Source organism: Oreochromis niloticus, unplaced genomic scaffold, assembly GCF_001858045.2.
Source record: "Oreochromis niloticus isolate F11D_XX unplaced genomic scaffold, O_niloticus_UMD_NMBU tig00002504_pilon, whole genome shotgun sequence".
In the NCBI taxonomy this organism is placed as follows: Eukaryota; Metazoa; Chordata; class Actinopteri; order Cichliformes; family Cichlidae; genus Oreochromis; species Oreochromis niloticus.
The window spans coordinates 179,904-321,162 of record NW_020327649.1 but is presented as its reverse complement, the minus strand read 5'-3'; the positions used below and the strand labels follow the sequence as shown (position 1 = coordinate 321,162).

At 41.8% G+C, this 141,259-nt stretch overlaps 2 protein-coding genes and 2 long non-coding RNA genes across 7 annotated transcripts; 3 read left to right on the top strand and 1 right to left on the bottom strand.

The window, feature by feature from the left end:
* The first annotated feature begins 28,617 nt into the window (after positions 1-28,617).
* LOC102080813 (NACHT, LRR and PYD domains-containing protein 12) lies at positions 28,618-58,575 on the top strand. Of its 4 annotated transcripts, none has more exons than XM_025904555.1 (10): positions 28,618-29,042; positions 29,127-29,228; positions 29,720-29,821; positions 31,756-31,880; positions 31,982-33,770; positions 42,438-42,611; positions 46,435-46,614; positions 47,307-47,483; positions 55,094-55,267; positions 56,522-58,575. In XM_025904555.1, the coding sequence occupies exons 1-10, from the start codon at positions 28,954-28,956 to the stop codon at positions 56,529-56,531; spliced, it is 2,922 nt and encodes a 973-aa protein (XP_025760340.1). In that variant the 5' UTR covers positions 28,618-28,953; the 3' UTR covers positions 56,532-58,575. The 4 variants fall into 4 exon arrangements, with proteins under 4 accessions (XP_025760340.1, XP_025760339.1, XP_025760338.1 ...); XM_025904554.1 differs by having other exon boundaries at positions 31,979-33,770; XM_025904553.1 differs by having other exon boundaries at positions 31,639-31,880.
* Positions 58,576-66,741: 8,166 nt separating this feature from the next.
* LOC112845034 (myelin-oligodendrocyte glycoprotein-like) lies at positions 66,742-68,822 on the top strand. The gene is made up of 5 exons (XM_025904557.1): positions 66,742-66,820; positions 67,017-67,340; positions 67,503-67,634; positions 67,725-67,778; positions 68,758-68,822. The coding sequence occupies exons 1-5, from the start codon at positions 66,742-66,744 to the stop codon at positions 68,820-68,822; spliced, it is 654 nt and encodes a 217-aa protein (XP_025760342.1).
* A 728-nt stretch (positions 68,823-69,550) lies between these two features.
* On the bottom strand, positions 69,551-73,192 carry LOC109200052 (uncharacterized). Its single transcript, XR_002060266.1, has 2 exons — positions 73,120-73,192; positions 69,551-69,655 (listed from the first exon to the last, which is right to left on the bottom strand). It is a non-coding gene; the product is annotated as an uncharacterized LOC109200052 (long non-coding RNA).
* Positions 73,193-88,437: 15,245 nt separating this feature from the next.
* LOC112845033 (uncharacterized) lies at positions 88,438-88,762 on the top strand. The gene is made up of 2 exons (XR_003217811.1): positions 88,438-88,497; positions 88,654-88,762. It is a non-coding gene; the product is annotated as an uncharacterized LOC112845033 (long non-coding RNA).
* The last annotated feature ends 52,497 nt before the right edge of the window (positions 88,763-141,259 follow it).

Genomic DNA, 141,259 nt, shown 5'->3' with positions numbered 1-141,259 from the left:
TCCCAGATTGCAGGCCATGCATATCGCTGATTCCCAGCGCGCTGAGACCTGAATTTTGCAGTGCGTGTCACGTTGCAGTGTCGCTAAGCGGGGTGTGACGGGGTTGCAGTGTAGTCATATTCGCACCGTTAGTGGTAAGTCTCATGTGCAGCTGGGATATCAGCAGGATCTGCTATAAGTCCTGTCTGGAAATAAGGGAATTTGTATGTTAATTAATGTAATAAATAAATGATCAATTATTTCTTGTCCGTTCAACTCGTACCTTGTCCTCGTTACAAAGACATAGCATAAATTTCACTGCTATGCAGATGATACGCAGCTCTATCTATCCATGAAGCCAGGTAACACACACCAATTAGTTAAACTGCAGGAATGTCTTAAAGACATAAAGACCTGGATGGCCGCTAACTTTCTGCTTCTTATTCAGATAAAACTGAGGTTATTGTACTCGGCCCTGAAAATCTTAGAAAAATGGTATCTAAGCAGATTCTTACTCTGGATGGCATTACCTTGGCCTCCAGTAATGCTGTGAGGAACCTTGGAGTCATTTTTTGACCAGGACATGTCCTTCAATGCACATATTAAACAAAATATGTAAGACTGCTTTCTTCCATTTGCGCAACATCTCTAAAATTAGAAATATCCTGTCTCAGAGTGATGCTGAAAAACTAGTTCTTGCCTTCATTACTTCCAGGCTGGACTACTGTAATTCTTTATCATCAGGAAGTCCTAAAAACTCGCTGAAAAGTCTTCAGCTAATCCAAAATGCTGCAGCAAGAGTCCTGACAGGGACTAGAAAGAGAGAGCATATTTCTCCTGTTTTGGCTTCCCTTCATTGGCTTCCTGTTAAATCCAGAATTGAATTCAAAATCCTGCTCCTCACTTACAAGGTCTTAAATAATCAGGCCCCATCTTATCTTAATGACCTTGTAGTACCATATCACCCTATTAGAGCACTTCGCTCTCGCTCTGCAGGCCTACTTGTTGTTCCTAGGGTATTTAAAAGTAGAATGGGAGGCAGAGCCTTCAGTTTTCAGGCCCCTCTTCTGTGGAACCAGCTTCCAGTTTGGATTCAGGAGACAGACACTATCTCTACTTTCAAGATTAGGCTTCAAACTTTCCCTTTTGCTAAAGCATATAGTTAGGGCTGGACCAGGTGACCCTGAATCCTCCCTTAGTTATGCTGCAATAGACGTAGGCTGCCGGGGATTCCCATGATGCATTGAGTTTTTCCTTTCCAGTCACCTTTCTCACTCACTATGTGTTAATAGACCTCTCTGCATCGAATCATGTCTGTTATTAACCTCTGTCTCTCTTCCACAGCATGTCTTTCATCCTGTTTTCCTTCTTTCATCCCAACCGGTCGCAGCAGATGGCCACCCCTCCCTGAGCCTGGTTCTGCCGGAGGTTTCTTCCTGTTAAAAGGGAGTTTTTCCTTCCCACTGTCGCCAAAGTGCTTGCTCATAGGGGGTCATATGATATGATTGTTGGTTTTCTCTGTATTATTATTGTGCTATCTACTGTACATATAAAGCGCCTTGAGGCGACTTTTGTTGTGATTTGGCGCTATATAATAAAATTGAATTGATTGAATTGAATTAAATTTGTGATTGACATGGCATTGACCAGTCAGATGAAGCAAGAAAAATAGGGTCAAAATTCATACTTGTAACTTGCAGAGTTTCACATGTATTTTTTGGCAATTGGCAAGTCCACATACAAATCTTTTTTACGCACACACAAGTTCTTTTTACACATACAAGTCTTTTTTACGCACACACAAGTTCTTTTTACACATACAAATCCTGATTTGCAAGTACAAAACCGATTTACAAGTACAAAATATTTATGACCACAATTGAGCCCATAGGCTGCGCACTCCAAAATGTCATTCGCGGTGTAGGAACAAACCCTATTGTCTACTGAGAAACCTCACCATAAACATGAATTAAATATTGCTAATAGTCCTCAGTGCTTCATGAATATACTTTAACAACTGCCTCATAGTTATGTGTGTTTCTAATTTTTCAGACTGAGCGACTGTAATCTCTCGGAGAGAAGCTGTGAAGCTTTGTCCTCAGTCTCAGCTGTCAGTCCTGTAGTCTGAGAGAGCTGGACCTGAGTAAGAATGAAGTTAAGGATGCAGGAGTGAAGCTTTTGTCTGTTGGACTAATGAGTCTGTGTTGTGCACTGGAAATCTCAGGTCAGGATTTTATTTTAATGATGATCATTTATAATTTGAATTACTGCATAACAACTAACATTTAAATATTTTTCTTGTGGATATGAATGGCTATGAATACTCCGAGAAGTCATTTTGATTAAGACATGTCATTTATTGTGCATAGTAAAGAACACTGTTGTTTACTAAAATTAGTAACATCACATTTGAGTTATTCCATAAAACTATGTCATGAATTTGGTAGTTAGAGGCTACACTACTGTAATTCATTATGAGTTTGTTCTGAAAGCTCCCTTAAGGCATTCAAATGACTCACTCAGAAAGAGCACTGAGAGGGAAGAGAAACATAAATGATCTCATTTTCTTTCTCTTCATCGGCTTCCTGTGAATTCCAGAAATCAACCTAAAGTCCTTCTTCCAACATATAGTCTTATACAACCATATTCCCTCATATGCACATATCCTAATGCCATACCCAGAGTGCAGACTTACTTGTTGTGCTTAGTTTCTAAAAAAAAGAAAACAAGACGGAGCCTTAAGTTGTCAGGCCCATTTGTCCTTCTTTCCTGATCGTCTTCCTTCCTTCCTTCCTTCCTTCCTTCTTTATGTTCTTGTATATCCCCATACCATCAAACTGTCACTTTTCCTCCTCACCTGGTCCTGCTTCAGGTCCTTTGCTATTGAGCGATTTCTTCCTCTCCAGTGTCACAAAGCACTGGTGATCTGGGTGTTAAATCTGAAAGAAGAAAAAAATGAAAGAATGAAAAAAAAAATGAAAAAAAATGAAAAAATTGTACAGAGAAGAGTTCACAGATGGATCATTGTTTTGTGTGTCTGCAGTCTGTCAAGCTGTCTGATCACAGAGGAAGGCTGTACTTCTCTGGCCTCAGCTCTGAGCTCCAACCCCTCCCATCTGAGAGTGCTGGACCTGAGCTACAATCATCCAGGAGACTCAGGAATGAAGCTGCTGTCGGCTAGACTGAAGGATCCAGGCTGGAGACTGGACACTCTCAGGTATGGAGAGATGTCTGATAGAGGAGGAAGAGCTGGAAACATTTCCTGTGTCCTTCACTCACTTCCTGTTTGTTTCTGCAGATGACACATGAACAATCACACATGCAGGAACATTTTCAGGGACAGACACACTAGTCTACCTGGATAGTACATGGATATTTATGTAGGAGGTCTCCAAGGAATCTTGTTCCTGCAAGGTTTGCAGGAACATTTAGGTCACAGGTGTACCTGAGATAGATGCCACTGTGTACCTAATAAAGTGTCAGCCATGTGTATGTTTCCCATGCTATATGTCCACAGTGACAGAAGGATGAAACAACGCTGTGAATCATTTCAGTCTGTGTGTGTGACAAAGAGGCAGACAGGAGCAGCTAACATTTGGAAGCTTAAATACTGGAAACTCTACATTCACGGCTGAATTCACAATAAATTTGTTCTCAAGTGTACATTTAGCAGCTAATGCTAATACTGTTTTCCGTTGCTTTCTACAACTTGAACAGCTATTGCTAAGTAGGCCACTTTGCTCTGCTAAGGATTTGTGTGACCATGATTGAAACTCTGATAAGCTAATACTGCTAAGCTAATGCTGTTTATGGGCCTTGTTAGAATCAATATTTAATTCTCATTCTGTTGTTCTGTTGTTTGAGAACAATGTTAACATCTCACATTATTATAACACAAGAGAAAAGGGTATTAGCGTTAGCTACTAATGCTTATTCGCCTCAAATTACTAATATAATGTTAACCATCTGGGGTCGCCGGACGTGCCGGCACGTCAAAATCACATGACCAATTTAAGACGACGCAGCTACAAGATGCAGCGAGTCAGAGTCTCCATTCCAACTTGGGTCGAAAGTGTGGACTTCAAACTACATACCAGTTTTTGAATTGTGTCGATAGGCCACGTAAAAACAGAGTTATGATAAAAATACACGCGATGTTTTTTTCTGAACAAAACACCGATCTTTACAGTGGGAAGAACGGTAAAAACGCCGTTTTCTACTGACAGCGCTAGCAAAAACTCTCCACTTGCTAGTGAAAAAAGAAAAAGAAAAAACACCCCTTCCCTATTGGTGTTAGAGTTTACCATGTCAGCCAATCAAAAAAATGATATGGCAACATATGACATTTGGTTGTTTAGGGAGAAGGGGAAGTTTTTAGGAGTGACACCCGTGACGGAAAGCGGGCGAGCGAAAGAAAGAGAGAGAGAGCGAGTTTTCATATGTGAGACATTAGTGATGTTTAGCGTATTTGGAGGCTATAGTTAGTGTGTTGTGTAGTTATTGTTTTGTATTATGTGTCAGTTAGACTGCTGAGTTTCATATTTTCTCCAAAAAAAGCCGTCAAAGGTGGATTCCAGTGTAAACACTGTTCCCACATGGAAAACTGGACTGATGCACCTCCTGCTGTCAGACCTGCAGGGTTTAGGCCTGTGGTGTTCTCCTCTGTCTTATACTGAACACAAACTACATTTTTTGGACTGGCACAAATAATTTGTGTGCCTTCTTATTTGATGCAGCACACCTGATTGTTCTGTAAATAGATTTAAATGGTTATATAAAAAAAACGCCTGAGGCCTTGGCTGCATTTTTAGGTAAATAGTACCATATAACTTTGTTGTTTGCAAAACTTGTGCATAATTTTTAGAAATGTACAATTTCTATTTGCATTTCAAGTTATCAAGTTATGAAAATGATTCGTTAAACATGTTTGTGGTTTTTACAGTAAAAAATATAACTTTTTTCTACTCTGATTTTGAATTGCTGCTCATATTGTTATAAGGAAAGAGAAGACGGTATTAGCATTAGCTGCTAATAATTATTTACCCCTAAATAGAATAAACCGCTAAAAGCAGCCTTAGCATTAACTCCTCACTTCGTTGTTGCCCAACAGAAAAGAGTATTAGTATTAGCTACTATCATTTTTAATAAGTAAGAGAAAACAGTGAGTTAGCATTATCTGATAATGCTAACTCACATCAAATTAGCATTAGCTATTTACAACAGCGTACTTAGAATTAGCCGCTCACATTGTTAAAGTGTAAGGGAAAACAGTATTAGCATTACCGCATAATGCTAATTCACGTCAAAGTAGCATTAGCTGCTCAAGTTGTTATAAGGAAAGAGAAAACGGTATTAGCATTAGCTGCTAATAATTATTCACCCCTAATTAGTGTTTAATATTATTAAATTAGAATTAGCCACTAATGGCGTATTGTTAACAAGGAAGATAAAACATTGCTAGCAGTAGCGGATAATGCTAACACACATTAAATTAGCATTACCTAATAATGGCCGCCTTCTTAGCATTAGCTGTTCATATTGTTATAATGCAAGGGAAAAGAGTTGGCAAAAAGATTGTTAGCATTAGTGGATAATGCTAATTCAGGTAAATTAGCATTAGCTAATAATGGCTACGTACCTAGCATTAGCTACTGATTTTGATATAAAGCAACAAAATATGGTATTAGCATTAGATTATAATACTTTTCATCTAAAGTTAGAAATAGCCAGTAATGGCGTCGTATGGCATTAGCTGCCAATTCCTATTCACCTAAAATTAGCATTACCCGCTGATGGCAGTCTACGTAGCATTACCTCCTCACTAATAAAATGCTAATTCACGTCAAATTAGTATTAGCTGCCTTCCTAGCATTAGCTGCTCACATTGTTAAAAGGGAAGAGAAAATGATATTAGCATTACCTAGTAATAATTATTCACCCCTAATTAGAATTAGCCGCTCTGGGCAGCATACTTAGCATTAACTCCTCACATCGTTATAGTGCAAATGATGCTAACTCGCATTAAATTAGCTATTAATAGCAGCCTTCTTAGCATTAGCTCCTCACATCATTATAATGCAATGGTAAATGGTAAATGGCCTCTATTTATATAGCACTTTACTGGTCCCTAAGGACCCCAAAGCGCTTTACATATTCGGTCATCCACCCATTCACTCACACATTCACACACTGGTGATGGTAAGCTACATTGTAGCCACAGCCACCGTGGGGCGCACTGACAGAGGCGAGGCTGCCGGACACTGGCACCACCACCAGTAGGCAACGGGTGAAGTGTCTTGCCCAAGGCACCCAAAGCGCTTTACAATGCCATTATTCATTCACGCTCACATTCACACACTGGTGGAGGCAAGCTACGGTTGTAGCCACAGCTGCCCTGGGGCAGACTGACAGAGGCGAGGCTGCCATATCGCGCCATCGGCCCCTCTGGCCAACACCAGTAGGCGGTAGGGTAAAGTGTCTTGGCCAAGGACACAACGACTAGGACGGAAAGCAGCTGCCTGTCATGTCCTGACAGGCAGCTGCACTTATCTAACAACATGTAGCAGAGCTGTACAAAAATAATCCAAGCCCTCAGGTCTGCAGATAAGCAGCTTCTGACCAGAACTAGCCGTAAAAACAGAGGTGAGCTTTATCGATCACTGCAGCCAAACTCTGGAACAGTCGCCCTTCACATCAGGTCTTCACCAACACTCGACATTTTTAAAACCCGGTTGGAAACACATTTGTACTCTGTAGCTTTCAATTCTGACGAGTCTTTATAGTAATTACTGTGTATGTTTCCTATTTTATCTCTACTCTGTGCAGCACTTTGGCTCAAGCTGACTAAGGAGCTTGGAAAGAAATGTACATGTCTGGACTTCTTGAGTTGCTTGAAGATGTTTCACCTCTCATCCGAGAAGCTTCTTCAGTTCTAAGGTCAAATGGTGGAGAGTCCCAGATTTAAACCCAGTGGGAGTTTCCCCCAAAGGGGGACAAAGGAGACCCCTGATGGTCCTCTACCTAATCACATGAGCCAAGGTGTGAAAGCGGGTGTGGGTCCTAATCAGCCAGAGTTTCGGGTGAGCTCATTGTGAAACCTGGCCCCACCCTATCATGTGATTTCCTGAGGTCAGATGGCCCAGGATGTGAGTGGGCGTTAAGGCGTCTGGGAAGGGATCTCAAAACTGGATTATAGATGGCAGACAGTTGGTGTCGTAAACCACCACCTCTGTTCAAAGATGGTCGCTCACAGTGGACGTAAATGGCTTCTTTCACTCCTCTTTCAAACCATCTGTCCTCTCTGTCCAAAATGTGAATGTTGGCATCCTCGAAAGAGTGACCTTTATCCTTAAGATGCAGATGAACTGCTGAGTCTTGTCCCGTGGAGGTGGCTCTTCTATGTTGTGCCATGCCCTTGTGAAGTGGCTGTTTGGTCTCTCCGATGTAGAGGTCTGGGCATTCCTCGCTGCACTGTACAGCATACACCACGTTGTTAAGTTTGTGTTTAGGAGTTTTGTCTTTAGGGTGAACCAGTTTCTGTACAGTGCAGCGAGGAATGCCCAGACCTCTACTGTGGGGGGAAACTCCCACTGGGTTTAAATCTGGGACTCTCCACCACTGATCCTTAGAACTGAAGAAGCTTCTCGGATGAGAGGTGAAACGTCTTCAAGCAACTCAAAGAAGTCCAGACGCTTTTCTTTCCAAGCTCCTTAGACTACAATGACCTGGATGACTGAGAGCCTTCACAGACATATTTGGCTCAACCTGTTTTTAAATGTGCTGATAAATAAATGTAGATTTCTTTGAATAAAACAGTGGAGCCGAGCTTTGAGCTCAGTGTGTAACAGTGTGTGTGAGAGCCATGTAATGTCCATGTGTGCATGCTGACTGCTCTGACCCCTCCTCCTTTCAGGGTGGAGCCTGCTGGAGTCCGATGGTTGAGACCAGGTCTGAGGAAGTGTAAGTGTGTTTTTAATGTGATTCATGAAAACAAAGCAGCACACATTCAACCATCTTCATCATGTCAGGAGTCATCATCAAAGTGTCAATCAATGAACAGATGTTGGATCAATAACTGCAGCTGGATTGTGTTTGTTCTCTCCATCAGATTCCTGTCAACTCACAATCGACACAAACACAGTGAACACAAACCTCCAACTGTCTGACAACAACAGGAAGGTGACACATGTGGAGGAGGTTCAGTCATATCCTGATCATCCAGACAGATTTGATGTTCATCAGCTGCTGTGTAGAAATGGTCTGACTGGTCGCTGTTACTGGGAGGTCGAGTGGAGAGGAAGAGTTAATATATCAGTGAGTTACAGAAGCATCAGAAAGAAAGGAGACAGTAATGACTGTGTGTTTGGATACAATGATCAGTCCTGGAGTCTGATCTGCTCTGATGATGGTCCTCAGTCTGTCCTCCACAATAACAGACACACATCATCATCATCCTCCTCCTCCTCCTCCTCTGTCTCTAACAGAGCAGCAGTGTATGTGGACTGTCCTGCTGGCACTCTGTCCTTCTACAGAGTCTCCTCTGACACTCTGATCCACCTCCACACCTTCAACACCACATTCACTCAAACTCTTTATCCTGGGTTTAGACTCTGGTCTCCTGGTTCCTCAGTGTCCCTGTGCTGAGTGTAAAGAGTGTCTCCTGTTAGAGAAACACTCTGACTGTTGAACAGTTCAGTCTGTACATGTCTGTCTCTTTCACTCACAAACACATTTTCACATTCATGGATTCAATCAGTTGATGTTTGAAACTCTTCTAAATGATTCCTTGTAAACTTCTTCAGTCACAAACAAACAGGAAGTGATGTCACATGTGTTCCTGTCCACACAGCAGAATGAGTCTATTGCTGACAGTGATGTACAAACAGAGTGAGCATTTCTGAGGCCAAAATAAACTGAGTAGTTCACTGAATGAACACTGTGAGCTCAGTTCCTTCATCATTAGTATGGATTATATATGTATATGTATTATATTAGTATCATATATATCAGGTGCTGCTGGTTTCAGTCATTGTGCAAATGTGCTGTTTGTAAGGTTGTAAAGCTGCAGTCAGCTGAGACTGAAGAAGTCACCTGATCAGTGAGCAAACGTGAAAACGTCCAGATGAACAGAATCAACCTTTTGGGATCAGCCAGCAATGCAGCATCATTGTTGTTCAGGTTCAGAGGTTTGCAGGAATGAACTGATGACCAGAAACAGCTGCAGAGTCCAATCAAATACCAGCTGGAGTTCAGCTGCATTTGAAGAAGTCAAAGAAAAGTAAGGATGGCAAAGGGCGATGTTTTCTTCCAAAGAACTGAAAACATGGTCGACGCCTCATTAGAAGAATCATCTGGACATTTGTGAGGAACTCTAACCAAGAAAGCAACACAAGAAAGCAACGTCACACAGATCCAACAGACAGTTTCCATGACTGCAAGTGTTCAGTGTAAAAATGCTCCATTGCATTATTGCATCCTCTCACCACAGGAGGCGCTGTTGGCACCACTGATTGCTGATCATCTCTGATGATCTGATTGATCCTGTGAATAACGGGACTCACTGAACTCTGTGACACAGTGAAGATTACAGAGTTTAACATCTGACTGACGTCACACAGACTGAAGGATGAACCAGTGAGGCACAGAACACAGTTACTGGAGATACTGGATCAGCTCCATGTGAACCTCTGATGGAGAAGCTGCTGACCCAGAGAAACATCAGGACATGACAGGCAGCTGCACTGATCTAACAACATGAGCTGATCTATGTTAGAGGATCTATGACAGCAGCTGAAAGTCCAACACTGGATACCAGCTGAGCCTGTGCTGAGTGTTACAGGAAAAGAAACACTGACACTGGGAGACACAGTGATGCTGACTGGGGCACAGAGCTGAATGATGCAGCATCAGGACACTGTTTCAGTCTGACTGACAGAGAAACCTGTAGCTGCATCTACATGTGAGGCAGAGGCCACACAAGCAGCTTTCTATGTTTCACAGTGACTGAGATCTTCAGTGGGGGTGGACATGCTCCTGTACAGACCTCTGAGGAGAACCAAGGTGCAGTCAAAGAGTCCAGTCTGTCCTCACAGATGTCAACATGTGCTTTCATCAGGTCTGCTGTCAGCTAGCAGGCTCACATCAGAATCACTGTTCCTGAAAAACACAGTCTGTGTGACATCATCAATCAGCTGATCGTCCCAGATCTGAATGGTTTCTGTCTCTACTGAGGAAGTCAGAGAATCTCACTGAGGTGTGGATCAGGTCTGAGTGAGCTGTGGAGGGACAGCTTTAAACAGTCCACAGGTCTCACGTCCTGCTCAGTCTGGTAGCAGATACCTCGTATTGTTCCAGATGTGCTGACATCACCAGCAGCAGCACAGCTGTGTGATACGATGAATCTCAGTTATTGATCCAACACACAGTAAATACAAAGATCAGGATTTATGAGAGTAATCATTATGAGTCTGAACACATGATCACTGAATGTTAGTCTCCACAATAATAAGCTAACACAGCAAACCCAGCTTTCAGCTCTTATTTTGAAACTCATTTAGAGAGCTGTGATGTGAGCGTGCCTGGCTCTGAGGCACTTGGGTCAGCCTCTGTTGTTTAGAAGTGTTACAGACTGTGAATGACACAGACCTGTCAGTTTCATGTTTGTCTGTAACACAGCTCAGGGCTCCATGCTGAACGCATCCATCCAGTGTTATTGATCCAGGACTAATACCAGCATTGGGATCAATACTACACAATCACATGTGTCCACGTGATGGATTTGACCAGCTTTATTCATTAATGATCAATCAACTTATTTACTGCATCTGAGTCCAGCTTCATTTAAATGATCCAACCATGAAAATGACATCAGCCCTACAGAAGCACTTAATGCTAACAGGAAGTCATTGATTAAGGTGGAATAACACAGAGACACAACCACTCACAGTTAACCTGACCCCACTAACTGCATGTGTTTGGACTGTGGGAGGAAGCCGGAGTACCGGAGAGGACGCACACAAACACGGGAGAACATGAAGCACTGAAACAAAGATGGTGGATTTGACCTCAGGACCAGGGGCGTAATTTCCAGGGGGGTTACGGGGGTCACGACCCCCCAATAATCAGATCCAGCCAATATAATTTCATCATTCCAGTTTATAAAATTATGAATTATCTTGATTTTCTTTAATCATTTCAATTATTACCAGCAAAATAGTTTCATGTTTAATCATCAAGTAATGTAACCCCGCCTCCTCTGCTGCATACTTGGTATTACCCAACCAGCTTTCTCTACAAACCTTCACTGTTTGCTGTATGTTTGTTAGCGCAGTCGCTGGTGCCAGAGGCTGCCCGTGACTTCAGTCTGAGGGTTTGAAGTTTCCATGTCTGTGTGATGTGTGGTGTGAAGGCTGCTGGTTAAACTGGGACTCACTGTTTAAAGCACTGAGTGCTCATAGAGAGATGCTCCATGAGTCCCAGTACAGACTACAAACATGGTGGAAACTTAGCTTTGATATCCACACACTCTGCACGTCTGTGAGTAACTGTGATGAAGATGTGCAGAGATCTGTGTACAAACAGGAGAAAGACTGTAAAGACTCTGTGCTTCTAACAGCCTCTGTTAACATATGTGAGGCTGTTTGTTGTTGTTGCCATGGAGCTTTGCACTGTTTGGGTCAGCAGGTCATGTGATCAGGTTTGTTCTGCTGGACGATGGTTCAGTGTCAGGGTTTGTTTGCATTCATCAATAAATATCTAAATAAATCAAAGACTCCATGTTTGTTCTTTCATCATGTGACCTCTGCTCATCCATCTCTGTGTGTATCAGGATACATTTAGTTCATAATACACAGAAAAATCAGAGTTATTACCTGTAATAAATGTGAAAGATTCCTGCAGTGATAACCAGGCAGGACTGAAACACATCCAAGCTGTCACCACGGTAACAGCACCGTCCATCCACAGGTGAGGGGAGGAGCAAAAAGAGGGACTTTCACCATTTTATACTAAAAACACTCGACTAATGTTTCTAATATGAAACTAATAAGCCCACATTAATGTGAGCATTTATTAAATAATAATAATAATGATTTCCTCCTGATCTCATTTCCATAGCAGAGAAAACTGTGGTGTATATTGAGGTGGAGGGTGTGGTCTATGGCTCAGGTGTAGAGTGAGGGTGGGGTGCACCACAGCAGCATGCTGGGACTGCTGAGGGTGGAGGAGGGAGTGATGATGACATCAGAGCTGCAGCAGTCAGCAGCACAGAGACCAGTGAACACACAGTCTGTTCATCTTTGCATAGATACAATATATACACAATATTGAATGACAGAGACGCTGTGTGAGCTTCCACAGATACACTGACGTCAGCATCCAGAGTCCTCCTGCTGCTCCCCCCTCAGAGCCCCGTGATCAGCACCAACACATTCAGTTAGATGACAGAGTCCAGCTGCAGCTAGAATCAGCTCTGTGAACAACAGCACAGCGTCAGTGTTTCACACTCAGTGAAAGGAGGAAACAGCAGAAGAACACCATGTGTGCTACGTTTCCCAGGACACACTACAAACTGCACAAATACAGCACGTGGAAGGACCTGGAGCTGCATTTAAAGAGAAAAGACAGCGTGATGTCCTGTATGGACAGGTGGAAGGAACCAAGTCCTCAGCTGAAACACTCGTGTTTGTCCACAGACAGGAAACACAGCAGGAAACAAAGAAGCTCATGGATAACACACTTCCTGTCAGTCACAATGAGGCTGGAGCCAAACACAGAAAGGTGTTTTTGTCCAGATGAGCCCAGAGAAGAAACACGAGTGTTCACAGACATCAGAAGCTCAGAGAGGTGAAACATGAGGTTGGAGTCCTCGTCAGCATCCAGAAGAGCTGCTGTGAAACCCTGAGTACTCATGACAGACTCTGATGGCACAAACACATCATGATTCAAACATGAAGACAAACATGGAGCTCCTGATCCTCCTGCATGAGAACAAGCTGACATGAGCGCTGTGTCTGAGAGTGTCTCCCTGTCACAGTGACAAGAACACAGCTGCTGCTCACAGTCATTAAACTGACCTGAGGTCAGCTGCTAGCACGTCTCTGTGCTCCTTACATATGAACCATGTGACCTCACATCAGTGCTGTGGATGACTGTAGTCATAGAAGAGTAGAGCTGTAGCAGGTGGTGTGAGGAGGAGGAGGAGGTGGTGTATTCTAGTTAACGCAGTACTGAAACACTCCAGCAGAGGGCGCTGTTAAGTCCTTATTGTAACACAGTTACTGTGTGCAGTTATACTTCATACATAATTGTGTGGATGCTGGAAGCATCCACACTATTGAGTTCCTGTTTCTCTTTATTGTGTGGATGCCCTAAAGGGCTTCCACACTATTGAGTTCCTGTTTCTCTTTATTCTTTATACTTTATTCTTCAAGTTGCCACTTTCTTTGCCGCTTAACTACTCCCTCAGTTTTCAGCCGATTTTCTCCGATCAAACTCTAAACTGTTCTGCTCTTTCTGCTAATTCCTGCTATGACTTTTGGTGTTTATTACTATTATACTTTTTAAAATATTACACTTTTTTCTTTTAATTTGTCCCATCCCATTGAAATGAATGGGAAACCTCCACAATTCTGTGCAATTAACTCAGAGTGTGTGCTGGTCTGTTCTGAATTTTCTCTTCATGTCTGAACAACTTCTTGCTACTCGCTCAATTTTCACTCAACCCCCACAAATTATACATCAAAACGTAGGTATTTTTGCCTCGAAGTGACACAAAGTCTGACAAGTCCCCATTCAAAGTGTATGGGGAGGTTTTGAAATTCAGAGCTGAAATTCTGTAACGGGAGGCATTTTTAGATCGCCATATCTCCTTAACAAAGCAAAGTTAGGACATGAGGCTTGTGCCAATATATCTTCAGACACTGCTGACACTCACAGTGGAATTAGTTTTTACAATTATCTTACCGTTGAGCAATGAATTACGTTTGTTTGAGGGGTGGAAATCTGTCCTTCTCCCAGTTTTCAAACTCTGGAAATGATGCCGTTTCTTCTCTCGTCATATCTCCGCGACGGAGGTACAAAGAGCTATGGAAATCGCAGTCAAAATACACCAAAGTCCGCTGATTCACCCAGTACAAGAATTATGCTGCTAGCCCTCCTAGTTTTTGAGTTACACGACGTTTTGTAACTCCAAAAAACGGCGCTTTTCGCCGCTCACCGCGATCTATTTTCTGACTGCTCTTGTTTTTGTTTTTCAGCCGCCTGCTCCCATCCCAGGTGGCGCAATCAGTAATGACACGGCTCTACAGCTCAAAGGTCGTCGGTTCAATCCCACCTTGGTCAAAATTTGTTTTTTCACTACAAATTTATACACTATCACAGACCTGTCATTTATATTGATCATTTATTACAATTCTGCAAAGTTTTATAATTTTAGCAGCTTTTCTAATATGGACCGAAATACATACAAGTACCCAGCCTAATGAAGCAGACAGAGGCAGTAGCTCTGATTGGTGAATTTGAGCAGAATCAGGTTGTTCTTTCATTTCATTTCTTTATTTATTTCACACATGGTTCATCGTGTTTCTTTTTCTACACACAGAACCTTCTGCCTCTTTTCAGCAGAAATTCTGTCTCTTTTCAGCAGAAATTCTGCTCATTCACCTGTTTTCAGCGCGACATTCTGCTTCTTTGCCTCTTTTCTGCAGAAATTCTGCTGATTCATCTCTTTTCTGCTCATTTCAGCCTTTTCACCTTTTTCAATGCTTTCATCTTTTTCAAATCATAGAGTTCAAATCAAAATATAGTATTTTTACCAAAGCATTGTATTTGTACGGAGTACAGTATTTCTGCCAAATCATAGAATTACTGCAATTTCATAGTATTTGTACTGAAACATAGTATTTCTGCCAAATCATAGTATTACTGCTATTTCATAGTATTTGAGTGAAATTACAGTGTTTCTGCAAAAGCATTGTATTTCTGCTACTGTATTTCCGCTGTATTACGTAGTGGCAAAGTAGGAGGCTGACTGTTACTAAGTGCATCAGTGTACATAGGTCATGTCTTGTGTTGGAGTGCCCTCTTGTGGCACCTTTTGGGTAGTGCCTTAGTAAACGTGAACACTGCACAGTGGTATCAGACTGGTTTGTAGTGGAGGAATTTGTTGCCAGTTTCTTTCATCTTTAATCCGTATTCATGTTGTAATGTAGTAGTACCACAATATGGAAGTTTTGGCACAAATACTTTGATTTGGTATACTTTAGCTTCTTCACCCCTTTTCAGCAACATTTTCATTTTTTTCACCCTTTTTCAGCACAAATTCCAGCTTTTTTGGCTGTTTTCATAAAAAAAAAATATTTTCAGCAGAAACTCTGCTGATTCATCTGTTTTCAGTGCAAGTATCTGCTTCTTTGCCTCTTTTCTGCAGAAATTCTGCTGATTCACCTCTTTTCTGCAAAATTTTCAGCCTTTTCACCTCTTATCAGCACAATTGTTAACGCTCCATGGCAGAAACAAGTACACAGCCTGATGAAGCAGACAGAGGCAATACCTCTGATTGGTGAGATTGTGCAGAACCAGGTTGTTCTTTCATTTTATTTATTTATTTATTTCACACATGGTTGAACAGTGTTTCTTTTTCTACATACAGAACCTTCTGCCTCTTTTCAGCAGAAATTCTGCTCATTCACCTCTTTTCAGCGCAACATTCTGCTTCTTTCGCTCTTTTCTGCAGAAATTCTGCTGAGTCACCTCTTTTCTGCAAAATTTCCAGCCCTTTTACGTGTTATCAGGACAATTCTCAGCAGCTGCTGCTCATTCCACCATAATTGTCAGTCTCTCCATCTCTTCCTTTATCAGAGTGAGTTTGGCACAGTGAGATGAGTTGCTGCCTTGAACCCAGGAGGGCCAGGTTCAAATCCTGCTCAGGACAACATTTTTTTTCACAACCATACAACTTTTGCTACTTTTCAGCTTTTTCAGCTTTTCAGCAGACAGCTTCAGCGTTAAGGCATCCACACAGCATTTTCGCAGGAAATGCAATTTTTTCTAGTCTTTACTTTATTCTGGTTGCTTCCAGTTTTTTTGGCACTTAACTACTCCCTCAGTTTTCAGCCGATTTTCTCAGTTCAAACTCTAAACTGTTCTGCTCTTTCTGCTAATTCCTGCTATGACTTTTAGTGTTTATTACTATTATACTTTTTAAAATATTACACTTTTTTCCTTTAATTTGTCCCATTGAAATGAATGGAAAACTTCCACAATTCTGCTAAAACTTGCTTGGTTTTGAAACTTAACTGCTTCCTCATACTTTCACCTAGAAACTCCATTCAAACTTTAAAATGTTCTCAGATTATTGGGCTATTCCTGTGTGATTCAGCTTTTCCAGATCTTCTACCGTTTTAATTTTATACCTCTTTAAGTTTTCAGTTCCAAAATTGTGATTTTTCAGAAAATACATGCGTTGCTATGGTTGCTATGCAATTAACTCAGAGTGAGTGCTGGTCTGTTCTGAATTTTCGCTTCATGTCCGAACAACTTCTTGCTACTCGCTCAATTTACACTCAACCCCCACAAATTATACATCAAAACGTAGGTATTTTTGCTGGCTTTCAGACAATGTTACTATCTTTATTGTGAGATTTACCGTTTTTTCGCAATTTGCCTCGAAGTGACACATGTTCTGGTTACTTCCCATTCAAAGTCAATAGGGAGGTTTTGAAATTCACAGCTGAAATTCTGTAACGGGAGGCATTTTAAAATCGCCATATCTCCTTAACAAAGCAAAGTTAGGACATGAGGCTTGTGCCAATATATCTTCAGACACTCCTGACACTCACAGTGGAAGCAGTTTTTACATTCATCTTACCGTTGAGCCATAAATTACGTTTGTTTGAGGGGTGGAAATCTGTCCTCCGCTCAGTTCTCACACTCTGAAAATGAAGCCGTTTCTTCTCTCGTCATATCTCCGCGACGGAGGTACAAAGAGCTATGAAAATCGCAGTCAAAGTACACCAAAGTCCGCTGATTCACCCACTACAAGAATTATGCTGCTAGCCCTCCTAGTTTTTGAGTTACACGACGTTTTGTAACTCCAAAAAACGGCGCTTTTCGCCGCTCATCGCGATCTATTTTCTGACTGGTCATGTCTATGTTTTTGAGCCGAGCGCTCCCTTCCCAGGTGGCGCAATCAGTAATGACACGGCTCTTCAGCTCAAAGGTCGTCGGTTCAATCCCACCTTGGTCAAAATTTGTTTTTTCACTACAAATTTATACACTATCACAGACCTGTCATTTATATTGATCATTTATTACAATTCTGCAAAGTTTTATCATTTTAGCAGCTTTTCTAATATGGACCGAAATACATACAAGTACCCAGCCTAATGAAGCAGACAGAGGCAGTAGCTCTGATTGGTGAATTTGAGCAGAATCAGGTTGTTCTTTCATTTCATTTCTTTATTTATTTCACACATGGTTCATCCTGTTTCTTTTTCTACATACAGAACCTTCTGCCTCTTTTCAGCAGAAATTCTGCTCATTCACCTCTTTTCAGCGCGACATTCTGCTTCTTTGCCTCTTTTCTGCAGAAATTCTGCTGATTCATCTCTTTTCTGCTCATTTCAGCCTTTTCACCTTTTTCAATGCTTTCATCTTTTTCAAATCATAGAGTTAAAATCAAAATATAGTATTTTTACCAAAGCATTGTATTTGTACGGAGTACAGTATTTCTGCCAAATCATAGAATTGCTGCAATTTCATAGTATTTGTACTGAAACATAGTATTTCTGCCAAATCATAGTATTACTGCTATTTCATAGTATTTGAGTGAAATTACAGTGTTTCTGCAAAAACATTGTATTTCTGCTACTGTATTTCCGCTGTATTACGTAGTGGCAAAGTAGGAGGCTGACTGTTACTAAGTGCATCAGTGTACATAGGTCATGTCTTGTGTTGGAGTGCCCTCTTGTGGCACCTTTTGGGTAGTGCCTTAGTAAACGTGAACACTGCACAGTGGTATCAGACTGGTTTGTAGTGGAGGAATTTGTTGCCAGTTTCTTTCATCTTTAATCCGTATTCATGTTGTAATGTAGTAACTTTTGTGGCACAAATACCACAATATGGCAGAAATACTATGTTTTGGCACAAATACTTTGATTTGGTAAACTTTAGCTTCCTCACCACTTTTTAGCAAAATTTTCATTTTTCTCACCCCTTTTCAGCACAAATTCCAGGTGTTTTTGGCTGTTTTCAGAAAAAAAAATTATTTTCAGCAGAAACTCTGCTGATTCACCTCTCATCAGCACAATTCTAAGCCGCTTCTGCTCATTTCAGCGGCATTATCAGTCTCTCCACCTCTTCTTTGTGTGAATACGTTTAGCTCAGTGAGATGAGTAGCTACCTTTGGACTAGGAGGGCCAGGTTCAAATCCTGCTCAGGACAGCTTTTTTTTTTTCCACCACCATGCAACTTTTTGGAACTTTTCAGCTTTTCAGCAGACAGCTTCAGCGTTCCAGCATCCACACAGCATTTTCGCAGGAAATGCAAATTTTCTAGTCTGCACTTATTTCCATCAGACATGCTGTCAGTAAATGATTGTTTCTATTGATTCTACTTCCTGTTGACTAGTTTGATGACAGTGAAACAATCACAGCTGATTGTGTGATGATGTCACTGTTACATTCAGTGTGTGTGACATCATGTTAGTGCAGCTGATAACAGCCTGGTTCTGTTAGAAACACATGAACGTGTCCATAGATCAGTGTGTGTTTAACATGAGAGCTTCAGCCCTGCTGATGTGTTCAATAAAGACATGCAGGAAAACTGATGAGACTCTGAAATAACTCTTTATATTTATAATGTAACTCTGCATCAAAAGAACAACAAAGGATCCCAGACAGCTTTATGTGAACAAAGACCATGTTTCTGTGTTTCTAACAGTTTGACATTATTAGTAAACAGACTGCAGTGAACAGGATTTATAAAGAGCTTATATATAAAGATATGACAGCTGTTTGTTGATCACTCTGTGTTTGGACCTGATCAGTCCAGCTGTTTACTTGAAATATGTTCATTTACCTGTGACGTTATATTTATGTTCTCGTCTCTGTTGAAAACACATTTTAATGTCCCTCAGATTTTTCTCCCAGATGAATAAATATAAAAATGACACAAACTGACTGCAGCTACTTTTTGTCCTTTCTGTCAGAAACCTTCATGTGACTGATGAGAGACACGTTTCAGCTGTTTGTGACAGATCAGAGGCCAACAAGTCATTTATAACACTTTCCATCATTGTTTAGCACAAACACATGTTGACACAGCAGCGGGGCCGCAGTGAGAGTCAGAGCCAGGAGATAAAAACTCCTGTTTGACCACAGCCTCACTTTGTTCCTGCAAACACTTCCTGTTGTTGACTGGGTGGAGTCAGGAAGCCAGCGAGGCCCTGCAGGACTGAGCCTGCAGACTGGGACGTGCTCTGTGATGGAGATCAACAGCATCACTGACTGTTTCTGTGAGGACACCATCATCCCAGCAGGGCTGTTTCCCAACAACAAGCCTGGACCATCAGAGACCTGAAGCTGCTGCTGAATGAAAGAAGAGGATCTTCAGGTCTGGAACAAGGACGAGCTGAGAGTGTTAATAACGTTACTAATGTTCAGCTACACTTTACTAGGTCACATCTGTGACACACGTCACTTAAATAAAGAAGGAAATATTGGCTCTGTTTTATCTGCTGGGCCCAAAAGTGACTCCCCGTATTTAAACTGCTATGAATAACTTGTTGGTCTATAATATGTGAAACATGTGTCAAATGTCTCCATCATGAAAGATATCAGGTCATCTTGAGCCACAAAACATTCCTATCATGAGGTAGAAGCTGGAATCAGTTTGTTGCAGACGTTTATATATCCCATATTTATCCAGTTAAAGTCACATTGAAATTCAAAAATGTCTTTTCAAGAGTCGTCTGTCCAAGAGGAGCAGAAACAAATATAACAACAGTTATTTAAGCTGTTTTAAAGGCCACAAAGGAGCAGATTGGTTATAATGCAGCTGCTTCAGAGGAATAAAGATGAAACACTGTTTTTATTTCATGTGTAACACCTTTCAATCATGTGTTGACTAAAGTCTATTGACCAGTATAAGTAAAGACATCACACACACACACATGGAAACACTGAAACCTGTTTTTGGTGCAGCAGCGGTCCCAGCTGCTCGCCTTTATCTAGACTGGGTCGGCTGCTTATCTCAATATAATCAATGTTTAAAGTTCTCAGTGTTTCTGTGTTGCTTCGTATAGGATCTCCCAGCATCATCACTGTGCTGTCCAATCATTGTGTGCTAGGTTACCCTTATAGTGCGATGTGTGTTTGCACAAAGAGAAGCATGTGTGTCAAATATAAGCACAGAACAGAAAAAGCTGCCAGTTTCTTCTATTTAGAGTCAAGTTAGTGTTTTGTGTCTTTGTTTGAGGCCTAATGTCAAGCAGAGGTGTGTGTAACTGCACTGCTCTGTTATATGTGTGAAATGTGTGCTTCACAGTGATGGGAATAACGGCGTTACAAGTAACGGCGTTACTAACGGCGTTACGTTTTTCAGTAACGAGTAATCTAACTAATTACTATTCCTATCGTTACAACGGCGTTACAGTTACTAACAAGGAAACGCGGTCCGTTACTATTTTTCAACAAACAGACGGTTGAAGCTGTGTTCAGCTTACCGCATCTTCTGGACGCTACAGCTTTAAGCAGCTGCGCGCTCCCGCGGACGCTAATCACGAGCACTGTCCAGCACAACACCCGGAGCTCAGGGGGCAAAACAATCGCATGAGTGCTGCTGTTTGACTGAGGAAGAATAAAGTAGTTGTGGTAAGCCAATCACATGACCACTTAAAGACAAAGCAACAAGGTGATATATACCAGTTTATAAATTGTGTCGATAGGCCACGTAAAACCAGAGTCATGATAAACAATATATACGCGGCGTTTTTTCCTCAATAGTTTCGCCACGTTAGCGCTAGCAAGCACTCTCTGCTTATGAGCAAAACAAAAAAAAGTTTTAGGAGCGACGGCGAGAGAGAGAGAGAGAGAGAGCAGGAAAAGAGAGAGAGCGAGTTTTGAGATTTGTGACGTTTAGCGTGTTTGGAGTGTGTAGTTAATGTGTTGTCTTGTGTAGTTAGTGTGTAGTGTTGTGTAGTTAGTGTGTAGTGTTGTGTATAGTTTTGTGTTGTGTGTCAGAACAATGAGGCGACTGCTGTCTCCAGGTAGAAACAGGAGTGATACACCTGCTGCTGTCAGACCTGCAGGTATCAGGCTGTGATGTTCTCCTTTGTAGTGGACAGAAATTATGTTTTGGAGTGGCACAAATAATTTGTGTGGCATCTTATTGAATGCAGAACAGCTGATTGTTCTGTAAATAGTTTGAAATGGTTATTTTAAAAAAGGGTAAAAGGTAAATGGATGCAAATAACTTTGTTGTTTGCAAAACTTGTGCATAGGATTTTAAATTTGACAATTAATATTTGCATTTGAAGTTATGAAATATGATTCATTAAACATGTTTATGGTTGTTACAGTAAAAATATAACTTTTTCTACTCTGATTTTATGTTTTTTGTTTGATTTTAGATCAATTCTGGTTATACAGTATGACAAAATGAGAACATAACTGTAAATTCAGGCACGTGAGGTTGCGCTAAAAAGAATGATACCAAACAAGGCAAAGTAAATAGTTTTTAAAGGTAAAATGTGGAGGGAAAATCAAGAGTAGTAAAAAAATGGCCAATTATACTCTGGACGCCAGAGGGTTAAACGTTCTTTGTTTTTTTTTAAAGTAACGCAATAGTTACTTTTCCAAGTAATTAATTACTTTTAGAATATTGTAACTGAGTTACTAACTCAGTTACTTTTTGAAGAAGTAACTAGTAACTATAATTGAATTACTATTTCAAAGTAACTTGCCCAACACTGGTGCTTCAGCATCATCTTCGTCACTGCTGATTCCTTTGTGTCATCATGTGTTGAGAAGAGAGAACAGTTATAACGGAGGAGCAACAGGAAGCCCTGAAATCTGCATCAACAAGGAAGTGTTGGCTCACCAGTGATCCCAGCAGAGCCACTGGTTTGGCTCCAGTTGTTATAGATTCAATGATGTTGTTCCTACAGATACATGTTAGCATCTTTATTGTAGTAAAGTCTTGTAATGTGAAGCTAGAAACAAGGCAGGAAACAGCTCCATGATCTGATCTTAATGATGTTGTTTTTATTTCTGTCTTTCAGAACTGGATTGAAACTATCAAAGGTCTAAAAACAGCCTCAACCCTCCCAAAGACAAACTTTACACACGTCATCTTTCAGCTACAATCTTTGTTGCAGGGATCTTCTGCCAAACAAGGCTGAGAGAAGATTTCTTACAGCTGTCATGTTGATGCTGTTTCAATCTTTGGGCAAACACACTCATATATTAGGGCTGATATCAGGGCTGCACAAGTTCTTTGTGATCATGAATAATAGAAGTGTGCCTGCTGAAGATCATGTTTCTACATGATTATATGTCCTGTTATTGTTCTGTATTATATTCAGCTTTCAGCATCCTTTCCCAGCCCCTGTTACACCATCCATACAAAGCCAATCTGACTGTGAGCCAATGTGTTTGATAGTTTGTGTTGGATCAATAGATTTGACAGACTTGGTTCTCATCCAGAGGGAAACAGTCCAAATTCAGATCTAATGAAATGATGGAGGCTGTTTCCTACCACGGTGCTAATGTGTGACTAACAAGGCTCATGGTCTCCAGCAGACAAGCGCCTGGAATGAGGTGAGCTGAGTGTTGCTTTGGTGGGTCTGTGCCCACGTCATGCATCAGGATTCATATTGGCAATAGTTCATATCTCTGTTCTTTAGCCTTCATCACAAAGCTGTGAAGGAAAAACAAACATCTAACAGGATTTGATGGATGCAAAGTCCACTGAGCTCTTTGTCATTTACAAACTTGTCCAACCAACAAGAGCACAGATGAAAAACACAGTGACACTTAAAGGATTTTGCCATATATGAGCATAGATTACTTTCATATAGATTTTCAATGCAGGCTTTTGGTGAGCCGCTGGGTTCTGTCTAATAATCATCTCAGCATTTTACAATAGAATAGCTCTTTATTAGCTCTTCATTTATTGTTATTGGACATGAAACAAGGAAGCTGTGTTTCTCATTGGATGTTAGTTTCATGTTCATCAGGATCATTTTCTAAAGAGCTGATATTTAGACCATTTACTGCACTGGCTGCACATTCTGTCTACATTTCTCTGTATGTGCTGTGTTTGTCTTTCATATTTCTCCATATTGACACAAACAGTGAACAGCAGTAGATCTACTCTTCATCTGTTTTAGGCCCAGTGAAAGATCTGAAGCAGAAATGGTGTCATTAGGAGAAGAAGAACGGCGAGGAGGCAGCAGCTCTTAAAGATGAAACACAGCAACTTAGCCCTGAGCTCAGAGAGCTTCACATGAAAAAGCTCCTCAAGCAGATCATGTCAGAGGCAGATTTTTACCTGTTTTTATTCCATCAGCAGCTCAACATCATGAGCAGCTTTGACATAAAGACATCAAACTCAAGCTGACTTTAAACTGGATCTACTTTTAATACAGGGGCTCAAAAACAACTAACATCTTTATTATATATCAGGACAGAAAGTCATTTCATCTCAAATGGAAAACAGCTTTATTGGGAATAATCAGCACTATCAACTGGTTTGGGATCTCCACCAGTTTCATGTCTTTCCAGCTTCTCCAACAAAGTTCCTGTAAAATCAGCATCTTTATTGGTTTGATAGTGATTGATTATTCAGTCCCAATCTGCTGTCATCTAAAGAACAAAATGATGTTTCTATGAGTCAAAAAGCTCCAGATGTTGTTCACAAAGAAAACAAAGATTAGGAACTTAAACACAAAGTGTTTGGAGCCAAAATGTTCCCAAGCTGCTCTTTTTGAAATGGCAGAGGTACAGTGGTGTCTAACAGCACACTGTGGAAGGCAAACATGTTCTTGTTGGATGAAACTTCATGAATCCTTTGTAGATTTGAGCTTTTGGAGCCTTTCTTTTCTCTTCAGGTGTACAGAGGCTGAGGAGGCAGGTGAAGCAGGTGGAGCTGTTGTAATGCTGGCAGAGGGTGTGTCTTAGTAACTCTGTGAGGTAGAACTGGATCCAACATTGTGGATGTGTTGATGTTGGAGCCATTAAGATTCTCTGCACACTGTAGGATTTCCCTGTGATTCACTGCGGGGGCATTTTGGAGTCTGTCAATGAAACTCTTCATATTTGTGTTTGACACCAGTTTATAGAAACAGACAAACGTGTCATGCTTTTGTTCGGCCTCCACAAATATACACATTTGTTCATTGGTTGGACTTTTTGGAAGGAGACACATTGAAAACCATGTTAATAAGATCTTGTTGTTTCCTGTGGATCCGACACAGAGAGTGGACTTCAGACAGAAAGCGTGGAAGAGATTTTAGAGGCCGTGTGTGGCAACAGGAAGTTTCTGTATGTTTGCTGATCTTACATGTGGAAAACAACACGTGATGTTTGTGAAGTTCTACAATGATCATTGTTCTGACAGCATTTTGAGTGGGAACAGTTCAAACTGAGAGTAGTGGGAGTTATTTACTGATTGAAACAAGCTGAATGTTTCTGTGCACGATGAAGATCAGCAGCTCAGCTGATCAATGAATTGACATCTATCAGTCATTTCATGAGATGAAGTCATCAGCAGACATTTGTTCTAACTGTGTGATAAATGTCAGAACGTCAGGGCTCTGCTTTAGTCACTACTTGATGATCATTGGCTCATTGTTGAATCCAGTGGCCCAGTCTGACCTCTGACCCTTTGCTGCGGGTCTTCTGTGTTATCTCCACTTTCATGTCTGATCTTCTGCTTCTGGAATAACAACAGCTTCTACACACTAAAGCATGTTCAGCTCTTATTTCAGGACAAATCACGCGTGTATTTGAAGACAAATCCACATGATTATAGATTATTGATCAGCTTGAATCAAACTCACTGGCTGAATTTCTTCATAAACAAACTGTGTGTGTTTGTGTCCTATTTAGTTCGTCCTCTTCTCCTTTAGTGCTGACAGTCCCTGTAAGACATGTAGTCTATTTATAGCTGAACATGATCCTGTAGCTGGGCCCTGCAGTCAGTGCAGGCAGATATCTTAGACCTGATCAGGGGAAACACTGGACCCTGAACCACTGGGGGCTCAGTCCTGGAACCACAGCAGCTGTTTACAGTTATTGAGTGTATTTGACAGTAAAGTGAATGTAAACGTGAGACACTGTGTGCTCACAGCTAAAGGCTGCAGTCAGCTGTGTTAGAGCGTCTTTCACACAATGATCCTTTAATAAACACTCAGAGCTCCATGTTGATGAAGCAGTCATGTCTGAGCTTGTGTGCTGACATGTTGACAGTTTGACTTCAGAGCTTCTATTGAGCCATGATGGCTCCTGTAAACTGTCGAATGCTTCACTGATGTTTGAATAGCACAACAAACTGTACAACATGATTCATGAGTGTAAACTAAGATTTATGATGTCTATTCTATGATGGTATTGTAGTATTGGGATATTAGACTTAATTCTTAAATTTACAGATTTTTCAATGGACTCTGGTGGCAGCAGGTTTTATTTTTGCAGTCACTGAAGGATAAAACCCCCCATAGAGCTGACAGTCTGCTGCAGGACCCTGAATGCATCGTAAGTCTACAGGTAAACTCTCAGGTCAGAAACATGAATCTGATCCTGGATCAGTGTATTTAAACACACAGTGAGGATGAAACGCTGCTTTAATGTTAGTTTCATGTATTTTTAGGTTATTGCTGCTGTTGGATCAGTCTGTCTGCAGTATTCAGAGTATTTACTGCAGTGAAAGTCCTGCATTAGAATCCTGCTGATGTTCATACTGACATCAGATGAAGGTGTTACAGTAGAAGTTTAGTACCTCACACTCGACCATGACCACTCTGAGCATGGATGTTTGGATGAATGTGGAGCTGAAACAAAGTGTTGACAGATGTTTGTGTTGCAAACAGGAAAATGAGCAGAAATAAATCAGCTCTGAAAAAACAGCTGTGACACCTGTTATTATTATTATGGTCTGTGCAGACAAACATGTGCCGTCCATTTACTCAAACTAATCTATTCTGTGTTTTTCTACGTTCAATAGAAAATCTTATGTGCTGCGTTCACTGACTCCATCCTCTCTGACTGTTACTGCCACAGTTTACTGCTGTGGAAAAGCGGAGGGGGCGTAACAAAAGCAGAGTGAAATGAAGTGCTGTGATTGGTCAGAATGTTTGTGGCTGTGGGATGGTGGACCCTCTGTCCCACAAGCCCCTCCCTGGTTTTTCCCTTCCCGATGTTTTTCTCTCCTGAACTTTGTGTCTGACGCTGATCGTCTCCGTGTGAAGCTCTGTGTTACGGTAACGTTAGCAGTGTGTAATGTTTTCCTCGCTAACATCAGCTGTGAGCAGCTTAGTTCAGCACAAATCTGCCGCTCCACAGTTCTGATAGTTATTCTGATTCATGGTAACGGACTCACAGTTGGACCAACGAGGCTGAGTGAGGCCGCTGTACGTGACGTGGAAACAGATGTTTCTGCCGAAAAAAGGAAATATGCTGTGAATATTTGGGCTGTTGTATCTTTCTCTGCTCGCTCTGCTGTCACTTTGTGTTTAAGAGAAAACACGTTTTTCCGTTAGTCTCTGTGTTTCAGGCTCTGAGTGTTTGTGTTTCTGGACTCTCCTGAAAGAAACCAAATTATAAATGTAAAGTTAAACTAAAGCTGTTTGTCATCGTGTATCAGAAAGTTCCTCCGCAGCGTCATTATGTCACTGAGTTATTCTGGAGAACAACCAGAAACTCCTTCATACAGCTTCGCACACTGACGTCAGCGCTGCACAGCTGCAGATCCTCATCATTTATACTCAGTTCAGCTTCACCAATCAAAAACCTTCCTGTGTGCACAAATATCTAAAACATCTGGCTCCATCACACGTGCAGTTTTGAGACAAATATCACGCTGTCAGCTTCATGCAGCACAAACTAAGCCAAGTTTTGTCTTACAGATAAACAGATTTATCAACATTTTATTTTTTTCCTTAAGGTTTTTTTTTCTGTGGCTTAACAACAAAGGAACTGTAACAATGATGAAGAACTCAATGTGCTCTGTTTGCTTATATCAGCATCATCCTGTGACTCCAAGCTTTACTTTTCACTCTTTAATATTTTATATAGTCAAAGGAGTTTGCAAAGAAAAGCGTCTGGACTTCTTTAAGTTGCTTGAAGACGTTTCACCTCTCATCCGAGAAGCTTCTTCAGTTCTAAGGTCAAATGGCCGAGAGTCCCAGATTTAAACCCAGTGGGAGTATCCCCCCCAAGGAGGGACAAAGGACCCCCTGGTGATCCTCTAATCACATGAGCCAAGGTGTGAAAGCGGGTGTGGTACCTAATCAGCCAGAGTTTCGGGTGAGCTCATTGTGAAACCTGGCCCCACCTTATCATGTGATTTCCTGAGGTCAGCTGGCCCAGGATGTGAGTGGGCGTTAAGGCGTCTGGGAAGGGATCTCAAAACTGGATTATAGATGGCAGACAGTTGGTGTCATAAACCACCGCCTCTGTTCAAAGATGGTCGCTCACAGTGGACATAGATGGCCTCTTTCACTCCTCTTTCAAACCATCTGTCCTCTCTGTCCAAAATGTGAACATTGGCATCCTCGAAAGAGTGACCTTTATCCTTTAGATGCAGGTGGACTGCTGAGTCTTGTCCTGTGGAGGTGGCTCTTCTATGTTGTGCCATGCGCTTGTGAAGTGGCTGTTTGGTCTCTCCAATGTAGAGGTCCGGGCATTCCTCGCTGCACTGTACAGCATACACCACGTTGTTCAGTTTGTGTTTTGGAGTTTTGTCTTTTGGGTGAACCAGTTTGTGTCTGAGTGTGTTGCTGGGTCTGAAGTACACTGGGATGTCGTGCTTGGAGCAAACTCTCCTGAGTTTCTCTGATACACCGGCAACATAGGGGATGACAATGTTGTTGCGTCTGTCTTTCTTATCCTCCCTCGCTGATGTCTGATCTTCTTTTCTGTGCATCTTTGCTGACTTTATGAACGCCCAGTTAGGATAACCACATGTTTTAAGTGCTTCCTTTACATGTGTGTGTGTTCCTTCTTTTTCCCTTCAGGCTTAGAGGGGACATGTTCTGCCCGGTGGTGTAGGGTCCTAATAACTCCAAGTTTATGTTCCAGAGGGTGATGGGAGTCAAAGAGGAGGTACTGGTCCGTGTGTGTGGGCTTCCGGTAAACTTCAATGTTGAGGTTGCCATTCTCTTCAATGTGCACGGCGCAGTCCAGGAAAGGCAAACAGTTGTCCTTTGTGTCTTCCCTGGTGAACTTGATGTTTTTATCCACGGGGATGACAATGTTGTTGCGCCTCTTGACCTTAGAACTGAAGAAGCTTCTCGGATGAGAGGTGAAACGTCTTCAAGCAACTTAAAGAAGTCCAGACGCTTTTCTTTGCAAACTCCTTTGACTACGATGACCTGGATGACTGAGAACCTTCACAGAAATATTTTATATACATTTTCTGAGTAGCATTGACATGAGTTAGCTTAGCTAGCAGAGCAGCTAGCAGTCAGAGCATGAACTCTGTAAGCAGTCAGCTTGGTCCTGGACATTGTTACTGACATAAAGCTGCAGCCATGTTTGACCTTTGTAGGACTACAGTAATGGAGGATTTGGAGGCTGAACTGGGCTCTGTGACAGTTTTTGTAGTGAACTGATGAAAGCTGTGTCTCAGATGGATGTTAGTCCAACACATCAGACACGACCTCTGCAGCTCTCAGTTGATGTGCACATGAATGATTTGTGTTTCCTCTGCAGGTGAAGGTAGAAAGTGTGTGTGAGCTGATGTGAATTGAGCAGCATGGATCAGTGTGAGGACAGAGAGGAGGGAGTCCCTCCCTCTAAAAGCACTCTGTGTGGGGAACATGAGAGCCAGACCAAAGCTCAGAGGTGAGATGACCATCTCTAACTGTCCATGACTCTTCTCCATGTCACAGCTCAGCACTCACATCACTGCTCCATCATTATTCACAGGAACCCACCTGGACCTCCACCCAGCTGTGTGTCCTGTAAGAGTGACGCGTCTAAAGATGCCATCTTTAATTTTAAAGTCCAGCCTGTGTCTGCAGCAGAGAGGTGAGCTGTTAGTAACATGAACTCTTTGAGTTGGTTGGTTGCTAATAGACATAGATTAGTTCATGTTAGCTAATTAGTGACAGAACCAATGACTTAGTGGAGAATAAGAACAATGAAGCTAAAAATCTGTCTCAATGTTGTGCTGCTCTTTGCTGCAGCAATGAGTTTATTTAAAAACTTTCACTCTGGAGAAAGATAAAAAAGGACAGGAGCTTACATTTAAGGTAAAGACCGCTTAGTAGTGTTGGATAAACTGACAATATAAATCTCACATATGCTTTTAAATCAGATATCGTGTGAAATTTGTTGATTTTCTGACTGTGTTTGTGAGCTGAGAGGAAATGAAAATGAATTTGTAACAAAAATCAGTTTTGTCCAGTTTTCCTGTAAAAAGCTGAACTCTAATCTAAGAGGATGTTACTGACAGGAAACAGCTGCATTATCTGCAGTCTGTGTGATCACAGCTGCTTCAATCATGTTTGTGTCTGCAGAGGTCAGAGGTCACAGTCTGCAGGGTCCAGCTGTCCGTCTGTGAGGAGTGACCGGTCCAAACGTGACCCTCCAGACTTCAGTGGTGAACCTGGACCAACGAGGTCAGAGAGCTGTGATGACTCCTTTACATGTTTGTGTTTCCTGGATAAATCTGACCTGAAACATCCTCAGATTGTTACAAAGATTCATTAAAAAGAAAACAATGAAAGAGAAAAGATCCAAATGTTAGACTTGGTCATTTGCTGTTTGAGGACAGTGATGCTCATATCTGTGGGGAAAGTGTGACCTGAGTGGGTTCATGTTTGTCTTTAAAGAGCTGCTCTGATTCTCTTTGTGTCTGATCTGTTAAACAGTCTGAGAGGTCACACAGAGACCCAGCAGCTAAAGCCTGGATCATACTGGCTGCTGTTAATGAGACTCCATCAGGACAACACTGAACCACAGTGCTGTTCATGGAAATCAATCAGTGCAACTTTACACTATAATACCCAAAGTACTGACTCGTCTGCCTTCACGCACATGTAAACTTGAGTGCATCAGATTCTGAATCCACAGCATTTAATATGATGTCAGCCAAGTGTTGATGACAACTTTATTTTTGGCACAATGCAGTCATGCAAGTACTGTTGCCCTGGCAACCACCAAACCTATAGTTGTCAATCAGATTGTCAGATGGAGAACCGTGATTGGTCCAGAGAACACATCTCCACTGCTCTAGAGTCCAGTGGCCGTGTGCTTTTCACCACTGCACCATCGTGCTTGGGCTTGGATGCAGCTGGTCGCCATGGAAACCCATTTAATGAAGCTCTCTTCATGAGCTCATCTGAAGGCCAAATGAAGTCGTGATTGGCTCTGCAGAAACTCTGCACTTCATCATCCACTGACCCCACTCTGTGATTTCCACTTCATGGCTGAGCAGCTGTCGTTCCCAGTCACTTCCACTCTGTTATAATCCCACTAACAGCTGACTGTGGAATATTTAGTAGTGAGGTCATTTCACAGCTGGACTTGATGCACTGGTAGCATCCTGTCACAGCACCACGCTGGACTTCACTGAGCTCCTGAGGGCGAGCCTTTCACAGATATTTGTAGAAGCAGTCTGCATGCCTGGATGCTAATTTGGTACATGCACAGTCATGGGAGAGACCGGAACACCTGAGTTTAGTGTTTTGGATGGTGAGTGAATTCTGTTTCAGTATCCTCCTGAAAACTGAGGCCAGAAGAATCTTCCCACAAAACGTTTCTTGTGGCCACCAAACATGAGATATCAATGGAAAGCACAGCATGTCTTCTATCTAACACATTAGGACTTAGTAGGGTAGCTCGAATAACTCAAAATATATAGACTGAAATCAAATGTCCTTCACAGAGGACATAAATAGGCTGGTTCTCATAAGGACACTATGTATATGAAGTAAGCTTGAACCAACTCAAATATGAACCCTGTGTCTGTTGCCATCTTTTATATACAGACTGTAGATAATCCACCTTGAAAATACGTATTTACACTTGCTTAGAGACATTTAATGTTAACCAACACACACATAAAAACACTTCCTCTTTTTAGGTTTTAACACTTGGTCCGGCTGTGAGTCCGTTACCGTGATTTATGGAGCGGCCTAAAGAATATAAGCAGCGCCCTCTGATGGAAGGCTTTTATTGTGAAGTGTGTATTCATAGGAAACTGCAGGCAGATCACTGAGTGTTTAATAAGACAGGCAGACAGGAAAAGCAGCTCATTAGTGTTGATGAAAACAATGAAGCATCACTTTGTTTCCAGACTGAACGCCGCCTTCAAACAGAAAAGTATCTCCATGTTTACTCTGTGACCATCACAACTTCTGCACCATCTTTTAAATTTGAATAGTTTTAGCAACAGTCAGTAAATGATTTTAGTGATAAAGAAATGTGTTCACAGAGAGAGGAAGAGGAAGAGGAGTGGTGTTTGTGAGGAGGAGCAGCTATCCTGCTGTGCTTTGTGTCAGGACGTCGTGAAGGATCCAGTCTCTACCAGCTGTGGACACTGGTTCTGCAGACAGTGCATCTGCTCATACTGGGACCAGTCTGCTTCATCAGGAGACTCCTCCTGTCCCCAGTGTGGAGAAAGATCCAGAAGCAGAGCTGGACTGCAGACAGCCAGTCAGAGCAGCTGTGTACAAAGTAAGACTGAACATCAGTCTGCTGATGGACTCATTTCTAAAAACTGGACTTCTTGTTGTTGTTCAGACTTTGAAGAGTTTTCTTTCTCTTTCTTTCAGCAGATGTTGGTCTGCAGGAGGTTTTAGATGAACATAAGGTCAGTCTGAGGAGGAGATGTGAACGTGTGACTGAAGGAAGTGATGAAACAGGAAGTAGAACCCTCCTCAACAGGATCTACACTGAGCTCTACATCACAGAGGGACAGAGTGAAGAGGTTCATACCCAACATGAGGTGAGGCAGCTGGAGACAGCTTCCAAGATGGACGCCCTCCATGACGCTCCAATCAGGTGCCAGGACATCTTTAAAGCCTTACCTGACCAACAGAGACCCATCAGAGTGGTTCTGACCAACGGTGTCGCTGGTGTTGGAAAAACCTTCTCAGTGCAGAAGTTCACTCTGGACTGGGCAGAGGGCTTGGAGAACCAACATGTCAGTGTGGTGGTTCTGCTTTCATTCAGGGAGCTGAACCTGATCAGAGATGAGCAGTACAGTCTTCTGCAGCTGCTCCATGTTTTCCATCCAACATTACAGAAGGTCACAGCAGAGAAGCTGGCTGTCTCTCAGCTTTTGTTCATCTTTGACGGCCTGGATGAAAGCAGACTTTCATTGGATTTCACCAACAGGAAGCTGCTGTCTGATGTCACACAGAAGTCATCAGTCAGCCAGCTGCTGACAAACCTCATCCAGGGGAATCTGCTTCCCTCGGCTCTCGTCTGGATAACTTCCCGACCTGCAGCAGCCAATCAGATCCCTCCTACATGTGTTGACAGGCTAACAGAAGTACGAGGCTTCACTGACGCCCAGAAGGAGGAGTACTTCAGGAGGAGATTCAGTGATGAAGAGCTGTCCAGCAGAATAATCTCCCACTTGAAGACATCCAGGAGCCTCCACATCATGTGTAGTATCCCAGTCTTCTGCTGGATCACTGCTACAGTTCTGGAGCACATGTTGACTACAGAGCAGAGAGGAGAGCTGCCCAAGACCCTGACTGACATGTACTCACACTTCCTGCTGGTTCAGACAAAGAGGAAGAAGAACAAGTACCATGAGGGACATGAGACGAGTCCACAGAAGCTGACAAAGACTGACAGGGAAGTTCTTCTGAAGCTGGGGAGGCTGGCGTTTGAACATCTGGAGAAAGGAAACATCATGTTCTACCAAGAAGACCTGGAGCAGTGTGGTCTGGATGTGACAGAGGCCTCGGTGTACTCAGGAGTTTGTACAGAGATCTTCAAAAGAGAGTGTGTGCTCTTCCAGAAACCAGTCTACTGCTTTGTTCATCTGAGCATTCAGGAGTTTCTGGCTGCAGTCTACATGTTCCACTGTCACACCAACAGGAACACAGAGGTGCTGAAGAAGTTCCTGGGAAAAAAATACAAAGAGTCATCTCTGGATGATTTTTTGATGGAAACACTAATAAAATCCTTCAGGAGTAAAAATGGTCGTCTGGACCTGTTTGTTCACTTCCTTCATGGCCTCTGTCTGGAGTCCAACCAGAGACTCTTAGTAGGTCTGCTGGATCAGACAGAGAACGGTCCAGGAACCATCCAGAGAGTCATCAACAACCTGAAGGAGATGAACAGTGATGAAATCTCTCCAGACAGAAGCATCAACATCTTCCACTGTCTGATGGAGATGAACGACCTCTCAGTACATCAGGAGATCCAAAAGTTTCTAAAGTCAGAGAACAGATCAGAAAAGAGACTCTCTGAGATCCAGTGCTCAGCTCTGGCCTTCATGCTGCAGATGTCAGAGGAGGTTCTGGATGAGTTTGTCCTGCAGAAGTACAACACGTCATGGCGGGGACGACTGAGACTGATTCCAGCTGTGAGGAACTGCAGAAAGGCTGGGTGAGTCCAGATGTGATCATTAACATCATTAATTAGTGTAGATTAGTAGTTTAGTTCTTCAGATATACACACTACTAAACGACTCTCATTAGTGTGAGTTTCTCAGATAGAATGATGTTTTGTGTTGATCAGGAAATGTGTGTGTGCACTTAGCATGATCCTGCATTGGTAGTCATACGCTGTGCGTTGTAGACTCACATCTACATGTAGTACCTGTGTTGTGTCATTAGGGGGCAGTATTTTAAATCTGCTGCTGTTGTTGTTGGTCATTCAGACGCTCCTGTTAGAGAGACAGAAATAAGAATCTATGAAGAGCTTCTTTGTACTTTTATTCTTCTTTAGGCAACTGTGGGCTGTTGTTGGTGTGTGTGTGTGTGTGTCTGTGAGTTGTAGTTAAAATTAATTTATTTAGCGCTTTTCACAGATAAAAATCACAAAGTGTTTCACAATACATAAAAATAAATGTCTTCAGCTGCTTCTTAAAAGAATCGATGGAGTCTGTACAGCGTAAAAAACAGGAGAAGAGAATTCCACAACCTTGGTGCCACTGCCTGAAACGTCCAATCACCACGAGTTAAATCGAGTGCCTGGGACCACCACCAGTCGAGTTCTGATGACGGAGCAGGCAGCCAAGCAGAAATCCTTCAAGTTAGGGCTGGTCCATATTATACCCTTCACGGGAATAACGGTACAATGTTAGGCAACGATAAGAAAATCTTCACAAAACACAGACCTCCTAGGATGAGACATTCTTTCAACATGCCATCAACTACATACTTCTAAACACAAATAATTACATGCAGTATTCTACCATAAGTAAACTTATATTATTAAAAGATTATACTGACTACTAAGTAAGTATAATTTTATATTGACAAAACCTCTAGAATTAAATAAGGTTACAGAAATAATGCCTCATTTGTATTAGAAAAATGACCAGTGGGTTACGGTGAGGTATTGTGCAATGGTTTCTGCTGTCTCATTTCGCGTTTCTAACCTCAATTAATTTTGTTTGCACGCCACCATTCTTCCAGTTAAAGTATGATTGGGAATATATTATCTGTTCAGGGCTCGCAAAATCGCTAGCCCAACGTCCCGGGGCTAGCGAATTTTCCAGTCGGGCTACCAAAATCTATCTCAGACTGTCAATATGTGACATATTGAAATCGCGTTTGAATTTGTGCTTGTTTTTTTGCTTTCACTTTGCAATCGCACAAACTGTGTATAGAGAGCGACAGTACTTATTGGTGAGTGACGATTGATTGCGCACCAATTCCTCTGACATCGTTTTATCACTCATTAGCTTACTATGCAAACATAACAAGTGAAATCTCCCGCAGCAAGCTTAAACATGTGAGAGGTTGATCGCGCAGAGAATCGCTGACCGTTATGTGAGTGCGTGTGCAAAAGCAGCAGGATATATATTTTAGTTCTGCTGAGCCAAATAAGACAGGTCAGGGTGAAGAAGTGACAGCCAAAGGAAAGCCTACCACAAAACGGAAAAGTTATGACAAATCAGACTATGAGGGAAAAAGAAAGTGCAGCTTTATGGTTTCGTGGACAAAAGAATTTCTGTGGCTGCAATATGACAAGCTAAATAACCAGGGGTGCACATAAGTGGTCCACAGGTGTGTATGTCATGTCAAAATAAAAAAACGCGCACAAGATAAGAAGTTGCAACGCGCGCATCCAGATTTTCTGGAGGAGGACAGACATTTGTTTAGAACTCTTAAAGATGTCGAAGAAGCTCCTTTAAGCAATTACTTTGGTGTTCCTCCACCTCCAAAGAAATGTCAGAAGGAGTCCGAACCACAAAATCAAATCACTTTTGTTGTCACGTCACATGTGCAGGTACACTGGTACAGTACATGCGAGTGAAATTCTTGTGTGCGAGCTTCACAAGCAACAGAGTTGTGCAAAAATACAATAACATAAAACAAGCAAAATATAAGAATGGCTAAATCTGAAAGTAATAAATGTATGTACAATATAAGAGTGTATGCATTACTGGAAGTGTATACTAAATATGTTTTTTCTACGTGTGTGTGTGTGTGTGTGTATGTATACATATTTTACAAATTAAATAGAGTAAACAAAATATATAAAATATACAGAGGTTGGTAGTTGGACATGTGCAAAACAGTGGCATTAATGTACAGTGTGGAGTGCATAATGTTGAAGTTCCAGTAGTGAAGGTGAGGTGTCTCTGACGTGTTCAGCAGTCTGATGGCGTGGTGGAAAAAGCTGTCTCTCAGTCTGCTGGTACGGGACCGGATGCTGCAGAACCTCCTTTCCGATGGAAGTAGTCTGAAGAGTTTATGGCTGGGGTGACTGGAGTCCTCGATGATCCTCCCCGCTTTCCTCAGGCACCGCTTCCTGTAGATGTCTTGGAGGGAGGGAAGCTCACCTCCAATTATCCGTTCAGAGCACCGCACCACTCTCTGGAGAGCTTTGCGGTTGTAAGCGGTGCTGTTAAAAAAGAAGCGCGTATTCTCGGAAAAGTGGTTGCAGGAGGTGAACTGGCTTCAAACAATGATGAACGCACAGAGATTTGGTGCAGAATGTGCCGTGAAAATCCCACTCTAGCGGACAAAAATAGTGCCTTTTATATGTACGCAAATGCGAGTTGCAACTTCTTATCTGGTGCGCATCTTTTATTTTGACAGCAAATGCGCACCAGTGGACGACTTATGTGCACCCGTGTAAATAACATAATGTTCTGCCGGGTATGTTGTTGGTTTTCCCTCGATTTCTGAGTCGACAAGCGCATTTGTTACTGGGACCAGTAATTTTAAGAAAGACCCCCATTAGAACCCATGAGAAATGCAAGAAAAGCATTATTGCTCAGTCTGCAATATCTTTCCCAGAACAAACACCAATTGTAAAGAACATACTGTGGCGAGCTCAGTCACGGAGGAGACAGAGGTTTCTATGGGAGCACCCGTTTATTTGAATTGGCCCAGAACATGGCCGCGAGCCAACTGCTCAGCGCGGCAAAAGCCCAGCAACAACAACACACAGGGCGCCCTCTCACCCCGGAAGGACACACCGTCGCAGCAAGAGGGCGTCACCTGTCACCATAGTAACATAAATAAAACATAACTGTAAGAACAACCCTGAACAGCCCTGGCCCGCTACATAGCCCCCACCTAAGGGGTCAGTCGTCCCCGACAACCCCATTACCCAACACAACGTCCTACAACTGTTCATGTGTCTTCCTTCGGCGCGCAGGCTGATCTCGACCAGCAGGGGAAGAGTCACTTGGATGAGAACCTGGGGTGCCACCAGCATCCCCTGCCCTGGCGGCTGCAGGAGCGGGCGGGCAGTACGGTGAGAGCCTGTCCTGGTGCAACACGGCCACGCGTCCTGGACCCAGCATGCGGATCCGGTACACCACTTCTGTTAGCCACCCCACGACCTCCGCCGGCCCTTGCCAGTGACCGCCCAGCCTGGGGGACACCCCTCTCTTGCGAACCAGGCAGTACACCCAAACCTTGTCGCCAGGCACGAAAGCTCCCCCTCGGCACCTGGTGTCGCAGGCTCTTTTCTGTCGTACTCCGGCACTGACCATGGCCTGGCGCAGCTCCCTCAGCCTCCTGTAGCAGTCCCTGGCCACCAACACGCGCCGGTTCTCTGCCTCGGGGACGGGGAAAGGCCCTAGGATGTCCCGGTAGCAGCGGTCGGTCGGTCGACGGGGACGCCTCAAGGGCAATGAGGGCTGCAGCTGGCATACCTCCGGGACCTCCCCCTCCCTGTCGTAGTCTGCGGCTCTGATTTGAGGGTAGTTTGGGGGGGGGCACCAGCTGGTTAGGTGGTGAGGTGAGCACCAGCTCGGCCCTTTCAGCCTCAAGGAGCGCCTCACGGAGAGTCTGAGGCATGGCCAGGCGGACGTGTTGGCGTAGTCGCTCTGGAAAAAGTCCTCGCAGGAAAGCATGCAGGCTAAGCTCCTCACGGGCTGCTGCTGGGAACTCTGGGTAGCCACGACGAGCATACAGCAACACATCCGCTGCAAAGGTGCCCAGGCTCTCCCCCGGCCTACGGCTCCGGTTGGTCAGCTGCTTCCTGCTCTGATCAGTGGAGTGCCGCTGCCCAAATCGCCTCTCGAGTGCTATGGTGAGGGCCTGGAACTCATGCTGCTCCGACGGGGCTAGGTCAAGGAGGACCTGCAGTGCATCTCCTTCCAATGCTAGCGCTAGGTGTGTAGCAGCCTCTTCGTCGCTCCACCCATTATGCCTCGCGGCTAGCCGTACTTGTGAGAGGTAGGGCTCTTGCGGGGTTAGCCCGTTGTATTTCGGTACCTTAGCTGGCGTTGCAGGCATCACTGCTCGCTGTCGGGGGCCCGGCGTGTCGGTCGACAAAAGCAGCCCATGAAGCGCTGTCCCAGCGTCGGTCGCGACGAGCCGCTGCCGCGGTGCACTCGCGCCATCGGGACCCGTCGGTGGACTTACATGGCCGCTCGCTTGCTCCAGCCTCTGAGTGTCTCTCTCCATTCTGGCGAGGGTGAGCTCTCCCACTTCTGACACCAATGTGGCGAGCTCAGTCACGGAGGAGACAGAGGTTTCTTTGGGAGCACCCGTTTATTTGAATTGGCCCAGAACATGGCCGCAAGCCAACTGCTCAGTGCGGCAAAAGCCCAGCAACAACAACACACAAGCTGTGTCCCAAAACATCGGCTGCATCCTTCGGAGGACCCAGCCTTCGCGGTCTACGTGGGCCGGGTCCTTCGAAGACCGAGAAGGCCGGAAGTGCGAGGCTGTGAAATGGGACGGTCTAGCCTTCAGATTTGCGTCACCGCTGTGTCGGTGGAGTTTAATAAACTTGGCCGTCTGCTCCTTGCTATCTAAAATATAACAGGACCCTGGCGTAAATTCTCGACCGTCTCACACTTCTGTTTAATCAGTTTTCTTTTTGACGTTTATTCAGCTGTGTGAAAATCCCGGAGGAACCCACCTGATGGATTAATAAAGTTTTATTTAATCTAATAATCTAATAACTTTGATCTCAGCCAACCCGATTTACTCACAAACAAATAAAAACCGAAATAAGGCAAACAATTACATTTTTAAGTTATCCGAGTGACTTATATATCATGTTTAACCTGAGTAGCGAAAGAGCGGGGGTCTGAAAACGATGAAGCTGGGAGTCTGCTGCTCTCGCCGGCTCGAGCGACCATTGAATCCCCCGGTTTGCTATCGAGCGGGTGGGTAACAGACGTCTCCAAAAACATCGGCGCACTTTTGCAAATATGCGATGTCTTGATAAACCAAGCAGATATTTGAAATTTACACCGCCACTTTCTCGCCTGAAAATATGTTAAAAGTTTATTTTGTGACCCAGAAAGATTAATAAGACAAATTTTAAAACTTAGTAGCGGCCGCCATTGTTGGCAGCTGAAATTTGGCTGGACCGCGCTATGAATTCTGGGATATGGTGGGCCACGAAGGACACACCCAACCCATCCTTCAAATTCGGGGAAATGAAGGACACATTTGTCGGCTGCATTTGAAGGAGTCGACGAATTGGGACAGCCTTCGTCGCCGGGCTGTGACGTAATCGGCCTTCAAATGCGGCCTCAGGAGGATGCAGCCGACGTTTTGGGACACAGCTACAGGGCGCCCTCTCACCCCGGAAGGACATACCGTCGCAGCAAGAGGGCGTCACCTGTCACCATAGTAACATAAATAAAACATAACTGTAAGAACAACACCGAACAGCCCTGGCCCGCTACAATACTAAAAATAAACCTGAAAAATCTGTTTAGAACAGTGTACTATGTAGCAAAGAGTGAACTACCACTGGCAAAATTTAGCAGTCTTTGCAAACTTAAAAAAAAAATGGCCTAGATCTTGATTCCACTTGTCTCTTACCCGTGACTTCAGGGGAAATTTCAAATTCAGGACTCGACACAGACTGATTCATGTTCTACACAGTTCTTACAAGTTCATAGAAATTTCTGTTCAATTAGAACCAAGTATTTGAGTTGATGATTGTAATTTTTATACAATGTTGTAATTTGTTTTCAACAATTTTTTGATTAATGTTTTGTTTCCGTTACAGTATTATAGTATAATGTTGTAACGGAAACAAAACCTCAATCGAAAAATTGCTCTCTTTTTTATTCGGGCTACTTAAATTTATTTTGGGCTACCACAAACTGAAGAGTCCCTGCCCAAAGGGCTACCAGGGATTTTGAAATTTTGCGAGCCCTGCTATTCCATGGTTACTTAAGTATGAGAAATACCACATTACTGGATTTCATTAAGAGCTCAAGGAGTGACTTCAGCTGAATGTAGCACTATGACAGCATTGACAACAGCTTCAGTCTCGGTGCGGGCACTTTTTTGCTTTGTTAAAGTCTGGAAAGGCTTCTGTTTTTAGCAACAGACAAGTGCAATCTATGGGTCTGTAGCTATTGTGACGCTTCATAATATGAAATGCCAGTGCACCTTCTGCTTCAGATACAACAACATCCTCGTTTTTCCCAGGTGTAACAAAGAACTCAGTCAACTTACTAGATGCTGCACACTCTGTCCTGTCTGTGAGCGCGGAACAACTACTTACAACGCAGAAGTTCGGGGACGAAGTCGCACATAAGGGTCCTCTGTATGCCTATAGGAAAACCCGGACATTTTCATTCATCTCGAAAATCCCCCCGGACGCCCCGGACACAACGTGAAAAGTGGACATGTCCGGGGAAAAGAGGACGGTTGTTCACCCTACGTAAATCTGGGAGTAATCTGGGTCCTAAACGCCATCCAACAGTTTTGCAGAGGGATTGAAAAATGTATTGATAGCAATGTTGAATATTATTACACAGGAAAAAAAAACAACTACATGTAAAATAATGACACCGTGATGCCTCTGCCTTTCTAAGTAGAGGGACAGTAGCTGGTGTGTATATGTAAGCGTGTAAAACCTGAAGCTAGTCAGATTAACAGTATTTCGTCTCTATCTGCTGTTCTGCTATTCTCATCTCATGTAAACAATAACGTGGTGCAGAGCGTGACGTGAAAAAAGGCACACACCTTTGACGTTGCGTGAAGAACTCTGTATTCCTCGTCCACACGTAAACGCAAAAAAGGCGTTTTAAAATATTTTTATTTGGCACACTGCAGTTTAATGTTCCAAAGCACCTCTTTTTAACTTCAGTGGATATTATACATGGTTATGCTCAGGATGTGTCAGCCCATTTCTACTGGAAATGCCTTTTGGTTAAACTTTCAGCAAGGAATTTGCATTTGCACTGTTAAATTTTTATATAGCTTTAATGTACATAAATAAACAGCTGCTTGTTTAAGTGAAAATAAATGGATGGGTTTTTTGCGCTAGTAAAGTTGTGGAGTTCTATTTTGTCTAGCATCAAATATATCGTCAGTTATATCTTTATCGCAAATTTTCAAATACAGTGGAACCCCAACTTTCAAATACCCTGTTTCACGAAAAATTCAAGTTACGAAGGCACTGAATGGCAATATTTCTGCCCGTGTTACGACAAAATGCCCCAGTAACGAAATCCACTGGCTCTGATTGGCTGAGCCTACAATGCTCACAATGCCTTCTGAATCATGTGACAACCCCTTGGCCCCCACTTGAACAACGTATTGTTGTTCTAGTAAGCAATTAGCCTATAGCCTATCGTTCAGCATCGCCTCACTCAAAACGCGCAATGGGTGCTTCGACTTACGAAAATGTTTGACTTACGAAAGACCCTCGGGAACGAATTAATTTCGTAAGTTGAGGTTCCACTGTATATATCGTGATAAATATTTTTGGCCATATCGCCTGCTCTACTTCAAGTAAATATCATCCATGCTTTGCTGCCACGTCTCAGTTAAACACATGAAGTTTAGAGATTTCTTCATAAAGAGATTGTTTAAAATAAACGATTTGTTAGTAATTGAGCAAGCGTTAAGCAGGGCAAACCGGATCAGGTGAGGAACACACAAATGGGGGAGGAAAAGTTTTCCTGTAACTGTCCCTGCTGTTAGAGTAGCTTTTGTTGGGATTAAATAATTTGAAGTGCCTCAATAATGCTATGCTTTTTATTAATAAGTGTTAACCTCTTCGACATGTCATTGGCTGTGAACGAAGAGAAACGTGTAAATAACTCATGAAAGAATAAAGTTACGTTGAAACCAAGCACACCATTGTTTTTCTTGTGACATTACCAATAAGTTTGATGTGTCACATGGCCCTCTTCCTATTGAAAAAACAAAAGTTGTATCCAAGATGACCGACTTCTAAATGGCCACCATGGTCACCACCCATCTTGAGGAGTTTGCCCCCTCACATATACTAATGTGCCACAAACAGGACTTTAATATCACCAACCATTCCCATGTTATTACGGTGTATCCACATAAATGGCCCACCCTGTATAGTGTAGTATTAAGTGGACACGGCCTTCATCATGTGTGTGTGTCACTAAGTCTCCATTAGCTCTTTGAGTTGATCATGTTTGTGATTAATGAGGAAATAAAGTAAAACACATAAACATAATCGTTGTGTCATGTCAAACACAGTAAGAGGAGCTGAAGCACAGATGTGACGAGCAGATGTTGAGATTATGACATCACTCTGTTTTGTTTTCATATACATTCAGTCTGTGTTTATAATGCAGATTTTCTGCCTTTATAATAACACATTTTATATTTTCTATAATCACAGAGTGACTCGGTGTTGGCTCTCAGAGACTCACTGTGAAGTTGTGGCCTTAGCTCTGAAGTCCAACCCCTCCCATCTGACAGAGGTGAACATGAGTTGGAACGAGCTGCAGGATTCAGCAGTGAAGCATCTGTGTGCTGGACTGGAGAGTCCAAACTGTCGGCTGGAGACTCTGATGTGAGTTCACTGACAGCGGCTGCTTTTGTTTTTCTATATTTCAGGTCTTTGATTGATGTTTGGCTCTTTCATTAGTTCCTAAATGTTAAAGATATGTCTGAAGACAAATGTGAAGAAGTGCTTTCAGACATGTTGTGTCTTTCCAAACGACTGAACAACAGTTTTTCCTTTTGGCTCCAAATAGAAGTGACAGACTTGAGCAGGGTTCATTTAAAGGCTGACAGAAGTGGAGTGGTGATGGGGAGATGTTTGACAGGACAGTGTTTCAGCCTCCACAGGTTCATGTTGTGCTCCATCAGTCAGTGAAGATGAAGTCAGTACTGATGAGGCTGTAGAGTGTGTGAGGGATGTGAATGAGGATGATGAAGATCTGACTTGTTTCATTATCCAACAATGAAAACAGGAAACAGAGACAGCTGGCCTTCAAAGTAAAAGCTGCTCCTTTTGAAATCTGTTGGTGGTAAAATGTAAGAAGAGCTGAAGCACATAAATGATCTACGTGCCTAAATATTAAAAACAGTTGTTATATGAGTGTGAGTGTTGCACAGCTGATTGCCGATCGCTGCGCCTGCTACAGTGTTGTGAGTATTGTGATTCAGGTGTAGATGTAATGACTCATACATCACATTTATTCCTTCCATAAAGCTCCTTTTTCTCTCACTTTGGCTCAACGTTATTAAAAACAGAAGAACTGTTTTCACTTAGTAAAAAAATCTCACAAAAATCTCATGCCTGTTGCATTATGGGTAACAGGGATTTTAGGCCAGCCAATCAGAGCAGAGTTTGACAATAAAGCCAAAGATGGCCTCCAGTGAAGGTGGGACATGATGCTGACATGACTGCAGACTGGAGTCTGAACCAGGATCTCCCAGTTTCATGTAATCAAATCATTTTAATGTCATTATGTTCTGGAGCAGATGTGGAAACATCACTGCCTATTTTATTGTTCACACTAAATCCACGATGGATGGATGTTCAGCTCACAGAGCTCTGGGCACAAATGTGTGATGGACCCTCGCCAGCTGGATTTGAATGCTTGTCTTCTTTTCCTTCTTCAATAATTAGACATACAGGCCACACAGTGTGTGTACAGAACAGCTGAAATGATAATGGAGGATTCACTGGAACGTGGAAAGGAAGTATCACAGTACAGCTTCATTGAAGCTTTAAAGTCTCTGATATGAGATGAGAAATGAAGCAGCCAGAGCTTTTTCATGAGTGGAAATCCACTGTGACTGTGAGCTGCTGCTACAGCCTCCAGATTAGCCAGCAGCTCATCCTGCTCAACATTTTCTCACCAACTTTAATGGAAGTGTGATGTTTTCAGCTGGAGTGATGGTCAGGGTGGCCTCCCTCTCCTCTTCTTCTCCTCTTCCTCTTTCATTTGTAAAGCCACTTCTGCTGCTTTCATTCATTTGGAAGTCCTGTAGCTGAGTTTGGGAGAGACTAACAGCCTCGGCAGCAGAGGGGAGAAATGCCGGCTGTAACGCCACCACTTTACTCTGTTCTACCTGTCACATCATTTTATCGGGAAACAAATATGCTCATGTTTTTACTATGTTTGGCCTTAAGAGCTAAAATGTAAGAAGATCAAAAGCTGCTTTTTATTATCATGTTGGTTTGTTTCCTGTCTCTTGGATGGAGCCCAGCTGTGCGTGGCCCCTGGGCCTGTGGTCAGAGTGTGTGCTGGATAATCCGGCCCAGGATGAGGCCAAACTGACATGGAATGAAATGTCTGTCACATTTGATCTTACTGTAGTTTCATTTCTGCCCAATTTCAAAACAACCAAACTTTTTTCTGTCTTTTCTATTTTATACTGCAGACTTTCTTTGATACTGTGTTCAAAAGGAGCAGCTTTTACTTTGAAGGGGAGGCGTCTCTGATAACTGTTCAGGTCGGATGCTTCGGTGTGTTGAATTGTGTTACATGTCTGGGTCCAAAGTTCACACGTTTTTCGACTGTTGAAGAACGAGCTCACAGCTGTCATTTGCATCAGCACAACAATAAAAGCAGGAAATCCCATCAGCTGATTCATGACAAATGCCAGTTTGTGCTTCATCATTACCCAGTTTACCACTGTGATTATTCTAATTCTGTGTGGCTGGATTAATCCCACATGGACCAATAACACTGGTCTTTAAACATCAGGTTATCCTGCTGATCCAAGTCCAACACTGAGTTTGTAAAAACATGTTTGTCAATCATTTTGTTTAGTTTATGAGGAAAATGATTCAATAACTTGCTGCTAAGACACAACATTTCATCATATTTCCTCATAACCTTCTTTTGTCTGACCATTTGAATCCCATTTGAATTTGCAATAAAGGATCCACAGAGTTTGGTGACAATAATGACAGTAGATGTTTGTGTGAAAGTGCTGGAAGCAAATGAGTGTGTGATGTTCTTTCAGTGTTGCACTTTGTAGACACTCCCTGAGCACTGGTTTCACAGCCAGCTGCACATAGAGACCAGTGTTGTTAGTCCAGGTCAGAAGATGACTTGTTGGAATGAAAATGAGCTTGTAGTTTGTCTGCTTTAATAATGTGACTGGAAAAAGGTGTTGGACTTCAAATATGTCCATTTCTTTCACACTTCACCTTTAAAAGTGAAGCCATGTGGTTCCTGGAAGGAAAAACATGACTTTATCAAGTCTTTCTCCTGTTTTTATGATAAATGTACGACTTTAATGTGAAACATTCAGAGTTTTTTCTCTTTTTGTGTTTGTTTGAAGTAGGGCTGCCACGAATAGTTGACTAGTCACGATTATGTCGACTATTAAAATCGTCGACGACTAATTTAATAGTCGTCGCGTCGTTTGAAGCTTTGTAAGATCCCAAAAGACGCAGGAATAAGTAGTAGGATTTAAGAGTGTAATAACGGACTGAAGCAGAAGATGGCAGCACTGCATGAAGAAGGATCCCACCTGCCGTTAAACCCCGAAGAAGAAGAAGTAGCTCTGTCCCAGAATTCATAGCGCAGCCCTGCTCAGTTTCCAACAATGGCGGCAGCTAGTTAGTTTCAATATTACTCTCATTATTCTTTCTGGGTCACAAAATAAACGTTTAACATATTTTCAGGCGAGAATGTAGCTGTGTAAACCTCAAATATCTGCTCAGTTTATCAAGACACCGGACTCCCGGCAAATCGTTTTCAAACCCACCGCCGTCTTTCACTACTCAGGTTAAACATGATATATAGGTCACTTAGATAACTTAAAAATGTTATTGTTTGGCTTTTTTTAGTATTTTATTTGTTCCTGATTAAATAGGTTTGGCTGAGATTAAAGTTATAGTTTTTACACAGCTGAATAAAAGTCAAGCAGACAACTAATTATCAGACGTGTGAGATGCTCGAGAATCTACTCCGGTGTCCTGTTATATTTTAGATAGCAAGGAGCAGACGGCTGAGTTTATTAAACTCCACTGAAACAATCTGCAAATTTCATTAAAATTTAATAAACTATCATCTTGTCTTTATTTTTAGTTAGCACATACCTTAAACACTTAAAGCTGTAAGCGAATGATAGTTATAGAAGAGCAGATGCATTATGGTGAAATAAGCTGTACGTTTTACGTTCAATGGATGCATGATCTGATTAGTCGACTAATCGCAAAAATAATCAGTGACTAGTCGACTATCAAAATAATCGTTTGTGGCAGCCCTAGTTTGAAGCTGCTTCCTGTTGGCTTCAGCTGTTTGGAGTTTCCATTTCTAAACTTCTACATTATGAATCTTCTTCAGCTCTGAACAGATGATGGAACACTGAAGGATTTCAAGCTCACACTTTGTCTAATAAACTTACATCTTTCATTCTTTATACAGATTGAGGAGCTGTGGTTTGTCAGAGATCAGCTGTAATTATCTGGCAGCAGCGTTGAAGTCCAACTCCTCGTATCCCAGAGTACTGGACCTGAGTGGAGACTACAACAACCTGCTGGATTCAGGAGTGAAGCAGCTGTGTGTTCTTCTGGAGAATCCACGATGTCGATTTGAAACTCTAAGGTCAGTCATCATGTTTTAGTTGTGATGATATGAACGTTGTGCTGACACTGTGGATCGGTAGGCCCACAGACCAGACAGGAAGTCTTGTTTGGCTCTTTGTAGAACTTCTGATCCTCTGAGTCTTACTCAGTAAATAATGCAGAGTTCTGAGCTGATGTGAATGAGCGGACTCAGGCAGCCTGACAGATTTCATGTCCATGTCTTCCCTGCTTTTCCTGATACAAATAAACATGAGTATCCTTGTGTCAAAAACTGTGTGTGGCAGGCACAAATGGAGGACCCAAAATGCAGACTCCAGGAGATGAAAAGTACACTCAAAACAGATTTATTGCCAGACAAAACAAAATCAACTAAACTGAAGATACACAACAAACTAGGCAAGCTGGCAAGGAGGGAGATCGCAACACAAGACCGAGGGAGATGCTGACATAAAAACACAGAAGGATAATGAAGGAAGTGAGAACAGAGCTGACACAAATTAACAGGACTCCACAGTGGAAGCAAAATTCAGAGTTTTTTCTCTTGTTGTGTTTGTTTGAAGCTGCTTCCTGTTGGCTTCAGCTGTTTGAAGTTTCCATTTTCTAAACTTCTACATTCTGAACCTTCTTCAGCTCTGAACAGATGATGAAACACTGAATGATTTCAAGCTCACACTTTGTCTAATAAACTTACATCTTTCATTCTTTATACAGATTGTTTAACTGTGGTTTGTCAGAGACCAGCTGTGATTATCTGGCAGCAGCTCTGAAGTCCAACCCCTCCCATCTGAGAAAGCTGGACCTGAGTGAGAACTACAACCTGCAGGATCCAGGAGTGAAGCATCTGTGTGGTTTTCTACCGAATCCAGGATGTGGACTTGAAACTCTGAGGTCAGTCACCATGTTTTAGTTGTGCTGAGATGAATATGATGTGAAAGTTGTGCTGACACTAAACTGCCCCATACGGTAAAAAATATATATTTTAAAATATATTTTGAAATATATTTCAAAATATACAAAAAATGCCCCCCCAAAAAATGTCCTAAAATATATTTTAAAATATATTTATATATTTTGAAATATATTTTAGCACATATATCTTTCAAAAATATATTTTTCCCGTCATATATTTCAGTCAAAGAAAACACATTCACATGTAACAACTGAAAATCTTTATTTGATATCTAAAACAAACATAGCATATAAATCAAGCTAGGAACATACATTATACAACTTTATTCTCATAAAATTGTAAAATAATAAAAAAATACATATATATATATGTATATATATATATATATATATATATATATATATATATATATATATACATATATATATATATATATATATATATATATATATACACACACACACACATATATACATTTTGCTATACAAAATGCAACTGCAACAAACACTTAAATAACGATACTGTGAATTTGATGTGAACTGTGTGGAATCACAGGGATTATTTTACATAACCATCATCTTATCATTGCATTAATTATCATATTATCAAAGTGTTTATTGAAGCTGCTGGCATTATGTTATAATTTATATTATAGGGGTTATCATAATCAAATAGTAACATTTTTATTACAGGTGCAGTTATAACTACTTTAAAATGATTGAGTTAAATATATATGTATCATAACTCATATGCTGAGTATATTGGTATAGTAAAATAGTAGCTGAGCAAAGGCCTGAATGTATTCAGCTTCGTGTGGTATTTGAGTTTGCTTAGTTACAGGTGACGGAAGGATGTCCAGTCCATGGTGACCTCAAAGGCCTTAGATCATCACCATATTCTTAAGAGTATGCCACAAGGAGGAACTTCTGTGTTTGCATTTAATTCTTAAAATACATGAATGTTCTGTACATGCAAATTATGTGCTTGTAAACGCAAGAAGGGGCGTTACAATACCCTGATGTTATAAAAGCAATCTAGAGTGTATTTTGGGTAGAGATGTACAACTGTTTTGCAGTTTACACCTCTCCACGCAGCGTGCATTCATTAAAATCAATTGTTTGGACGACCTCTTCTGGACTATCATTGTTTTACTCTCATCCTCAATTTCGAACCCGTAACATTTGGTGCATTGGCCGAGGTTGAGGGAGAAAGTTGGAGAATGAGACTGAGAGGGTCCAAGGTGCTCAAACAGGCAGACACAAGTCAGTGGTCGAAGTGAGTGGACATAAGCCGGCTTATTCAAAGGTAAGGCACTACCTGTTGAATTATTTCCAAACAGTGCTGAATTGGATCTGAAAAAATTGAAAGTCTACTCACTGAAAATTACTGGTAAAGGTCTGTTTTGATTTTGGTGAAAATCTCATGAGAAGTTGAAGTTGAAGTAATGATAAGTTATAAGTAAAAGTGAGTTAGAGTCTCACTAAAGGTACCGGGTTAAAGTCCCAAAGGAAGATTTAGAATAAAGAGGATTTAGAATAAAGAGAATTTAGAATAATAGGTAATTGGTGAAGTTTGTGACAATAAAGTCTCAATTGGATATAAAGCCGGGCTTGGACACCGATATGGTGGTTTTGTGATTATTGGGGTGTCTTCAAAATAATTAAATTGTATAGAACGGGACTCTGGGAGTCTAACAAGTGCATTTCTCGGAGGTGACGCTCCCAACTTCCTGAGGACGCTCAGGATTTTCCGTTGGACGGGATAGTCCGATTGGCGATCGTGGAGAACTTGGGAACCTCCAAAATAGCTACTGACTGGGTCAGTTTACCGTCCGGGACGGTGGTTTGCACTTTTTTGGTCAGTAGAAACCGGGTTTCGGGCGTGTAACTTTTAACTTAAAACTTCGGGGAAGCCTGGGATGTGAAATGTCCCCAAAACAGAGCTTTTCGGCAGGGGTTGAGTTGGTTGACGCTTTTAAATTGTGATAGAACATTAGATATGTGACCACGGCCCGGGGCCGAGACTGGTTACAACACAGACAAGAAGAAGAGGGGGTAGTTTAACTATGCATCATAAAAACGTAATCGTTCATCTTCCAACTGTATCTTTCTGTTCTGGCTTTAGAATCATTGGTTGTTTACTGAACCGTACTTTGGGAGTCATACTGTTGTGATACTGGGGAGAAAAGGGTAAGGTTTGATAGACTAAAGAGAGAGAGAGAGAGAGAGAGAGAGGGAGATCATTAATACAAAGCATTGGAGTCGGTTTTGGATTTTCACTTGTTGTTGGCTTTAAAATGAACAGTCACATAAAATTCATTCCAATTTTTTGCCTTTGCTTCAATTAGAATGTTTCTTTAAATCTACAACACCTTCCTTTTCAAAAGGTTTACTGACATAGTAAAGAAGTAGCTAGGGAACTCAGTAAGTATGAGCAGCAATAGCTTAAAGAGAAATTCATCATCTGCAGTTCGTGAAAAAGCGCAATATTAAAAACAATTCAGCAGACCCTCAGAGTGCGGATACAAACTGTTTTCAGCTATAGAGGTACACTTTATGCACTTATCAAACATACAGTTTAGAGGCTTGCATTAGAGTGCTTTGGTGCTTGGGCATCTTTTATTTAGCATGGTTGTACCGTTGTGAATGTAGCTATATAAATAAATACGCTCAAAAGTCTATCGTATGTTTGTCATGCAACTAAAAATTCGAAAATATATTTTTAAATCAGTAACTTTGCAATTTTAGAGGATTTGTTTTCGGACAACATATGTGTCACATTTTAAACAGGGTTTGTATAATCAGCACTGACATACAGACATTTATGCGCTGGGTATAACAGACATGCTTACCGTGTGAAAGGCCCTCCGATGTCTTGGAGCAGAGAAACACTCTGTATTGTTGCTTTTCTCTGTTGTATAAGCAGCGCCCGTAGGTCAGAAACGCTGTGTGCGGGTAGCAAAGTCGGCTCCAACGCACATCCAGGCATCCGTCTGAAAGAAAGGTGTCGCTGCAGCTAGGCTCTCAGGATAGTCAGGCTTTTATTTATATTTGCATTCTGGTGCGTTAAACTAGCAGCCTCTGTGTCCCGCTTGGATCATCATTCCGAAAATTCAGATGTTTAAATAAAATGGTGAAATGGCTAGTGATGAGGAAAAGAATATGTGTTTGTTTTTTGTTTTTTTTTAGAAGTATCACAGTTTATTTCTAAAGGAAAAAAAGTACACTTACATTACTACTGACAGCCAAAGCACACTTAAATTTTGGCAAGACTGAATGGACATGTCAAATAGTGCACAATTAGTGAATAAGACCAATTTCAAATGTCTGCTGTAATGTTAAAAAATAACAGATGCATAAATACAGTATATATATATCGGTGAGATATAATGTCTATATCTCACCAATATAGACATAAATGCGTCTATGAGTCCACTAGGCTGATGCTCTTACACTGAAGATTTGTAATGTGATGTTTACAGGACCCATAATTCTCACTCTCTCTCTTCTCTTTTCAAGGAAATCCCAGACACCCTTCCAGAAGACAGAACTCTGCTGATGACTAATGATGAAGAGTGCACTGCAGGTCCTGTTCAGATAGAGGTCCCAGTGGATTCAGGTCAAACTAAAGAGCAAAATCAACTACTACTTCTGGCACTTAAGCTCAAACACAGTTTGACCAATGACTGTCTTGAAGATATCATGAAAATCCTTAATGTTGTTGGTGGCAGTGATTCAGCGTGCAGGACAAAATATTCATTTTACAAAGCTTTTGATGATACAAAAGACATCATGAAAATCTGTTATGTGTGTGAGCAGTGTAGTAATATAATGTCAGCTTAGCTGGACAAAGTTCATAGTGTTCAATGCAACATCACCTATGACAAAGCAAGTAGGTTTACCTATAACTTTTTCATATACCTCTCCTTGGAAGATCAAATCAAAAATCTCTTGAGAATGCCAGGAATTACAGATGAATTAATAGGAAGGCAAACAGAAACATCTACTTCTCTCAGTGACATTTGTGATAGTTTTTTGTATCAGAAAGCTTTAAGTGGTTCAGAAACGGGCCTTCAAACCCTCAGCTTAACATTTAGCTGTGATGGTGTGCCAGTTTTTAAAAAGTCCCCTTGTAGTATTTGGCCCCTTTTATGCACCATTAATGAATTGCCATTGAAAACAAGACAGGATAATGTACTCCTTTGTGGACTATGGTTCCGGGATGAGAAGCCTCACATGAGAAGTTTCTTAAAACCTTTCATTGATGAGTGTGTGGACCTACAGGACAGTGGTTTCACATGGGAAAATGACAAAGGTGTTTCTGTCAATACAATAGTAATCCCTCTAATTCTAATGAGTGACTCAGTTGCCAGACCTCTGATCCAGAATTTTAAACAGTTTAATGGTGAATATGGATGCTCTTACTGCCTTCATGAAGGAAAGGTAGTTGAAAAAGGCAGAGGATTCACTCGTGTATATCCTTTTCAGAAGGACATTCAGCTCCGCAATCAGGAACAAACTAATGAATTTGTAGAAGCTGCGCTACAGTCTGGTAAAGCTGTTATGGGTGTTAAAGGGCCATCTATGTTGTGTAGACTTCCCAGTTTTGATATTATCGAAGGGTCTGTCCCAGACTACATGCATTCAGTACTTCTGGGTGTTGCAAGAACTGTAACAGGGCTGTGGTTAAACAGTGAAAACCATGAAAAGCACTGGTATATAGGTAGGTCTACAAAACTGTTAGATGAAATGCTTTTAAAGATTAAACCGCCATGTAATGTACCTCGTGTGCCAAGGCCTGTCACATTGAGGACATTTTGGAAAGCCCATGAGTGGTATATGTGGCTCTTTTATTATAGCTTACCTGTACTAAAAGGTGTATTGCCAGAACCGCTACTGAATCACTGGTCTAAACTAGTCAAGGGAGTATCCCTTCTGTTGGGCAGATTACTGAGTCTGAGGCACTTCTAACAGATTTTGTGAAAGACATGGAGGCATTCTATGGGGAAGCTAATGTGTCTTATAACGTCCATCTTTGCCTCCATTTACCAAGAAGTGTAGTTAACTGGGGGCTTTTGTGGGCTCATTCCGCCTTTGTGTTTGAGTCTTACAATGCTAAACTACTAGACATGATCAAAAGCACTCAAGGGGTTGCGCTACAGATTGTAAAAATGTTCTGGCTACAGAAGGCCTTGCCATTTTATGGCCAGACTTTACTGAAAGATGCCTCAAATGAATGCAAGGAGATATTTGAATCTCTAACAAGACCTAAACAGTTAAAACATGTAACTCGCACACATGGTATCACTGCACTTAATCGTCCTAAAGTGCGATTAATTAGGAGGGATGACTATATGGCACTCATTCGTTATGGGGTACAAAGGAGCAGAGTACAGTACTTTCAACGAATCATTACAAATGGCGAGGTGTTTCACTCAGAAGATTACAGTCGTGTACTCAAACGTCATTCATTCACTGTTATGTTGAATGATGATGATCAAATTTTTTTTAACATTAAAAGATTTGTAATATGTCAAAATGAAAGTGGAGAGACGTGTTATGCCATTGGAAGATTCTATGAACGAGCAAAGCATAGTCTCTGTGCCTCAAATCCAAGTTATTTTGAACCAGTATCAAAACGTCTTGGGCATCTGACAGGTATTCGTGCTGCAGAGATCAAATGCAAATGTCTGATCATTCACACTGAAAAACTAAAAGTTAATTACATTTTTAGAAGCATTAATCAGTGTGAATTCCTTAAATAAGGTTAAACATGAGAAAACATGATTTTCTTCAGTGCCATGTGGTATTTTTCTGAAGTGATTTTAAACCAGTTCATTAAAAAAACATACATAATTAAACATTAAATGGCAAAACATCAGATATACATTACATTAAGTCATTAAGTGCTATATTATATTGCATCATTAAAGGAACACTCCCTCAGAGTTAATACGTTGAGTCTGACCATTTTGGAATCCATACAGTTGATTTGTATGTGTATGGTGATAACACTTTTAACATAGCTTAGCATACATCATTGAATCCGAAGGGACCGTGAGCATTGCATTGAAAAATGACCAAAGACTTAATGGTCAAACTCAACTATTTTTATTTCTAAAGAAGATCGAGAATGAGCTTATTTCCAAAAAAAGTGGACTGTTTCTTTAAGTACTATATTGTATATAATGTCAAAAACTAAAGTGCACATAGCAGTTGTTGTATTTTGTGTACTGTATCACTGATAAATAATTTCAAAGTCAAGTGAATGCTAATATTGTGTGAAATACTGTAAGCAAATGAATAAATAACCTAATTCTTGCTAGACCTTTGAGTCTGTTTTGTTTGAATCCAGCTGTTTTTGTAGATGTGATTAGATGCAGATGTTGTTACTTTTATTATTATTATTATTGCACTAAATACATTTTAAATAAGGGATACTTTGATATACATTCTACTGTAAGGTTGGAAATGTATTTTCTTGAACGCAAATATATTTTGAAATGTATTTTGGCTAGAATGAAATATATTTTCAATTTCAAAAATATATTTTTTGGAGCATCACAAATACAAAATATATTTACCATATATTTTAAATATATTTTGGCCGGGAAAAATGTATTTTTTTACCATATGGGACAGACATCAGGCTGATATTATACTGATCCACACTGAGGATCTTCATGGTAAAGTCTGTTTTCTTCTTCTCTGGTTTAGTCCATTGACTGCAGCAGAACAATGTTCACATTTCAAACAGTGATACTCAAACTATGGCCGATTGCCCTCCACAGGATGCAGACCAGCCTGCCAACCTTTTCTAATTCAGAAAGAGGGGACCCTGATTAACTGTGTACCGTTCTTCCTCACAGTTCAGACACAACAATGAATAATCCACAGCTGACTCTCTTTAGCAGGTCAAAGGTCACGGCACACAGCAATCTGTGAAACAGAAACAGTTTGGAGCAGGAATTATTGGACATTTACAAACTGACACTGCTGCATCACATGCTGGTTAATGCTTACTAATGTTAAACTGTGATTTATTTTTTGTATAAATGTAAACGTCTGCAGATGAAATCTGTCCTCTGAGCTTTGACTGCATGAATGAGGAAATGACTATTGCGTCTATTGCGTGAACGCAATAGACGCGTTCACGCAATAGATGCAATTGCGTGAACGTGTCTATTGCGTGAACGCAATAGACACAACCAAAGAGCGACACGCTCCTAGTTGATTGTGTGCGCATTCGCACCTCGGACCGCATCCAAAGCGAACTGGTCGCGGTTTAAAAAATGCAATTTTCACGTGCGTGAAGCGGAAATGTGGGAGGAAGTAATGCCAGGTGGTATGTTTGCAAGATGGCAGCTGTCGAGCTAGCGTTTGAAGAGAGAGGCTCCCTCTCTATTTACTGTGGAGAGCAGAGCAGCAGCGTACAGGACGCTTTAGTCATTAGCCATTACAAAAAAAAATTTCGAATAATATTAAGATGCTCAAACAGATTATTAAATAAATAAATAGATAATGAAACACTGAACGATTTCAAGCTCACACTTTGTCTAATAAACTTACATCTTTCATTTTTTATACAGATTGATGAGGTGTCGTTTGTCAAAGATCAGCTGTGATTATCTGGCAGCAGCACTGAAGTCCAACCCCTCCTATCTGAGAGAGCTTGACCTGAGAGGAAACAACCTGAAGGATCCAGATGTGAAGCAGCTGGGTGATCTTCAGCAGAGTCCAGACTACAAACTGGAGACTCTGAGGTCAGTAGAATGATGGAGTGAGTGGGTGGTGTTGTCAGCAGTATTGTACTAAACACAGTCAGTTTCTGACTGTTACGGGTTCGAAATTGAGGATGAGAGTAAAACAATGATAGTCCAGAAGAGGTCGTCCAAACAATTGATTTTAATGAATGCACGCCGCGTGGAGAGGTGCAAACTGCAAAACAGTTGTACATCTCTACCCAAAATACACTCTAGATTGCTTTTATAACATCAGGGTATTGTAACGCCCCTTCTTGCGTTTACAAGCACATAATTTGCATGTACAGAACATTCATGTATTTAAAGAATTAAATGCAAACACAGAAGTTCCTCCTTGTGGCATACTCTTAAGAATATGGTGATGATCTAAGGCCTTTGAGGTCACCATGGACTGGACATCCTTCCGTCACCTGTAACTAAGCAAACTCAAATACCACAAGAAGCTGAATACATTCAGGCCTTTGCTCAGCTACTATTTTACTGTAACAATATACTCAGCCTATGAGTTATGATATATATATTTAACTCAATCATTTTAAAGTAGTTATAACTGCACCTGTAATAAACATGTTAATATGTGATTATGATAACCCCTATAATATAAATTATAACATAATGCCAGCAGCTTCAATAAACACTTTGATGAAATGATAATTAATGCAATAATAAGATGATGGTTATGTAAAATAATCCCTGTAATTCCACATGACCTATATGGTCACCATAGAAATGGCTGACACGCTCTGATCAAACACTGTCAACAGCCAATCAGCTCTCTGAACAAAGCAGCACGCAGACCAATGACTGCATTCATTTTCAAGTTTAAAGCAGTGAAGAACACAGTCCGTAGGTGAGGAAGAATTTAGTGAGAGCAGATGTTTGGATGGAATTCCTCCAGTTAATCAGAATCAGAATACTTTATTGATCCCTAGGGGGATCAATAACAGCTGGAACCGTCCATCTGGATTGTTGGGCTTGTTGTTGGGGTTCCTACAGAGCTCAGAGTGGACACACCAAGGTTATTCTAATGAATGAAAGTCCAAACTCAAACTAGGAGGGAAAAACATTTTCATCAACTTCAATAAAAATCCAAAGATTAGAAAAAGTGAAGCAACAATGAGTCCTAGTACAGTCCCATCACTGGAGTCCCTGCTGCTCTTTATACTGGATGTGCTTCATCACTGACTGACAGCTGATGAAGAGTCTCTGGAAACACTCATTTATCTGCTCTGCTCTTCCTCCTTCTCTCTGCAGGTGGAGCTGAGGATGGTAAACAGGACGGTGTGTGTGCTGAGAGAGGAGGAGCTGTGTCCTGATGATCCAGAGAGGTTGAAGCAGCAGCAGCTTGTGTGTAGATACGCTCTGACTGGGCCATGTTACTGGGAGGTGGAGTGGAGAGCTTCATCCAGCAGTGACTGACGGAGGAATGAAGTGCAGATGACTGTCAGTGCTGCAGAGTAAACTGCTCTGAGAACTGCTCCACTGTCAGACACAATGTAGAGTCCAGCGTCATCCCTGTGTTTCCCTCTGGATCTGACAGAGATCCACCTGTTTCATTTCTATAGATCAGTCGATCAGTTTAAAATGATACATGAAAAAAGTTAAAATCTTCTCACAGCTGGACTTTTTCATGCTTTTATACATAATAACAGGACACACGATCTGACTGCTGCTGTGGTTGCTGTGCTGCACGTCTTCAATCATTTAGATAACAGACACATCTAGTGGTTCAGAGGGAGAACTGCTGGAGGAGGAGATGTGTTTTCACATAGAACACTTTTTTTCATTATTATCTTTTTAGGCATATGTGCAAATATGCCAACACTAATTTAAATGTCACAAATCCAGAGCTAATCCTTCCTCCAACCTCTCCTCACCAATGAGAACAAACTCAGCATCAGCTCAGAGTAGTGTAGTTACATCAGTAAAGTTTAAGTCATCTGATTATTATTATTTGATTTTGCTAAACTGCTTTAATAAAGTTTCCTGTAATGAAAGTGTAAATTGTGGACGTTGACTCTTTAAGCTTTAGTGAAACAGTGAAGGTAAAAGCCTGAGTATTATTCTTTATCAGTTCAAACAGCTCTTACAGGTTAGCCTAGCATCATAAAATCCTGTTTCCTTGGAGCTGCTGTCCAGCCTACTAAAACCATCCCTCCATCTTCTTCCACTGATCTGTGAAGTTGTCACTATATCAGTGAGTTCCAGCACAATCAGAAGGAAAGGATTCAGTAATGACTGAGCGTTTGGATTCAGGGATCAGTCCTGGAGTCTGGACTGCTCTGATGATGCTCCTCAGTCTAACTTATTCAACGAAATCATCTGTGTTATTTTCTCCTGCTGTGAACTCAGGGATCCACTCAAAGCTCAAATCCAAACCAGTGAAGAAACTCTGCTGGAAAGAATTCAGCATTGATTTAAAAACAGTGACAGTTTATGAAATGAAGTCACCAAAATGAAGCAACTTGTTTCAAATCACAAACACTTTTTGCATTTCTTCACAGCATATTTTCTGTATCATTAACAGATATTTTCAGTTCATAGAAAAATGTAAAGTTCTCTTTATGTGACCATTTACAGGCACTTCTTTTCACTGTAACTCGTTAAATGGACTTCTTTATATTTCTATGCAATTGCAAGCTGAAATGTGAAAATTCAAACATCCTAAAATGATCTTTGTACACGACAACATTGGAACAATTCATGTGAAATATCTTCAAATCACAAACTAAAGTCAAATCTAACGACAGCATCCACCTGCTCATAAAATGACTAAACAGCTGATACATGAACAAAATCACTCACAAACCTTTTGGACTTGAAATCAGTTTGTGCTCATGTGAATGTGTGCATATACATTCATGCATGAAAGTGTTTTCTTCTAACACCTGACAAACAGCAAATGTCATATTGAACAATATTGTCACATTTAACATCAGGTCCAGAGAAACTAAAGTTAGAATCAGTGCTATGCTTGTTTTGGCTCAGCCAAACAGTTAAGTGTGCTTCACATCCATGTGTGTCCACTCATGATACAGTACACACATGTAGTCAGTTAGAGCCAAAAAGCCACCTTTGATTACTGAATGACATTCACTTCATCAGTGAATCCCAGTGAGAACTCTTTGGGCTCTTTACCTAACAATATAACGAGCTTTGAGACTAAATATGTTTGTTAAGTGGTGCTGTATGAATAAAGCTGAACACATCTAAAGAAGCTGTTCCTGAAATGTGGCTTTATTAGAACAAGACGGATGGATGAGCACAGCCCTCTCAGCACAGGGCTGACAGGAGGTTTTTACACCAAACTTCAAGATCAAAGTATATTTACTTGATTTGTTGCTTTTCAAACACAGTTCAGAGAAAAGTCCAATTAGAAGAGCTTGTTCTGATGAAGACTTCGAACCTGTAAACAGCAGCTAGTTGAATAAAGATCTGTGTCAACTAGGGCTGCCACGATTAGTCGACTAGTCACGATTACGTCAACTATCAAAATCGTCGACGACTGATTTAATAGTCGACCCGTCGTTTGACGCTTTGTAAGATCACAGATGACGCAGGAATAAGTAGTAGGATTTAAGAGTGTAATAACGGACTGAAACAGAAGATGGCAGCACTGCATGTACAAGGGATGCCAGCTGCCGTTAAACCCCGAAGAAGAAGAAGTAGTTCTGTCCCAGAATTCATAGCGCAGCCCAGCTCAGTTTCCAACAATGGCGGCAGCTAGTTAGTTTTAATATTACTCTTATTATTCTTTCTGGGTCACAAAATAAACGTTTAACATATTTTCAGACGAGAATGTAACTGTGCAGACCTCAAATATCTGCTCAGTTTATCAAGACACCACATATTTTCAAAAGCGCTCCGACGTTTTCGGAGACGTCTGTTACCCACTAGCTCGATAGCGAGCCGGGGACAAGGCTCACTATCGCTGAAAACCGATAAAAACCCTGAAAACCATACATTTCACACCTGAGCCTCAACTCTCGTGGCCCGGTACCAAACGACTCACGGACCGGTACCGGTCCGAGGCCCGGGGTTGGGGACCGCTGACTTGGATAACTTAAAATGTTATTGTTTGGCTTTTTTTTTTTTTTTTTAGCATTTTATTTGTTCCTGAGTAAATCAGTTTGGCTGAGATTAAAGTTATAGTTTTTACACAGCTGAATAAACGTCAAGCAGACAACTGATTATCAGAAGTGTGAGATGCTCGGTAATATGCTCCGGTGTCCCGTTATATTTTAGATAGCAAGGAGTTTATTAAACTTCACCGAAACAATCTGCAAATTTCATTAACATTTAATAAACTATCATCTTGTCTTTATTTTTAGTTAGCACATACCTTAAACACTTAAAGCTGTAAGCTAATGATAGTTATATAAGAGCAGATGCATGCTGGTGCAATAAGCTGTACATTTTACGTCCAATGGATGCATGATCTGATTAGTCGACTAATCGCAAAAATAATCGGTGACTAGTCGACTATCAAAATAATCGTTTGTGGCAGCCCTAGTGTCAACCAATCCTCAGCAGTGACAACACTTAAACATCAAAATCCTTCATGCACACCAGAAGAATATAGAGGGCACCTATGTGGGCGTTTTAATCAGGTTTATCTTTTTATAAAGTGGTATTTCAGTGCGAATTTTATACAAGCTGGAATTACTTTGTCTTTTTATCCTAACACTATAGAAAGACTTTGTTCTTAGACAGGCGACCTGAAACTGCAAATTGTGTGTCCAGCTTTGCTGTATTTGTTTTTAACTTGGTGAAACATAGTGTGAAACTTTTTTCTTAATTCAGTAGTTTTTACAGGTTTTAACTGTGTGGTCTTTCTGTCTTTCTGGAAAATGTAGGCCGTCTTGTCAAATGAGAGCGTGCACCGCTCATCAGACCTGTCAGCTTTGCTCGTTTCATGTGTGGGTGCTCACAGAAGGAAGGTCATGGCAGGAGCTTTTTTAAATGCATTTCCAATCAGCTTTTTGTACAAGAAGTACACTGGAATAAATGTATTCTTTTTGATACTTTACAAGTATGAAACTAAAGATTTTGAGTTCATGCATGTTGTGAAACAAGAATCTAAATGGGGGTAATGTGAAAAATCTGCATCTCTCGTTTCTGTCATTCTATAAAAACAGCTGCTTTTAAAAGCTGATCCAATCAAAGAAACATGAACTTCCATTTTGATCAGAACAATACGTACAACTCTGGTGTCACTAACATCTCCGTGAACTCTTCACTGATGGTGATTTGTGGCCCTCTGCTGTTGATAAGATGAACTGCATGATATCACTTTAATGAGCACAGATGATATGGTTTTTAAATCTGCTTTATCTAATTGTTCAGGGTCCTGCTCCAGGAAACAGCTCAAACAAAATCTGGCTTTCAAAATAAGACTTAAGTCTGAGTTTTTAAAAAAGCTCTTATTTTGGAGGGAGCAGACATTTAATCTTCATGTTATCAGTCCATCAATGGGCGTTATTAGCAGTTATCAGCCACATAACTGTGGCTCAGATTGGCCCTCCTGCACCTGCTAGCAGGCTCAGTAGGTCCTTATCACCAATCAGTGAGCCAGATCGCTGTGTCACTGTTGGAGGGACGACGATGAATCCAGATCCAGTACAGACAGACTCCAGTTCACTTCACACTGAGACGGATGCATAGCAGCTAACTACTGAAAAATGTCTATTTAATCAGTTTGAATATGATTTCCTCATGAACAGAAACAGATTTCATAATGAAAAGGCTTCTGAACGTTACTCTTTTGCCACGAGCATCATCTGTATGATGGAAGTTGTTACGAAATCAGTTTTTACCCCGGTTCTTTATTCGTCGAGGGATCCAGAAATGGCACTGGAACTCAGTAGTTATTTTTACAAAATCTTTATTCATCTTCATTTAAGCATGCACTTCTAGAAGGGAAGACGAGGCCGGTGTCCCTCTGAAACAATCTTCACCCCTTTGTTAGTTCCAGCCAGCTTTATAGAGGCGACCCCATCATAAATCCCCATGGTGTGCTCCAAACTCTGTCTCTGTGTGTATGCACGAGCACGTGAGTGACTGTGTGTGCATATAGGTGTGGGAGTATATCAGTTAAAACACTGTGGGTGTGTGTCTCTTTCTAGGGGCCATAAATACCATCTCCCCTCCAGACCACAGTTATCAAGTTACAAATCTACTTCTAAGCTCATGACACAATCAGGCCTTTATTTATATCCAGGGCAGTGTCAGTGTCTCTACCATAATTCTACATTCTATCTTAACACATTTCTAAACTCTAAAACAAACTAAACATTCCTACATGTCTAAAATCTAAAATAAGCTAAACATTTCTACAAAGTTAAGCCTGAAAATAGTTTTTTGCTAGTATATTGCTTTAGCTGACGCTAACTTCAAAGCACACCATGAGAATAACGTTACTAATGTTCAGTTACACTTTACTAGGTCACATCTGTGACACACGTCACTTAAATAAAGAAGCAAATATTGGCTCTGTTTTATCTGCTGGGCCCAAAAGTGACTCCCCGTATTTAAACTGCTATGAATAACTTGTTGGTCTATAATATGTGAAACATGTGTCAAATGTCTCCATCATGAAAGATATCAGGTCATCTTGAGCCACAAAAACATTCCTATCATGAGGTAGAAGCTGGAATCAGTTTGTTGCAGACGTTTATATATCCCATATTTATCCAGTTAAAGTCACATTGAAATTCAAAAATGTCTTTTCAAGAGTCGTCTGTCCAAGAGGAGCAGAAACAAATATAACAACAGTTATTTAAGCTGTTTTAAAGGCCACAAAGGAGCAGATTGGTTATAATGCAGCTGCTTCAGAGGAATAAAGATGAAACACTGTTTTTATTTCATGTGTAACACCTTTCAATCATGTGTTGACTAAAGTCTATTGACCAGTATAAGTAAAGACATCACACACACACACATGGAAACACTGAAACCTGTTTTTGGTGCAGCAGCGGTCCCAGCTGCTCGCCTTTATCTAGACTGGGTCGGCTGCTTATCTCAATATAATCAATGTTTAAAGTTCTCAGTGTTTCTGTGTTGCTTCGTATAGGATCTCCCAGCATCATCACTGTGCTGTCCAATCATTGTGTGCTAGGTTACCCTTATAGTGCGATGTGTGTTTGCACAAAGAGAAGCATGTGTGTCAAATATAAATAAGCACAGAACAGAAAAAGCTGCCAGTTTCTTCTATTTAGAGTCAAGTTAGTGTTTTGTGTCTTTGTTTGAGGCCTAATGTCAAGCAGAGGTGTGTGTAACTGGACTGCTCTGTTATATGTGTGAAATGTGTGCTTCTCTTCAGCATCATCTTCATCACTGCTGATTCCTTTGTGTCATCATGTGTTGAGAAGAGAGAACAGTTATAACGGAGGAGCAACAGGAAGCCCTGAAATCTGCATCCAACAAGGAAGTGTTGGCTCACCAGTGATCCCAGCAGAGCCACTGGTTTGACTCCAGTTGTTGTAGATTCAATGATGTTGTTCCTACAGATACATGTTAGCATCTTTATTGTAGTAAAGTCTTGTAATGTGAAGCTAGAAACAAGGCAGGAAACAGCTCCATGATCTGATCTTAATGATGTTGTTTTTATTTCTGTCTTTCAGAACTGGATTGAAACTATCAAAGGTCTAAAAACAGCCTCAACCCTCCCAAAGACAAACTTTACACACGTCATCTTTCAGCTACAATCTTTGTTGCAGGGATCTTCTGCCAAACAAGGCTGAGAGAAGATTTCTTACAGCTGTCATGTTGATGCTGTTTCAATCTTTGGGCAAACACACTCATATATTAGGGCTGATATCAGGGCTGCACAAGTTCTTTGTGATGATGAATAATAGAAGTGTGCCTGTTGAAGATCATGTTTCTACATGATTATATGTCCTGTTATTGTTCTGTATTATATTCAGCTTTCAGCATCCTTTCCCAGCCCCTGTTACACCATCCATACAAAGCCAATCTGACTGTGAGCCAATGTGTTTGATAGTTTGTGTTGGATCAATAGATTTGACAGACTTGGTTCTCATCCAGAGGGAAACAGTCCAAATTCAGATCTAATGAAATGATGGAGGCTGTTTCCTACCACGGTGCTAATGTGTGACTAACAAGGCTCATGGTCTCCAGCAGACAAGCGCCTGGAATGAGGTGAGCTGAGTGTTGCTTTGGTGGGTCTGTGCCCACGTCATGCATCAGGATTCATATTGGCAATAGTTCATATCTCTGTTCTTTAGCCTTCATCACAAAGCTGTGAAGGAAAAACAAACATCTAACAGGATTTGATGGATGCAAAGTCCACTGAGCTCTTTGTCATTTACAAACTTGTCCAACCAACAAGAGCACAGATGAAAAACACAGTGACACTTAAAGGATTTTGCCATATATGAGCATAGATTACTTTCATATAGATTTTCAATGCAGGCTTTTGGTGAGCCGCTGGGTTCTGTCTAATAATCATCTCAGCATTTTACAATAGAATAGCTCTTTATTAGCTCTTCATTTATTGTTATTGGACATGAAACAAGGAAGCTGTGTTTCTCATTGGATGTTAGTTTCATGTTCATCAGGATCATTTTCTAAAGAGCTGATATTTAGACCATTTACTGCACTGGCTGCACATTCTGTCTACATTTCTCTGTATGTGCTGTGTTTGTCTTTCATATTTCTCCATATTGACACAAACAGTGAACAGCAGTAGATCTACTCTTCATCTGTTTTAGGCCCAGTGAAAGATCTGAAGCAGAAATGGTGTCATTAGGAGAAGAAGAACGGCGAGGAGGCAGCAGCTCTTAAAGATGAAACACAGCAACTTAGCCCTGAGCTCAGAGAGCTTCACATGAAAAAGCTCCTCAAGCAGATCATGTCAGAGGTTTGTCATCAACAGGAGGAACTGTTCATATCATAGAATGAAGGATGCTTGTCAGCTGGATGAAGAAGGTTATTTAATGGCAAACGTTCACATTGAAGTCAAATTGTTGTCGTGTTGAACAGATTCATGTACTGATTGTCTCCAGAATGTTAGAAGAGCTTCAATGAATCATTAGAAACAACTTACAGCTGCACAGTTGTGTCAAACACATCTTTGTGTCATTTTTGTGTTTCTACATGTGACACACGTCTAAAACATGCACACAATTTGAAGACAAACAGGGATCATTTGTTCCCACAGCCAGATGCTGAGAGCCATTTCCTTGTAGTCCTGTGTCTATATATATGTACCATTAGATGTTATTGGAATGATTGTCAGCTTTGATAGTTTCATGTATGTTTAGCTGGACGGCTGTTTGATCCTCCACATATTTAAAGGTGTCCAGTCCTGAGACACTGGGGGTGGAAACAGCTGTGATGTCATTGGACTGTCACAAAGACAGAAGTGCATGAAGTGAGCAGCCAAGGAGCCGCTGATGTTTTGGATTCAACAGCATTTGAAAGGTTGACACAGACACGTTTGCACATAGAAAGCTGAATTTGTCATATGCCACAGTGAACTCACTGTTCAGTGTTTTTCAGGAAGCTTCTTAACTGCCTCTGCTGCCAAACAAGCAGCTGATGTCCTTGAGAAGAAGCTGAAGAAGTCTTCAACAACAAATACAGGAAGTGGACTTTCAAATACTAGATTCACTTTAGACTCACACAAGAAATGACTCAACTAGCTGTGTTTGATTGACTCCTTTGACTCTATGAAAGCTCAGTGTGTGTCTGTACACAGACTGTTGTGTTGGACTATTATTCAGTTGTTTTCAAATGTCTGCATCTCAGTGTAGATGAGGCTGGGGGTCATGGGAGGCCACCATAGCAGTCTCTTCAACATCATGACATCATCATAAATGCTGCTGGACTGTCTGATGGGCTGACGGTGAAAAAGCCGTCGGGAAGGAAACAGAAGACATTTCAGAGGCTGCAGCAGATTTCTTTGATTTGGGGCCTTTTTCAGCTTTATTGGACAGAGCAGTGAAGATAAGTGACAGCAAAGCAGAGGGAGAGAGAAAGGGGGCGTGGTCAGAATCAAAGCCAGGCCAGCTGCTCTCCACCTCGTGGCACATGGTCACCTGCTCATCCTAGTGAGCTCCACCAGCAGCCCTTTCACACAGTTTACACTGTCAAACACTGTGTGTGGACCTCAGCTAACAATAGGCTACATTTAAGTCTGGACTACATGCTTTTATATTGAGGCAGATTTTTACCTGTTTTTATTCCATCAGCAGCTCAACATCATGAGCAGCTTTGACATAAAGACATCAAACTCAAGCTGACTTTAAACTGGATCTACTTTTAATACAGGGGCTCAAAAACAACCAACATCTTTATTATAGCGCTCGGAGTCTGATGTTGGCTCATGTGTTGTCATTCACCAACAAGACGTTCTACTAGTCAAGGCCTCACCTTAACCCACTGATGCTGATCACACAGACCCACTAATAGAACAGTTTTATCAGGTTTATGCAGCGTCACCATTAATGTCACATTTAATCACATTTACATTACAAGCCCACTACAACCATTATCAACATGTTAAATTACATTATACATCTGCACTGATTTAAAGTATTTTAACCTGGTTCATTGTTTCAGGAGGAGATTTCCATCAAACACTGGATTCTGATTCAGATCAAACTAACAATCCAAAGCAGCAACTTTCAAATCACTGGATTCTTCTTGGTGGCTTTCAGATGAGCTCATGTTACAATCAGCTGCTGTGTGTGTTGTTGTTGTGTAGCTGAAGCTCTGACTCACATTTCATATGTGACCAAAGGAAACTTGGTGCTGTGTGACACACTTTAGATTCTCTGCTGCTGCTTTGAACTCTTCAAACTAAAGAGCCAAACTGATGATTGACTGTGCAGCTCTGACATGGCACCAAATGTCCCTGTTATCAGCTGCTGGATGGACGTTATCAGAGCTTTTTAGTCCCACACGGATCACCAGGAGCTCCTCCTCTGTCTGCAAACAGGCTCAGCAGCTCTGATCATTCATTGGAGTCGGCACAGAGTGTGGAGACATCTAGTGGTCGTGGAGAGTAGCGCCATCAAAGCTCTGCTGGTGAATGTAGTTACTGTAAGGTCTCTGATGGAGCTCTGTGATTGGTGGATGGTCCAAACTAAATCAAAGGATTTAGTTTGAAATCCGACCGATCAGCTGATCAGCAGTCAGGACGTCAGTGTCGTGACACGAGTACTGGATCAAATGTGACCCTGAGCTTTGTTTTGACCTACAAAGTTCACATCCTGCTTCTTCTTCCAGTTCAAAACATGCAAAAGTTGATTGGTTTCCACAGCAGAGCCTGACACAGCGCTCCACGCCTTCTCCTCATCACATTTGTGCTTCCTGACGTGCAGCTGCTTCCTAAACTTCCAGACTTCTAACTTCATTCATAGGGAGGAGATCACTCCACTGCACTGCAGACACACTTCACACTTTCATGAATTCCTTCTAAGGCCTGATGTGGCTTTGCTTCCTGCTACATGACACATTTATTCACAGCTTATGAACCAATCAGGAGCCTCCTACCTGTTCCCACAGCCGCCTCATTAATAACAGGAAGTCAGTGTTTCTGTGAGGCGACGAGCTGAACTCTGACTTTTCACTTATACCACGTCTTATTTCTTTCTTTATTATATTTATTGATTTGACCTGCACAGTGATTTTATTTCTATATGTAGATATTTGATATTGTGTAACTGAAGCTGTGTCCACGTTTGATCTCAAAGTGACACATGGACTCTGTCTGTGTCCTCAGTTTCCCAGCATGCCTCGGCTGTGGAGCTGTATGAGGGAGAGCTGTTTGTCCTGCTGCCCTGTGAGTTTCCCACTTTTGAACTGGACAGCCCCACAGTGGTGTGGAGTCGCTCCGCCCTCAGTCCTCCAACCGTCCACCAGCTTCAAGGAGACGAACTGAAAGATCCAAACCAGCGTTACAGCGGCCGAACATCCATGAAGACTGACGCTCTGGAAACTGGAGACCTCAGCCTGAACCTGACCAACCTCCACCTGTCTGACAGCGCCACCTACACCTGCTCCGTCAGATCATTTAGACTGAGAGATGTCCCACTGCAGGTCAAAGGTCAACATCAAACCAAAACCCTGCTGTAGACGATCACAATCACTCAAACTGAACTTTTAATATTGTCACAATAAGCATGCTTGCTTCACCATTTTAAATCTAAGCATCTTTAATTCATTACATTCAGTCAAAGGTCACCTGACAATTTGTGTTTCTCTACAGAACCATTTCCATCCTGGGCCACAGCTCTGCTGGTTCTGCTGGTTCTCCTGGTTCTCCTGGTTCTCCTGGTTCTGCTGGTTCTGCTGGTTATCCTGGGTCTCCTGGTTCTGCTAGTTCTCCTGGGTCTCCTGGGTCTCCTGGTTCTCCTGGCTCTGCTGGTTCTCCTGGTTCTGCTGGTTCTCCTGGGTCTCCTTGTTCTGCTGGTTCTCCTGGTTCTGCTAGTTCTCCTGGGTCTCCTGGGTCTCCTGGCGCTGCTGGTTCTCCTGGTTCTCCTGGGTCTCCTGGTTCTGCTGGTTCTCCTGGTTCTTGTTCTCATCGTCTCTGAAGCTCTTTTATTTCATTTCCACTATTTTAAGTCAGGTGAGTGTCTCCTACTGCACTACCCATAATACCGATGGTTAGCAGGTAGGGGTGGGTTTTGATTAGTGATTGAAATCGATTCTAGCTTGGATAACGTCATAAGTAAGACTGTAGACAGTAAGTACTGTAGTAAGACAGTAAGACTGTGTGCTGCGTGTGGCTGGACTGTGGCATTATGGGAATTTTAGCACATGGAAACATTTGTTTAGCCTTTGTGTTGACAGTGTAGAGTTATTTCTGCCGGCAGGGTTTTTAGCGTGTTGAGACTCTTTTTATTGTATAGGGGGATTTAACCTGTAACTCTGGTTGTGTCTGTTTCCAAGGAAATAAATGGTGTGTTTCAGGCCAACTTAGTGTCTGTGCCCTGAGCGCTGACCCACTCACTCCCCTTCTACCTGTATGTGAACGCACTTTGAGGTGCAGATTTAGATCCACCACTTTTAGCGGCTCCATTAACACTGAAGCCTCACACAGGAAGTCATTTCCATGTGCCCTTTATTTACTTTCCGGCTCTTTGAAGCTTCGCTGCCAAATGTGGAGGAAAAGTTTTATCTGGAGCTCTGCAGCAGGTATAAACTGATATTAATCTTTAATCTGTCAAAACTGAGAGCAAACAAAAGAACTGCTGTATAATGCCGTCCACCCACTTAGTTTAATTGGTCACATGACTGCATCATATGACTAAAATGCATCATTGTTTTCAAAGGGCTCAGTTTTTGTTGACCAAAAACGCCGTCTCAGTGTGGAGGCCAAAACGGAGAGAAAAAGCAGCTTTTAGAAGGAAAACGTATCAGTGTGGACATGGCCTCCGTCCTCTGATCGGCTTCAGCTTTCTCTACACCTCTGAAACCTGCTGCTATCTGTACACCTCATGCTGTGTTTGCTGTTCTCTCAGAGTGTCAGGTGGAGGAGGGGGCGGAGTCATTCCAGCTGCCTGAGGACACTCAGGTGGAGTGGTGACACCGTCCTGAGAAGCCTGACAAACAGGAGCAACATCACAGAGACCGAGTGAAAGAAAGACGAGCGTGTGAAAAGCGGACAGTTCAGCCTGACCCTTAAACGCCCCACAGACAGATACAGCTGTGTGGCCTGGAGCCAGGGAAACATCATGGATGGAGAATCGTGCTGCTCACAGTTACAGCTGTTTGTTCACTTTCACTTGGTTCTCTCTGCTTTCACTTATTATTTTATTGTGTTTCTGTGTGAAGCTGTGAAGCTCCATTGATCCGACTCCTCTGATGGCTGATCGATCAGTTTGATCTGTTTGATTATTGATCAGTGATGTCAGAGTGGAGTCAGTGTGATGTTGTTGTTGTGTGTTTGAGGCTTTTAGTGTCCATGAAGGTCTCTGCTGCCGTAGATCCTCTGAACTGTGACAGAGGTCTCACTCTGGAGGAAACTCTCAGCACTTTCCAGCAGCTCCTCCATCATGGAGGACGTTCCCTCACTGTAACAGGTGGAGGAGAGGAAGCACAGGTGGATGCTCTGAGGAAGAGGAGCGTTCCTACAAACCACATGATCACATGACCAGAGGGGCGTGGCCTTCAGTGCTGGTAATAAAGGTCCACATGTGACACTTTGAAGGCTCCAACAAAGCAGACCTGTGATCACTTTAACTCAGTATGATGGATTGTTTGGATTTGTCTTTGTTTCTCTGGCTTTTCTTGTGTGTCTGTGTGTCTTTGTGTGATAGAGTCATGTGACCTGCCCAGGGACGACACATGAGCAGCTCAAATCTGGCAGGTTTCCATCTTCTGTTTTTATCCTGATGTCCATGAACATGAACTCTGTCCCTGTCAGATAAATCCAGATAAAAACAGCCAGTTACATTAAATCTGATCCAGTGTTGTTCTTCTTCTGTGGTGTTTGTGATGGAGCAGCTGCTCCTGATGTGTGTGAAGATGAAACCTGGGCTCCTGCAGCTTTCTTTGCTACAGAAAGTTACATTTAAGATGTTTAATGTCACATACAATGAAGTTTAGGACTCATTTAAACCAGCATGAACTAACAGTTGTATAAGGAAAGGGAAATAAATGAGATGTGAACACCAGGAAATAAGTGAAATGATGATGAAGAATGCAGAACTATAATTTAACCAAAACTAGATCCCCCAGAAACATCCTCAGAAATCCAAACCTTGTCTCTAAGACCCAGAAGTAACACAGTAACACTAGACTGTGGATCCACCACAGCCCTGCAGGACTGTTTGGACAATATGGTCTGGAGTGTATTCACAGAAGGATCAGACTTGGAGGGCCACACATCTGCTGTACTCTCATACATCTGCACTGAGAGTGTAACAACAACAAAGACAAAGTGTTCCCAAAGCAGAAGCCATGGCTCAACAGTGAGGTGCAGCTCTACTGAGAGCAGCGCCTTCAGATCAGGAGACAACAAACCTACAAAGAGGCGTCTGATCTAAAGGCATCAAAGAATCCAAACGCAGATTCAAACAGCGCATCGAGGAACACTTTAACACAAACCACTCCAGAAACATGTGGCAGGGATCAAGACACTCACTGGCTACAAGGACAATCGCACACAAACTCCCTGCACATCACCTCACCTGACACCATAAAGCAGTTCTTCGCCCGCTTTGACCAACAAAACAGTGACACCAGCACCTATCCTGCGTTACAGAGAGGGACGACGCCCCATCCAGCTGGAGCAGCATCAGGTCAGAGCCACACTGACAGAGTCTATGCGAGGAAAGCAGCTGGTGCTGACGGTGCAGCCGGTGGAGAGCTTAAAGCATGTGCAGACCAACTAGCAGAGGTTTCACCACCATCTTCAACCTCTCACTGCTACAGTCTGTAGAAGGCAAACAGGTGGACAGAGGACGCCATCATTACAGCTCTTCACACAACCCTCACACATCTGGACAGCAGGAAACACGTACGTGAGAATGCTGTTTGTGGACTTTACCTTCAACACAGTTCAAGCCCACAAACTGGTTCATAAACTCAGCAACTTAGGACCCAGCAGCTCACTGTGCAGCTGGATACTGGACTTCCTGAGCAACACACCCCAGAACGTCAGGATGGGAGCCACACCTCCTCCACCCTCACTCTGAACGTGTGTCCTCAGTCCCCTCTTATACTCACTTTTCACCCATGACTGTTCTCCACACCAGTAACACCATTATAAATGTGCTGATGACACCACCATCATAGGACTGATGGACAACAACGATGATTCAGCTACAGAGAGGAGGTTCAGCATCTGAAGCAATGGTGTGACGACAACAACCTGCATCTGAACACAGCCAAGACAAGGACATGATAATCGACTTCAGCAGAACAAAGCCATCTGAGCACTCCACCCTCTACATTGATGGAGGAGGTAGAAAGGGTGGAGAGCTTCCTCGGAGTCCACATCTCGGACGACCTTACCTGGTCCACAAACATCTCCCACCAGGTAGGGAAAGCACAACAAAGGCTGCACTTCCTCAGGAAGCAACGTCAAGCCCCAAAGCCTGCTAATTCATTTCTACTGCTCCACCATCGAGAACCTTCTGACCTCCTGCTGCACCCTCTGCTTCAACTGCTGCACTGTGGAGGACAAGAGGAAACTGCAGGTGAGGGCAGCAGAGCGGCCAATCGGCACTTCACTGACCCCCCTCAGAGACATCTATACTGGCAGCCTTCAGCAGGAAGCATCATCATCAAGGACCCCTCCACCCTGGACACTCACTTTCCCACCTTCCCTCTGGTAAACTCTACAGGTCCAACAAAGACAAACAGACTCAGTAGAAGTTTCTACCTCCACCCTGATTGAAGGTCAACTGTGCTGTTAACACTCATGGACACTTGCACTATATTTATTTCTAACCAGTATTCATTACAGTAGAATTCCTGCCTCTATTTATAGAACTGTATTCTTTTACAGCAGCAACCAGCATTCCTACCGCTTACTCAATGTGCAATCCCACCAATCACAGAGCACCTTATACTGACCTGATCCTCCTCTTTACACGGTACCTGCAGATATATCTATAGATTTGTTTCTGTGTATAACCTGTGCAGATCCTTTTGTTTAGATACTTCATTTATTGTGCATTACACACATTCCCTGTGTAGGTACCTCTGAAACTTGTTCTTATCTTTATTTATCTTCTTCTATTATCCTAAGAATCTGAATGTAAACAGATACAAGCTGCCAATGGAGAGAAACTCCTCATTGTTCTGGTAACAGTGACAATAAAGATCTTCTATCTTATCCTGATAGAATTTCTATGAATTTCTGTCAAACTGTGGACTCACGGGACGAGTCTTCAGATGACGTCTCTGCTCATCGCAAGATTTCGAGCAACTAACCATAAACGTTCATCCTCTCTGTGTCTGACTTTTAGCTTCATTTTATTTTCTTCTTTTCTTCTTAACATAGAAAATTCCATTATGAACATTTGGCTGCATATGAATATACTTCACTTTATGAAGCATCAACACATGAAGTTCATCTTCAATTAGATTCACCATCAGCTCACTTTCATATGAACATCCACATAATGTCTTTTTGATTCAAACACACAGGAAAACTTTCTTCCCAGAAACAAATATATTCAGTATAATTGATTTGATTTCCATGTTAATGTTAGATTAGTGGCTCCTCCATCCTTTCCACACAGACTCTCAGTGTGGGGCCTACAGAGTTATTATCATAGTTTCTTATTCGTTGCTTTGGTTAAACTTCTACCTGATTGTAATCTAAACAGTTTCAGTCAGTTAAGCAGGATTAACTATCAGCACAATCACATATGAATTATGACTCTATTGTTAACTCTTAATGTCTTTTATCAGGATGGAGTTCTGGCACATTTCTTATCTTCCAACATTCCTGCAGCCACACACACACTAATCTCTCAAAGCTGAGTCTACACACACAACATCTACACATTTAAATCATGTCAACCATTCAACATATTCATTAAACTTCTGATTCAGAATGAAGATGATTTACTAATAGCACTTCGTATCATTGTAAACACAACAGCCTAAATGTTAAAACCTTTTTATTTCTCTCAGAGCCAATAAGAGGTGAGGGGGGGACTTCTGTCTCTCTCTGTCCCACCTCTCTCAACAAGGACTCATTAAATTCATCCCACTTTCATCATTCATTAAAAACATATTTATGCTGACTATGTGATGTAATGCAAGAACAGTAGAGGTGAATGGATGGATAATACAATACAATAATAAAATGTCATATAATAACTGCAGCTGTCAGCAGAGCAGCTGAACTAGAACAGCAGTCGTACATTTATTTACAAACCCCACGTGTACAGGGCAGGATGTGCAATGGTCCAGGGGAAAAGGGACAAAGTCCAACACACGCTCTGCTCACTCGCTCCTCTCGTATTTTTTTCCAGCACACTCACGCTCACTCCACTCCACGCCACCAGGGAAACAGATCGGGGTCACGGACGAGTGCGAGAACCTGAGCACAAGAGAACTGCGGTGAGCATAAACAGAGTAATCACACGACAAACGGGGTTTATCGGGGCTGTACTGACGAGAGTAAATCCACCACCCAGCGAAGAAGCCTTCTGAGCCTCAGCTTAAATAGCCCAGGAGTCCAGGTCATCAGGTAGAGTCACGGCAGGTGCGTGGGCCAAGGGCGGAGCCCAGCTGAGCTCCGCCCAGGCAGACAGGTGAGAGACAGGAGAGAGAGACATATAACCATAGTATGCTAATAGCAAATTCTTTTGTCAGGTTTAAAGTGAGATCCTGCTTTAAGGGCAGCTTCATCTGCTGGTAATGACAGATGTTTCTAGTATATCAGGCTTGGCCAACATTACAGGGACTTACTTGCAGAGACCCACGAGCTCCAAACTTGCTGCTTTATGATTGGTGCAGATGCTCTAAGCTACTATTAACCAATAAGAACCACGGGGTCAGGGGTCACTACAAGAACTTATCAGCCACCAACTTGTATATATAACTTTACTCACACTTGTAAAACTCTGTAAGTAGAATTCAATGGGGCAGAGTGAGCTGAGCACAGGCCCACTCTGTGACACTCAGAGCTTTGTGGATATCATCTGCAGGTGCACGTACTGGGAGTATTGGACACAGTGCATGTGCAGCCAGCTTGCAGCCACTTTGCCACCACTTTAGGACAATGTTTCCAGTAGACTGAGCCACACTGACTGTGAGCAGTCATTGTGCTGCTGCATGGCTGATGGCACTGCAGCTGTCAGGGACAACAAGAACCACTCAGCTACCTCAGCCAAGCCAAGACTGTGCTGATGTTCAATTCAATTCAATTCAATTTTATTTATACAGCGCCAAATCACAACAAAAGTCGCCTCAAGGCGCTTTATATTGTACAGTAGATAGCACAATAATAAATACAGAGAAAAACCCAACAATCATATCGTATGACCCCCTATGAGCAAGCACTTTGGCGACAGTGGGAAGGAAAAACTCCCTTTTAACAGGAAGAAACCTCCGGCAGAACCAGGCTCAGGGAGGGGCGGCCATCTGCTGCGACCGGTTGGGGTGAAAGAAGGAAAACAGGATGAAAGACATGCTGTGGAAGAGAGACAGAGGTTAATAACAGACATGATTCGATGCAGAGAGGTCTATTAACACATAGTGAGTGAGAAAGGTGACTGGAAAGGAAAAACTCAATGCATCATGGGAATCCCCGGCAGCCTACGTTTATTGCAGCATAACTAAGGGAGGATTCAGGGTCACCTGGTCCAGCCCTAACTATATGCTTTAGCAAAAAGGAAAGTTTTAAGCCTAATCTTAAAAGTAGAGATAGTGTCTGTCTCCCGAATCCAAACTGGAAGCTGGTTCCACAGAAGAGGGGCCTGAAAACTGAAGGCTCTCCCTCCCATTCTACTTTTAAATACTCTAGGAACAACAAGTAAGCCTGCAGAGCGAGAGCGAAGTGCTCTAATAGGGTGATATGGTACTACAAGGTCATTAAGATAAGATGGGGCCTGATTATTTAAGACCTTGTAAGTGAGGAGCAGGATTTTGAATTCAATTCTGGATTTAACAGGAAGCCAATGAAGGGAAGCCAAAACAGGAGAAATCTGCTCTCTCTTCCTAGTCCCTGTCAGGACTCTTGCTGCAGCATTTTGGATTAACTGAAGACTTTTCAGCGAGTTTTTAGGACATCCTGATAATAATGAATTACAGTAGTCCAGCCTGGAAGTAATAAATGCATGAACTAGTTTTTCAGCATCACTCTGAGACAGGATATTTCTAATTTTAGAGATGTTGCGCAAATGGAAGAAAGCAGTCTTACATATTTGTTTAATATGTACCTTGAAGGACATGTCCTGGTCAAAAATGACTCCAAGGTTCCTCACAGCATTACTGGAGGCCAAGGTAATGCCATCCAGAGTAAGAATCTGGTTAGATACCATATTTCTAAGATTTTCAGGGCCGAGTACAATAACCTCAGTTTGATCTGAATTAAGAAGCAGAAAGTTAGCGGCCATCCAGGTCTTTATGTCTTTAAGACATTCCTGCAGTTTAACTAATTGGTGTGTGTTACCTGGCTTCATGGATAGATAGAGCTGCGTATCATCTGCATAGCAGTGAAAATTTATGCTATGTCTTCTAATGATGCTGCCTAGGGGAAGCATGTATAATGTAAATAGAATTGGTCCTAGCACTGAACCCTGTGGAACACCATAATTGACCTTAGTGGGTGAAGAGGACTCTCCATTTACTTGAACAAATTGGAGTCTATTAGATAGATATGATACAAACCACTGCAGCACAGTACCTGTAATACCTACAGCGTTCTCTAATCGCTCTAATAGGATATTATGGTCAACAGTATCGAACGCTGCACTAAGGTCTAGCAGGACAAGCACAGAGATGAGTCCACTGTCAGAGGCCATAAGAAGATCATTTGTAACCTTCACTAAAGCTGTTTCTGTGCTGTGATGAGCTCTGAAACCTGACTGAAACTCTTCAAATAAGCCATTCCTCTGCAGATGATCTGTTAGCTGTTTGACAACTACTCTTTCAAGGATTTTTGATATGAAAGGAAGGTTGGAGATTGGCCTATAATTAGCTAAGACAGCTGGGTCTAGAGATTGCTTTTTAAGTAAGGGTTTAACTACAGCCACCTTGAAGGCCTGTGGTACATAGCCAATTATTAGAGATAGATTGATCATATTTAAGATTGAAGAATTAATTAATGGCAAGACTTCTTTGAGCAGTTTTGTAGGAATGGGGTCTAAAAGACACGTTGATGGTTTGGAGGAAGTAATTATTGAAGTTAACTCAGAAAGATCGATTGGAGAAAAAGAGTCTAACTTAACATCAATGGTACTAAAAGTAGCTGTAGACGATATTACATCTGTGGGATGATTATTGGTAATTTTTTCTCTAATGATAAAAATTTTATTTGTGAAGAAGTTCATGAAGTCATTACTAGTTAACGTTAAAGGGATGGTTGGCTCAGTAGAGCTCTGACTTTTTGTCAGCCTGGCTACAGTGCTGAAGAGAAACCTGGGGTTGTTCTTATTTTCTTCAATCAGTGACGAATAGTAAGATGTTCTGGCTTTGCGGAGGGCTTTCTTATAAAGCAGCAAACTATTTCTCCAGGCTAAATGATGATCCTCTAAATTTGTGACACGCCATTTCCTCTCCAGTTTACGAGTTATCTGCTTTAGGCTACGTGTTTGAGAATTATACCACGGAGTCAGGGACTTCGGATTTGAGGCCTTAGTTTTCACTGGAGCTACAGTATCCAGAGTCGTACGTAGTGAGGAGGTAAAATTATTAACAAGATAATCGACCTCTGTTGGAGTAGCGTTCAGATAGCTGCCCTGCTCTATGTTGGTACAGGGCATTGAAGATGATAACAGTGGGTGGATTATATTCTTAAACTTAGTTACAGCACTTTCAGAAAGACATCTACTTTGATAAAGTCTACTCTCCATTGCTGTGTAATCAATTATTGTAAATGTAAATGTTATCAGGAAATGATCAGACAGCAGAGGGTTTTCAGGAAACACTGTTAAATGTTCAGTTTCTATGCCATATGTTAAAACAAGATCTAGAGAGTGATTAAAGTGGTGGGTGGGTTCTTTTACATTTTGAGAGAAGCCAATTGAGTCTAATAACAGATTAAATGCCATGTTGAGGCTGTCATTTTTAGCATCTACATGGATGTTAAAATCACCCACAATAATTATTTTATCTGAGCTGAGCACTAAATCAGATAAAAAGTCTGAGAAATCAGAGAGAAACTCTGTGTAAGGCCCAGGTGGACGATAGATGATAACAAGTAAGACTGGTTTCTGAGTTTTACAGCTGGGGTGGACGAGGCTAAGCATCAGGCTTTCAAATGAATTAAAAGTCTGTCTTTGTCTTTCGTTAATTAATAGGCTGGTGTGAAAAATTGTTGCCACACCGCCCCCTCGGCCTGTGCTTCGAGGTTTCTGGTAGTTAGAATGATTTGGGGGTGTTGATTCATTTAAACTAACATAATCATCCTGCTGCAACCAGGTTTCTGTAAGGCAGAGTAAATCGATTTGTTGGTCAATTATATATGTTGTGACCTGAGACCAAAACACTAACCCAGGATGGTGATATGATGGTGTGAGAGTGGGTGGATGAGCCCATCCACCTTAAATATGGATCATATAAATATCTGTAATGCAACACATGTTTTATGCAACATGAACATATTTCCCAGCTGTTTCATGTTGTGTTTCCAAGATTTCAGTTTCCTGTAACTTTCATTTGTATTTCCTTCAGTCTGTTAATCTTGGAGCTGTGAGCAGCTTCTTATTACCAGGTGAGAATATGTAACAGTCTGTAGATGTGATGACACTATGGAGCGGATCTCCTGTCTAGTTCTGCACAGAAAGCTGATGTCACTGCAGCTGCTCATATGTGCTGCAGCCAAGCCTACATGAGAGGGCTGTGCTGTGGAACAGGGTGGTGCAGGTGGTGTTATCTACATTTTAACATTAGACAACAGTCATATGAAGACACTTGATATTGTCAGCTAAAGACCTACAATAAGAGAAAGAGAGCAGCAGCACTAGTGCAGCAACAGCAGCTCATGTTATAAAAACACTGATCAATGATTTGACTGTAGCTGCTCCAACTGTCTGTGTCAGTGATGCTGTTGGAGATGTTTCAGTAACACTGACTGAGACTGAAATGGTTTAACACTGGTTTCATGTTCAGAGAGATTTGACTGTTAAATGTCACATGTTTCTGATATATGTATAACACATAATCATGCTCTGTTACACACATTCATATTTGACTGTTACTGTATCATATTCAGTCCTCGTCTTACACTCAGGTGTTCATCGCAGTCACAGACGTGTTTGTAGTTGTTGTTGTCAGTGTGTGTGTGTGTGTGTGTGTGTGTGTGTGGCAAAGTGTTTCTGCGCAGTGTACCAGGGTCATGGAGAAAAGCTGTCGTACCATATGCACGGGGAGTGTGTGTGTGTGTGTGTGTGCGTGTGTGTGTGTGTCTTTTACTGCTACCTTTCATTACATAATTACCAATAAGAATAAACTGTTAATCACAACCAAAGAACAGCTCACTTCCAGATGTTAGCTGCCGAAAGATTTTGTCAAATGTTTATTATCAACTTATTTTTTTTTCCAACCTAAATATCAGCTGCTTTAAAGCAGCCTGGTTGTCTAGCAGTACTAGTTTCTGTCACTAGATGGCAGTGTAGGCTTTGGTGTGTGTTTGATCACTTTGTGTCTGTTTCTGGTGTGATCACAGCTGAGACGTGTTTGGTTCTGTGGGCCTTTCAGTTTCATCTAAAACCTCCTGAAAGTCTGAATAATCGTCACCTTCGTTGAGATCAGACAAAACAGGGGAATTGTAGAAAAGGGGAGGGGCCAAAGGGGTACCCCAAAATTTACAGGGTTGCACCAAAGAAGAAGAATGAGGAGGGGCTCCAACTGATAATAAACATAAGTGCAGACTTGGAGGTCGTGAAAGTATAAAAGGAACAGTTTGGGTCTGGTTCCATTAATAAACTACATACTAATGCTCACTATTGTGTAGTTATTATAAAGTGCGACTAAATCCTCCCTCTGGAAGAGTCCATGTGTCAGTATTCAGACACCTGGCTTGGGTTTCTGCAGCTAATTTGTCACCTGTGAGGACTCTGAGACAAACCCACAGCATGCAGGTCATTTCTACATCTGTTGGTGTGTCCTCAGTTTCCCAGCATGCCTTGGCTGTGCTCATGGAAGTGAATGAGGGGCAAAGATCTGTCCTGCTGCCCTGTCAGTACTCGGATTTCATACCTGGTGATCTCGGAGGACAAAAGCAGCGTTACAGCGGCGCACATCGATGAGAGCTGATGCTCTCAACACTTCAGACCTCCGCCTGTCTCTGAGAAAACCAACAATGGCTGTCAGCAGCAACTACACCTGCTCCACCAGTGCTGGGAGAGAAGAGCTGAGACTGACAGCTCTTTGTACAGGTCAGTACTGTAGAGGTCAGAGGTCAGTTTGCTGACAAACCATTGAAAAACATTTTTGAACTAAAATCCATGGAAGTCACAGAGGAAAGAAGAGACACTGCAGAGAGGATCCAGAATATTTGATGTTTTCTGATGACAGTTAAAGTTTCCAGCTATCAAAAAGTGTAACAGCGCAGCCTTCATGTACTTTCAGTTCTCCATCATTAATGATGACTATCCGTTATAAATCATGTTGGCTAGTTTTCTAACTCAGTCCATGTCTCCAAAGCAAACTTCTGTCCCACACTTTCTGTGCTGAGTCTTCAGGGATTCTTTTCACTTGGTGCTGAACTAACTTTAATGAATTCGGCTCCAAAGAAACCCCAGCCCTCCCTAAACAAGGCTAACAAGCAATGCAACAACTCTTTGGGCTCTCTGTAGTGTAGCTATGAATCACAATCAGCTTTACTGACCACAGATATGCACACATGACACCTTCATGACAGACACTTACTATATGCACATGTAGCCCTCATTTACTCAATACCATTAAATAAATGGGCTTTGGGTTCTTTCTCTAGTGTACTCTCGTACGATGTTCTTAAATTAACTTCTCTTTTGTTTCTGGGATCAATGAAGCTTGTTCCTTACAAGTAGCACTACACACGAAAATGAAAACGAGTGTCTACAATGCAGTAAATCATGTCATACACATTGTAAAGTAGAGCATTGCAACCCTCCTTTAACTTACCAAACAATGAAAAACAATAAAATAGTTAAATGGCAGGTTTCAGTATTCAGGCAAACCAAAAAACACACACAACAATTTACCCACTGTGCACAGAATCCCCACATATACAGTGTAAACCACCAGTTATAACACAATTATAGTCCCAAATTAAACCTAAAGCCGGCAGAAATAAACCTTACATTGCAGGCCTGTAGTGCTCCAGTTTCTCCATGTTGTATACTCATTGTTTCTTCAATAAAGTTTCTATGGAGAAAAAAAGGGGGCTGTCCACAGCCGCTCACTTCCTGACTACCCGTCCGTCTAAGGACACTACCTTGTGACGTAGGTAGGTAGTGTCCTTATGAGCGTCCTTCCCCTGAATTCGGACACAGCAAGAGTTTTCCATAAGATTTCTCCACCGTCAGGTCAGGGGTCAGCTCTGTCTCACACTCAGTACAAACCACCAGCATCACTCAGTCTGCAAGTGTCACATTAGTCGACTTTTTTAATTGGTATGCACTAACACAGACAGGTTTCAATATGTACACAAGGATCTCCACACAGAGCTACAGGAATTCATATGGACTGAAATACACACACAAAAACAGCTTTACTGCAATAACAGCTCCATAAGGTAACTCCCATTCCCAGCAACACACCCACTGTGTTTAAGGTGGACTGGATGAAGAGCTGTCAATAACAACAAACAGATGAAGGTGAACGAATGCTCAAACATGTGAGATAAAGGCTCTGTACTTGTGCTGGTAGATGTCTGGGTCTGGGCTGATGTGGTTCTGATGTACAGGTCATCCCATAGAGAGCCGTGCAGCACCGAGTACCTCATCACGAAAATGATGAGGTATGTAGGGCGATCGTGGCTCAAGAGTTGGGAGTTCTCGGAAGGTTACCGGTTCAAGCCCCGGCTCGGACAGTCTCGGTCGTTGTGTCCTTGGGCAAGACACTTCACCCGTTGCCTACTGGTGGTGGTCAGAGTACCCGGTGGCGCCAGTGTCCGGCAGCCTCGCCTCTGTCAGTGCGCCCCAGGGTGGCTGTGGCTACAATCACCAGTATGTGAATGTGTGTGTGAATGGGTGAAAGACTGAATATGTAAAGCGCTTCGGGGTCCTTAGGAACTAGTAAAAGCGCTATATAAATACAGGCCATTTACCATTTGATGCTGCTCCCTGATTGGACGGCTGGTTTCAGCTCTGCTCTCAGTCTTTACTGCACAGGTGAAGGTAGAAAGTGTGACTGGATCTATAGACTGGAAACAGAGAAACATGCTGAACATTTGAAGCTTTGCAGCAGAAATGTTCATGTTACAAATACAGCAGAGCTGATCTGGGATCAGTGTGTTCACACCTGCAGCTACAACAAGGTTTCATGTCTCCACACGTCAGCATGTGAACTTTACTCTGACTCAGTCTGAGCAGTCAGACGGCAGATTTTTAAAGTTAACACATCAACACACACAGCTGAGCCCCTCCCACCTGTGCTGAGCTTCAGGTGGAGTCCCGCCTCCTTCCAGGAAGCAGCTCACCTGTGTGTCCGTGTTTAGTGTCCAGGTGTGGAGTGGAGCTTGTTGTTGGTGTGAAGAAACTGTAAGTTTGCTTTGTTTCCTCCTTTAACAGTTTGTCTTTAGGAACTTTACTGTTTGTTCAGCTCATGTTTGATTTCTTCACACAACAAACTGTGTGTGTTTATATTTCCGGTCTCTCCATTAAAGTGTGTAATGTTTTCCTGGCTAACATCAGCTGTGTGCAGCTTAGTTCAGCACAAATCTGCCGCTCCATACTTCACGGTAACGGACTCACAGCTGGACTAACGAGGCCGAGTATGTCCGCCACTCTGAGCTACGTTCGTGTTTGTGTACTTGTAGTTTGTACTTTGTGAGTTCACTCAGAGCACAGAGGACGCAGCGTACGTGATGACGTCACAGCCCTCTACCTCCTTTACTGTCACTGTGATTAATATTTACACACGACAGAGCGCAAACGCTAAGCTAAAGCTAAGCTAGCCAAGAACCCAGAGTGACGTTAAAGCTGAGTAAACACTGACCCCAGACCAGCACCGTGATAAAGTGAGCTGCTGCTGCTGAACTTGAACAGGTAACACAGTGATGAGCAGTCAGGCTGCAGGTTTCTACCTGTTCATGTTTCTACAGTAGAATCACTTTGAAGTGTCTTTGTGCTGTTTCATCTTTGATTTGTGTTCATAAACAGAGAAACATCACGTGACCTCATCAGGATCTGTGTTGGTGTGTGGGGCTGTAGCCTCAGCTTTAGATTACAGTCATTATGAGACAGTGTTTCAGCTCATTTTACACAGTAACATCAAAGTAATATTATGAGGAGGAATGAAGTAATGTACTCCATTATTTTTAATTAAAGTGTTTTGTGTAATATGTGTAATGAAGAGTTTTTTGAGTATTGACCAACACTGATCACAACAAAGAGGAAATGCCTCCAACATGCACAAACATTTGACCCACAACATGCAGTCAATGTGCACAAATGTCTTTGATATGCTGCTCAGTGATGGTGGTGACTGTCAGAGCAGAGCTACTGAGAATCAATAAGTAATATCAATGATGGAATCAGAATCACTAAATTCTCATCATCCCTGTCAGCATCATACATGTGCTGTATAATGTGATAAATGTAGAGGTGCTGGCTGTTCTCTCCCTCTGCTGTTTAGCTGTAAAGGACGCCTCCCCGCCTTTGTCTCATTCATCCTTTAATAGTCTCTTCTAACATGCAGAGATCTGTATGATCTGTTTCATAGAGTCTAACCAGCCCGTACAGGTAACAACAACAGTCACTGCATCACTGACACACAAACTTCATCTCTGTCAATAACAACATTCATACATGGAATAAAAACACATCAGTGGATCATTGCTGGAGCTGCCTGGACTTTAGTCTTCAGGATCTCAACCAACAGCATCGACATGCTGCTCCAGATGTTTGTGTTCCAGATGGGTGGGTCAGCGACATTCTTTCTTTCCCTCTCAGGTTTAAATATCTGGGACTCTCCACCGTTTCCTTTTAGAACTGAAGAAGCTTCTCAGATGAAACGTCTTCACTTAAAGAAGTCTCTTTTTTTCTCTCCAAGCTCCTCAGATCACATGACCTGGATGACTGAGAACCTACAGACATATTGACCTGGTTTCTAGGTTTCAGTTACTCCTGTTAATGTGAACTCACTGAGTGTTTGTGGTTTACCTCTCAGACTGACTGAAGATGATGATGGAGGAAGAGGAGGACAGAGCAGAGTCTGCAGGGTCCAGCTGTCTGTCTGTGAGGAGTGACCGGTCCAAAGATCTACCTCCACAGTTCAGTGGTGAACCTGGACTAACGAGGTCAGAGAGCTGAACTCACTGAGTAACAGAAATAATTCTGCACTGACATTATAATCAGTGTTGATTCTGGTTGATTTTCTGACTGTGTTTGTGAGCTGAGAGGAAATGAAAATGAATTTGTTACAAAAATCAGTTTTGTCCAGTTTTCCTGTAAAAAGCTGAACTCTAATCTAAGAGGATGTTACTGGAAACAGCTGCATTATCTGCAGTAGGGCTGCCACAAACGATTATTTTGATAGTCAACTAATCAGATCATGCATCCATTGGACGTAAAACGTACAGCTTATTGCACCAGCATGCATCTGCTCTTATATAACTATCATTAACTTACAGCTTTAAGCGTTTAAGGTATGTGCTAACTAAAAATAAAGACAAGATGATAGTTTATTAAATTTTAATAAAATTTGCAGATTGTTTCAGTGGAGTTTAATAAACTCAGCCGTCTGCTCCTTGCCATCTAAAATATAACAGGACACTGGAGTATATTCTCGAGCATCTCACACTTCTGATAATCAGCTGTCTGCTTGACGTTTATTCAGCTGTGTAAAAACAATAATTTTAATCTCAGCCAAACCGAATTACTCAGGAACAGATGAAATAGTAAAAAAAAGCCAACGAATCTAAGTCACTCATATATCATCAGTGTTGGGACTAACGCGTTATTAAGTAACGCGTTACAGTAACTACGTTATTATTGTGGTAACGAGCACGGTAACTAGTTATTATGCCAAAACCAGGAACGCGTTACTCGTTACTGGGATTTAGATAGGCTCGTTACTCGTTACTTCGTGTGGTGGATATCGCGGAGCTTCCACAGATTCAGTAACATTAGCAAGTGGTGGAGGCCAGCAGGTGGATGAAGGAAAAGGGAGGCAAGAGGAGAGACCCGAAGCGGCCGCCGGTCCGCGTGTCAGGTGAACTGAACTTCAGGTAAGAAGTTATGACCTGCAGTCTATCGGAGTCAGATATAAACCAAGTTTAGGTGGAGTTTATTTTCGGTATGCTGACATTTTCGTACTGCGTGCTAGCTAGCATGACGGAGTTTCTATACAGCTGGGTGGGTGCTATGTTACTGATGTTGAACTTTATTTTGTTCATACGGTTAATTATTAGAGTTGCCAACCGTCCCGTAAAAAACAGAATCGTCTGGTATTCAGAGAAAATATGACGCGTTTCGTACTGAGGTGAAAAGGAACACAGTTTGTCCCGGACTTCAGCTACAATGAAAAAGACACAAAGCTGAAGCTGCACAGCTGCCTCTTCTTCTCTCATTCTCTCCTGTTTCTACTTCAATCATGAAACTGATCAATGATCAGCTGATCGGCTTTTCTCTCTTGTTTATTTATCGCCCACTTTGCGCCAGAAAGAGGAAACCAGCGGATGTCGCGTTAAACAACAGCAGCACGTTTAAGCTTGATCAGCTGTTGTTAGAATTTATTTAATATTAATTTCTAGTATCAGCTGATGTTTGCTGGAGCCACAGCTGTAAAGCTGCTGGTCATGATATCGGTTTGGTTATCTGGTGAGAGGGAAACATGCAGATGAAACCAGGAGATGTCCTTACTGAATCATCAGAGCTGAACAGGTGATGGAGAAACAGGTTTACCTTTTAGGTGACATGGATGAGTTGAAGGGAAGTTATGAACTGTTTCTGAGAGACAAATAACACCAGGATCCTTTTCTAAGTAGCTGACAGCTGGTAACTGTGCAGGGGCGGGTCTAGCAAAGTGTTGCCAGGGGTCCATGTAGGGCATTAACAGGGAAAGGGGGGCACAAAGAAATACTTTTCTTTATTATTCTCATTTAAAATGTCTCGCTTTTAAAAAAAATAATTATCTGAGTCTTACAACAAACAACTGATAGATTGATACATATATACCATCAGAACAGTGTACATCACTGTCACAACAGTGTTTGTTTTCATTCAAAGGCTTTATGATTTTTCCTATAATGGTGGGCCGGTCTCTAGTCAAAATGCCCGGGACGATTTTTTTGTCCCAGTCCAGCCCTGGATGCAGCTCATCTGCAGTCTGGTGTTACCTACATCTTCCTATTCAGAAGGCAGAATTTCCAAGTTCTGAGTACAATCAAAAGCACCACGACTGCAGTTTTTGTGTTGGATGTAAAAAGCAGGCTAGAATCATGGCGGCGGTCAAAGACGGTCCAGGCGTGGGATTTCTCTCGTGGAAATGTGCACATTATTTTTTCCTTTCTATTGGTAGGTGGCACAGTGCACTTGTGGCAAGTAAGCAAGATAGAAGACTGGTACTCTTGCTGGGTATCCAGTTACGGAAGCAACACATTAACAAGAGAATTCTGAGTAAAACCAAAGTTACTTTCCCTAGTAACTAGTTACTTTGAAAGTAACGAGTAACTTGAAGTAACTGAGTTACTTTTTTAGAGAAGTAACTAGTAATGTAACTAAGTTACTAATTTAAAGTAACTTACCCAACACTGTATATCATGTTTAACCTGAGTAGCGAAAGACGGTGGTGGGTTTGAAAACGATTTGCCGGGAGTCCGGTGTTCTCAGTGGCTCTAGTGAGCCTTGAACCCCGGCTAGCTATCGAGCTGGTGGGTAACAGACGTCTCCGAAAACGTCGGAGTGCTTTTGAAAATATGTGGTGACTTGATAAACCGAGCAGATATTTGCGCTTTACACAGCTACATTCTCGCCTGAAAATATGTTAAACTTTTATTTTGTGACCCAGAAAGAATAATAAGAGTGATATTAAAACTAACTAGCTGCCGCCATTGTTGGAAACTGAGCTGGGCCGCGCTATGAATACATGGTAAAATTTAAAAGAGACATAAATACTAATTGTACTTTCTGTGGGGATCATCCAGAAACTGTGACACATCTTTTTTGGTTCTGTTCTTTTACACAGAGATTCTGGAAGGAATTTAGCAGGTTTGTTATTGTCCATATTTTAAGGGAATTTTCTTTACGATGGGAAAATGTTTAATTCTGTTTCTTTAAGTTCCCCAAGAAGAATGATAAATGTTTTTTTATAATTAATTTGTTAATACTTTTAGCTAAATTTTTTATCCATAAATGTAAGTTTACTAACAAAACACCATATTTCTGTCATTTTTTTAAGGATGTGGAAATGTATATACAATCAATATCAGACTCCACCAACCAAAAGGCTCAAAACAATATATATATGTGAATTTTTGCGTGTATTTATATAATTATTACCTTTTTCTTTTTACCCCTGGTTTTGTGTGTTCATGTTCTGTTCTTTTGTATACTTCATCTGTTCGCATGTTGTATACTCATTGTTTGTTAAATAAAGTTCTTTAAAAAAAAAAAAATCAGGGACACAGTTTCTTCTTCTTCGGGTTTTAACGGCAGCTGGCATCCTTGTACATGCAGTGCTGCCATCTTCTGTTTCAGTCCGTTATTACACTCTTAAATCCTACTACTTATTCCTGCGTCTTTTGTGACCTTACAAAGCTTCAAACGACGCTTCGACTATTAAATTAGTCGTCTGCGATTTTGATAGTCGACGTAATCGTGACTAGTCGACTAATCGTGGCAGCCCTAATCTGCAGTCTGTTTGATCACAGCTGCTTCAATGACTTTCATCATGTTTGTGTCTGCAGAGGTCAGAGATCACAGTCTGCAGGGTCCTGCTGTCCGTCTGTGAGGAGTGACTGGTCCAAAGTTGGAAATCCAGACTTCAGTGATGAACCTGGACCAACGAGGTCAGAGAGCTGTGATGACTCCTTTACATGTTTGTGTTTCCTGGATAAATCTGACCTGAAACATCCTCAGATTGTTACAAAGATTCATTAAAAAGAAAACAATGAAAGAGAAAAGATCCAAATGTTAGACTTGGTCATTTGCTGTTTGAGGACAGTGATGCTCACATCTGTGGGGAAAGTGTGACCTGAGTGGGTTCATGTTTGTCTTTAAAGAGCTGCTCTGATTCTCTTTGTGTCTGATCTGTGAAACAGTCTGAGAGGTCACACAGAGACCCAGCAGCTAAAGCCTGGATCATACTGGCTGCTGTTACTCCATCAGGACAACACTGAACCACAGTGGTGTGGATGTAGTGGATAAATCCCACCATACTGATGCTCAGAGTTAATCACAGGGAACAAAACCAGATGTTACCTTCAGATTGTGACCTTTGGAGTGGACGATGCAGATTTCAATAGAGAATAAATGTTGTTGTTTTTCAGCTGTGAAAAAAGAATCTAATTTTCTGAACATAAGAATTTATGATGCTGGAAAAAACATGGAGACTATAACACAACATTTCCACTGTATTCATAGAATGAATGTAAAACTGTCAGACATTCATTAAATATGCAAAATGTCTACAGAAACATCAGAGGGTCAGAGGTGAAGCACTCAGTGATTTTGATCAAATGACTGATCAGTTATTGATCTGTACTACACTGATCTACCACGTTAGTAAAGCTGGTGTTCTGGTGGTGGAGAGACCTCGGATCATGTTCTGGTTTTGGAGCAGTGATCTGCTGATGGTTCAGTTTAATGAGCTTCTTCAAAAATCATCCCTGACATCACCACTGAAAGGACGCCCATAAAAACAGACTGAAAATTACTGATATGTTCACAATCTGAGAGTTTAAAGTTTGACAAACTTGATTCAGATGAAGTTATTTGAGCAGAAACTCCTGGATCTTTATCCTGTGTTGATCTAATTCTTCATGGTTCCTCCACAGAGTGGACCAGCAGAGCTCAGAGGTTCCCAGTGGTCAGTCTGCCCAGCAGCATCAAACACAGCTGGACTCCATATTTATGGTCTGTACATGTACAACAACTACTGTTACATCTATTCTGTTCACAGTCATCTCCATGCTGCTCTCTGTAGACCAGTGGATTGTCAGTGTGTTCAACATGGATCTGATGTTTGGCTCCAGGATTTCAGTCTGATTGGCTCATTCATAAATATTCTGTTCCAGCTGCTGGAGGACAACATCATCACTTTCGTGAAGAACGAGCTGAAGAAGATCCAGAAGGTTCTGAGTCCAGATTACCCAGAATGCTTAGAGAGTCAGAGGAGCAGCAGCAGACAGGCATTTGTGAAGATCACAGTGGACTTCCTGAGGAGGATGAAGCAGGAGGAGCTGGCTGACCGTCTGCAGAGCAGTAAGAGGATTTCTGTAAAGATTTAAAGTTTTGGATGAATGAAACATTTACTGATATCTGAAGAGAAGGAGCAACATGTATTAAAGATTCATTCTTTTGGAATTAAGTGTTTGTTTCCACTTTCAAAAGATATTCTACATATTTCTTCTCTTTCAGAACTTCCAGCTGCAGTTTGTCATCGTAACCTTAAATCTGCACTGAAGAAGAAGTTCCAGTGTGTGTTTGAGGGCATCGCTAAAGCAGGAAACCCAACCCTTCTGAATCAGATCTACACAGAGCTCTACATCACAGAGGGAGGGACTGCAGAGGTCAATGATGAACATGAGGTCAGACAGATTGAAACAGCATCCAGGAAACCAGACAGACCAGAAACAACCATCAGACAAGAAGACATCTTTAAAGCCTCTCCTGGAAGAGATGAACCAATCAGAACAGTGCTGACAAAGGGAGTGGCTGGCATTGGGAAAACAGTCTTAACACAGAAATACAGCCTGGACTGGGCTGAAGACAAAGCCAACCAGGACATCCAGTTCATATTTCCATTCACTTTCAGAGAGCTGAATGTGCTGAAAGAGGAAAAGTTCAGCTTGGTGGAACTTGTTCATCACTTCTTTACTGAAACCAAAGAAGCAGGAATCTGCAGCTTTGAAGACTTCCAGGTTGTGTTCATCTTTGATGGTCTGGATGAGTGTCGACTTCCTCTGGACTTCCACAAAACTACAATCCTGACTGACCCTAGAAAGTCCACCTCAGTGGATGTGCTGCTGATAAACCTCATCAGGGGGAAACTGCTTCCCTCTGCTCGCCTCTGGATAACCACACGACCTGCAGCAGCCAATCAGATCCCTCCTGACTGTGTTGGCATGGTGACAGAGGTCAGAGGGTTCACTGACCCACAGAAGGAGGAGTACTTCAGGAAGAGATTCAGAGACGAGGATCAGGCCAGCAGGATCATCTCCCACATCAAGACATCACGAAGCCTCCACATCATGTGTCACATCCCAGTCTTCTGCTGGATCACTGCTACAGTTCTGGAGGATGTGCTGGAAACCAGAGAGGGAGGACAGCTGCCCAAGACCCTGACTGAGATGTACATCCACTTCCTGGTGGTTCAGGCCAAAGTGAAGAAGGTCAAGTATGATGGAGGAGCTGAGACAGATCCACACTGGAGTCCAGAGAGCAGGAAGATGATTGAGTCTCTGGGAAAACTGGCTTTAGATCAGCTGCAGAAAGGAAACCTGATCTTCTATGAATCAGACGTGACAGAGTGTGGCATCGATATCAGAGCAGCCTCAGTGTACTCAGGAGTGTTCACACAGATCTTTAAAGAGGAGAGAGGACTGTACCAGGACAAGGTGTTCTGCTTCATCCATCTGAGTGTTCAGGAGTTTCTGGCTGCTCTTCATGTCCATCTGACCTTCATCAACTCTGGAAAAAATCTGCTCGAACAGAAACAAACAACCTCCAAGCGCTTTAGCTTTTTAAGCAAGAAAGAGTCTCTCCACCAGAGTGCTGTGAACAAGGCCTTACAGAGTCCAAATGGACACCTGGACTTGTTCCTCCGCTTCCTCCTGGGTCTTTCACTGCAGACCAGTCAGAGTCTCCTACGAGGTCTGCTGACACAGACAGGAAGAAGCTCACAGACCAATCAGGAAACAGTCCAGTACATCAAGAAGAAGCTCAGTGAGAATCTGTCTGCAGAGAAAAGCATCAATCTGCTCCACTGTCTGAATGAACTGAATGATCGATCTCTATTGGAGGAGATCCAACAATACAGGACTTCAGGAAGTCTCTCCAGAGGTAGACTGTCTCCTGCTCAGTGCTCAGCTCTGACCTTCATCTTACTGTCATCAGAAAAAGATCTGGATGTGTTTGACCTGCAGAAATACTCTGCTTCAGAGGAGGCTCTTCTGAGAATGCTGCCAGTGGTCAAAGCCTCCAACAAAGCTCTGTGAGTACATTTGTACTTATATGCTTGTTGATAAAAAGCAGGTGCGACCAACTAAAAAAACTAACAAGGTAACCTCCAAAACCACAGTAACGAGTGCTGGTGTCTGAAAAGTCTATACAACTATTAAGTGATAATCAGTACTCACTTTGTGCAATACTGAATACATGTTGGCATTTCTGAAATTCTTCTGGGTGTAACTGTCATCAAAGTTCCATCCAGACCTGGCCTTCAGTTGTTATCTAAGTTTTAATCATGAACTCTTCTGAAACGATTACAAAATAAAGAAATTTGACACATTTTGTTGATACCAAAAGCACATTGAATTATCCAGTGTTCTTTTACTGCTCTGTTCTCTCTTCACTTCTCTCTTGTCTCTCTGATTGTCTCCATATGTTGCTCGTTACTTTTCTGACAAAAAAAGAATGGAATATTGCTAAATGTTATATAATCTCATTATACTTGATCAAAAATAATTTTTTGTTGTTTTGCTGTTATTTTTCAGACTGAGTCTCTGTAACCTGTCAGAGAGAAGTTGTGAAGCTCTGTCCTCAGGTCTCAGCTCTCAGTCCTCTAATCTGAGAGAGCTAGACCTGAGTAACAATGACCTCCAAGATTCAGGTGTGAAGTTTCTGTCCGAAGGACTGAAGAATCCACACTGTAAACTGGAAACTCTCAGGTGAGATCAAACATTTTTTTTTATTTTTTTTTGCCACTATATATATTTATTTACATTGCCATTCTGTACATTTCAGATATACCAGGCAGGGATTTACATTAAAGGCATAGTTTCATCCAACAGTATTCATTTTATCACAAAAATATGGAATGGAAATTACTGTTTCCATTGTTAAACAAAGCTTTATATCCTAGAAACAAATACCCTGCAAAAATAAAAAAATAAAAAACACAACCTGGCTGTTCAGGTTCAGGAAACAAGTGCTGTACAACCCATATGTTTTAGAAAAACACATGCACTAAATACATGCTTTTTTTTTTCCCTTCCCTCCCTCCCTCCCTCTCCTTCCCCTTCCCTTCCCCCTCCTTCCTCTCCCCCTCCTTTTTTACCTAAAATATAATTACCATTATATAAACAATCATATATATATATATATATACATATATACATATATATACATATATACACACACATATACATACATGTCTGCACACATACATTTAGATGCCTAAATAAGTATATACAAAGGAGGGGATAGAAGAGGGGAAAAAAACAACAAAAAAACAAAAAAACAAACAAAAAACAAAAAAACAAACAAAAACAACAACAACCCCCCTCCCCCCCTGAAAAGAATAATACACCTGCTCAAACCAATGTATATAATCTTAAAGCCGATATGGGAGGAGGCCATCCCTCCCAGATTTACTTAATAAAGTAGTCTATAAAGGGTTGCCAAATTTGGTAAAACTGTTTAACGTTATCTCTCAATGAAAATTTAATTTTCTCCAACTGTAAATGATACATTGTATCTCTTAATAAAGCAGAGTGAGTTGGGGGGGCTTTATTTTTCCAGTTTAGAAGTATAAGGCGTCTTGCTAGCAATGTTATAAAACTCAAAACACAAACTTGTTTATTATTTAAGTATTTGACTGTAGCTACACCAAAAAGTGCCATTACTGGGTCTGGGGGGAGCTGTTTTTAAAAAATATCAGACAACGTTTTAAATATTTTACACGAGTATATAGCAATATTAGGACATGTCCAAAACATATGTGACAATGAGGCAGAATTCTGGCCGCATCGATCACATCTTGAGTCTGCTCCTGGAAACATCCTTGAAACCTTCAATTTAGACAGATGGAGCCTATGTAGGACCTTAAATTGTAATAATCCGTGCCTGCAGCAAACAGAAGTGGAGTGAACCAATTCTTGTGCCTTAGTCCATTGTTCTTCAGTGATGTTAATACCCAGTTCTTCATTCCAAGCGTTTCTCAAGTGGTCCAATGTAGTTGTACTGTCTATTTGCAAAAGTTGGTTATAGATCTTAGAAATAGCTCCTTTCTTTAGTGGGTTCATTAGGAACAGATCATCTGAGACTGATTTTTGTGGTTCATTGGGAAAAGATGGAAACGTTTCTTTAATAAAATGACGTATTTGTAAATACTTGAAAAAATCTCTGTTTTCTATGGGAAATTTTTTCTGGAGTTGTTGAAACGAAGGAAAAAGGTTATCAATAAACAAATCCTTGATTGTGTGTATCCCTTTGGAAGTCCATAGCTGGAATGTTGATCCTGAGAGCAATGTATATGCTTGATTATGAATTAATGGTGTAGAGATTGAACATTGATGCCAATGGAAGTGCCTTCTAATTTGAGACCAAATTTTTAGTGAGTTAGATACTACCGAGTTTTTATATTTATGTTTACTCATATCTGAGTTTGAATGAACCAACGATTTAAGAGTATTAGGGAAAAAAGTCATACTTTCCATCTGTTCCCAATCAGGTCTATTTTCCCCATCCCAGAATGACATACAACGTATATTGCAGGCCCAATAATAGAACTGAAAGCAAGGCAACCCCATCCCTCCTGTAATCTTAGGTCTTTGAAGAAAAACCTTTTTTATTCTGGGTGTCTTCTTGTTCCAGATAAACTGAGAAATTAACTGATCTATTTTCTTAAAAAAAGTTTTTGTTATCAATATTGGAATACATTGAAACAAAAATAAAAATTTGGGTAAAGTACTCATCCTAATGATATTTATTCGGCCAGCAAGTGAGATGGGCAGTTTAGACAGTCTTTCCAAGTTCTGTTCAGTTTGATGGTATAAATTAATAAAATTATGTTTGAACAGGCCAGAGAATTCACGGGTTACAGTTATTCCAAGATATTTGAAGGTGTTTGAGATTGTAAAAGGAAACGAGGTCAATGTGGCACTATCTAATTTTTCTAAAGAACTAATAGGAAACAATATACTTTTTGTTAAGTTGATTTTGTATCCAGAAATTTTCCCAAATTCAGTTAAAACTGTCATAATTTTTGGCAATGATTTAGTAGGGTCAGCAATATATAACAACAAATCATCTGCATAGAGAGACACCTTATGTTCTACACCAAATCTCCTTATTCCTTTATAATCCTTTATTGAGCGTAATTGAATGGCGAGAGGTTCTATAACGAGTGCAAATAGCAATGGGGACAAAGGGCACCCTTGTCTTGTAGAACGGTGAAGGAGAAAAGGGCTAGAAATTATATTATTTGTATTAACCGAGGCTTGAGGTTTTGTGTAAAGCAGTTTAACAAAAGAGATATAATTAGGGCCTATGCCATACTTTGATAGGGTCGAGAAGAGGAAATCCCACTCAACCCTGTCAAAGGCCTTCTCTGCATCTAGTGAGAGTAGTATTTCAGATTCAGATTGATCATAAGTATTCTGTGTATATATAATATTGAATAGCCTTCTAATATTAAAAAATAACTGTCTATTTTTTACAAAACCCGTTTGGTCCTCCGACACAACAGTTGGGAGAACTATCTCTAATCGCATGGCCAAAATTTTTGCCAATATTTTATTATCTACCTTCAATAGGCTTATTGGTCTGTACGAACCAGGTTCCAAAGGATCCTTACCCGGTTTGTGAATAAGAGAGATAGTGCTATCATACATGGTTAAGGGTAAGCATCCTTTAGATAAAGCTTCATTATATACCTCCAAAAGAACGGGTGAAATCTGTTCGCTAAAGGTCTTATAGAATTCAATACTATACCGGTCTGGACCAGGGCTTTTTGAGCACTGCATACTTTGAATGGCCTGATTTATCTCCCTTAATGTTATTGGTTGTTCTAACAATAGTTTGTATTCTATATTAATAGATGGAACTTGAATGGAATCGAAAAAACTTTCGATTTTGTCTGGATCTTTTTTTTGAGTCTGAAGAGTAAAGTGCTTTATAATATTCTCGAAATACATCATTAATTCTCTTTGGGTCAGTTGTTAATTGTCCTGTACTAGTTCTTATTTCTGTAATCAGTCTTGATGCTGCAACTTCTTTAATTTGCCTTGCTAATAAACTACCTGTTTTTTTCCCCGTGTTCATAGTACTTATGTCGAAGTTGTGTAAGTAATCTTATTGTGTCATTTGTATAAAGCAATTTAAGTTCTGTCTGCAATGAGATCTTCTTTTTATAAAGTTTGGATGAAGGAGAAATGGCATATTCTTTATCTATTTCTAAAAGTTCCGTTGTTATATTTAACTCTCTTTCTTTTCTTTGCTTATTCCTATAGCTAGTCAATGAGATAATTTGGCCTCTCAAGTAGGCTTTTAATGTGTCCCATAGTGTGGATTTCATAACTTCAAGTGTGTCGTTTATTGAAATAAATAGCTTAATTTGATCCTTTATTTCATTTACTATAATATTATCTAACAGCAAACCATTATTAAATCGCCATTTTGATGCATTAGGTCTATCTCCTATTGCTAATTGTAGCAATACTGGACTATGGTCAGATAAAACTATTGCCTTATAGTCACAGCTTTGGATCTGTGTAAGAAATCCATGATCTATTAAGAAAAAGTCTATTCTAGAATAAGTGTGATGAACAGAAGAGAAAAATTAGAATTGCTTAGAGTTTGGGGAAATGGCTCTAAATGGATCTGTCAATTTATATGTCTTCATAAATTCCTGGATAATTTTCACAGATTTTGATTTAGATACTGATCTTTGTGATGATCTATCAAGGCTAGAATCCAAAACGAAATTAAAATCACCGCCAATTATCAATTTGTGGGTATCCATATTAGGTAAAGAAGATATAAATGATTTAATAAAATCTGCATCATCAACATTAGGGGCATAAATATTTGCTAGTGTAACCTGATTGTTATAAAGTTTCCCTGTAACTATGATATAACGTCCATAAAGGTCTGATAATACTTTTGACTTTATGAAGGGGATCCCTTTTTTGATAATTATGGCGGCACCTCTATTCTTAGCTGTAAAGTTAGAATGAAATACCTGCCCAATCCATCCTCCACGTAGCTTCTGATGATCCTGTTTTTTCAAATGAGTTTCTTGCAAATATCCTATATCTGTCCCCAGTTTTTTAAGGTGTGCTAAAATGTTGCCCCGCTTAACAGCACCATTGAGTCCTTTACAATTCCATGACACAAAATTTACTAGGTTTTTATAATTGTCAATAACCATTATTTAACTTATAAATAAAGATTTGCGACCCAGATAAACCCTTTTTTACCTCCTTTTTTAATAAGATGGCCTCCAAACAAAATACAAACAAAAATGCAGGTGAAAACCCAAACAAAAACAAAAAACCCCTCAAAAACAGTCTCTGCTCCCTCTCTGCTCCTCCCCAAAACAGTCCAACAGAACTTGGACAGAGAGGGGACTCCATACAACAAAAGTATTTAAGTCTCAACTCAGAGAGAGATATGAACATCTGACTTACCACTAAGCTCCTAAATATATATATATATATATATATATATTCATATCTAGATTAATTTTGATAAATTTTTGATAAAGTACACTCACAGTAATAATAATAATAATAAATAAAAGAAAAAAGAAGTAATTCAGGCTCTGCGATTGACCTTAATCCCTCTTATGATGGTTTACATACAAGGAAAGATTACATTGGTAAGAGAGTAAATATCATCTTGTAACTTAAATTACCTTAATATTAATCAATTTAAATATTAACTATGAATTTACTTGCAAACGCATACTAATTCATTCTTCTTCTATAGATTTATTCATTTTCTCAAAACAGACCAAAGAAAGGAAAAAGATATAAGAATATCCTCAACAACATAATAACATATTTTACCTGAATGAAAATGTATCAACTCAGTCAGTGAGTGTTACCGTCCAGTAATGTCTTTCTCGATCAGCTGGCCTCCTATTCAGTTTCTTCTTCCGATGTGATCAGCTTGTTGGACAAGATAAATTTCTCCGCCGCTTGTGCATCGGTAAACGTGTATCTGGAGCCATTTGCCGTAATCACCAATTTGGCTGGATAATACAGGCTGTATTGGATATTGGCGCTGCGGAGTTTCTGCTTCAGTTGATTGAAGGTTGCTCGCATCCGCCCAACCTCAGGACTTATGTCAGGGAAAATATAAACTGGAGACCCGTCAAAGTGTAAGTTTCCTTTATTACAAGATAATCTCAGGATCTTCTCCTTTTCTGTGAAGTAATGCAATCGGACAATGATGGGCCTCGGTCGTTCCCCGCTACGTGGTTTGGAGATGAGGCTTCTGTGAGCTCGATCAATAACAATAGGGGAATCAAAATTGTCTGCTCCGAGGACCTCCGCCAGAAATTTTGCAGCAAAACTGGTGATGTTATTTGACTCTGCACCTTCTGCAACGCCAACTATTCTGATATTCTGTCTGCGACTTCTATCTTCTAAGTCAGTACATTTTTCTTGTAGCTTCTTGTAGTCTGCCTTTAGAGACATATAGGACTTTTCCAATGTTGTCAGCCTGTCAGTCGTATCACTCAGGGACTTCTCCATCTCTTTCTGTGTGCTCGCTGCCTCTGCTTGCATAGTGAACAGCTGTTCAACTTTTCCCATAAGTTCGTCTCGGGTGGCTTTAATGTCTGCTTTAGCTTCTTCTCGCAGCACAGATATGTCACTGCTGATTCCTTTATGCATACAAGCCAGCTGGTTTTTAATGCTGTCCAAGCTATCTTCATACGGTTTCAGTCCTGCACGTATTTCTGCACGTAGCGTTCTCACAGATATAGACGCTTCTTCCCCTGTTTCCACGCTTGCATTAGCTTTAGCTTTAGTTGCTTCGTCGTGTTCCCCGCTCGAGATGGTCGAATCGATTTCTATGGTCTTTTGTGTGTATTTTCTGGTCTTCTTAGTGTCCATTTTTGCGTGGCTTCAGCTAACCAAGAATTGAATAGTCTAGAACATGCAATATTTAGGATTAATAAGCGGAGCTGAACGCACTCACTACTTCACTCCATGCGGCCGGAAGCGGAAGTCACATTTTTTAATCAACTGGCAGAATTAGCAAATTAATAATAAGGTAATCCTTTAATAAGAGGAGATGTGGAGGTGTTCTGATTTGCAACATACTCTTATGTTGCAAAATTCTAAAACAAGAAGTAGTTCCTGGGAACTGCTTTCTGTTTTGCTGCTGTCTAAGTAGAAACTTGATGATGAAAATAGTGATGAGTTTGCAGAGTTGAAACCACAGCAGACAACACATATATTCTCACACCCGACAATATGTACATAGTCACGATGTTGGGTGCTGAAGATCATAATTAGAAATATTAATTATAAATTTCTTCAAATGCAGTTTCACGCATGTGATACTCATTCAGAGGGGGTGCCGTGGCTCTGCGCTACGTACAGACATTTCTGCTTCCCTGCCATTCAAAGGCACTTTGTTATATATAGTTTATATATGTAGTATTCAAAACTGGACTGTAAGCTTGGTATTTTTAAAGGGAGCAATTTTAATTCAGTGTTTTCATTAGTCTTAATTTTATGCGTTTACTACCACTAAGAAAAGAACGGACATGAGGCTTAAGGCCTGGACAAGTTTGAAACCTTTTGTCCTTCACAATGGAAAATGGGTATCACTTTATCCAGCTTCTAATTCATAAATTCTGCACTCAGCTTGCATTTAAACCTGTGTCTGTGTGTACCTGGCCTGTACCACTACACTTGCTTTCTTCTGAACATTTGCCCCCATCCCTTTCTTTAAATAGTGACATGATCCCAGTCTGTCTTTTAATGTGATTTTTCCACATGATGTGTCCATTAGAATAAAGTCCCAGCCCTGCTGGGATGGAATATCAGCAAGCGTGAATTTTTTTTTTAATAACTGACATATGAAATTATCTCAGGGGCCGAATTTGGCTGATGGGCCATATGTTTGACAGCCCTTGTTTAGACAGTTTAGCATTCTATGTTCTACTGAGCTAACTCCAAGCTAAGGAGCAAACCAGCTAACTGCAGCCACAAGCTGCGACTGGTTTTCTTTGTGGATGATTCTCACACTGATCCTTCATGGTGGTGCTGCCATCCACCCACGTCTTCTGGATTCCCATCTTCACAGTGTTGGGAAGGTTACTTTTAAAATATATTCCACTACAGATTAGAGAATACATGCCCCAATGAATACTGAATACTTTGGATTACTTAATATATTATCATGCTTTTTACAACTACATGAACTGACTATTGCTGTGTGATTTATTACTATTACTGAAGACTATTCTCCATACCAATACTAACTAGATGTTTAAATCTTAATATAAAATCAGTAACAGTAGGGTGGACATTACGTAAGGCTGCACTTTTCGATGCAATCTCGTATAGAAAACTACTCTGCGCATAGTAAAGGGACCTCTGGCTAATACGTTGGGTTTGTGTCAGGCTCGTAGTCGAAAACTAGCTTTACTTGTTGTTGGGTCATCTTTGCTAGTGAGAGACAGAGAGAGGCGTTGAAAGGCTGCTCCACCGGAACTTATTGTTTAGAAGGAAAACAGAACACAGTGTACAGTCGAGTCTTAATAGCTTACTTACAACTGGGCTTGTCAGGCACTCTTTTTGGCTTCAGTGGTTATTATTATATTTACATGCTTCCAGCTCCCGTTTCTACTCAGTGACGACTCGTACTTTTCAACTCTTCTTTCTCTCCCTCCCTCCCTCGTTCACAGACACATAACGGTTATGGCAGTCCATTCTCCCTGCAGCACAGACTACACTGCCCATGAGGCGACATTCTTTAGGGCGATGCCTGTAACACTCTGCCTATTGCATTTACATTAAATAATTTTTTGAATTATTCTCCGTGAATCACTACCTTATTGTGGTGGAGGGGTTTGTGTGTCCCAGGGATCCCAGTGGCAATGTCTTGGGGCTTTTGCCCCCTGGTAGGGTCTCCTATGGCAAATTGGTCCTGGGTGAGGGACCAGACAATGAGCAATTCAGAAGACCCTTATGAGAAAAACATCGAAGGAACAGTTTACCCTGCCCGGGATAGGGTTACTGGGGCCCTGCCCGGGAGCCAGGCCCGGGGAGGGTCCCCGAGGGCGAGCGTCCCTACCCTCACCTATGGCCACGAGCTGTGGGTAGTGATCGAAAGAACGAGATCGCGGATATCTAAGGTATTCCATCCATCCCTTAGAGATAGGGTGAGAAGTTCAGCCATCTGGGAGGGGCTCAGAGTAGAGCCGCTACTCCTCTACATCGAAAGGAGCCAGCTATGGTGGTTCGGGCATCTGACAAGGTATCTCTAACGGAATACAGTTACTCATATTTTGTATTTTGAATACATAATAGTGGTACATGTATCAATCAATCAATCAATCAATCAAGACTTTATTTGTCACATGCAAGTTGCCCTGCAGTGAAATGTATTCCGTTATCCCCAACACTGCTTATGAAAAACATTATATAAAACAGCTGGAACTGCTGGGACTTTATATTTTCACAAGCTAATGTAACCCGTTCAAGTGTTACGCCTGTTGTTGCTGCGTTGTGTTCTGGCGTAAGAGTAAGAGGCAGGAGACAGTACTGGGTCTTTGGCTCTTTACTGTATATCTGCAACACAGAAATATGGATGTGATCTGCGTGTGTGTCATGTGTCTGCCAGTGCACCTCTCCTCCGGCCATGCTGAAAGGAGCTGTGCCTGCAGCTTCATTTACACTACAATAATATAATAAATCAAATACAACAAATCGTTTTAAAACATTAACTTAAGCCCTCAAAAACAAAAAGCACAAAATAAATAATATGTCACTGAAAAATCATCAAAAACAACTTATAAGAACAATAAACAAAATAATTCAAAACAAATAAACAGTCTGATAAATACAATTCAATAACCAGGACCCATTACTTTGGTACTTACAATTCAAACATTATATCTAAGTTCAATCATATTAATAACCGCAATGCAACAGGCAATACAACACTGTACTTATAAAAACAATTAATGAAAGACTGCATCTCCAAAACATAAGAACATCTCCATACCTGCAACACAGAAATATGGATCTGATCTGTTGTGTGTCATGCGTCAGCCAGTGCACCTCTCCTGACGAAGGGAAAAAGAGTGCACGCTGTTAAAAAAACTGCCGCGAGTACGCTCACAAGCCGCTAGCGATCAGGCTAACTTAGCATGCTAGCATTTCAGCTGCGTTCTCGGCTAAAACTCATTAAAAACATATATTAGCAAACTCCGCCCTCCACAAAACTTATCCCGAATGAATCTCTTATTGACAAACAAAAACGCTGCGGTTCGGCTATATTTACATTGCAGCTTGGGCTCTGAACAAACTTTAATAAGCAGAGAGCAACGTGGCACTGACTTACCTCCGGCCATGCTGAAAGGAGCTGTGACCGGGGCAGACATGCACGCGCCTACGTCACTACGCAGCGCGCACACACACGAACGCACACAGACTCAGATCACACAGGTAGGAGACCGAGATGCAAAAATGACATATTTAATCCAAAAAAAGGTGTTTTGGGTGAAATTCACAAGTATTTAACACATATGTTACACTAACATGAGCCAATAAGTGAAAAGCCGAGCCTTGAGAGTAGGGCTGGGCCATATTATACCGTTCACGGTAATACCGGTAAAATGTTAGGCAACGATAGGAAAATGAAATATCGCGATAGAATATGAGTAAAACGCGCATGCGCAGTGCCTTTGTTTTCATACGCACATGGCCGATTGTTGAGTGAAACAGATGAACCAGAATTGGTTTGTAAAAATGGTGCAACTCCAGTGATGTGGAACTGGTTTGGTGTTTGTCCGTCAGATACACGACAAAGCACATTTTTTTGCAGAACATGCAAGCGGGCGTCGTTATTGCCGTGTTTGTCGGACTAAGATGCTCTTAAATTTGGGAGTAATCTGGGTCCTAAACTCCGTATTCCTAAGGTCAAACGAGCACTGCAGCATCACTGAGAGTTAAAAACTGTCTAAATTCTTTTATCTTTAATAAAACGATCAGCATTACTGCTTTACCAGGTGTAACTATGAAGTTTAACTTCTAGGCATCCATGAAAACAGAATTTATTACACTTACCGGAGTTAGAAGTTAGCAGGAAGCTAGCGGAAGTTAGCTCGCTAGTTTCGCTAGTTACATAAACATGATATAGCATGTTCTGACTGAGAGATTTCTGAAACATTCAAACGTACAGCTCTGCTATCACTTCCAACATAAATGAAGACAGGAAACTAAACAGCAGTGACGTTTGTAGGGTTACTGAAGTTTGGCTAGCTGGTATATAATGATGTGCTACGTGATCACTAGCGACACAGCTATGTTAGCATAACATAAACAGTGAAGCTGGAGGATGAACGCTAACACTTTTCCCCTTATAAAAGTTAACGTTATGGTTCATGAAAGTTAGAGACAAATGATATCGCATGGCAGGATGCTGTAAACGGACCAAACTTCAGTCAGGAGAACAACTGAGATAATCCATCCACAATATGAGGTTAGTCAATAATATACTGCAACAACACGGGAATAGAGCAGCTGTGATAGAATACAGCATTAATGAATCAATGGTACAGAAGTGGAGGAAGCAAGAAGAATGAGTTGAATAAAGTTTGATTTATCTGACTGCTTTGTTTCGCTTAATGTGCCTTATAATCCCGTGCACCTTATGGTCCGAAAAATACGTACTGCACACTGCAGTTTAATGTTGCAAAGAACCTCTTTTTAACTTCAGTGGATATTATACATGGTTATGCTCAGGATATGTCAGCCCATTTCTACTGGAAATGCCTTTTGGTTAAACTTTCAGCAAGGAATTTGCATTTGTACTGTTTTTATATAGCTTTAATGCACATAAAAACCAGCTTCTTTTTTAAGTGAAAATAAATGGAAGGTTGTCTTTTTGCGCTAGTAATGTTGTGGAGTTGTATTTTGTCATGCATCAATTATATCGTGTTATATCATTATCGCAAATTTTCAAATATATATCGTGATAAATATTTTTGGCCATATCGCCCTGCCCTACTTGAGAGTTGTATGTTGCTGTGAGAAGAGTGGGGCTACATGCAGTGATGCTAGTGTTAGCCATGTTAGCTTCAGCAGGTGGTCAGTGTGAGACCAGAAGAGCATCTGCATCAGCAGGGCTCCATTTCACTGCAGTGTTACATTCTTCATATATCCATGCTGGACATTTGAATAGACTGAATGTCACAGTCCCAGGTTTGGTGTTTTTGTAGTTTAGACTTTATTTTTATTTATAGCTGCTCTGTCTGGTTGCTTTAGTGTTTCTTATTTTAGTTTTCCTATTATTATTGAGTTCATTTACTTCCCTCAGTGTTCCTCTACATCCAATTACTAAGTTCACTCAGGTGTTCCACTCATGGTTGTTATTAACTTCTTGTTTTATTTTGGTAGTTATCGTCTCTGGTGTCAAAGGTTTAGTTTACTTACTCACAGCAGACATTTAGTGATGATCTCACTGTATGTGGTCTTTTAGCGCCTCTTAGTGGTAAACTTGTGGAGTGGTGTTAGTCTGGGTGACGAGTGTAATTGTTGAGTGAGAGAGACCGAGACTGAATGGTGGTAGCACCTTAGCCAGAGCTCAGGTGTGGAGAAGCTGAAAAAGAAGGTTTTCTAGTTTGTAAGGATGAAAAAACTCAGATGCTGGAGAGTAACACAGAGCAGCCATGACAGCTGCTCACACAGTTTAGACAGTTTAGCAATCAATGGCTGTGTCCAAATTCATGGGCTGCATCCTCCTGAGACCGCATTTGTAGACCGAATACGTCACAGTGACGCGCCGAAGGCTGTCCAAATTCGTGGACTCCTCCGAATGCAGCCGACAAATGCGTCCTCCTTTTCCCCGAATTTGAAGGATGGGTCGGGTGTGTCCTTCGTGGCCCACCATATCCCAGAATTCATAGCGCGGCCCAGCCAAACTCCAGTTTCCGGCAATGGCGGCTGCTACTAAGTTTTAAAATTACACTTATTAATCTTTCTGGGTCACAAAATAAACTTTTAACATATTTTCAGGCGAGAATGTGGGTGTGTAAACTTCAAATATCTGCTCGGTTTATCAAGGTATCGCATATGTGCAAAAGTGCTTAGACGTTTTCGGACACGTCTGTTACCCACCAGCTCGCTAGCTAGCCGAGAGCTCGAAGGTCACTGAAGTCGCCAAGAACGGCACAACTCCCGGCACATCATTTTCAGATCACCGCAGACTTTCGCTACTCAGGTTAAACGTAATATATAAGTCACTTAGATAACCTAAAAATGATATTGTTTGGCTTCTTTCAGTGTTTTATTTGTTTGTGAGTAAATCGGTTTGGCTGAGATTAAAATTAGTAGATTAGATTAGATAAAATAAAACTTTATTAATCCCCTGGGTGGTTTTCAAACAGCTGAATAAATGTCAAACAGAAAACCAATTAAACAGAAGTCTGAGATGGTCGAGAGTTTACACCAGTGTCCTGTTATATTTTAGATAGCAAGGAGCAGACGGCTGAGTTTATTAAACTCCACCAGACAGCGGTGACGTTAATCAGAAGGCTAGATTGTCCAATCTCACAGCCATTTACTTCCGGCCTACCCGACCTTCTGAGGACCCGGCCTACGTAGACTGCGAAGGCCGGGTCCTCAGGAGGATGCAGCCCATGAATTTGGACACAACCAATGTTATATTGAGTTAGCTCCCAGCTTATTAGCAGACCGGCTAACTAGCAGACAAGCTAACTAGCAAACCAGCTAACTGCAGCCACAAGCTGAAGGATGATTAAATGTAGTGGAGATATCAGGGATGACACTGGTGTGTCTGATTCACTCTTTAGCACTCTGGTCACTCCAGTGTGACAGCCAGAACACCACTGAAGGCCAAATGATCCCAGCGTGTGGAATAAGGAGCTTAAGGTTCAGTTTGAGGTTTTGTCAAAGCAGTGAACACAAAGAAAGCCTGGCTTTGGTGGACTTCCATGATGCTCTGCTTTCTTCTCCACTCTCCTCTTTTCACTCCTGATGCTTTTATATGTCACTACTGCATGTCCTTAACTTTTGTCTTCTCTCTCCTTAGTTTGTGTTTTGTTCTTGTCTCTCTGAGCTCATCTCTTCACTTTCCCCTCACCCTGCAACCAGTCATGGTAGATGCTCCTCCTGGAGCCTGTTTTCACTGAGAGGATCTTTGTGTCAAAGGGAGTTCTTCTTCCCACCATCACAAAGTGCTGCGCACAGTGGATTGTCTGATGGTTGGGGTTTTCTCTCCAAAATTGGAGGCTTTTACCTCACACTGTTAAAGAGCTTGAGATGACTGTTTGAATTGTCACTTATAAATAAAGTTGCATTGAATGGATAATAGAGCAGGGCGATATGGCCAAAAATATTTATCACGATATATATTTGAAAATTTGCGATAACGATATAACTGACGATATAATTGATGCAAAACAAAATACAACTCCACAACTTTACTAGCGCAAAAAAACACCATCCATTTATTTTCACTTAAACAAGCAGCTGTTTTTTTATGTGCATTAAAGCTATATAAAAACTTAACAGTGCAAATGCAAATTCCTTGCTGAAGGTTTAACCAAAAGGCATTTCCAGTAGAAATGGGCTGACATATCCTGAGCATAACCATGTATAATATCCACTGAAGTTAAAAAGAGGTGCTTTGCAACATTATACTGCAGTGCGCCAAATAAAAAAGTCAAATACATATTTTTCAGACCATAAGGTGCACGGGATTATAAGGCACATTAATCGAAACAAAGCAGTCAGATAAATCAAACTTTATTCAACTCATTCTCCTTTTTTCCTCCACTTCTGTACCATTGATTCATTAATGCTGTATTCTATCACAGCTGCTCTATTCCCATGTTGTTGCAGTATATTAATGACTAACCTTCTATTGTGGATGGATTACCTCAGTTGTTCTCCTGACTGAAGTTTGGTTCGTTTACAGCATCCTGCCATGCGATATCATTTGTCTCTAACCATCAGGAAACTTCTCGTTAACTTTTATTGAGTGGAAAAGTGTTAGCGTTCATCCTCCAGCTTCACTGTTTATGTTATGCTAACATAGCTGTGTCGCTAGCGATCACGTAGCACATCATTATATACCAGCTAGCCCAGCTTCAGTAACCTTACAAACGTCAGTGCTGTGTAGCTTCCTGTCTTCATTTATGTTGGAAGTGATAGCAGAGCTGTACGTTTGAATTTTTTCAGAAATCTCTCAGTCAGAACATGCTATATCATGCTTAGGTAACTAGCGAAACTAGCGAGCTAACTTCCGCTAGCTTCCTGCTAACTTCTAACTCCGTTAAATGTGTGCCTGGATCTTAAACTTCATAGTTACACCTGGTAAAGCAGCAACACTGATCATTTTATTAAAGATGAAAGAATTTAGACCGTTTTTAACTCTTAGTGATGCTGCAGTGTTTGTTTGACTTGGGGACCTGAAAGAGGAGGGAGTTTAGGACCCAGATTACTCCCAGGTTTACGAGCACCTTAGTCCGACAAATACGGCAATAACGACGGCCGCTTGCATGTTCTACAAAAAAATGTGCTTTTTTGTGTATCTGACGGACAAACACCAAACCAGTTCCACATAACTGAAGTGGCACCATTTTAAAAAACTAATTCTGGTTCATCCGTTTCACTCAACAATCGGCCATGTGCATATGAAAACAAAGGCACTGCGCATGCGCATTTGACCCATATTCTATCGCGATATTTCATTTTCCTATCGTTGCCAAACATTATACCGGTATTACCGTGAACGGTATAATATGGCCCAGCCCTAATGGATAACATATTTAATCATCTATTTAATGGATAGATGTTATTGTGACAAACAGAAAATGGTTGGTGACTAGGGATGGGTACCAGTATCCGGTGCCATGTTCTGACATAAACGGTAGTAACCAGACTGAAAAGCAGCGCACATTTCGGTGCTTTATTTGCTGAGATGTGATACACTTTAGATTCTAGGCAATCATTTTACGTTTCCTAGGATAGTAGGCCCAGGTACGTCCGTTTTTTTTAGAACAGAGCTACAGATTAAAAATGCCCAAGGCAAAGCGGTCAAAAGTCTGGCTGTACTTCACAGCAAAAAATGCAAACTCAGCAGCCTGCAACAAGTTCTTTAAGCTGATACTGTGATACTGTCAAAGGAGGTAACACGTCAAATCTGATGAAACACCTGGAGACGCATAGCGTTTTTTGTTTTTTTAAATCCGAGAAATGCGCCGTATTTCATAGCTTGCTGCTAGACCTCACACTGTGCACTTCAACTGCGGGTGTGGTGCCTGTTATGGGACCCGGACTTAGCAACATCTCCCAAAAACCCGAAGAGGAGAGTCTTGGCCCCTAGCCCTGCCAGTGTAGCAGAAATGATGAGGATGATGATGGCAGCAGCAGCTGCGTGAGTAGCTTAATGCTGTTTGTGTGTAATTTACGTTGAGTAGGCTAACCACGTTATTATTAATGCACGTAAGGTGAACTAGCAAACACCATTGTAGTTACATGCAGCTGTCTTCTTGTTTGATGGCAGATACTCCCTTCAACCTGGCCTAAAAGGCTAAAATGACCAAAGAAAAAGTGGAAAACAGTTAAACATGAGAGGTTTTTGGACAAAGTTTGTGTTTTTTCCATTGTTTAAGCTAAAAGTAATACCATATATACCCTATAGCTGCAGAAAAGGCTAACATTGTTATCTTTTTACAAAAAACAGCTGAACATGAGAGGTTTTTGGACAAGTGCGTGTTCTCTATTCTTTAAGCACCGGTTTGAGCACCGTTTAAGCACCGGCACCATTTCAAAAGTACTGGTTTGGCACTGGTATCAGATAAAACCTAAACGATACCCATCCCTATTGGTGACTGATGGATTGCTGTTTTGTGTGTCTGCAGTCTGTCAGGCTGTCTGATCACAGAGGAAGGTTGTACTTCTCTGGCCTCAGCTCTGGGTTCCAACCCCTCCAATCTGAGAGAGCTGGACCTGAGCTACAATCATCCAGGGGACTCAGGAATGATGCTGCTCTCAGCTGGACTGAAGGATACAGGCTGGAGCCTGGACACTCTCAGGTATGGAGAAAATATCTGATAGAGGAGGAAGAGAACATGGATATTTATGTAGTGGGTCTCCAAGGAGTCTGTTTGCAGGAACATTTAGGTCACAGGTGTACCTGAGATAGATCCCACTGTGTACCTAATAGAGTGTCAGCCATGTGTATGTTTTCCATGCTGTATGTCCACAGTGACAGAAGGATGAAACAAGGCTGTGAATCATTTCAGTCTGTGTGTGTGACAAAGAGGCAGACAGGAGCAGCTAACATTTGGAAATGGAAGCTTAAATAATGACAAACTCTACATTCATAGCTGAATTCACAATAAATTTGTTCTCAAGTTTACATTTTTCTATTATTGTTCTCAAACAACAGAATGAGAATGAAATATTTATTCTAACAGGGCCCATAAATAGCATTAGCTTAGCAGCATTAGCTTATCAGAGTTTCCATCATGGTCACAAAAATCCTTCATAAACTAAAGTGGCCTACTTAGCATTAGCTGCTCAAGTTGTAGAAAGCAAGGGAAAACAGTATTACTTTTCACATCATTATAACACAAGAGAAAAAGGCATTAGCATTAAAAGAAAAGGGTATTAGCATTAACTGCTAATAATTATTCACCCCCATTTAGAATAGGCCGCTAAAAGCAGCCTACTTAGTATTATCTCCTCACATCGTTGTTACCCAACGGAAAAGAATATTAGTATTAGCTACTATCATTTTTACTAAGTAAGAGAAAACAGTATTAGCATTATTGGATAATGCTAACCCACATTAACTTAGCATTAGCTATTTACAACAGCGTACTTAGAATTAGCCGCTCGCATTGTTAAAAAGTAAGTAAAAGAGTATTAGCATTCGCGCATAATGCTAATTCACGTCAAAGTAGCATTTCACAAATTGTATTAGCATAAGCTGCTAATAATTATTCACTCCTAATTGGAGTTAGCCCCTAATGGCAGCCTACTTAGCATTAACTCGTGACATCGTTATAATGCAGGGGAAAAGAGTTACCATTATTTGATAATGCTAATTCACATCAAATTAGCATTAGTTAATAACTGTAGGCTGCATATCATTACTTGCTGTCATTCTTACAATGCAAACAGTATAACCATTAGCTGCTAATGCTTTTTCATCTAAAATTAGAATTAGCCACTAATGGCATCCTATTTAGCATTAACTCTTCACATCGAAGGGGAAAAGTTAAAATTGAATGAAAAAAAGTGTTCATTTTTTTTACTCATATTGTTAAAAGGAAGAAAAAATATTGTTAGCATAAGCGGATAATGCTAATTCACCTCAAATTAGCATTAGCTAATAACGACAACGTACCTAGCATTAGCTGCTCACATTGTTATAGAGCAAAAAAATATGGTATTAGCATTAGCTACTAATGCGTATTCACTCCAATTTAGCATTAGTTAATGACGGTAGACTTTGTATCAAAAAAACATTGTAAGCATAAGCGGATAATTCATCTAAAATTAGCATTAGCTGCTAACATCAGCCTACATAGCACTAGCTGCTCACATTGTTATAAGGAAAGGGAAAACAATATTAGCATTTGCTGCTAATAATTATCCAACCATAATTAGAATAATAGCCGCTAATGGAAGCCTATTTAACATTAAATCCTCACGTTGTTATAATGTAAGGGGAAACAGTTAGCATTATCGGATAATGCTAACTCACATTAAATTAGCATTAGCTAATAACAGCAGTCTACTTAGCAGTAGCTGCTCACATTGTTATAAAGCAAAGGAAAACGATATGAGCAGTAGGTTCTAGTGCGTTTTCGCCTTGAATTAGTTGTAGGTGCTAATGGTGGCCTACTTAGCATTAGCGGCTCATATTGTTGGAATGCTGGGGAAAAGAGTGTTAGCATTAGCCGTTCACATTGTTATAAAGGGAAAGAGTGTTAGCATTAGCTCCTCACATTGTTAAAAAGTAAGGGAAATCAGTGTTAGCATTAGCGCACAATGCTAATTCACATCAAATTAGCATTAGCTGCTTACACCAGCCTACATAGCAATAGCTGCTTACATTGTTAAAAGGGAAGGGAAAACGATATTAGCATTAGCTGGTAATAATTATTCACCCCTAATTAGAATTAGCCGCTAATGGCAGCCTATTTAGCATTAACGCCTCACATCGTTATAATGCAAGGGAAAAGAGTTAGCATAAAGAGTTATCGAATAATGTTGACCTTGGTCGACTGGAAAAGTTCAGAACCTAAAGATTTAGGAGTATTTCTTGATAGCTCTTTCTCATTTGAGAAACAAATAAATTCTGTTATTAAAACAAGCTGTCAGGTTTATATTGTTGATTGCCATTTATGCTTAGAAATATTTACTCATATATGCTTAGTTTTATAATCTATTGCATAATGATAGAGGTTTGATCCCTTATAGGGTTGCCAACTCCCTGAAAAATAAATAAGGAACACCGGGTGGCCAGGGCCGGGCGACCCAGTTGTCTTCACCCTTCACAGTGTGGTGAATTTTGTAGCTCTTTTTTTGTGTGTGAAATTGTTTTTTTAACCATTTGATTTGAATTTGATTTAAGTAGATGCATATTCTTTGTGATATGAACACATGGGAAAGAAATGATCATTTAGCCATTTATTTTTAGCTCAAAATGACATTAACACAATAAAACAGGCCTCTTTCCTAAACAGAAGCCTGTCATGCTTAACTTTTGAGAATATAAGTAAATCTTTCTTTAAAAGAACTCTGTCCTGCTTAACTTAAAATTATATAAATTAATAGAAAACATTAGAACGAAAAACATTCTTGTAACAGTGCACATATAGTGCATTTAGTACAATTGGCTTTAGTTGAGGTATTATTTCAAATCAAATCAAATCAAATCACTTTTATTGTCACGTCACATGTGCAGGTACACTGGTACAGTACATATGAGTGAAATTCTTGTGTGCAAGCTTCACAAGCAACAGAGTTGTGCAAAAATACAATAGCGTAAGACAAGCAAAATATAAAATGGCTAATCTAAAAGTAATAAATATATGTACAATATATAAGGTGTATGCATTACTGAATGTGTGTACTAAATGTTTTTCTACATGTATGTGTGTGTGTATATAGTGTGTATATACATGTTTTACAAATGAAATAAAGTAGACAATAAAATAAGATATATAAAATATACAGAGGTTGGTATGTGCAAAACAGTGGCATTAATGTACAGTATGGAGTGCATAATGTTGAAGTTCCAGTAGTGAGGGTGAGGTGTCTATGACGTGTTCAGCAGTCTGATGGCCTGATGGAAAAAGCTGTCTCTCAGTCTGCTGGTACGGGACCGGATGCTGCAGAACCTCCTTCCCGATGGAAGTAGTCTGAACAGTTTGTGGCTGGGGTGACTGGAGTCCTTGATGATCCTCCCTGCTTTCCTCAGGCACCGCTTCCTGTAGATGTCTTGGAGGGAGGGAAGCTCACCTCCAATTATCCGTTCAGCACACCGCACTACTCTCTGGAGAGCTTTGCGGTTGTGAGCGGTGCTGTTGCCATACCAGGTGGTGATGCATCCTGTGAGGATGCTCTCAATGGCACAACGATAGAAGGTCCTGAGGATGCGGGGGCTCATGCCGAATCTTTTCAGTCTCCTGAGAAAGAAGAGGCGCTGCTGCGCCTTCTTCACTGTTTTGTTTATGTGTACTGACCACGTAAGATCCTCAGCCAGATGTACACCAAGGAAGCGGAAGCTGCTCACTCTCTCCACAGCGGCGCCGTTGATGGTGATGGGGGTGTGTACTTCTCTGCACCTCCGGAAGTCCACTATCAACTCCTTTGTCTTTGCGACGTTGAGGGTGAGATGGTTGTCTTGACACCAGTGGGTCAGGGCGCTGACCTCCTCCCTGTAGGCCGTCTCATCACCGTTGGTGATAAGACCCACCACTGTAGTGTCGTCCGCAAACTTCACAATGACGTTGGAGTTTCTAGTGGCCGTGCAGTCGTAGGTGTAGAGTGAGTACAGGAGAGGGCTCAGTACACACCCCTGTGGAGCACCAGTGTTCAGTGTGATGGGGGATGAGGTGGTGCTGCCCAGTCTGACCACTTGGCGTCTATCAGACAGGAAGTTGAGGATCCAGCTGCAGAGGGAGCTGCTCAGTCCTAGATCCTGCAGTTTCCTGTCCAGCTTCGAGGGAACGATGGTGTTGAATGCTGAGCTGTAATCTACAAACAGCATTCTCACATACGTGTCTCTCTTCTCCAGGTGTGACAGGGCAGTATGTAGTGTCAGGGTTATGGCATCATCAGTGGACCTGTTGTGGCGGTATGCGAACTGTAGAGGGTCCAGTGAGTTGGGTAGTGCAGAGCAGATGAAGTCCCTGACCAGCTTCTCGAAGCATTTGCTCACGATGGGGGTCAGGGCTACAGGTCGCCAGTCGTTCAGTGAGGAGATGGTGGAGGATTTGGGTACAGGGACGATGGTGGCCATTTTGAAGCAGGCTGGGACTACAGACAGAGAGAGGGAAAGGTTGAAGATGTGTGTAAACACTCCAGCCAGCTGAGCCGCGCATTACTTGAGGACGCGGCCAGGAATCCCGTCCGGACCAGTAGCTTTGCGTGCGTTCACTCTCCTGAAGCACTTCCGCACATCCTCCTCAGACACAGTGTGTGCCCTGACGTCATCCGCGGTGCGCACACTGTCCGGTCTCATGGTGTTCGCTGTGTCGAATCTAGCGTAGAATACGTTTAGATCCTCACACAGAGAGGCCATGGTCTGCGGTGTGCTGGTTTTCCCTCTAAAGTCTGTGATCGTGTTTAGTCCCTGCCACATACTCCGAGGGTTGTCAAACTGTTGCTCTACCCTGTCCCTGTACTCACGTTTGGCTGTTTTGATCGTCTTCCGGAGTTGGTAATGTGCGTGTTTGTAGTCCGATGTGTTCGCGAAGGCAAAAGCGGTGCTCCGTGCCACCAGCGCCGTGCGAACATCTCCGTTAATCCAGGGTTTTTGATTTGGGAAGGATTTAACTGTTCTGGATGGGACGACATCTTCCACGCATTTCCTGATAAATCCGCAGACTGAGTCTGTGTACTCATCAATGTCTTTAGCAGCCACGTGAAACATTTCCCAGTCCGCCTGATCAAAACAGTCCCGCAGCGTGGACTCCGATTGGTCCGACCAACGATGCACCGCCCTCAGGGTTGGAGCTTCCTGTTTCAGCCTCTGCCTGTAGGCGGGTAGAAGCAGGATGGAGCGGTGATCTGATTGGCCGAATGGAGCGCGGGGGAGGGCTTTGTACGCATCCCGGAAAGAGGTGTAGCAGTGGTCAAGAAGCCGGTCTCCACGAGTGTTGAAATGGATGTGTTGGTGTAGTTCTGGTGAGACTTTCTTCAGGTTACCCTTATTAAAGTCCCCGGTCGTGATAAACGCCGCCTCTGGGTGTGCGGTTTCCTCACTGCTGATCGCGCTGTACAGTTCCCTGAGTGCTCGGTCAGTGTCGACTTGTGGGGGAATGTAAACAGCCGTAATAATCGCTGCTGTGAATTCCCTCGGTAGCCAGAATGGCCGGCACTTAACCATCAGGTACTCCAGGTCCGGTGAGCAGAAGGATTTGACCGGGTGCACGTTCGCATAATCACACCAGCTGTTGTTGATCATGAAACACACACCACCGCCTCTGCTTTTCCCAGTAAGCTCCTGTGACCTGTCCGCGCGGTGCACGGAGAACCCCGGTAGTTGTACTGCGGAGTCCGGTACCTTGTCCGATAGCCAGGTTTCTGTGAGGCAGATCACGCAGCAGTCTCGCATCTCTCGCTGGAATGAGATCCATGCCCGAAGCTCGCACAGCTTGTTCTCCAGAGACTGCACATTAGCCAGTAATAAACTGGGTAACGGTGGTCTGTTAGTGCGCCGTCTCAGTCGAACCAGAACGCCAGATCTTCTCCCTCTGTGTCGGCGTTTGCGGCCTCCACGGGCCCAGAACAAAGGCGTCTCAGGTGAGATGAATGGGGGGTCTGCAAACGGAGGGTTCGTGTTGCAAAACTTGAACTCCGGAAAGTGATGAGAAAGTCCGTCTTTTATGTCCAGTAAGGTTTGTCGGTCGTACACAAGGAGACATGTGCTACTCGTGAAAAAATAAAGAAAAAGTAAAATTAAACACAAAAAACAGCTGTTGCTTGGGGGAGCTCGCGACGAGGCTGCCATACTCGGCGCCATCTTAGGCCATCTCTCAGGTGTTATGGTATAGGAGGACACCTACACTGTCATACACACACACACACACACACACCCACACACACACACACACACACACACCTACACTATGCACAGACTGGTGGCGAGGCGTGATTGCGGGTGCTGCTCAGGTGCGTCCCCCTGCAGCGGCACTGCAGACCACGCCCCGCCACACACATTAACCAGGTAAAATACATATTTAGGCAGAATTTTGCAAATATCTATTTTTCTTTTTTTTTTTTTGCAGCATAGTGTGTTTTTTCCAATTATTTTTTATAAGTCAGGTCAAGGCTCCAAAAGCCCAAAGGCGATATAAGGGTGGCGGCTCACAACAGTTTTTGTTTGCTGGATCATTTTAGTTCAGCTGGGTGTCTTTGCTTTGTTATATTTCTTTAACAGTTCAAAATGTGTTAATTGCATAAATAAAATGTAATTTTCTCTGTAGCACTTCATGGATTTCATAAGCAGCACACCTTAGTTGTTCACACAAAGGTAAAAAACAATACATACATCTCTGAATGGATTGGCTCCATCTTATCTCTCTTTAACAAAAATAATCCAAGCAGAGCCCTCAGGTCTGCAGATAAGTAGCTTCTGACCAGAACTAGCTGTAAAAACAGAGGTGAGCTTTATCGATGGCTGCAGCCAAACTCTGGAACAGTCGCCCTTCACATCAGGTCGTCACCAACACTCGACATTTTTAAAACCCGGTTGGAAACACATTTGTACTCTGTAGCTTTTGAATTCTGACGAGTCTTTATAGTAATTACTGTGTATGTTTCCTATTTTATCTCTACTCTGTGCAGCACTTTGGCTCAACCTGTTTGTAAATGTGCTGATAAATAAATGTAGATTTCTTTGATTTGTATGAAACAGTGGAGCCGAGCTTTGAGCTCAGTGTGTAACAGTGTGTGTATGAGAGCCATGTAATGTCCATGTGTGCATGCTGACTGCTCTGACCCCTCCTCCTTTCAGGGCGGAGCCTGCTGGAGTCCGATGGTTGACACCAGGTCTGAGGAAGTGTAAGTGTGTTTTTAATGGGATTCATGAAAACAAAGCAGCACACATTCAACCATCTTCATCATGTCATCATCATCAAAGTGTCAATCAATGAACAGATGATGGATCAATAACTGCAGCTGGATTGTGTTTGTTCTCTCCATCAGATTCCTGTCAACTCACAATCGACACAAACACAGTGAACAAATACCTCCAACTGTCTGACAACAACAGGAAGGTGACACACATGGAGGAGGTTCAGTCATATCCTGATCATCCAGACAGATTTGATGTTCATCAGCTGCTGTGTAGAAATGGTCTGACTGGTCGCTGTTACTGGGAGGTCGAGTGGAGAGGAGACGTTTATGTATCAGTGAGTTACAGAAGCATCAGAAGGAAAGGAGGCGGTGAAGACTGTTTGTTTGGACACAATGATCAGTCCTGGAGTCTTTACTGCTCTGATAATGGCCCTTATTCTGTCCTTCACAATAAGAGACAAACACCCATCTCCTCCTCCTCCTCCTCCTCCTCCTCCTCTGTCTCTAACAGAGCAGCAGTGTATGTGGACTGTCCTGCTGGCACTCTGTCCTTCTACAGAGTCTCCTCTGACACTCTGATCCACCTCCACACCTTCAACACCACATTCACTCAAACTCTTTATCCTGGGTTTAAACTCTATTATGGGGCCTCAGTGTCCCTGTGCTGAGTGTAAAGAGTGTCTCCTGTTAGAGAAACACTCTGACTGTTGAACAGTTCAGTCTGTACATGTCTGTCTCTTTCACTCACAAACACGTTTTCACATTCATGGATTCAATCAGTTGATGTTTGAAACTCTTCTAACTGATTCCTTGTAAACTTCTTCCTCTTCAGTCACAAACAAACAGGAAGTGATGTCACATGTGTTCCTGTCCACACAGCAGAATGAGTCTATTGCTGACAGTGATGTACAAACAGAGTGAGCATTTCTGAGGCCAAAATAAACTGAGTAGTTCACTGAGCTCTGTGACACAGTGAAGATTACAGAGTTTAACATCTGACTGACGTCACACAGACAGAAGGATGAACCAGTGAGGCACAGAACACAGTTACTGGAGATACTGGATCAGCTCCATGTGAACCTCTGATGGAGAAGCTGCTGACCCAGAGAAACATCAGGACATGACAGGCAGCTGCACTGATCTAACAACATGTAGCAGAGCTGATCTATGTTAGAGGATCTATGACAGCAGCTGAAAGTCCAACACTGGATACCAGCTGAGCCTGTGCTGAGTGTTACAGGAAAAGAAACACTGACACTGGGAGACACAGTGATGCTGACTGGGGCACAGAGCTGAATGATGCAGCATCAGGACACTGTTTCAGTCTGACTGACAGAGAAACCTGTAGCTGTATCTACATGTGAGGCAGAGGCCACACAAGCAGCTTTCTATGTTTCACAGTGACTGAGATCTTCAGTGGGGGTGGACATGCTCCTGTACAGACCTCTGAGGAGAACCAAGGTGCAGTCAAAGAGTCCAGTCTGTCCTCACAGATGTCAACATGTGCTTTCATCAGGTCTGCTGTCAGCTAGCAGGCTCACATCAGAATCACTGTTCCTGAAAAACACAGTCTGTGTGACATCATCAGTCAGCTGATCGTCCCAGATCTGAATGGTTTCTGTCTCTACTGAGGAAGTCAGAGAATCTCACTGAGGTGTGGATCAGGTCTGAGTGACCTGTGGAGGGACAGCTTTAAACAGTCCACAGGTCTCACGTCCTGCTCAGTCTGGTAGCAGATACCTCGTATTGTTCCAGATGTGCTGACATCACCAGCAGCAGCAGCACAGCTGTGTGATACGATGAATCTCAGTTATTGATCCAACAGACAGTAAATACAAAGATCAGGATTTATGAGAGTAATCATTATGAGTCTGAACACATGATCACTGAATGTTAGTCTCCACAATAATAAGCTAACACAAGCAAACACAGCTTTCAGCTCTTATTTTGAAACTTCTTTAGAGAGCTGTGATGTGAGCGTGCCTGGCTCTGAGGCACTTGGGTCAGCCTCTGTTGTTTAGAAGTGTTACAGACTGTGAATGACACAGACCTGTCAGTTTCATGTTTGTCTGTAACACAGCTCAGGGCTCCATGCTGAACGCATCCATCCAGTGTTATTGATCCAGGACTAATACCAGCATTGGGATCAATACTACACAATCACATGTGTCCACGTGATGGATTTGACCAGCTTTATTCATTAATGATCAATCAACTTATTTACTGCATCTGAGTCCAGCTTCATTTAAATGATCCAACCATGAAAATGACATCAGTCCTACAGAAGCACTTAATGCTAACAGGAAGTCATTGATTAAGGTGGAATAACACAGAGAGACAACCACTCACAGTTAACCTGACCCCACTAACTGCATGTGTTTGGACTGTGGGAGGAAGCCGGAGTACCGGAGAGGACGCACACAAACACGGGAGAACATGAAGCTCAGCACTGAAACAAAGATGGTGGATTTGACCTCAGGACCAGGGGCGTAATTTCCAGGGGGGTTACGGGGGTCATGACCCCCCAATAATCAGATCCAGCCAATATAATTTCATCATTCCAGTTTATAAAATTATGAATTATCTTGATTTTCTTTAATCATTTCAATTATTATCAGCAAAATAGTTTCATGTTTAATCATCTAGTAATGTAACCCCGCCTCCTCCGCTGCATACTTGGTATTACCCAACCAGCTTTCTCTACAAACCTTCACTGTTTACTGTATGTTTGTTAGCGCAGTCGCTGGTGCCAGAGACTGCCAGTGACTTCAGTCTGAGGGTTTGAAGTTTCCATGTCTGTGTGATGTGTGGTGTGAAGGCTGCTGGTTAAACTGGGACTCACTGTTTAAAGCACTGAGTGCTCATAGAGAGATGCTCCATGAGTCCCAGTACAGACTACAAACATGGTGGAAACTTAGCTTTGATATCCACACACTCTGCACGTCTGTGAGTAACTGTGATGAAGATGTGCAGAGATCTGTGTACAAACAGGAGGAAGACTGTAAAGACTCTGTGCTTCTAACAGCCTCTGTTAACATATGTGAGGCTGTTTGTTGTTGTTGCCATGGAGCTTTTCACTGTTTGGGTCAGCAGGTCATGTGATCAGGTTTGTTCTGTGAAAGCTGGACGATGGTTCAGTGTCAGGGTTTGTTTGCATTCATCAATAAATATCTAAATAAATCAAAGACTCCATGTTTGTTCTTTCATCATGTGACCTCTGCTCATCCATCTCTGTGTGTATCAGGATACATTTAGTTCATAATACACAGAAAAATCAGAGTTATTACCTGTAATAAATGTGAAAGATTCCTGCAGTGATAACCAGGCAGGACTGAAACACATCACAGCTGTCACCACGGTAACAGCACCGTCCATGCACAGGTGAGGGAGGAGCAAAAAGAGGGACTTTCACCATTTTATACTAAAAACACTCGACTAATGTTTCTAATATGAAACAAATAAGCCCACATTAATGTGAGCATTTATTAAATAATAATAATAATGATTTCCTCCTGATCTCATTTCCATAGCAGAGAAAACTGTGGTGTATATTGAGGTGGAGGGTGTGGTCTATGGCTCAGGTGTAGAGTGAGGGTGGGGTGCACCACAGCAGCATGCTGGGACTGCTGAAGGTGGAGGAGGGAGTGATGATGACATCAGAGCAAAGCAGTCAGCAGCACAGAGACCAGTGAACACACAGTCTGTTCATCTTTGCATAGATACAATATATACACAATATTGAATGACAGAGACGCTGTGTGAGCTTCCACAGATACACTGACGTCAGTATCCAGAGTCCTCCTGCTGCTCCCCCTCAGAGCCCCGTGATCAGCACCAACACATTCAGTTAGATGACAGAGTCCAGCTGCAGCTAGAATCAGCTCTGTGAACAACAGCACAGCGTCAGTGTTTCACACTCAGTGAAAGGAGGAAACAGCAGAAGAACACCATGTGTGCTACGTTTCCCAGGACACACTACAAACTGCACAAATACAGCACGTGGAAGGACCTGGAGCTGCATTTAAAGAGAAAAGACAGCGTGATGTCCTGTATGGACAGGTGGAAGGAACCAAGTCCTCAGCTGAAACACTCGTGTTTGTCCACAGACAGGAAACACAGCAGGAAACAAAGAAGCTCATGGATAACACACTTCCTGTCAGTCACAATGAGGCTGGAGCCAAACACAGAAAGGTGTTTTTGTCCAGATGAGCCCAGAGAAGAAACACGAGTGTTCACAGACATCAGAAGCTCAGAGAGGTGAAACATGAGGTTGGAGTCCTCGTCAGCATCCAGAAGAGCTGCTGTGAAACCCTGAGTACTCATGACAGACTCTGATGGCACAAACACATCATGATTCAAACAGAAAGACAAACATGGAGCTCCTGATCCTCCTGCATGAGAACAAGCTGACATGAGCGCTGTGTCTGAGAGTGTCTCCCTGTCACAGTGACAAGAACACAGCTGCTGCTCACAGTCATTAAACTGACCTGAGGTCAGCTGCTAGGACGTCTCTGTGCTCCTTACATATGAACCATGTGACCTCACATCAGTGCTGTGGATGACTGTAGTCATAGAAGAGTAGAGCTGTAGCAGGTGGTGTGAGGAGGAGGAGGAGGTGGTGTATTCTAGTTAACGCAGTACTGAAACACTCCAGCAGAGGGCGCTGTTAAGTCCTTATTGTAACACAGTTACTGTGTGCAGTTATACTTCATACATAATCTGCACTTATTTCAATCAGACATGCTGTCAGTAAATGATTGGTTTCTATTGATTCTACTTCCTGTTGACTAGTTTGATGACAGTGAAACAATCACAGCTGATTGTGTGATGATGTCACTGTTACATTCAGTGTGTGTGACATCATGTTAGTGCAGCTGATAACAGCCTGGTTATGATGCTGTTAGAAACACATGAACGTGTCCATAGATCAGTGTGTGTTTAACATGAGAGCTTCAGCCCTGCTGATGTGTTCAATAAAGACATGCAGGAAAACTGATGAGACTCTGAAATAACTCTTTATATTTATAATGTAACTCTGCATCAAAAGAACAACAAAGGATCCCAGACAGCTTTATGTCAACAAAGACCATGTTTCTGTGTTTCTAACAGTTTGACATTATTAGTAAACAGACTGCAGTGAACAGGATTTATAAAGAGCTTATATATAAAGATATGACAGCTGTTTGTTGATCACTCTGTGTTTGGACCTGATCAGTCCAGCTGTTTACTTGAAATATGTTCATTTACCTGTGACGTTATATTTATGTTCTTGTCTCTGTTGAAAAACACATTTTAATGTCCCTCAGATTTTTCTCCCAGATGAATAAATATAAAAATGACACAAACTGACTGCAGCTACTTTTTGTCCTTTCTGTCAGAAACCTTCATGTGACTCATGAGAGACACGTTTCAGCTGTTTGTGACAGATCAGAGGCCAACAAGTCATTTATAACACTTTCCATCATTGTTTAGCACAAACACATGTTGACACAGCAGCGGGGCCGCAGTGAGAGTCAGAGCCAGGAGATAAAAACTCCTGTTTGACCACAGCCTCAGTTTGTTCCTGCAAACACTTCCTGTTGTTGACTGGGTGGAGTCAGGAAGCCAGCGAGGCCCTGCAGGACTGAGACTGCAGACTGGGACGTGCTCTGTGATGGAGATCAACAGCATCACTGACTGTTTCTGTGAGGACACCATCATCCCAGCAGGGCTGTTTCCCAACAACAAGCCTGGACCATCAGAGACCTGAAGCTGCTGCTGAATGAAAGAAGAGGATCTTCAGGTCTGGAACAAGGACGAGCTGAGAGTGTTAATAACGTTACTAATGTTCAGCTACACTTTACTAGGTCACATCTGTGACACACGTCACTTAAATAAAGAAGGAAATATTGGCTCTGTTTTATCTGCTGGGCCCAAAAGTGACTCCCCGTATTTAAACTGCTATGAATAACTTGTTGGTCTATAATATGTGAAACATGTGTCAAATGTCTCCATCATGAAAGATATCAGGTCATCTTGAGCCACAAAAACATTCCTATCATGAGGTAGAAGCTGGAATCAGTTTGTTGCAGACGTTTATATATCCCATATTTATCCAGTTAAAGTCACATTGAAATTCAAAAATGTCTTTTCAAGAGTCGTCTGTCCAAGAGGAGCAGAAACAAATATAACAACAGTTATTTAAGCTGTTTTAAAGGCCACAAAGGAGCAGATTGGTTATAATGCAGCTGCTTCACAGGAATAAAGATGAAACACTGTTTTTATTTCATGTGTAACACCTTTCAATCATGTGTTGACTAAAGTCTATTGACCAGTATAAGTAAAGACATCACACACACACACATGGAAACACTGAAACCTGTTTTTGGTGCAGCAGCGGTCCCAGCTGCTGGCCTTTATCTAGACTGGGTCGGCTGCTTATCTCAATATAATCAATGTTTAAAGTTCTCAGTGTTTCTGTGTTGCTTCGTATAGGATCTCCCAGCATCATCACTGTGCTGTCCAATCATTGTGTGCTAGGTTACCCTTATAGTGCGATGTGTGTTTGCACAAAGAGAAGCATGTGTGTCAAATATAAATAAGCACAGAACAGAAAAAGCTGCCAGTTTCTTCTATTTAGAGTCAAGTTAGTGTTTTGTGTCTTTGTTTGAGGCCTAATGTCAAGCAGAGGTGTGTGTAACTGCACTGCTCTGTTATATGTGTGAAATGTGTGCTTCAGCATCATCTTCGTCACTGCTGATTCCTTTGTGTCATCATGTGTTGAGAAGAGAGAACAGTTATAACGGAGGAGCAACAGGAAGCCCTGAAATCTGCATCCAACAAGGAAGTGTTGGCTCACCAGTGATCCCAGCAGAGCCACTGGTTTGGCTCCAGTTGTTCTAGATTCAATGATGTTGTTGCTACAGATACATGTTAGCATCTTTATTGTAGTAAAGTCTTGTAATGTGAAGCTAGAAACAAGGCAGGAAACAGCTCCATGATCTGATCTTAATGATGTTGTTTTTATTTCTGTCTTTCAGAACTGGATTGAAACTATCAAAGGTCTAAAAACAGCCTCAACCCTCCCAAAGACAAACTTTACACACGTCATCTTTCAGCTACAATCTTTGTTGCAGGGATCTTCTGCCAAACAAGGCTGAGAGAAGATTTCTTACAGCTGTCATGTTGATGCTGTTTCAATCTTTGGGCAAACACACTCATATATTAGGGCTGATATCAGGGCTGCACAAGTTCTTTGTGATCATGAATAATAGAAGTGTGCCTGTTGAAGATCATGTTTCTACATGATTATATGTCCTGTTATTGTTCTGTATTATATTCAGCTTTCAGCATCCTTTCCCAGCCCCTGTTACACCATCCATACAAAGCCAATCTGACTGTGAGCCAATGTGTTTGATAGTTTGTGTTGGATCAATAGATTTGACAGACTTGGTTCTCATCCAGAGGGAAACAGTCCAAATTCAGATCTAATGAAATGATGGAGGCTGTTTCCTACCACGGTGCTAATGTGTGACTAACAAGGCTCATGGTCTCCAGCAGACAAGCGCCTGGAATGAGGTGAGCTGAGTGTTGCTTTGGTGGGTCTGTGCCCACGTCATGCATCAGGATTCATATTGGCAATAGTTCATATCTCTGTTCTTTAGCCTTCATCACAAAGCTGTGAAGGAAAAACAAACATCTAACAGGATTTGATGGATGCAAAGTCCACTGAGCTCTTTGTCATTTACAAACTTGTCCAACCAACAAGAGCACAGATGAAAAACACAGTGACACTTAAAGGATTTTGCCATATATGAGCATAGATTACTTTCATATAGATTTGCAATGCAGGCTTTTGGTGAGCCGCTGGGTTCTGTCTAATAATCATCTCAGCATTTTACAATAGAATAGCTCTTTATTAGCTCTTCATTTATTGTTATTGGACATGAAACAAGGAAGCTGTGTTTCTCATTGGATGTTAGTTTCATGTTCATCAGGATCATTTTCTAAAGAGCTGATATTTAGACCATTTACTGCACTGGCTGCACATTCTGTCTACATTTCTCTGTATGTGCTGTGTTTGTCTTTCATATTTCTCCATATTGACACAAACAGTGAACAGCAGTAGATCTACTCTTCATCTGTTTTAGGCCCAGTGAAAGATCTGAAGCAGAAATGGTGTCGTTAGGAGAAGAAGAACGGCGAGGAGGCAGCAGCTCTTAAAGATGAAACACAGCAACTTAGCCCTGAGCTCAGAGAGCTTCACATGAAAAAGCTCCTCAAGCAGATCATGTCAGAGGTTTGTCATCAACAGGAGGAACTGTTCATATCATAGAATGAAGGATGCTGTCAGCTGGATGAAGAAGGTTATTTAATGGCAAACGTTCACATTGAAGTCAAATTGTTGTGGTGTTGAACAGATTCATGGACTGATTGTCTCCAGAATGTTAGAAGAGCTTCAATGAATCATTAGAAACAACTTACAGCTGCACAGTTGTGTCAAACACATCTTTGTGTCATTTTTGTGTTTCTACATGTGACACACGTCTAAAACATGCACACAATTTGAAGACAAACAGGGATCATTTGTTCCCACAGCCAGATGCTGAGAGCCATTTCCTTGTAGTCCTGTGTCTATATATATGCACCATTAGATGTTATTGGAATGATTGTCAGCTTTGATAGTTTCATGTATGTTTAGCTGGACGGCTGTTTGATCCTCCACATGTTTAAAGGTGTCCAGTCCTGAGACACTGGGGGTGGAAACAGCTGTGATGTCATTGGACTGTCACAAAGACAGAAGTGCATGAAGTGAGCAGCCAAGGAGCCGCTGATGTTTTGGATTCAACAGCATTTGAAAGGTTGACACAGACACATTTGCACATAGAAAGCTGAATTTGTCATATGCCACAGTGAACTCACTGTTCAGTGTTTTTCAGGAAGCTTCTTAACTGCCTCTGCTGCCAAACAAGCAGCTGATGTCCTTGAGAAGAAGCTGAAGAAGTCTTCAACAACAAATACAGGAAGTGGACTTTCAAATACTAGATTCACTTTAGACTCACACAAGAAATGACTCAACTAGCTGTGTTTGATTGACTCCTTTGACTCTATGAAAGCTCAGTGTGTGTCTGTACACAGACTGTTGTGTTGGACTATTATTCAGTTGTTTTCAAATGTCTGCATCTCAGTGTAGATGAGGCTGGGGGTCATGGGAGGCCACCATAGCAGTCTCTTCAACATCATGACATCATCATAAATGCTGCTGGACTGTCTGATGGGCTGACGGTGAAAAAGCCGTCGGGAAGGAAACAGAAGACATTTCAGAGGCTGCAGCAGATTTCTTTGATTTGGGGCCTTTTTCAGCTTTATTGGACAGAGCAGTGAAGATAAGTGACAGCAAAGCAGAGGGAGAGAGAAAGGGGGCGTGGTCAGAATCAAAGCCAGGCCAGCTGCTCTCCACCTCGTGGCACATGGTCACCTGCTCATCCTAGTGAGCTCCACCAGCAGCCCTTTCACACAGTTTACACTGTCAAACACTGTGTGTGGACCTCAGCTAACAATAGGCTACATTTAAGTCTGGACTACATGCTTTTATATTGAGGCAGATTTTTACCTGTTTTCATTCCATCAGCAGCTCAACATCATGAGCAGCTTTGACATAAAGACATCAAACTCAAGCTGACTTTAAACTGGATCTACTTTTAATACAGGGGCTCAAAAACAACTCACATCTTTATTATATATCAGGACAGAAAGTCATCTCAAATGGAAAACAGCTTTATTTGGAATAATCAGCACTATCAACTGGTTTGGGATCTCCACCAGTTTCATGTGTTGTTGTGTAGCTGAAGCTCTGACTCACATCTCATATGTTCAGCTCTGACATGGCACGTCATGAGCTTTTTAGTCCCACACGAATCACCAGGAGCTCCTCCTCGGTCTGCAAACAGGCTCAGCAGCTCTGATCATTCATTGGAGTCAGCACAGACTGTGGAGACATCTAGTGGTCGTGGAGAGTAGCACCATCAAAGCTCTGCTGGTGAATGTAGTTACTGTAAGGTCTCTGATGCAGCTCTGTGATTGGTGGATTGTCCAAACTAAATCAAGTTTCTTTGTCCTCTGATAAACCATGAAAGGACCGATCAGCTGATCAGCAGTCAGGACATCAGAATTGTGACCAGTGATGGGAATAACCACGTTACTTTTTTCAGTAACGAGTAATCTAACTAATTACTATTCCTATCATTACAACGCCGCTACAGTTACTAACAAGAAAACGTGGTCCGTTACTATTTTTCAACAAACAGACGGTTGAAGCTGTCTTCAGTTTACCGCATCTTATATCAGCTGCAGGAAGTAGCTGTAAGTAATCTGGACGCTACAGCTTTAAGCAGCTGCGCGCTCCCATGGACGGTAACAACGATCACTGTCTAGTACAACACCTGGAGCTCAGGGGGCAAAACAATCGCATGAGTGCTGCTGTTTGACTGAGGAAGAATAAAGTAGTCGTGGTAACCAATCACATGACCACTTAAAGACTAAGCAACAAGGTGATATATACCAGTTTATCAACTGTGTCGATAGGCCACATAAAACCAGAGTCAGGATAAAGTGAGACCTCTCTGCTTATGAGCAAAAACAACAACAACAACAAAAAAACGGGAAGTTTTAGGAGTGACGGCGAGAGAGAGAGAGAGCAGAGAGAGAGTTTTGAGATGTGAGATTTGTGACGTTTAGCGTGTTTGAAGTGTGTAGTTAATGTGTTGTCTTGTGTAGTTAGTGTGTAGTGTTGTGGACAGTTTTGTGTTGTGGGTCAGAAGAATGAGGTGACTGCTGTCTCCAGGTAGAAACAGGAGTGATACACCTGCTGCTGTCAGACCTGCAGGTATCAGGCTGTGATGTTCTCCTTTATAGTGGACAGAAAATATTTTTTTGGAGTGGCACAAATAATTTGTGTGGCATCTTATTGAAGAACAGCTGATTGTTCTGTAAATAGTTTGAAATGTTTTTTAAAAAAATCAAGGTTGTTAATTTGGGTTGAACCCAGGACTGTACAGGCGTTGGCTGAATAGCAGTGGTGTTCACCTTAGGGTGTTGGTCAGAACACACAGGACGCATGGTTAAAGGTTATACCGTCTTTACTGTGATTCCTTAGCTTAACAGCACAGTACAGCAACATAGTAATGCAACCGCAGGCTTACAAAGTGGTGAGGGGTGTGGGTGTGTGGTCTGTGAACAGAACATATACAGAATACTGAATATAATAAACATCTAAGTCCTGAATTATGCCCCATTAGCGTTCTTCGAATCTAACCAGAACTACAAATGGGAATTCCTATATGAACATCTACATACACAAGTTTCATACACTACCCCCAAACCCTTACAGTACATGACATTGATTGCCAATACACCCAACAACAATATATCACAAAACACCAAATGGGTTTAGCTTACAGATAGCAAGTATGTAGCATAACAGGTAGCATTAGTAGCATGAACTAGCCACCTAGCGAACAGGTCAATACACATTGCACTTCTACGTCCACTAAATGTCTAAATGGCATAAAAGACTAAAACTGTCCTTTCCAGGCAGGGCCCCACAGCTACTCACAATTCTTTAGTGACGCACACGACTCACACCGTGTGTAGACATCCCATGCTGAGTAAGTCTGCCAGGTGGCTCTTGCTATGTGTTAGCTCCAACGCTGATCACTGGAACATGTGCTGAATAGTGCAACTGTGCTCTCTCACCACAAGGGGGCTCCCCTCCCACAGCTGACAGCCTTTCCAACAAAGGTAAAGGGTAAATGGATGCAAATAAATTTATTTTTTGCAAAACTTATGCATAGGATTTAAAAATTGACAATTTATATTTGCATTTAAAGTTATGAAATATGATTCATTAAACATGTTTGTGGTTGTTACAGTAAAAGAGATAACTTTTTCTACTCTGATTTTATCTTGTTTGTCTGATTTTAGATCGATTGTGTTAATACAGTTTGTCAAAATGAAAATATGACTGTAAATTCAGACACGTGAGGTTGTGCTGAAAAGGATGATACCGAACAAGGCAAAGTAAATAATTTTTAAAGGTCAAATGTGGAGGAAACATCAAAAGTAGTAAAAAATGGCCAATACCCTGGACCCTAGAGGGTTAAACAGTTTTTTAAAGTAACGCAATAGTTACTGTTCAAGTAATTAATTACTTTTAGAATATTGTAACTTAGTTACTAGCTCAGTTACTTTTTTGAAGAAGTAACTAGTAACAATAATGAATTACTTTTTCAAAGTAACTTGCCCAACACTGATGGTGACACGAGTACTGGATCAAATTTGACGCTGACCTTTGTTTTGACCTACAACGTTCACACCCTGCTTCTTCTTCCAGTTCAAAACATGCAAAAGTTCATTGGTTTCCACAGCAGAGACTGACACAGCGCTCCACGCCTTCTCCTCATCACATTTGTGCTTCCTGACGTGCAGCTGCTTCCTAAATTTTGTAACGTTGGGTTGTGCTGCGTGGTTGAGAGGAGGCAGCCAAACACCTAGCAGGCTAGTCAGAAGAACACACACCCAAACTGGCATCGGTAATCCACGGTGGTTCTTTAATACGCCTTCTTCAACAACCATATAAAAGCCCGGCTGAACGGCTGCGGCTCAACAACATAACGCCCAGCGTTCATACAACCCAAGCGTTGCAAACAAAGAGAAAAACAAAAAAAAGGTCTCTCCTCATGCACTAGCGTGCAAGCACATGTCCAGAGAATCACAGAGAGAGAGAGCAGTGGCACAACCTGATGACACCATCAACCCTCGACCTGAGTGTCTTAAAGGGACACCACACCATTGTGACTGTTACAACTTCCAGACTTCTAACTTCATTCATAGGGAGGAGATCCCTCCACTGCACTGCAGACACACTTCACACTTTCATGAATTCCTTCTAAGGCCTGATGTGGCTTTGCTTCCTGCTACACGACACATTTATTCACACCTTATGAACCAATCAGGAGCCTCCTACCTGTTTCCACAGCCGCCTCATTAATAACAGGAAGTCAGTGTTTCTGTGAGCCGACGAGCTGAACTCAGACTTTTCACTTATACCACGTCTGATTTCTTTCTTTATTGTATTTATTGATTTGACCTGCACAGTGATTTTATTTCTATATGTAGATGTTTGATATTGTGTAACTGAAGCTGTGTCCACGTTTGATCTCAAAGTGACACATGGACTCTGTCTGTGTCCTCAGTTTCCCAGCATGCCTCGGCTGTGGAGCTGTATGAGGGAGAGCTGTTTGTCCTGCTGCCCTGTGAGTTTCCCACTTTTGAACTGGACAGCCCCACAGTGGTGTGGAGTCGCTCCGACCTCAGACCTCCAACCGTCCACCAGCTTCAAGGAGACGAACTGAAAGATCCAAACCAGCGTTACAGCGGCCGAACATCCATGAAGACTGACGCTCTGGAAACTCAGACCTCAGCCTGAACCTGACCAACCTCCACCTGTCTGACAGCGCCACCTACACCTGCTCCGTCACATCATTTAGACTGAGAGATGTCCCACTGCAGGTCAAAGGTCAACATCAAACCAAAACCCTGCTGTAGACGATCACAATCACTCAAACTGAACTTTTCATATTGTCACCAGTGTTGGGTAAGTTACTTTAAAAAAGTAATTAATTACTATTACTAATTACTTAGTCAATATTGTATTTAAAATACTTATCTAATTACTGTGTCAGAAAAGTAACTTAAGTACTACATAAGTATTTAACTAAATACTTCTTAAAATCCATATAAACCTTGAGTGGACAAACAATAGAAATTAAACTCTTTAAATAATAAATACATTTTTTTAAAGACGGACACTCTACAGTATGCAGCGGTAGCATCTGTTCCACAATGTAGCCTGGCAGGGCTGGACTGGGACAAAAAAATCGGCCCGGGCATTTTGACTAGAGACCGGCCCACCAGGTATTATAGGAAAAACCATAAAGCCTTTGAATGAAAACAAACGCTGTTGTCACAGTGATGTACACTGTCTTGTTGGTATATATGTATCAGTCTAATAAACTTAAACCTTCACCATCCTCCCTCTTCTGGTATTCTAAACAGTACCCGAAAGTAGACTGCTTGGTCGAGTTAACCTCCTGAACTATCTACAACACATGGTGAAAACTTGAAATTAAGACAGAGAAGACTAGAGGTGAGACATGATCATTACTAATTACTGATGACAGATTTAGATATATTTTCATAAACCATTCATTTGCCACATCAATAAGGCAAAATATTTTTTCTAACATGGCAACCTTTAAAAAGTGAAAGGAGATAGAAAGACAGGTGAGAAAGAAAAACTTAATTGACTTTTTGATGGCATTTTACACACAGTACTGGTACAGTATCTAGAAAATGTGGAAAAATGCTGGCATCATAAACAGTACTTAGCTACTTCTGAAGAAATTATGATGGGATCCTAAAAAAATACTATGTACAATAATGGATTTCTATACATTTTACATCAGATGAAAACGTTTGTTGTAAGATTCAGAGCGATAAACAAACAAGAGAGAAAAGCTGATCAGCTGATCAGTTTCATGATTGAAGTAGAAACAGGAGAGAGAGGAGAGAGAAGAAGAGGCAGCTGTGCAGCAGAGACACAGAATAACTGCAGCTTTGTGTCTTTTTCATTGTAGCTGAAATACGGGACAAACTGTGTTCCTTTTCACCTCAATACGAAACGCGTAATATTTTCTCTGTATACCAGACGATTCCGTTTTTTACGGGACGGTTGGAAACTCTAATAACTAACCTTATAAATAAGATAAAACAAGTTCAAAAACCAAGAAACCCCCCCCATCGGCCCATAAAAACGAAAAATCACCATCGGGCATACCGGGCACTGCAGTCATTTTTTAAGCTCACCTTCAGACGCTTTCTGTGCTGTTTTGCTGCTTAGCAGGAGTTGCCCCGGTGTTATCCATGGATGATGAACAAGAATCACTCAGAATTGTTCGTCTATGCTCTGTGTCAGGCGCTTCAGTATTACTCGCGCTATTAACAACAGCCGATAGCACAAAGCGCACATATTGCTGTAATGTTCTTGTCTGCTTGTTTCAGAAAAGTGAAGAGACGGGAATATGTCCATGTCATAAAACAGCCACTCGCTTCAGCCGAGTCCGACATCTTCCGCTGTAGAATACGACTATGCAGCAAACTGGCGCCAAATGACGTGCAGCTGCACTACAGCGATGTTAAAGCGGCAGAGTTTACTTTTACGTTTAGAAGATAAATTAATGAAATTAAATAATGATATTCAGCGAGTTTAATTATTTTACAATGTAACGCAAGTACATTGTAAGTAACTGTATTTAAAATACCTAAAAATGAACAGTAATTAGTTACTCTACTTTTTCAGTGGAAAAGTAATTTAAATACAGTAACGCGTTACTTAGTAACGCGTTACACCCAACACTGATTGTCACAATAAGCATGCTCGCTTCACCATTTTAAATCTGAGCAGATTCTTTAATTCATTACATTCAGTCAAAGGTCACCTGACAATTTGTTTCTCTACAGAACCATTTCCATCCTGGGCCACAGCTCTGTTGGTTCTGCTGGTTCTGCTGGTTCTCCTGGTTCTGCTGGTTCTGGTGGTTCTCCTGGTTCTCCTGATTCTCCTGGTTCTCCTGGTTCTTTTCTCATCGTCTCTGGAGGTCTTTTATTTCATTTCCGGCACTATTTTAAGTCAGGTGAGTGTCTCCTACTACACTACCCATAATGCCGATGGTTAGCAGGTAGGGGTGGGTTTTGATTAGTGATTAAATCGATCCTAGCTTGGATAACATCATATTGATTCATTAAAATCCTGAATCGATGTTTAAATATAAATGTATTTGAGCTGAAACGTCTGAATCTCAGGTTAAAGCTCCCACAGTTTCAACAACCATCAAACAGCTGAAACAGTAACTGAGAGTGTTACACAGTGTGACAACAGGGGGAAAAGAATCACGAGAGTGATTATTACTTGCGTCTCTCATGCAGTAGTTTATTGCAGTGAGGAGAACACACGAAAGCCCCCTAGTGGAGAATAGAGACACTACTAATCGATCCCAGAAAAGGCTTACTAGCCGATCACTGATGTATAGATTGCAGTTCTCTTAAGTAACATGAAAGCCATTAATATAACATGAAAAATAATAAACTCTTAACCATTTTCTTACCATATTTACATTATTTTTGTCCTTATATCAACTGATATGAATTAGTATTAAGTGAACAGTTTTATATACAGTAGTCCTTCAACCTGTCACAAGAGCAGGAACACGGATTCTGCACAAAGATGCATCAGAATCAGTTTCATCTAAAAATCTCTGTTTTCTGCATTATTGGCTTGTTGTTACCCACCAGTCTACCGTTGTTGACAGCGCTGTCAGCCGCTGGGTTTGTTGTTGTTTTTGACTTAGTCTCATTTCTGCTGTTCAAAACTGAACAAACTTTGTAAAATGATGCAAAACTGCAAAACTCTCAGCTGTGTCTGTAATCAAACCTCTGTAACTTTGCTTCACTTCATCAGGTCATGTTCACATGTGTTTTTGTTCTAGTGCAGAATATTTTTAAGGTCATCTGCTATAAAAAGCCAGGCCAGGGAAATCTGCTTCATGTTTTTCTGTTTTATCCTCAGTTACTTTGACACAAAGGCCTCTGCTGTGATGCTCACACCTCTGATGAAGTCTCACAGTGTCAGCTTTCTTTTATAGATATATGGAAATGAATGATAATATTTCTGACTGTCTGAGGCAAACTGATTAAAAGTGAATGGATTGTAGAAATGAGTGAGGATACCCAGCCCTGTTAGCAGGTGTCCTCTGGTGGCTCCTTGACTGTCACACAATCATGTGCTGACAGGAAATGTTGCAGCAGCTTCAGTAAATGTTCCTCCCTGAGTTGTGCTCAGTCATGTGGTGGAGAGCTTCAGATGTTCAGAGCAGGAGAGCTCCAACAAGACCAGGACTGTTCCACCATCTGCTGACATCACAATATAACTGCTTACTGTTAGTAGTGCAGTGTCAGTGGATGCATTTGACCAAAACCAGAGTGGAAACGCTCATAGATGTGGTGTTTCTTCAAGCAGGCTGTGAGGTGGGCAGCAAGCGGCTTCTCAACAAGCTTTGACCTGAAAGAGAAACTGATCTATGATGTTGATGTAATGTTGGATCTAAGCTGGGTTTGCTGAGCTTTGCTTCCACAACGGCATGTTTGAAAAAGCTGGAACACTCCAGTCTGAAGAAAAGCGTTAAAAAGGTTTACAAGGCAAAAAGCTTTGTGGGGAGAATCCCTGAGGGAGCTGCAGACGGCTGATTCTCATCAAATGTCACAGGTGTAAAAGTAGAGCAGCAGTGAGCTGCACAACAAGAACGCTCTGGGGGGGTTTGTCATTGATTTCTTGATCTACAGAAAATCAGACTTTTGTTGCTGTCTGCTTTAGAGCCACATTTATAGGTGAGGCAGCTCGAGACGCAACAGCTGATTGTGTCAAACAAAACTTTGAATTTCTCCCATTTTCTGATCTGAGTTTTGTTTCTGAAGTTTCAAATAGACTCATTATCCAATGGCACGTCCTCAAGTGAAGGTCAACAAAGACGCAGCTGTGGTCACTCAAAGCTACATCCTCCGCAGACACGTTGCTGATGCTGAGGCCCAAAGAAAGGAAGCGTGTGAGACATGGCCGACTGTGGAGGCTCAGTCTGTCTGTTCTTCTTCATCCAACATGTCTGCAGCACTTTACAGGACGCTGCAGACTAGTTACCAAAGAACGAGTCAGGAACACATCAGGAACAAACTGAGACACACAAGTTTTACAGAGACCCAACGAAGATGAAGAGAAAGCTGCTGTAACCTGGAGACCTCAGTCTGACCCTGAAATACCCCACAGATGGAGACACAAACACCTCCACCTGCACCGTCTGCAGCAGGGAGGGAAACATCCTGCTGAAGAAACAAGTGCTGCTCACTGTCAGGGCTCAGTGCTGTAGATGCAGGTCAGAGGTCAGAGGTCATGGTGGGACCAGTTTACTCCATTGAATCCATTCAGCCTGTGGCTGATAATGTTTCTAATAATGACAAACTGGAAACTTTACGATTGTTTCTTTAACATCATTGTAGCTGCCGTCAAAAGCAACTCTCACATTTAAGTTCATTTTATTGGATTTAATGTTGAAACAATTAGTAGTTGAAATATTAAGAAATAATAAATAAATAGTAATTCATGTTCTGTTCATTAGATTTATATGTTTAAAATGTGTATTTGTGCTAACTGTGCAATTAGATAGGAACCCTTTCTATCGTTCCGTCTGTTGTTGCTGAGAGGGCATTTTTCTTGGCTGGCACACTCAGCAAGCTAATTAAGAGACGAGCCACGAGGTTTGCACGTCTACAGAAAGTTGTAAAGAGTGCCTTTTTGGACTACCCCACGACGTGAGGATTAAAGTTTTTATTCCCTTTGAGTGAGGCCAATGAGTTCTGATGGCATTGTATCGGCTGTGGTTGGACGTCATTACATGTTAAGGCATGTCGAAGAATCCTCCTGTCCGAAATAAATGTCAGTTTAAAACCAAAGAACAAGTTGAGCTTTATTAAGACTCGAGGGGAGTAACAGTCAGAACTCAGCCTGCTTCGTGCTGGAGGAGAGAGAAGGAGAAAGAGGGCTGCCGCAGCGGAGCCGAGCCGACAGCCGAGCGAGCGGAGCCGAGTGGCAGCGGAGCTGAGCCGACAGCGCGCTGGGTCACGTGGTTAAGCTCGCGTCTCTCTCTCAAGCATCAAAGACACCCAAACACACACACAGACATCCCATAAGGCAACCAGAGTCCAGTGGTGCAGCTTATTTAAGCTACAAATAAGTAACACGTTTAGACAAGTTAAATGTGGAGAGTAGATTTCTTTAGCTCATCTTAAAGGGACTCTGTCAAGCAATGAAAGGGGAAGTGTGGTGGTTTTGGAGTAAAAGTTTAAGTTCATGTTTTTTATGCTAAGTAACTGCAATTAAGGTACGTTTAAGTTGATTATAAGGGTTTTGCTTATTTTTAAGACTGCATTAGATATTTAAAGGTCACATTATAGTATTTTGTTTGACATTGAAGGTTATGTTCTGTTTAACTACAAGTGAAGAACAATTTATTATTTTTGTTTAAGTGATGGTGACATATATTTAAGCTGAGTCTTTAAAGTAAAGCAATTTAAGTGGACATAGGTGACTTGAGTGTAGTATAACACCTCTGACTGTCTGTGACATGGAGCAAGAAGGCTGTGACGCTGAAGCTGTGGAGCAGCAAGAAGCTTTTGAAGAGCAAGAAAGTTTGCAAGAACCATGCACAAGTAAAGCTACTAAAGAAGGAAGTTTGAGGAAAAGTCAAAGAGTTAAGAAGTTCACTGAAAGGGGCCAAGCACTACATGATGAAAAGGTGAACAAGCTTCAAGCTCGCTTTAAAGTCAGTTATGAAAGGTGGAAAGTTGTGGCAAAACAAGGCAAAAAAGCACTTGAAGAACCTGTTAGTGGAAAACTTAAAGAGCTTATTGACTGAGTTGAACATACCTCGGCAGAGGTGAAACAAGTTTATGATGAACTGCGCAATCATGAAACTCCTGATGCAGACACTCGCCGCAGAGTGGACACCTGTGATGCTGTTTCTCAGAAGATGATAAGGCTAACTCAAGAAAAATTAGCAGCAGAAGAAGACGAAGAACTTTCTGGGAGATTAGTTCACTGGAGTGATATAGGATCAGCATTCAATTCTGCAACCTCGCAAAGATCTAAGAGTTCAAATAGCAGGCAATCAAGATGCTCAAGTAAGTTGTCTGTAAAGAGGCAAGAAGCAGCTGCAGAGCTTGCGGCTACTGAAGCAACTCTGAAGATTATGGAGGAAATGGAAAGTGAAAGAAAGGCACTTGAAATCCTTGAAGCAGAGAATGCTGAGAAACAGAAGGCCTTAGAGCAAAAGCGAAGAGAGCTTGAAAGGCTAGAAACAGTAAAGAAAATGAATGCTGCTAAAGCACGTCTGAAAGTGTACAATGAAGAAGGAAACTCAGATGAAGAAATATCAGACCTTCTGCACGAAAGGAGTAAACGGAAAATGTCACATCCAAACCGATGAGTCAGTTTGCACATTTGCAACTTAATGCAAATGCAAAGCCGTTTGATATGCCACAAGCCATCACAAGGTCACAACCAAGAGAAAGCAAACATGAAGATAGTACCACAACATTGGCCCAAGCTCTAGCTGAATCCATTCACATAAGTCGCCTACCAGTACCAGAACCTACAGTCTTCAACGGAGATCCTCTCAAGTACAAGGATTGGAAATTGTCGTTTCAAATGCTGATAGACAGAAAGAACATCCCAGTGAATGAAAAGATTTACTATCTTCGCAAGTATGTTGGAGGACCGGCGAGAAAGGCTGTTGAGAGTTATTTTCTGTTGGGAACCGAGCGTGCTTATTACTCAGCATGGAACACTTTGGAGGAAAGATATGGAAGTTCATTTGTAATCACCAAAGCTTTCAGAGATAAGTTGACATCATGGCCAAGGATTGGTAACAAGGATAGCGTTGAACTTCGCGAATTTTCAGATTTTCACAGAGGATGTGAAGCAGCCATGCTTCAGGTTAAAGGTCTTGAAGTTTTGAACGACTGCAATGAGAATCAGAGAATGCTAAGCAAGCTACCTGATTGGTTGTCAGCGAGATGGAATCGAAAGGTCATTGAAATTGAAGAGCAAGATGGTTCTTTCCCAACATTTAGCCACTTTGTTGACTTCATTGCGAGAGAGGCCAAGATTGCGTGCAATCCTGTAACATCGCTTCATGCACTCAAAGCAGGTGACTCAGAGAAAACGAAATCTTCCAAGACAAGAAGTGTTGGAGCAAAGGTGCTAGCGAGTGCTGCAGAAGAGACGTCCAACACAAAAAAATGTGTGTTTTGTGAAAACTCAAATCATAGCATTCACACATGTAGGAAGTTTATGGACAAGGTCTTGAGTGAAAGAGTCAAGTTTGTGCAAACCAAGGGACTGTGCTTTGGATGTCTAGGCTTTGGACACCAATCAAAGAAATGTGAAAAGAGAAAGATGTGTGACACATGTAAAGGGAAACACCCGACATGTTTGCATGAAGAACGAGACAAATCCTCAAGGACAAGGAAAGAGAAAGAAAGTGTCAAGGAACCACAAATAAAAGAGATGGAAGACAGCAAAGAGAGTAGAGAAACCAAACCCAAGGAAGCACCAAGTGAAGCAATATCAAACCGTGTGATTCAAAGTGACAGAAGTAATCTCACATCTACAATCATTCCAGTTTGGTTATCTACAACAAGCAATCCTGAACATGAGATTCTTCTCTATGCTCTTCTTGACAGCCAAAGTGACACGACATTCGTCTTGAAAGAAAAGGCAGACGCTCTGGATGCAGAGAAGAAATGTGTGCAATTAAAGCTCTCGACAATGTCTTCTAAAGATACTTTAGTACCAAGTCAAAGGTTGTCTGGATTACAGGTCAGAGGTTTCTATTCTTCAAGGAGAATTCCTCTTCCTGTGACATACACAAGAGAGTTTATTCCTGCGAATTTGAGTCATATTCCCACACAAAGGACAGCAAGAGCGTGGCCACACTTAGAGCACCTGGCTGAAGAAATTGCTCCACTGATTGAATGTGAAGTAGGCCTGCTCATTGGTTACAATTGCTCACAAGTGTTGGTACCCAGAGAAGTTGTGGTAGGAAAAGATAATGAACCTTTTGCCCAAAGAACAGACCTTGGCTGGACAATAGTTGGAGGAACTAATCCATGTGTTGACTATGGGGATGCCATAGGATGTAGCCACAAAATCATTGTCAAGGAAGTGACACCCAATCAGTCAGCTGAACAGTTGGTCAAAGAAGTGCAATACATCTGTCGCACACAAGTCAAAGAGGTGGTCACATCCGCAGATGTTATTAAAGTGCTCGAGTCCGACTTCAATGAAAGAAAGGTGGAAGACTCACACTTCTCACAAGAAGATTTAAGGTTCATCTCCATAATGGAAGAAGGAGTGAAGATGAAAGCAGATGGACACTGTGAGTTACCTTTGCCATTTAAGGAAGACAGACCAAATCTGGCAAACAACCGGAGCTGTGCAGAACACAGACTTAAATATTTGAAGAGAAGATTTGAGAAGGACAACCAATACCACAAAGACTACACAGAGTTCATGAGAGAGACTATAGAGCGTGGTGATGCAGAAAGAGTTCCCTCTGTAGACCTGGACAAAAGCCCTGCCTGGTACATTCCACACCATGGAGTGTACCATCCACAAAAGCCTGGCAAAATAAGAGTGGTGTTTGATTGTTCAGCAAAGTACGAAGGAGCGTCCTTGAACGACTACCTGCTTACAGGGCCAGAGTTAACCAACTCTCTGGTGGGGGTCCTGTGTCGATTTCGGAAAGGTCCAGTTGCAGTGATGTGCGACATTGAGCGCATGTTTCATCAATTCAGAGTCAGAGAAGAAGATCAAGATTACTTTCGCTTCTTGTGGTGGGACAATGGGGACTTCAACTCTGCTCCATCTGTCTATCGCATGCGCGTACACCTGTTTGGAGCTGCTTCTTCCCCAGCCTGTGCGAACTTTGGTCTCAAGTATATTGCTGCACAAGGTCAAGGCCAGTTCAGTGAAGCTACCATAAGATTCATTGAGCGAAATTTTTATGTGGACGATGGTCTTATCAGTTTCCACTCAGACGAAGAGGCAATTCGTTTGGTGAAGGAAGCAAAGGAACTTTGCAGCACAGGAGGCTTGCGACTTCACAAGTTCATTTCAAACAGTAAGCAAGTACTTAATTCGCTGCCGGAAGAAGATTGTGCAGAAACAGTAAGAAAAGACTTGTCACTGGGCGAGCAACAAATTGAAAGAGCCCTAGGTGTCAAATGGTGCATCGACTCGGATCATTTCCAGTTTCGAGTAGTTGTGAACGAGCAGCCACTTTCCAGAAGAGGAGTGTTGTCCACGGTAGCCTCTATTTACAATCCACTTGGCTTTGTGGCACCTTTTGTTCTACTTGGGAAGCAGATACTACAGCAGATGTGTCGTGAGAAAGCAGATTGGGACGAACCACTCACAAGCGATCTGAAGTCACGGTGGGAGTCCTGGTTGTTGGATCTAAAAAATCTAGCAGATGTCAAAATTGACAGATGTTACGTGCCAAGAGATTTTCAACCAGTTCAGAAGTACGAGCTTCACCATTTCTCAGACGCAAGTGTTTCAGGGTATGGTGTTTGTACGTACCTGAGAGCTGTCAGTGAAGCAGGACAAGTTCACTGCTCTCTTGTCTTTGCCAAGTCCAGAGTAGCACCCACAAAGGTTACTACGGTGCCAAGATTGGAGCTGTCTGCAGCAGTTGTAGCAGTGCGGATTAGTGACATGCTCAAAGCAGAGTTGGAGCTAGAAGATGCCCAAGAATTCTTCTGGACAGATTCTCAAGTTGTCTTGGGATATATCAACAACGATGCAAGACGTTTCCATGTTTTCGTTGCAAATCGCATTCAGCGTATTAAGGAAAGCACTCAACCGATGCAATGGAAGTTTGTGGCATCAGATCTCAATCCAGCTGACCATGCGTCGCGCGGACTGAAGGCCAAAGACCTCATTACCTCCAACTGGTTTAGCGGTCCAAGTTTTCTTTGGCAAAAGAAACTTCCCCACGGAGAAGTCGAGGTGGGAAAACTTGATGCAGAGGATCCAGAAGTACGCAAAGCTGGTGTACTCCATACAACTACGGAAACAGATTCTTTGGCAGAACGTTTTCTGAAATTCTCCAGTTGGTCAAGGTTGGTCAAAGCTATGGCAAGACTCCTCAGATTTGTGAAAGAATACTTATTGAGCCTACAACAAAAGTGGCACAAAACAAACAGAAATGCAAAGGTCAATGACATAGTGATCGTACAAGATGACCAAGCATCAAGAAACGACTGGAAGTTGGCCAAAGTTGTTGCCATACACCCGAGTGAAGATGGATGTATACGCAAAGTGCAACTGTTAATGAGTGACTCATTGTTAGATGACCAGGGAAAGAGACTGAGTAAACCAGTTCTACTTGACAGACCTATACACAAGACTGTGACACTATTAGAAGCAGATTAGTGTACATTTCATAAGTTCATGGGTGAAAATCACAAGTGATTTGGTGGGAGTGTAGCTGCCGTCAAAAGCAACTCTCACATTTAAGTTCATTTTATTGGATTTAATGTTGAAACAATTAGTAGTTGAAATATTAAGAAATAATAAATAAATAGTAATTCATGTTCTGTTCATTAGATTTATATGTTTAAAATGTGTATTTGTGCTAACTGTGCAATTAGATAGGAACCCTTTCTATCGTTCCGTCTGTTGTTGCTGAGAGGGCATTTTTCTTGGCTGGCACACTCAGCAAGCTAATTAAGAGACGAGCCACGAGGTTTGCACGTCTACAGAAAGTTGTAAAGAGTGCCTTTTTGGACTACCCCACGACGTGAGGATTAAAGTTTTTATTCCCTTTGAGTGAGGCCAATGAGGTAAATGTTTTCTTTTGTTTATTATCGCTGTATGTAAATACGCTAGTATTGCGTGATATTCTAGTGCAATTACCGCAGTGTGAAGTGTAATGTGTATTTTATTGATCGTTTTGTTGGAATGTTTTGTTTTATATAATGCTTAAGGGCTTTATTAAGAATATTCATTTAAGTTGTATTTCTTTTTAGTTCTGATGGCATTGTATCGGCTGTGGGTGGACGTCATTACATGTTAAGGCATGTCGAAGAATCCTCCTGTCCGAAATAAATGTCAGTTTAAAACCAAAGAACAAGTTGAGCTTTATTGAGACTCGAGGGGAGTAACAATCATATTTCCTGAAGTATTCAGACACTTATTTGAAGCCCCTTCAGCAGGAATCACAGCAGCAGCTGTTTTTGATGCAACGAGCCTCGTCCACACCTGGAGTTTCTGTCCTTCTACTTTCTAAATACTCACAGGCTCAGGCAGTGGGCTCACAAAGAGGGGGCTCTGAGCCCGTTTGCAGTGCTGATGAACACTCTGATGTTTGCAGACAAAGTTATGATCTGTAGTGAGAGTGAGGAGGAGAGTCTGCAGAGAAGAGAAAGTACAAACAAGGAGAGATGAGGAAGAAGAGAAATTCCTCTCCTGTTTCAGGAACATCTGCCTGCGTGTGGCTGGACTGTGGCATTATGGGAATTTTAGCATATGGAAACATGTGTTTAACCTTTGTGTTGACAGTGTATTTCTGAGTTATTTCTGCGGCAGGGTTTTTAGTGTGTTGAGACTCTTTTTATTGTATAGGGGGATTTAACCTGTAACTCTGGTTGTGTCTGTTTCCATGGAAATAAATGGTGTGTTTAAGGCCAACTTAGTGTCGGTGCCCTGAGCGCTGACCCACTCACTCCCCTTCTACTTGTATGCGAACGCACTTTGAGGTGCAGATTTAGATCCACCACTTTTAGCGGCTCCACTAACACTGAAGCCTCACACAGGAAGTCATTTCCATGTGCCGTTTATTTACTTTCTGGCTCTTTGAAGCTTCGCTGCCAAATGTGGAGGAAAAGTTTTATCAGGAGCTCTGCAGCAGGTATAAACTGATATTAATCTTTAATCTGTCAAAGCTGAGAGCAAACAAAAGAACTGCTGTATAATGCCGTCCACCCACTTAGTTTCATTGGTCACATGACTGCATCATATGACTAAAATGCATCATTGTTTTCAAAGGGCTCAGTTTTCCTTGACCAAAAACGGCGTCTCAGTGTGGAGGCCAAAACGGAGAGAAAAAGCAGCTTTTAGAAGGAAAACGTATCAGTGTGGACATGGCCTCCGTCCTCTGATCGGCTTCAGCTTTCTCTACACCTCTGAAACCTGCTGCTGTCTGTACACCTCACGCTGTGTTTGCTGTTCTCTCAGAGGTGGAGGAGGGGGCGGAGTCTGTCCGGCTGCCTGAGGACACTCAGGTGGAGTGGTGGCACCGTCCTGAGAAGCCTGACAAACAGGAGCAGCATCACAGAGTGAAAGAAAGACGAGCGTGTGAAAAGCGGACAGTTCAGCCTGACCCTTAAACGCCCCACAGACAGATACAGCTGTGTGGCCTGGAGCCAGGGAAACATCATGGATGGAGAATCGTGCTGCTCACAGTTACAGCTGTTTGTTCACTTTCACTTGGTTCTCTTTCACTTATTATTTTATTGTGTTTCTGTGTGAAGCTGTCGTGTCTCCTCTGCAGGGACGGTTCAGGTCCAGGATCAAACATCAGGAACAGAAGCAGCTCCATTGATCCTCTGATGGATGTGAGAGACAAGCTTGTAGACAAACAGCTTTTTACACTATAATTACCTGTTTGGGTCCAGTGAGTGTCAATGACAGGAAATCCTCACCTGGTGGTGAGTGAGAGAAACCACAGCAGAGACCTCTGTGTTTAAGAAATGGATGGTTATGGTCGCTGATGCTCTCAGCTGGCTCAGTTTTCACACCAGCACACAGAGTGCACAAGCTCCCACTGTGGAGTAGA

Coding starts and splice junctions, on each gene's coding strand:
- LOC102080813 (XM_019355441.2), top strand. CDS start 28,954: ATGGATCAGTGTGAGGACAGAGAGGAGGGAGTCCCTCCCTCTAAAAGC. Junction 29,822..31,638: donor GGTGAACCTGGACCAACGAG/GTCAGAGAGCTG, acceptor ATGTGTTCACAG/AGAGAGGAAGAGGAAGAGGA. Junction 47,484..55,093: donor TGTGGACTTGAAACTCTGAG/GTCAGTCACCAT, acceptor TTTTTTATACAG/ATTGATGAGGTGTCGTTTGT.
- LOC112845034 (XM_025904557.1), top strand. CDS start 66,742: ATGACACATTTATTCACAGCTTATGAACCAATCAGGAGCCTCCTACCT. Junction 67,635..67,724: donor AGTTCTCCTGGGTCTCCTGG/GTCTCCTGGTTC, acceptor TGGTTCTGCTAG/TTCTCCTGGGTCTCCTGGGT. Junction 67,779..68,757: donor GGTTCTCCTGGTTCTCCTGG/GTCTCCTGGTTC, acceptor CTGTTCTCTCAG/AGTGTCAGGTGGAGGAGGGG.